Genomic DNA, 141,315 nt, shown 5'->3' with positions numbered 1-141,315 from the left:
CCTGGTGGGCTAGTGCGCCCCCCTTGGGCCTCCCCTGCGCCTAGGGTTGGAAACCCTAGGGGTGGGGGGCGCCCCACTTGACTTGGGGGGCAAGTCCCCCCCTTGGACGCCGCCCCCCTTGAGATGGGATCCCCTGGGGGCCGGCGCCCCCCAGGGCCCCTATATAAAGAGGGGGGAGGGGGGCTGCGCACCCCTGCTCCTGGCGCCTCCCTCTCCATCCGCAACACCTCTTCCTCTCGTAGAGCTTGGCAAAGCCCTGCCAAGATCGCTGCTACTTCCACCACCACGCCGTCGTGCTACTGGATCTCCATCAACCTATCCATCCCCCTTGCTAGATCAAGAAGGAGGATACGTCTTCCCAACCGTACGTGTGTTGAACGCGGAGGTGCCGTCCGTTCGGCACTAGGATCTTCGGTGATTTGGATCACGACGAGTACGACTCCCTCAACCCCGTTCTCTTGAACGCTTCCACGCGTGATCTACAAGGGTATGTAGATGCACTCCTCTCTCTCATTGCTAGATGACTCCATAGATTGATCTTGGTGAAGCGTAGAAATTTTTTATTTTCTGCAACGTTCCCCAACAGTGGCATCATGAGCTAGGTCTATGCGTAGTTTCTATGCACGAGTAGAACACAAACTTGTTGTGGGCATAGATGTTGTAAATTTTCTTGCCACTACTAGTCTTATCTTGTTTCGGCGGCATTGTGGGATGAAGCGACCCGGACCGACCTTACACATACGCTTACGTGAGACAGGTTCCACCGACTGGCATGCACTAGTTGCATAAGGTGGCTAGCGGGTGTCTGTCTCTCCCACTTTAGTCGGATCGGATTCGATGAAAAGGGTCCTTATGAAGGGTAAATAGAAATTGGCATAACAGGTTGTGGTTTTACGTAGGTAGGAAACGTTCTTGCTAGAAACCTATAGAAACCATGTAAAAACATGCAACAACAATTAGAGGACGTCTAACTTGTTTTTGTAGCATATGCCTTGTGATGTGATATGGCCAAAAGGATGTGATGTATGAGATTGATCATGTTCTTGTAATAGGAATCTTGACTTGCATGTCGATGAGAATGACAACCGGCAGGAGCCATAGGAGTTGTCTTTATTTTTTGTATGACCTGCGTGTCATTGAATAACGCCATGTAAATTACTTTACTTTATTGCTAAACACGTTAGCCATAGAAGTAGAAGTAATCGTTGGCGTGACAACTTCATGGAGACATGATGATGGAGATCATGATGATGGAGATCATGGTGTCATGCCGGTGACGAAGATGATCATGGCGCCCCGAAGATGGAGATCAAAGGAGCAATATGATATTGGCCATATCATGTCACTATTTGATTGCATGTGATGTTTATCATGTTTTGCTTCTTATTTGCTTAGTACGACGGTAGTAAATAAGATGATCCCTTATAATAATTTCAAGAAAGTGTTCCCCCTAACTGCGCGCCGTTGCGAAAGTTCGTTGTTTTGAAGCACCACGTGATGATCGGGTGTGATAGATTCTAACGTTCACATACAACGGGTGTAAGACAGATTTACACATGCAAAACACTTAGGTTGACTTGACGAGCCTAGCATGTACAGACATGGCCTCGGAACACAAGAGACCGAAAGGTCAAACATGAGTCATATGGAAGATACGATCAACATGGAGATGTTCACCGATGATGACTAGTCCGTCTCACGTGATGATCGGACATGGTCTAGTTGAGTCGGATCATGTATCACTTAGATGACTAGAGGGATGTCTAATCTGAGTGGGAGTTCATTAAATAATTTGATTAGATGAACTTAATTATCATGAACTTAGTCTAAAAAACTTTGCAAAATGTCTTGTAGATCAAATGGCCAACGCTCATGTCAACCTCAATGAGGGAGTCCTGGACTAGGGGGTGTCCGGACAGCCAGATTATCATCGCCCGCCGGACTCCAAGACTACGAAGATACAAGATTGAAGGCTCCGTCCCGTGTCCGGATGGGACTTTCCTTGGCGTGGAAGGCAAGCTTGGCGATACGGATATGTAGATCTCCTACCATTGTAACCGACTCTGTGTAACCCTAGCCTTCTCCGGTGTCTATATAAACCGGAGGGCTTTAGTCTGTAGGGGACAACATACATTACAACAATCATACCATAGGCTAGCTTTAGGGTTTAGCCTCCTTGATCTCGTGGTAGATCCACTCTTGTACTACCCATATCATCAATATTAATCGAGCAGGACGTAGGGTTTTACCTCCATCAAGAGGGCCTGAACCTGGGTAAAACATCGTGTCCCTTGTCTCCTGTTACCATCCGCCTAGACGCACAGTTCGGGACCCCCTACCCGAGATCCGCCGGTTTTGACACCGACATTGGTGCTTTCATTGAGAGTTCCTCTGTGTCGTCACCGGTAGGCTCGATGGCATCTTCAACCAACAACGCTGTCCAGGGTGAGACTTTTCTCCCCGGAAGATCTTCGTATTCGGCGGCTTCGCACTGCGGGCTAATTTACTTGGCCATCTGGAGCAGATCGAAAGCTACGACCCTGGCCATCAGGTCAGATTCGGAAGCCTAAACTTCACGGCCGACGTCCGCAGAGACTTGATCTTCGACGGGCTCTAGCCACAGCCAAGCGCGCCACACTGTTACAATGGGCACGATCTAGCTTTGCCGCCGAACAGTGCCTTGGTGGCCGCACAAGAATCCGCTCCGGCCCTTAGACCGGAGCCGATCGCCCAGATCGAGGACCGGTGGTTGGACACCGCCTCGGGGGCTCCAACCTCCACGGCGATGGAGCCGAACACTACCCTTGTCCCTCGCGAAGCTCGTGACTCCGAGGTGCCGGACTCCGGACCTCCCGCACCCCTGCCAATCGAATCTGATTGGGCGCCGGTTATGGAATTCACCGCCACGGACATCTTCCAACACTCCCCCTTTGGCGACATCCTAAATTCGCTAAAGCATCTCTCGCTATCCGGAGAGTCCTGGCTGGATTATGGCCAGGATGGTTGGGATACGGACAACGAAGAAATTCAGAGCCCACCCACCACCCACTTTGTAGCCACTGTCGACGATCTAACCGACATGCTAGACTATGACTCCGAAGACATCGACGCTATGGACGACGATGCTGGAGACGAACAGGAACTAGCGCCTACAGGGCACTGGAAGACCACCTCGTCATACGACATATACATGGTGGACACCCCAAAAGACGGGGACGGCGAAGAGGCAGCGGAGGCAGATTCCTTAAAGAAACAGCCCAAGCGCCGGCGTCAGCGGCGCCGCTCTAAATCCCGCCACAGCAAGAATGGAGATTCCGGCACAGGAGATAATAACACCCCAGAGAGTGCCGATGACAATCCCCTCCAGCAAGACTCAGCGCAGGAGGATGTAGAAGCAAGCCCTCTCGAGAGGGCGGCAGACGAAGAGGTCGAGGACTATAATTATACACCTCCCTCCGAAGACGAGGCAAGCCTCAACGATGACGAATTCGTCGTGCCCGAGGATCCCGTCGAACAAGAGCATTTCAAACGCAGGCTTATCGCCACGGCAAATAGCCTAAAGAAAAAGCAGCAGCAGCTTCAAGCTGATCAGGACATGCTGGCCGATCGATGGACCGAGGTCCTCGCGGCCGAAGAGTATAAACTCGAACGCCCCTCCAAAAGCTACCCAAGACGCAAGTTGCTCCCCCGACTAGAGGAGGAAGCGTACATACCTTCATCACCAGCGCACGATACGGCAGACCGACCACCACGTGGTCGCGACAGAGAGGCATCCAGGCCCTCAACCAAGACCGTACCCGGGCATCGCTCCAAAAGTACGAAGCCAAAAGGGAACGCGCCGGACTTGCGAGACGTATTGGGGGACAAAGCAAGGCAATCCAGATCCATCTACGGATCACGAGTGCGCCCCATGACACGTGACGAATATCGTCGCGCCGGATACAATAACCCCGGCCGGGCCGAACACAGCAGACAACGCTCTCTCGAGCTGCGTCGTGATATTGCTCAATACAGAGGCGCCGCACACCCGCTATGCTTCACTGACGAAGTAATGGATCATCAAATCCCTGAAGGGTTTAAACCCGTAAACATCGAATCCTACGATGGCACAACAGACCCTGCGGTTTGGATCAAAGATTATCTTCTTCACATCCATATGGCCCGCGGCGACGATCTCCATGCCATCAAGTATCTCCCACTCAAGCTTAAAGGACCAGCTCGGCATTGGCTCAACAGCTTGCCCGCAGAGTCAATTGGGTGTTGGGAAGACCTGGAAGCCGCATTCCTCGACAACTTCTAGGGCACCTATGTGCGGCCACCAGATGCCGATGACCTCAGCCACATAATTCAGCAGCCAGACGAATCGGCCAGACAATTCTGGACACGGTTCTTGACAAAGAAAAACCAAATCGTCGACTGTCTGGATGCAGAGGCCCTTGCAGCCTTCAAACATAACATCCGCAACGAGTGGCTAGCCCGGCACCTGGGACAGGAAAAGCCGAAATCCATGGCAGCCCTCACATCATTAATGACCCGCTTTTGCACGGGAGAGGATAGCTGGCTAGCTCGCAGCAACAACCTCAGTAAAAATTCTGGCAGTCCAGATACTAAGGACAACAATGGCAGGTCACGTCGAAGAAAAAATAAACGCCGCATTAGCGGCGACGACAAGGAGGATACGGCAGTCAACGCCGGATTCCGAGGCTCTAAACCCGGTCAACGGAAGAAGCCATTCAAAAGAACCACCCCGGGTTCGTCCAATTTGGACCGAATACTCGACCGCTTATGCCAGATACATGGCACCCCTGAAAAGCCAGCTAATCACACCAACAGAGATTGCTGGGTGTTCAAGCAGGCAGGCAAGTTAATTGCCGAAAACAATGACAAGGGGCTAAACAGCGACGACGAGGAAGATACCCGACCGCCGAACAATAGAGGACAGAAGGGTTTCCCCCCACAAGTGCGGACGGTGAACATGATTTACGCAACCCATATACCCAAGAGGGAGCGAAAGCGTGCACTAAGGGACGTCTATGCGATGGAGCCAGTCGCCCCGAAGTTCAATCCATGGTCCTCTTGTCCGATCACTTTCGATCGAAGAGACCATCCGACCAGCATACGCCATGGCGGATTTGCCGCATTGGTTTTAGACCCAATCGTCGATGGATTTCACCTCATGAGAGTCCTGATGGACGGCGGCAGTAGCCTAAACCTGCTTTATCAGGATACAGTGCGCAAGATGGGCATAGACCCCTCAAGGATTAAACCTACAAAGACAACCTTTAAAGGTGTCATACCAGGTGTGGAAGCCAATTGTACAGGCTCAATCACACTGGAAGTGGTCTTCGGATCCCCGGACAATTTCTGGAGCGAGGAGTTAATCTTCGACATAGTCCCGTTCCGCAGCGGCTATCACGCTCTGCTCGGACGAACCGTGTTTGCAAAGTTCAACGCGGTGCCGCATTATGCATACCTCAAGCTCAAGATGCCAGGCCCTCGTGGAGTCATCACGGTCAACGGAAATATGGAACGCTCCCTCCGAACGGAGGAACATACAGCGGCTCTCGCGGCAGAAGTACAGAGCAGCCTTTTAAGGCAATTTTCGAGTCCGGCCGTTAAACGTCCGGATATAGCAAAACGCGCCCGAAGCAATACCAACCAAGACCACCTGGCACGATCAGAGCACGCGTAGCAATGCGGCCCTAACCCCCGCCCTCGCATGATTGCAAGAACAACCCTCCTCGTACATCATTACGCTTTGGAGATACCATGGGCGTAGGGGAAGGGGCGCGATCACAATGGACCCAGAGTGCGGCTAGACCACACCAGGGGCTCGCAAGTGTGCCACTCTTTTTTTATTATTATTTTCTTTCTTTGTATACACAGGACTCCGTTAAACCAGAGGCCCTGTCCGGCGGTGAACCTGCCGAACTCACGATGCAACAGCCAGGAAAAAAAGAAGGCTGCGACGAACACTCAGGTGGTCTTAATTACGAGCATTAAATTCGACTATATACACAAAGTCCGCAGCTCATCCCTGGAGGGGGACATGTTTAATTAGTCCAAATCCCTTGCTTACCGCACTATTTGTATCAGTCCGCACTCATAGCAGACTTTCTTTAATAAATAATGCAACACTTTTCGACTGCAATTACATTACTTTATATATATATATATATATATGTTCATTACACGACATCTTGCACCCGTATATTTTGGTACGGCCTAATACACCAGGGGCTTATGTTCCCCACATTATGGTGTGATAAGTCCGAACACTTTCATAAGTGCGGCACCCCGAACTTATAGCATTATATGAATCGGCTCTGAATCATGTCTTGGGTCAATAGTTGGGTTTGCCCGGCTCCCACGTTTTGGTGCCTTACGTTTTGTTCTGTCGGCTAAGGTGGCACTGGACTAGGGGGTGTCCGGACAGCCGGACTATCATCGTCCGCCGGACTCCAAGACTACGAAGATACAAGATTGAAGGCTCCGTCCCGTGTCCGGATGGGACTTTCCTTGGGGTGGAAGGCAAGCTTGGTGATACGGATATGTAGATCTCCTACCATTGTAACCGACTCTATGTAACCCTAGCCTTCTCCGGTGTCTATATAAACCGGAGGGCTTTAGTCCGTAGGGGACAACATACATTACAACAATCATACCATAGGCTAGCTTTAGGGTTTAGCCTCCTTGATCTCGTGGTAGATCCACTCTTGTACTACCCATATCATCAATATTAATCGAGCAGGACATAGGGTTTTACCTCCATCAAGAGGGCCCGAACCTGGGTAAAACATCATGTCCCTTGTCTCCTGTTACCATCCGCCTAGACGCACAGTTCGGGACCCCCTACCCAAGATCCGCCGGTTTTGACACCGACACTCAACTTCAACGCGTTCCTAGAGAAAACCAAGCTGAAAGATGATGGTAGCAACTATTCGGACTGGGTCTGGAACCTGAGGATCATCCTCATAGCTGCCAAGAAAGCATATGTCCTAGAAGGACCGCTAGGTGAAGCACCCATCCCAGAGAACCAAGACATTATGAATGCTTGGCAGCCACGTGCTGATGATTACTCCCTCGTTCAGTGCGGCATGCTATACAGCTTAGAACCGGGGCTCCAAAAGCGTTTTGAGCAACACAGAGCATATGAGATGTTCGAAGAGCTGAAAATGGTTTTCCAAGCTCATGCCCGGGTCGAGAGATATGAAGTCTCCGACAAGTTCTATAGTTGTAAGATGGAGGAAAATAGTTCTGTCAGTGAGCACATACTCAAAATGTCTGGGTTGCACAACCGCTTGTCCCAGCTGGACATTAACCTCCTGGACGAGGCGGTCATTGAAAGAATCCTTCAGTCGCTCCCACCTAGCTACAAGAGCTTTGTGATGAACTACAATATGCAGGGGATGGTGAAAACTATTCCTGAAGTATTTTCAATGCTGAAATCAGCAGAGGTGGAAATTAAAAAGGAACATCAAGTGTTGATGGTCAATAAAACCACTAGTTTCAAGAAAGGCAATGGTAAGAAGAACTTCAAGAAGGACGGCAAGGGAGTTGCTGCGTCCGGTAAGCCAGTTGCCGGAAAGAAGCCAAAAAATGGACCCAAACCTGAGACTGAGTGCTTTTATTGGAAGGGAAAGGGACACTGGAAGCGGAACTGCCCCAAATACTTAGCGGACAAGAAGGCCGGCAACACCAAAGGTATATGTGATATACATGTAATTGATGTGTACCTTACCAGTACTTGTAGTAGCTCCTGGGTATTTGATACTGGTGCGGTTGCTCATATTTGTAACTCAAAACAGGAGCTGCGGAATAAGCAGAGACTGGCGAAGGACGAGGTGACGATGCACGTCGGGAATGGTTCCAAGGTCGATGTGATCGCCGTCGGCACGCTACCTCTACATTTACCTACGGGATTAGTTTTAAACCTCAATAATTGTTATTTAGTGCCAGCTTTGAGCATGAACATTGTATCTGGATCTCGTTTAATATGAGATGGCTACTCATTTAAATCCAAGAATAATGGTTGTTCTATATATATGAGAGATATGTTTTATGGTCATGCCCCGCTGGTCAATTGTTTATTCTTAATGAATCTCGAATGTGATGTTACACATATTGATAGTGTGAATACCAAAAGATGTAAAGTTGATAACGATAGTCCCACATACTTGTGGCACTGCCGCCTTGGTCACATTGGTGTCAAACGCATGAAGAAGCTCCATGCTGATGGACTTTTGGAGTCTCTTGATTACGAATCATTTAACACGTGCGAACCATGCCTTATGGGCAAAATGACCAAGACTCCGTTCTCCGGAACAATGGAGCGAGCAACCAACTTATTAGAAATCATACATACTGATGTGTGCGGTCCAATGAGCGTTGAGGCTCATGGAGGATATCGTTATGTTCTCACTCTCACTGATGACTTGAGTAGATATGGGTATGTCTACTTGATGAAACACAAGTCTGAGACCTTTGAAAAGTTCAAGGAATTTCAGAATGAGGTAGAGAATCAACGTGACCGAAAGATAAAGTTCTTACAATCAGATCGTGGGGGATAATATTTAAGTCACAAATTTGGTACGCACTTAAGGAAATGTGGAATCGTTTCACAACTCACGCCGCCTGGAACACCTCAGCGTAACGGTGTGTCCGAACGTCGTAATCGCACTCTATTGGATATGGTGCGATCTATGATGTCACTCACCGATTTACCGCTATCATTTTGGGGATACGCTCTAGAGACAGCTACATTCACTTTAAATAGGGCACCGTTTAAATCCGTTGAGACGACACCGTATGAATTATGGTTTGGGAAGAAACCTAAGCTGTCGTTTCTAAAAGTTTGGGGATGCGATGCTTATGTCAAGAAACTTCAACCTGAAAAGCTCGAACCCAAGTCAGGATAATGCGTCTTCATAGGATACCCTAAGGAAACCATTGGGTATACCTTCTACCTCAGATCTGAAGGCAAGATCTTTGTTGCCAAGAACGGGTCCTTTCTATAGAAAGAGTTTCTCTCGAAAGAAGTAAGTGGGAGGAAAGTGGAACTTGATGAAGTACTACCTCTTGAACCGGAAAGTAGCACAGCTCAGGAAGATGTTCCTGTGGTGCCTGCACTAACTAGAGAGGAAGCTAATTATGATGATCAAGGTACTTCGGATCAAGTTACTACTGAACTTCGTAGGTCCACGAGGACACATTCCACACCAGAGTGGTATGGCAACCCTGTCCTAGAAATCATGTTGTTAGACAACGGTGAACCTTCGAACTATGAAGAAGCAATGGCGGGCCCAGATTCCAACAAATGGCTTGAAGCCAAGCAATCCAAGATAGGATCCGTGTATAAAAACAAAGTGTGGACTTTGACAGACTTGCCTGATGATCGGCGAGCGATAGAAAACAAATGGATCTTTAAGAAGAAGACGGACGCGGATGGTAATGTTACCATCTATAAAGCTCGACTTGTCACTAAGGGTTATCGACAAGTTCAAGGGGTTGACTACGATGAGACTTTCTCTCCCGTAGCGAAGCTGAAGTCTGTCCGAATCATGTTAGCAATTGTCGCATACTATGATTGTGAGATATGGCAAATGGACGTCAAAACGGCATTCCTTAATGGCCATCTTAAGGAAGAACTGTAGATGATGTAGCCAGAAGGTTTTGTCGATCCTAAGAATGCTAACAAGGTATGCAAGCTCCAGCGCTCCATCTATGGGCTGGTGCAAGCATCTCGGAGTTGGAACATTCGCTTTAATGAAATGATCAAAGCGTTTGGGTTTATGCAGACTTATGGAGAAGCCTGCGTTTACAAGAAAGTGAGTGGGAGCTCTGTAGCATTTCTCATATTATATGTGGATGACATACTTTTGATGGGAAATGATATAGAACTTTTGGACAGCATTAAGGCCTACTTGAATAAGTGTTTTTCAATGAAGGACCTTGGAGAAGCTGCTTACATATTAGACATCAAGATCTATAGAGATAGATCGAGACGCCTCATAGGTCTTTCACAAAGCACATACCTTGATAAGATATTGAAGAAGTTCAATATGGATCAGTCCAAGAAGGGGTTCTTGCCTATGTTGCAAGGTGTTAAATTGAGCTCGGCTCAATGTCCGACCACGGCAGAAGATAGAGAAAAGATGAGTGTCGTCCCCTATGCCTCAGCCATAGGGTCTATCATGTATGCCATGTTGTGTACCAGACTTGATGTAAACCTTGCCGTAAGTTTGGTAGGAAGGTACCAAAGTAATCCCGGCATGGAACACTAGACATCGGTCAAGAATATCCTGAAATACCTGAAAAGGACTAAGGATATGTTTCTCGTATATGGAGGTGACGAAGAGCTCATCGTAAAGGGTTACGTCGACGCTAGGTTCGACACAGATCTGGATGACTCTAAGTCACAAACCGGATACGTGTATATTTTAAATGGTAGGGCAGTACGCTGATGCAGTTGCAAGCAAAGCGTCGTGGCGGGATATACATGTGAAGCGGAGTACATGGAAGCCTCGGAGGCAGCGCATGAAGCAATCTGGATGAAGGAGTTCATCACCGACCTAGGAGTCATACCCAATGCATCAGGGCCAATCACCCTCTTCTGTGACAACACTGGAGCTATTGCCCTTGCCAAGGAGCCCAGGTTTCACAAGAAGACCAGGCACATCAAGCGTCGCTTCAACTCCATTCGTGAAAATTTTCAAGATGGAGACATAGATATTTGCAAAGTGCATACGGATCTGAATGTCGCAGATCCATTGACTAAACCTCTTCCGCGAGCAAAACATGATCAACACCAGAACTCTATAGGTGTTCGATTCATCACAATGTAACTAGATTATTGACTCTAGTGCAAGTGGGAGACTGTTGGAAATATGCCCTAGAGGCAATAATAAAATGGTTATTATTATATTTCCTCGTTCATGATAATTGTCTTTTATTCATGCTATAATTGTGTTATCCAGAAATCGTAATACATGTGTGAATACATAGACCACAACATGTCCCTAATAAGCCTCTAGTTGACTAGCTCGTTTATCAATAGATGGTCACGGTTTCCTAACCATGGACATTGGATGTCATTGATAACGGGATCACATCATTGGGAGAATGATGTGATGGATGAGACCCAATCCTAAGCATAGCACAAGATCGTGTAGTTCGTTTGCTAGAGCTTTTCCAATGTCAAGTATCATTTCCTTAGACCATGAGATCGTGTAACTCCCGGATGCCGTAGGAGTGCTTTGGGTGTACCAAACGTCACAACGTAACTAGGTGGCTATAAAGGTATACTACAGGTATCTTCGAAAGTGTCTGTTGGGTTGACATGGATCGAGACTGGGATTTGTCACTCCGTATGACGGAGAGGTATCTCTGGGCCCACTCGGTAATGCATCATCATAATGAGCTCAATGTGACCAAGTGTTTGGTCACGGGATCATGCATTACGGTACGAGTAAAGTGACTTGCCGGTAACGAGATTGAACGAGGTATTGGGATACCGACGATCGAATCTCGGGCAAGTAATGTACCGATTGACAAAGGGAATTGTATACGGGATTACTTGAATCCTCGACATCGTGGTTCATCTGATGAGATCATCGAGGAGCATGTGGGAGCCAACATGGGTATCCAGATCCCGCTGTTGGTTATTGGCCGGAGAGTCGTCTCGGTCATGTCCGCGTGTCTCCCGAACCCGTAGGGTCTACACACTTAAGGTTCGGTGACGCTAGGGTTGTAGAGATATAAGTATGCGGTAACCCGAAAGTTTTTCGGAATCCCGGGTGAGATCCCGGACGTCACGAGGAGTTCCGGAATGGTCCGGAGGTGAAGATTTGTATATAGGAAGTCCAGTTTCGGCCATCGGGAAAGTTTCGGGGGTCACCGGTATTGTACCGGGACCACCGGAAGGGTCCCGGGGGTCCACCGGAAGGGTCCCGGGGGTCCACCGGGTGGGGCCACCTATCCCGGAGGGCCCCATGGGCTGAAGTGGGGAAGGGAACCAGCCCCTGGTGGGCTGGTGCACCCCCCTTGGGCCTCCCTTGTGCGTAGGGTTGGAAACCCTAGGGGTGGGGGGCGCCCCACTTGACTTGGGGAGCTAGTCCCCCCCTTGAGATGGGATCTCCAGGGGGCCGGCGCCCCCCAGGGCCCCTATATAAAGAGGGGGGAGGGAGGGCTGCGCACCCCTGCTCCCGGCGCCTCCCTCTCCCTCCGCAACACCTCTCCCTCTCGTAGAGCTTGGCGAAGCCCTGCCGAGATTGCTGCTACTTCCACCACCACGCCGTCGTGCTGTTGGATCTCCATCAACCTCTCCATCCCCCTTGCTGGATCAAGAAGGAGGAGATGTCTTCCCAACCGTACGTGTGTTGAACGCGGAGGTGCCGTCCGTTCGGCACTAGGATCTTCGGTGATTTGGATCACGACGAGTACGACTCCCTCAACCCCGTTCTCTTGAACGCTTCCGCGCGTGATCTACAAGGGTATGTAGATGCACTCCTCTCTCTCGTTGCTAGATGACTCCATAGATTGATCTTGGTGAAGCGTAGAAATTTTTTATTTTCTGCAACGTTCCCCAACAGGCGGGGCGTCCCCGTCGTTCTCGCGCAGATCTCGTCGCGGCCGGTGGCGCGCGGCGGAGTTCCGCCGGTGGCTGGCGCCTGCTGCCCGTGGGGCGGCGTCCCTCACGGCGGCGGGGCTGCCCCTGAACGGCACTTGGTGGTGGCCACTGGATCTGGGCTTCCGGTCTGCGTCCTCGTTGGAGCAGTGCTTGCCGTTGCCCTCGGTCATGAGGCGTGGTCCGGGATGGGCCGAGCGCCGGTGGTACTGGCTAGGACGCACGCTGGCAGCGCCCTACTTCATCTCGCGTCGTCTCGCTGGCCAATGGTGGTGGTCATCTTCTTCATCAGAGATGGACGGCCAGAGGCTTGGTGATCGGATCTCGGGATCCATCATCTAGTCCCGGCTGCGAGTTGGGGAAACATGGTTGCCGGTGAAAACCGAGCCGTTGGCAGGCGATGGCGGCGTTCTACGCCGTTACCTTGATGGAGGCATCGTCGTGTAACTACTGTCGACCCACTCGTGCTGCTCTGGGGGAAACCCTAGGATCTGGTGTTCCAGATCGGATGATGGCGGCACTGCGGTGTCGTTTCTCTCTTGGGAGCATCGTTTGTGGAGCAGCGCTGGAAGTCAGAGGCAGGAGGTGGAGCGGCTTCGTCTTGCACGGAGCTTCGGTGGAGATGTCAGGTCATGCCTGACTGACAGGTGCTACGCTTTGTCATGCCTGGTCGGCAGGTGCTACGCACGACAGATTCTCCAAAGACTTCAAGTTGTGTCGGTTGGTGGTACTTGGCAGTATGGTGCTGAGGTGTATCAGTGGCGACCGCGACGTGCTCAGCTGTTTGCGCGCAGGGAGGTGCCGTTGGGCGCCATGGTGGCGTCGACGATAGTTAGAGCCATGGTGGCGTCGACGATAGTTAGACCGAGCAAGGTTGATGCATCGGTACAGTTCTGAAGATGGAGCGGTGGCAGTTGGCGGCGACGGCCTCTGAGAGCACGCCGGACCGGCGAGGCCCATGCCCGGCAGGCGTCCTGGATGGGTCCTCAGATCTTAGATGTTAGGTTTGGCTGCGATGTCTGTTTGTTATTAGGCCCAGGCTATCTGCGCCCCTTCAGCAACTGGATAGGTGTAGCGACAATTTGTTGCTTAGACGGCGGCTTTAGGCTTACTGTGGTATTACTTTGTAAGGTCTTGTGAGAATAATTAATAGAGTGGCCGTATGCATCGCCCAGATGCAGAGGCCGGGGGTCATCCTCCTTTTCTTAAAAAAATGAGTAGCGATGAGTCCAAATTTTATGATGTTTTTACTTTTTGTTTTGTGTCTACGTACTTTCCCGAAATTAACCACGCTTGTGCACCTTTTTTGCCTGTTTTCGTCGGGAAACCATTTTTGGGTGTGTTTGGGAGTTTAAGAAAAGAACGCCAAGGTATGGTGATAGAATCACATCAATAAACGTGACACAAGATTACCATAAAAGAATAAATCAATTAGGAAAAGAAAGAAGTCTCATGGATGGATTCAGAGTGCAAGACGGCACATGGTACGAATAATTTGAAACTTATATAGACAAGAAAACAAAAATATGAGAGGGATCAGAACCAGCATGTAGCAAAACCACCTCACCTCCAACCTTTTTTTTTTTTGCTTTTCAAAAAGGAGGTTAAACCTCCACCTCCAACTACGGCCACTTCCATAATATTGGTGTAACTCTTCCACTGATGTGGTTCTTTCTTTATCATACACAGACATGAGGTAGGTTACACGACACATAGCAGTTCAGACTACACAACTAAACGTTACATGTGTGGCACTATGTGCGCACGACTCACTTGGCTGACAGAGCGTGATCCGGTGCATGCAGCGAGCACTCCCTGATGACCTTGGCGGCTGCGGACGCATAAGATGACCATGTTCCAACACAAAAGCTCTCAAATATCCTCCTTCGGTTAACCACGAGCTTTGTCGAACCATCTATAATATTCACAGGAATACAGGCCACCTCAGTTGGTTACTTCTTCCATCCGAAGTGTCGTTTCAGGAATCCCGCCTTCTCCTTTTCTGGTAACATATTTATTTACAGTGAGAGGGAGAGCCTTATCTTAGATTGCATGTACGATGTGAAAGCGGCAGAAATAACATTTTAGAGTACCATATTTTGATTGCCCTTATAATATGTGGATGCTTCAACTGATCAACATAGACGAACAGAAATAGTAGTAGATGAAGACACTGTATTTTAACTTCCTTTCATAGATGCAATTTTCACCAAAGAATATTCACTGCATTAGTTGTACTAGAGTTGAGACACTTATTTTGGAACGAAGGGAGTACTAGTGAATAGCTGGCTGCTTTTACTGATAAATTTGGATGAATAGAAATTAAAGTAGATGAATATTATATTTTTATCGAAGAATATTCATTGCATGCAAATGAAGGAATTAACAATTGAGACTTGAGAGTTCACAATCAGAATACCTTGGATGCGACCTGCATGGGTGATATTAGTAGGGACTGGAGGTATTGGCACTCCTCCACCTGCTCTTGGAACTGGGACCGGTTTGCTCCCTTTGTCAAGCCAGAGCATGACGGCCCCAGCTGTAGGTCTCTTTTCAGGCTTGGACTGGACGCAGTGTAGGCCAATATCAATGCACATTTTTACTTGCCGCAGCTCGTCAGCTTCTAGTGAGGTATACAACCGTGTTATTTGTGACTCTTCCCTCCAGTTTTCCTCTATCTGTGGATTATATTAGATCATCAAAGATTTAAAAGGAAAATAATCATTTCTTTAGATAATGTTGGAATTTATTGTTCTTTTCCATCAAGCAATAAAAGCTATCTCATGATCAAAACGTTAAGAAAATTGGCTTACGCTCTTAATAAGCACTCCATGGTTGCCTTTGATCTCTTGCTGCGTTACGATATCTAGAATGATAAGACCCAAGCTGTATATGTCTACCGTAGCTAGATATTTGAGGTCAGGACCCTTGGAGTGCAGGAAATCCGGTGGCAGGTAAGCTCTGCAAAACATATGAACATGTCAGTTTAATTAAAGCATATTAGTATATTACGATCAACAGACTAGCTTAAGTACATGGGTCCATTCAGCTTAAGTACCACGGATTTGGCCACAAAACATAGTCATTTTTTCGAAAAGAACAAAATATAGGCATGTATCATGAGCAAATTCAAGGGCTAATTTTAAACCAGTAGCAGTGAGAGCATACATACATGGGTCCATTCAGCTTAAGTACCACGGATTTGGCCACAAAACATAGTCATTTTTTCGAAAAGAACAAAATATAGGCATGTATCATGAGCAAATTCAAGGGCTAATTTTAAACCAGTAGCAGTGAGAGCATACATACATGGGTCCATTCAGCTTAAGTACCACGGATTTGGTGTTCTTTTCACCAATGAGCTTGGAAAAATCGAACCCTGTGATGCGTGGTATGTAGTTCTCGTCCAACAATACATTTGACGGGCTTAAATTCAAATGAACAATTGGACAATTTGCACGACCCTTGTGGAGGTAATGTAAGCCTGCGCAAATCCCTTTGATCAATTTATAGCGCTTTTGCCAATCAATTTCACGAGATCCTTGACCTAATAAAACAAGTAGAGAGGGAGAGATCAATGAACGAGGAGCTAGCTTCGTGAAGTAAACCATAAATGGATTGATTTTCCTTCTATTTCTGCAAGCAGTTCCCAAATTATATCCATCCATATATGATTTGTACTGGACGTTGCAGCTCTCTTCCATCGAAAGCAATTGTCCAGTAGTTGATTACAGATGTTAAAGAAAACAGTAACTGATTACAGATGTTATAGTAAACAGTAATCGATTAGTGATCGGTCATACCAATAAGATAGTTGCGAAGACTTCCGTTGTGCATATATTCATAGGAGAGTAATTGTTCAGGACCTTTAATGGCTTGTGGTGGTGCATCTCCTCTGAACCGTACCAGCTTATGTCCTCTAGATTGGTCGTGGCAGTAGCCGGCCACCTTTACTATATTTTTGTGATCCAAACTCATGAACTGCTCTGCCTCCCTCTTAAACTTTTCAACTGGAATTGCTACTCCAATTAACCTCTTCACAGCTACCATTTCTCGCCGTGGAACGTCGCCCTGTTCAAATATATATACATTTGGTATGTGTGTGTATATATAATTAAGATCGATGAACGTGTAGAACTCAAATGACACCAGCAACGCAAAGCAGTGCATCCTAACTTCCATCCGAGAACTTGCTTACCTTATAAACAAATGCCTTATGAGAACCTCTGAACGTGCCATCCTTCCCAACTATTCTTTCGTGTGAAAAATCATCTGTGATTTCCTCCAGGACTGTTAGGTCTGACAGGTCCACCGACACTGGCAACTTACTTACTAGGTCTGCTTTATCAGGCTCCTCTGTGCTTGTTTCTCCCGTCGTGTCTGCAGAGGCGGGTTCCTCGTCACTTGGAAGGAACTCGGCTGTTGTCTCTGTCTCCAAAGCTTCTGTATCCGATAAGTCGGATTCCTCATCTCCTGACTGCACTTTATATAAATCAACATGTAAGCATCCATGCCATGTGTGATGTCAATGTGCTCTTAGATGTGTCATGTAGGACTAGAGTCGTAAGATTTCTGCGAAGTTCACAAGGTGCCTTCTCTCGCTGAAGAGACGATTACTTCATGGCAAGAGTTTGTGTTCCTCTCTATTTTACACGGTGTCTTCGCCTTGTTACGTATTTCCTTTTCTTATTTATTAGTTTAATTAGCACATATATTTTGTTGGAGATGGCTTTGTGAACTGCTATTTTTTGAACTTTTGAAAATGAGAATATATTAATATCGCGAAGATATCAATTACACACAGCCTCTGCACCAACAAGATATCGAAACACATCTAGAATGCACACAACCAACAACAAAATAAATAAGAGAGAAATATAAAAATAAAGACCTCGTCGCAATGATGAAAACTTGCAACAACAACACTCTAACCACCACCAAAGACAATACTAGGACCGCAAAAGAGATTCTTCAAAAATGACACCTCCAAGAAGAAAGCAATGCAGAAGTGTTGTCGTCGCCCAATCAGGGATCTTGACTTTTCACCCTGAAGACTGAGATCCCAAAACAATGTCTTTAGGAAGGCCATGCAGGTACAACCAATGAAGGCCAGACGTTGATCCTTCACCCTGGAAATCGCAGCTCGGTACTCGAGAGCACAGCGCACCACCAAAATGCTTTCCACCTGTGTTGTCGCCTCCTCCTGCCAAGGCCGCCGCTGCTACTACCCAACACCCAACACACAGGAAAAATCGGTGCCGCCATTCTTCAACGCAACCAAAAATCCTCTTCGCCATTACAAGCCTCCGATGGCAGCCACCATGACTTTCTTCACCTCCGTCAACACCGTGAAAATCTATACTTAGACATGTCCCATGGCACCGACAAGATGGCAAAGCTTCACGTCATGCCCTCAAGAAGCCTCTCTAGCCGAAGATGAGGACGTGTTCGACTGGATCAATTCCGATCTAGATATCTAGTGGCGCCATGCGCCAAAAACTCAGATCACCGAGAGGAAGACCGGAACCTGTCGGTGTCCAGATCGAGGAGGCCGATATGAAGCGAGGTCGAAGTTTTGGAGCTCGAAGAACAGTAGGGCCAACCACCACGGAGCTCCCCTGGATCCCGACGGGTCAGATCTAGGCAGTGTCGCCCTGCATGCCATCGCAGCCACTCGAGTATGTGTAGAGCACCACCGCGCCAAAGCATGGCTCACCAGTCACCGTCTCACACCGCCGCGGCTCGTTGTGCCTGTAGGCCAGATCTGGCCGCCGCACCAAGCGAGGACCACCACCATGAAGTCCCCCGCGCCGCCGCAACACCCACGCAAGCAGCCCGCGCCGGCGAGACGCCACGCCACGGCAACCTACGCCAGTGCCGCACCCAGGCCCGAGGAGGCCGACCCGCGCCATCCCATCGCGTGAGGGGAAGAAGACACCCCGCCGCCGGCGGGCGCCGTTCGGGCGAAGGTGGCGGCGAGGGAGGCGGGCAGTAGGCGACCGGCGGCGCGCATCGAAGGCCCCTCCCCGTCGCCTCGCGGGGGCGGCGAGGGAGGGATAGGGTCGTGGGGCCTTTTGTTCCTCGTGAACTGCTATATGTTAATCCTAATGGCTAAAGAAAAGAGTAAGACTTTTAGAGAATTCAGTAAGAACTACATTATGATATATATAGATGCACTTTAGGGTGTAGGTTAACTAATTTTGCTCAGTATGTAGTCTGTATTGAAATCTGTAAAAAATACTCCCTCCATCCCAAAATAGATGACCCAACTTTATACTAAAGTTAGTACAAAGTTGAGTCATCTATTTTGGAACGGAGGGAGTAGCTTATATTTAGGAATGGAGAGAGTACTTCTGTACTTGGTGGCCTTATAATGCTACTTAATTTCCTTGGTGTTCTAACTTGTTTGGATGTCGGTATCTGGTGCTGTAACTCTGCCTGGTGGCTTTATGTATAAAGTCGGGCTCCTGCCTTTTTTCTAAAAAAAGAGAGTACTTCTGTACTGTGTCCGTGAGGATGTAAGCCGGGTAAGATTGATTCTCCTTAAACAATACGTAAGCTAAAGTGAAAAGGTGGATAAAGAACATTTGTTTTCTTATGCTTTCGATTTGCCATACCTGCCAAAGTTCTGCAGAATAGTTCATATCTTCCGCTTCATTAAGCCGCTGGATAATCTCCAACAAAGTGGGCCTTTTATCTGGGTCGTATTGTATGCAGTCCTGCCCAATCTCCAGACATGTTCTAACTTGGTGGTATTTGTTTTCCCATGATGAAAACGCTCCTTCTTTTACCAATCTTTTTCTCAAATCCTTAAGTGTCTGTACAAATTTACACCAATATACGTGTCAGAATGGCTCAAATACATTCTCTGTTTTGAGGAGTTAGCAATCGATAGAATACAAATATATGAATGGCAACACTTTGATCCAAATGTGGTTTAAAAGTTTTCTCACATCCTCATTAATATATCCTTTCATCCCGGTCAATAACTCCACGATCACAAGGCCGAAACTGTATATGTCAGCCTTAAATGACACCATACCCTTAACACGTAGCTCCGGTGCCATATATCCCCTGCACATATGTTAGATGTGAGGCAATCGGCCGACTAACTCTAATGCAATTTGGTTATCGAAGTACCTGTGTCAGCAGAAACAAAACCAAATAACCAAGAGGATCGGGTTAGCTTACATTGTTCCGTAGACTTCTTCGACAATACATTCAGTTTCTTCTTCTTGAAATATCTGGGAGAGACCGAAGTCATAGATTTTAGGCACAGCATATTTTTTTTTTTGAAATAGAGAGTTGTATTAATTAAGTAGAGAAACATAGTTCGTACAATCGTGCAAGGCCTCACTCAACACGCAGGTTGGCACAGAGCCTTGCCTAACCCCACCAAGCAACTCTCTACGCCCCAACTGGGCAAGACTATGAGCTAACCTATTGTCCCTTCTATCTACTTTGCAAACTTTTACTTCTCTGTTCCCTTTCATGGCTTGAAACTCCTTTACAATTGTTGCAACCTCCGATCTATCAATAGACGAGAGGATAAGCGCCTTTGTCACCGAGCTGCAATCCGTCTCGATGATTAAGGGTAGATTCGTCCCCGACATTGCCATCCTTAGTCCTTCTAGGCAAGCCATGGCTTCCGCGCAGTCCGCTCCATTGCACCGCGGTATATAATCCCAAGCTGATAAGATAATTCTTCCATCATGATCTCGAATCACAGCTCCCCAGGCTCCACTCCTATTTTCCTCCAAAAAACTTCCATCAACATTGACCTTAGCCCATCCGAGCTCTGGCATTGTCCATCCTTTTTCCTTTGTATGATCATGTTGTTGCACTGATGGCAAGTTAACCATCGGACTTTTCCCTTTTCGATCTATCTCAGAAGTTCCCTCCGCAATCAAGCGGATGTTTGCAAGGTAGTTTTGCAGAAAACGAGCAGAGTGGGAAATTTTCGCTTTACCTTTTGCGAAGATCGCGTCATTTCTATGGTGCCAAACACGCCACCAAAATAGCATAAATTTTTGTTTCATATCTTCACTCACCTTATCTAGCAAGATTAGGACCCAATCCCTTCCAGTATATTCTACTTCCTGCTCAGGAGGCAGGTTCCATGCCTCCTTGAGTTCGTGCCACAAGGCCCTTGCAAATGTGCATCGATGTGCCATATGGAAGCCTGTTTCATCCTCGGCCCCACATACATTACAAATCGGGGTGAGGCCTGGGATGCGACGAAATCTATTAGTTTGAATCGCCAGTGACTCCGATGCTAGTCTCCATGTAAAAATACGTACTTTTTGGGGTACATTTGTCTTCCAGATATTATTCCAAATACTGCGGTCTCCTTGGGTATTGTGGCTGGACCCAATCACCCCAGAACCCTTTTCGTCCATGGCTAACCGATATGCGCTACGAACACTGAAAATTCCATTTTTTTCGGGCTGCCACGCAATATAATCCTCATCATCATAATTTGGTAGTCGGATACTTAAAATATCATTTGCGTCTTCGCATGTAAATATACGCATGATGTAGTCCTCCTTCCAAGCGTGACTCTCCTGGTCGATGAGGTCTGCTACCCACCGAGTTCGGGACCTTGTTGGGTTCATGTTTATTTTCATGTTTCCTTTTGGGATCCAATTGTCTCTCCAAATGCGAACACTATTTCCGTTGCAGATGCGCCAAATACATCCTTTTTTAAGGAGTTCCAAACCATGCATGATGCCCTGCCAACCCGGCGACGCATTATGAATAAACGCCGTGTCTAGCAGATCAGCCCCATGGTAATATTTTGCCTTAAGTACTCTCGCGCACAAGCTGTCAGGATGTGCAATCAGTCGCCAGGCTTGCCTAGCGAGAAGAGCCTGGTTAAAAACTTTAAGATCTTTGAATCCCATACCTCCTTGGCTTTTACGTTTTGTAAGTTTCTCCCAACTCAACCAATGGATACGTCGGCGATCTTCATCATCTCCCCACCAAAAGTCTCTGGTCATGTGCATGAGCTCCTCACAGAGGGTTGCTGAGAACTTGAAGACACTCATTGCAAAAGTGGGAATCGCTTGGGCCACTGATTTAATTAGTGTCTCTTTAGCTCCACTGGAAGAATATTTTTCTGTCCAATCATTCATTCTTTTCCTCGCTTTATCTTTTGTGTGCTTGAATTTCCCTTTTACCATACGTCCTTTTGGAACCGGCAAACCCAGGTATTTCTCCTCAAAAGTCACCGTTACTACATTCAGGATATTTATTACGTCCTGTCCATCTTCTTGTGAGCATTTGTTTCCAAGGAGCAGGGAGCATTTAGATGGACTTATTAGCTGTCCAATGGCTCTCTCATAGTTGTCCAGGATGTTCTTTACCTTATTAGCCTGATCGCTGTTAGCTTTAAAAAATAACAGGCTGTCATCCGCGAATAAAAGGTGTGAGATACCAGGCACAGCATTATCCCCTATTAATATATTGGCTGGTTTGATATCTCTGTGAACAACGTGCATTTCGTCATGGAGATGATGCAAACCCTGACAAATTCCTTTTATAATTTGATAACGCTGGTTCCAGTCAAGTTCACCATACTTACCTGCAGAAGTATTGATAATGTCATGAAGTTGATCTTGTCATACCGAAAGGCTTACATGAGATAGAAATAGATAAAACACCGAAGCATGTATCCTCTCAAAATTCCTAAATCGCAAACACTTGAGAAACTTAGCTGGCACAGCTGGAAAAATCAGCGGACAAGATGAGTGGGCGACCCACCCACCCACCCACCAGCCCCTCCCGGCGCGTGCCATTCGGGGCTCGCCGGACAACATGAGCTGCCACCGCCGCCGCCCCGCTTGCCGGAGAATTTTCTTTCCCCCCGGTTGTTATCCCTGTGTCCACTGTCGTGCCACTGGTGCCCGATCTGGATCGGCCGCTGCACGTCTCTGGATCCAGGCAGCTGAGCTTGGTGGCGAGGTTCCGGAGACGCCGCCTGTCCTTCGAGGGGGAGGCGTGCGCGTTGCTTCCATCATCGTCGCCCCCAACGCGTCTCTGCGACGCATTCAAGAGGAGGCCGGCCGCCACCAATGCCCGGGCGGCGATGGGACGCCGCTGCACCCCCGCCCCGGGTCTTCCGCTGCAAACGCCGCCCCCGCGCATCGCCTTGCAGACGAAGTACAGGATGCCCCCTGGAGCCTGGCTGTCTAGCTGCTCTGTTCCTCCTCTGATTGCGCACCAGCTAGTAGCTACCCCAATTGCATCCATCCCTGCCATCGTGCTCTGCTCTTTAAAACACCCAGCCCAGCCATCGTCTAGATTCGGTGCGTTTCTTGGTCCGATCTGGCTGCTCGACGAGTGATCCGTCCGGAGCTGCTGACCGAGCGACGTCGCCGCATTGATGAATGCCGAAGCTATAGCGGCCCTCCGTCGTCGCTCTTCCTTGGTCAGCAGCTTACCACTCGCACCGCCGCGGCTCTGCTGGTGGCGGCTCAGAGCGCGCCGTAGCCGGACCTCCGACAGCGCCTCCGACGAAACTCCTCCCACGCTAGGTACGTACGTGACACTAGCAGCTTCTATGTCCTGCCGCAAGTTCATCCGGTGACCGTCGTGCACGAATGGTTTGGTCTCAGTGGAGTGGGGCAGGTGTGGCCGCACGTCATCGGCGCCGGACTACCAGGGCGCCAGGCGGTTCACGCTGGAGGAGATGTCCCACGCCACCAAGAACTAAAGCGATGCCAACCTCGTCGGCGCCGGCACCTTCGGCAAGGTCTACATGGGCCTCCTGCTCGACGGCACCGTCGTCGCCATCAAGCGCCGCGTCGGCGCGCCGCGCCAAGACTTCGTCGACGAGGTAAGGAAACCCATCTGAAACTCTGAATATCTGCTAGTTCGTGTGACAGCGCTGCATTTTGCCATTCTCATTTAGTTTCTGAAAACCTCGCTGGATTTTCGTTTCGACAAGTAATTGCCTCTGTACTTACTACTTACTCGAGAGTTGATGAACTTGCCTTGACTGAATTCAACTCTCGCTTCATGGGGTCCCTTGTGCAATGTTGCTGCTGCAGGTGAGGAGGCAGTCGGAGATCTGGCACCGGAACATGGTGACCCTCATCGGCTACTGCCAGGACGGGGGTCTGCAGATGCTCGTCTTCGAGCACCTGCCCAACGGCAGCGTCCTCAGACCCCCAAATCCCCCCTCAATTGGTGGGCAAGTGCTTTCATTGTTTCTCCCCACTTCACAGAGCCAAGGCAGTAGGCACTAGTTGCCCTGATGTTAGCAAAGCTCTCTGTTATCTCTGTTATCCCTTAACCAACAGGAACTAGTTGCTGTAACGTTCCTGTTGGTTGTAACTTGGTTGTTCGTCGTCGCGAGCGCTGAATGAAGATCATGGTTGTGCAAAGATCTCTTGCAACCTCTACTCTACACAGCAGCCACCCTCACCTCAAACTCCACGCAGCTTCCAGATTATTTCTCTCTTTGTTTTTGCAAAGAGTTGGTTCAGTAAGCACACTTCATGCAACCCCGACGGGGCTCTAATTGTGAGTGCCACGAGACCCCTAGTTTCCTGATGATAGAAAAAAACAAAACATAAATTTTTTGAGTTGAAATGTGCGAGGGTTAATTAACCCGGATAGACGGGCGACGGTTCATGAGACGATCGCCTCTTCCTCTTGCCACATTGTTTGCTTCCAGGAGTCCAAGACGGAATCAGTGGACCAATTTGTCGCCTCCTACCTCGGCGGCAATAGACTTTGGAGTTTTGCTCAGCATCCGGCTATTAGAACTAGAGGGGGCCTACTCATGCTTTGGGACGATAGTGTCGTCCGTATTGAATTTAGACATCAACTTTACTGAGTTCTGCCTCTCGGCAGTGGTCAATGTGATTCACACCGATACCTACTTCATGATCACTAGTGTCTATGTTCCCACGGCCTCCAACAGAAAGGATGACTTCTTTAACGAGCTAATCTCACAAAAACCCAACAATCGCACTAAGTGAATCGTCATGGGCGACTTCAACCAAATCTATCATGCTTGAGATAGAAATAGAAGACATGGTAATCACAGCCGCCTCAATTGTTTCCGTGATATACTCACTCTTGTGAGCTCAGAGAGATTCACCTGCAGAACAAACGATTCACTTGGAGTAACGAGCATCAAAACCCAACTCTTTGCAAGCTTGATTCGGTGTTCCGCAATGCTGATTGGGACATGCATTTTAACTCCCATATGCTCCATGCCATCTCCTCTTCACTTTCGGATCACTACCCTCTCCTCCTCGCCGATGACAAGGGGACCAAGCGACCAAGATGTTTCAAATTCGAGAATTTTTGGTCCTGTCACCCGGGATTCTTTGACATCGTGTCAAAGGCTTGGGATGAGCCATGCGAGCACATGGAGCCTTGCCAGCGGCTTTTACATAAGCTCGGGAAAACGGGGTGGCACTTGGCGGGAGATGGAGTAAGGGCCTCTTCTCTAAGGCAAGTTGCATCTTCATGCGGACCTTCCCGTTATCCTTCGCCTTGACATTGCCCAAGAATCACACGCCCTTTCTGCGGAGGAGAGGGATATTCGGGCCAGAAGAAAGGGCCAAGATACCGAGTCAAAGGCCATCACCCGAGGAACCTTGAGATTGTGCAGAACACACGCCGTTTGCTGGACCAACGAGAGAGAGGGAGGGAGGGAGGGAGGGAGGGAGGGAGGGAGAGAGAGAGAGAGAGAGAGAGAGAGAGAGAGAGAGAGAGACTTGGCGAACAACTTCGCCATCAGATGGATGAGGCTAATGTACCAAAAGTCGAAGAGTGTGGCCGGCACATTTGGGGTGCAGGGTAATGTATGCCTCGTTGAGTTTTTGAAAGCCTCGCGCATTGAGGGAGTAGAATTTGTTGAAGGCGTTGACAATGTCCTTCCTCACGACATCCCAACAGCTAATGAGCAACTCAGGGGTGAGGTCGTCTGGCCCCGGCACCTTACCGGAGGGTAGAGCCTTGACAACGCGCCAAATCTCGGCCTCGAAAAATGGCTCATCAAGGGCCTTGAGATCGCGAGCACCAGCATGTAGATCCCGAAGGGAAATGGAGAAGTCGCGGTCCTCGGATGTCCCAAGGGCACTGGTGAAGTGATCAAATCCCGCAGCAGCAAGCGCCTCCGACGTGGAGACAACTCTATCACCCACCTTGAGCTCGAAGATGCGGTTTTTCTGCTTATGGTACGAGGCTGCGGAATGATGGAACACTCGAGCAAGGCAAGGCCAAGGTAGGCGGCCTTCAACCTATGTCGCAACCAGGCCTCCGAGGTGGAGAGCCGCCGAAAGTGCTGAGCGGCGTCCAAACGAGCAATGAGCTCACACGCGATCTGAAGCTGCACCGAGATTTGGCCAATAGACTTGGTGCTCCGGCTCTGGAGATGACGTGTGGTGGCCTTAAGGCGCACGATGATGTGGCGAAATGGATCAGGGTCATGCTCAATGGAGTTCCAAGCCTCAGAGACGAATAGCTGGAAACCATTAAGCTTCGACCAAAATCACTCGAAGTGGAACCGCTTGATCCCATGGGTACACAGGACATAATCAAGAAGGAGTGGCCAGTGCTCCGAAGCAGCCGAATAGAGGCACTGGAGCATGCAGTGGGGATGTGCATCCTCCCAGGAGGAGGAGACGATGCAGTTGTTCTAGACAAGAGTAGGAATCTCGCACTCGCTGGACCATGTGTAGCGCCTACCATGCATAGAGATGTCATGAAGCTCCCGTCGACAAGGAAGCATTGAAAGTGATGCATGATCCGCCGGTTCACGTGCGGGTTATTTTTGTCTGCCTCAGGAGCCACCAATAAGCCAAGGGCCAAGGCGTAGACGTCATGTAGACCGGCAAGGAAAGCCATCTTGTCTTCATCCGCCTGGGGGCCATAGACGCCGGTGAGCCACCAATAGTTGTTACCGCCGGGAGGGGAGACTAGCGCGGTGATGAGGTGCTCGCTGATGATTTGGTTGCAACTTTATATACTTTGCTCTGCTAGTTTAATTTTGCTTTTATTCCAATAGTTGTTCATCCTCGTCTTTTTCCTTGTTTCATGCCTTCGTTTATCCTCAGACAGTCAGACAGACGTGAGCATTTACTGATTAAGTTTTGTCCCAATTACATTAATTTTTTGTTCTAACGCTTCCTGTAATTATCCTTCTCCGCCCCCATTATAGATTGCTGGGTAGAACGAGGGATATTGGGGAAGGAAGAAAAAACCTCCACTTGTTTGGAAATCTGAATTCATTCCCACACACAAAAGCTGAAGGAAATTGGTACCACGTGAGGATGGCAAAGTCGGCACAAGAAGTGGTGAAGTGGCAGCAGTAGTAGTTCCAATTTGTTCTTGCAAGTGATATACTTTGCTCGTTCTACTTAGTTAATACTTTTGTTCCGCTAGAATTTTGATTTGTTCCATGGGCACCGAAATTTTATTGCACAAGCCTCTAATATTTTGTTGCATTTATCATAAGTTTTGTTCCACTTGTAGCCAAGTTTTGATTCATGAGTATTATAATTTTGTGCCTTATGTTCTAAAAAAAATTATGTTTTAATATTTATTATGATTTGGTCCATTTTGCCTAAATTTGTGTACTATGATTGGTATGACGATTGGTCATGTTTGTTTCAGGTGACCTAAAATTGTAGTCTACTTTTTGTTCCACTGGTACTCATCTTTGTTCTGTGAGCACAAAGTAAAAAACAACCACACAAACAGAAACACCAAAATAGAGAGGGAACTATTACTAGGGTGGGCATGACGTATTATCGATCTTACCGATATGTGCATCAAGGGTTCCTTTAGGCGCATATTCCACACAGATCAACCTTTCCGCGAGCTGTGCGAAAACATGTTGTCCGTTGTGTTCGACGAGTTCACCTTGTGATTGAATACAGTAGCCCATGAATCGCACTGTGTTCTTGTGAGTGGCCTTCATTGTGATAAAAACTTCATTTTGAAATGCACAATCATTCAAATAAGTTTCGCTAAGCTTCTTGACAGCAATACGTAACCCACTTGGAAGCACCCCCTGTATATTCGACCACAGTAAGAAGTTAGTAATTGAGGAGATAGGAATTGCTTAATATCTAACGACATACTGTATGAGTTTAATCGTACCAGGTAAACCACTGCGAATCCACCTTTACCAATTTCAGATTCATCGGAGAAATCATTTGTTATGTGCCTGAGAAGCGGCAACGTCAGACTCATTGGCTCCGCACTTGTATCGCGTACGACGCGTTCCAGTGCATCTAGCTCTGCCCTTTGGAACTCGTACCCATCCATTTCCGTAGAAATCATACCTTCGATATGTCCACAAAGGGTTCCGTCAGGCACATACTCCGTACAGATCAATCTTTCTAGGACCCCTGCGAAAACTTGTTTTCCTTCGTATTCGACAATTTGCTCTTGTGTGTGATGGCAGTAGCCTATGAGTCGCACTGTGTTCTTGTGAGAAGGCTTCATTGCAGCAGAAACTTCATTTTGAAATGTATCCTTCATTTTGTTATATTCTATTAAAAATGCATCTTCATTTTCATCATCCAAGCAATGATGAAGCTGCAACTTCTTTACAGCAACACGGCACCCACTTGGAAGCACCCCCTATATATCGACCACATGAGGAGTACTAATTAACGAGATAGGATTTGCTTAATCATTAATATCAAACGAGATGTGAGTTTAGTCGTCGCACCAGGTAAACCAGTGCAGAATTATCTTGACCAATTTGAGATTCAGGGGAGAAATCATTGGTTATGTGCCTGAGAAGCGGCAACGTCAGACTCATTGGCTCCGCGCTTGCATCGCGTAGGACGCCTTCCAGTGCATCTAGCTCCGCCCTCTGGAACTCGTATCCGCCCATTTCCGAGTATGCGAGCAAGAAGATTTCTAGCAGGCAATAGCTCGCATATAGATATGGATTATGGATATGAATATGAATATGGGCGGAAGAAAGCAGCTAGCTAGTTGCATCTTAATTACTCACCTGGAGATTGGAGGAGGAGGAGAAAGCAGCTACTACTAGCTAGGAGCTAGGAGCAAAACTGGGGTTGCTTCTCGTCTTGTAGATCAATCATTCCCTAGGCTCAGCAAGCAAAGGCATTGACCCCCGGGGGGATAACAAGTCGATCCAGATCTGGAGCTCTAGAGCTGTACCAATGGCCCAATCGCCCACGGCTTATATATAAATCAATAAATAAATGACCTGTCGGCCCTTTGTCTGAAACAAAAAAAGATCGGTCGGCCTGGTGACCGAGGGACCTTGCATTTCCTAAGACGGGGTCAACTTGCTCAATTACCATACACATACCGGATTAATAATTATATAAAAATGGCGGGGAGAGAGGCAGCTTGCATTTTTTTTAACACAACACTGTCGAAGTTGCTCACATAAACGAGCACTCACACCTCCGTGAACACATTCACGTATACCCTACCCTATAAACACCTCCGAGAGACTGAGCCGACATAGTATGTTGAGATTGACGAAAGCCTGAAATAAATTCAGAAAAATGTGAGCAGCAATGTTAAGTTTGGGACATGGACTCAGGTCGGCTGGGGTTATCGCCGACCTTCTAACTATCCAATCACAAATTGGTTCGCGGCAGCCTGCATTTTAAAAGCACGCTCTTGAGGAGATCATCGGATCCGTCTCGTTTAATTTATTTATGAATTTATGTACTCGGCGGCCAGACATCAGCGGGATGCATGCGCATGACCGAGGGGGTGAACAGGGCTGCGACAATGTCTGTGGGAAGAGGAGCCGCCATGGGCGAGAAGAGGCGAAATAATCTTTGGAGAAGCATAGGTGCCTGCTCAAATTTGAGGAAGAAAGGGAACTTTTTAATATATATTTTGATAATGAAACTTGTTTTAATATATTTATTTAAGGCTGTATTGAGACAACCATTCATTTAATTGGTATTAGGATCAATCTTGCATTTTAATATTGCGGCTTTTTCGTGCCACGAATTTACCCGATTCATATTTTTTTTTCACCACACAGCACAGTCATCTCAACTTTGTGGCTCTTTAGTAACATATATACTAATCATCATTGTTAAGAAAATCGTTAACTGGTAGCTGCTCGCAATGGCGAATCTAAAAATAAAATGAATGGTGTGCACATTTAAAAGAAATGAAGTCTATTTCAATTACCTTGCATGGGCCTTAAAAATCAGCTAATTTTTACATGGTGAAAAAATGTTTTCCAAAAATCTAGGTGTGCCATGGCACACCTGGCACACCCGTTGGTACCCCACTGGCTGCTCGGTTGGCTAATGAGTAGGGAATTAATAAGCCAATCGGCAAGTTAATGGCCATTTAATTAATTAATTAAATGATTTATCAGTTTATTGACACTCAGTGACCCTACGGATGGGGATTAATCGCAAGTTAACTGGTTAATCGTGCGAATTCTTGAACATGGCTAATAAAAAAAGAGACTTGAATTATCACAAGAAATCCAAACAATGTGGTCAAATCCTCTGTCCCACTTGAGGAAACAGGATTTAATACGTCACATGTTTGTTTGATTATTTTTAAGATGTTCTTTCTCAGGTACGTCTAGGTGTGTACGTAGCCAAGCAACAAGTGCCCACTTCTCCTGCACCACATGTGCCTTATCATCCTCTTGAACTTATCCTTCCCAGGCTGTAACACCGTATGACTGACTTTTCTTCTTCTCACTTAGTACTTAGTTTTTTTCATGGCCACTGCAAGTTCCTGCTGCCGATCACCTCACCATTATCCAACAAAACTGTTGCCAGCAGCGTGTTCTGCTCGTTTGGGCTATCCTGGTTTGTGTTTTATGGAGCTTTTCGCTGCCTCCTCACCCGCATGCTTGTTTGCTTCAGTATACGCAATCTGAGCATGGGATTGCTAGGACGGTATATGTGCATCGGCTTCAGTATATGCAATCTGAGCATTTTGCTTCAGTAAAAGTTTCTCAATCCCGTGTGTTTGTAAGTGTCGCAATTTGGTGGGTGTAGGGGTAAAGTTGCGAGTTTGCAAGTGTCCCACTCTTGATTAAGGGAAGCAGTTGTCCGTCACGTTCTGCGTGCGTCATGATTTCATTGTAATAGTACCGGTGATAATGACTGGCCAACAATTTCTCTGCATTATTCCGATCAAAATTCCCGAAATTGGATCCCACTAAAAAAATAATCTAATACTACTTGAATGTGTCCTTCAATTGGGTGTGTGTGTGTGTGTGTGTGTGTGTGTGTGACTTTGTGAACATTTGCTCCTATCTGCAGGTGCCACTGGCAATACAGGCAGCGTCCATGTAATCTGTAACACAAAGTTCCTTCAAGGCCGAGCTCCCCGATACCTTCTATCTGGAGCGTTGGTTCGTTTGGGGATTTGTGCAGTTAAGAGCGTCACGAGCAATCCACCCGTTCGATGCAGTGTGATTAACAGGAGCTGTCCAGTCTAGGTATATAGCAAAAGTTGGTACAAGTCTGCATGCTAGTGCTGTGGGGTTTCTGGAGCTGTGCGCTCATGGCTCTTGGTGGTGGTCAGCGGCCACCTCCTGCCCCATGCCCTTCATTACTTTTATCGCGTCTTTTCAGCCGCCCATCCTCTCCTATCGATAGCCCACCTGTCCGCTTCACCTCGATGCAGATCTACAACTCGTCGGACGTCCTTGCCAGTACTGCTTCTCATAGAAACGGCTCCAGGCTGAGAGAAAAAGGATTAGGTGAGAGAGAGAAAGGAGAAGATAGAAAGAGAGGTGTTGTGAAAGAAGAGATAAGTGTTGTGCGTGAGAGAAAGAAGAGAAAGAGAGAGAGAGGTGCTGGTTAGGAAGGGATCTCTCTCTCCAAGAATCAGAGGCACACGTGAGAGAGAAAGGAAGAGGAAGAAGAGAGAGAGTGGCTGTGAGAGGCTCGAGAGAAAAATGGAGAGGAAGGAGAGAGAGCTGGCAATATTCCTTCTCGCACTGTACCAGTTTTTAAATGTTGCATGCAGCAGACTCAGAGAGAGAGCAGTGTGGAAATTGTAGGATGGATGAATATTGTGTTGTATTGACCTGACCCTCGTGGAGGTATATATAGAGTACAATATGTGAGAGAGACTTGGAGTAGGGGACAAGTCGTACATGATTTAAATCAATCCTATCTCTAACTCCTAATCTCTAATTTAAACATAATTATACTTCTAATAAGCAGAGGTGGGCGTTGTCACAGGGCTGCACGCGGTCAGAAGTCAGATGCCAACAAAATTGGTCAGCTTTAGATTTGCGTAACAAATTACTCAACCCTGTAAAACTAGTCAGCTTTTGCACAAATCTCTAGAAAACAGGACAGCTCATTGAATGGTATAGATAGGAGGTACCACGTAGCTCGGTCTACAAAAAACCACGCAATGTGATGTCCCAAGCCAGCGTTGCTTATCCAACAGTAACAACCACGAGCTTTGTTGAACCATCATATAATTTTCACCACGAGCTTTGCTGAACCATCTAGTATAATTTTCACCAGGAATGAATTGCTTCATGAATCCCGCCCGCTTCAAAGAATTCTCCTCCTCCCTCAGGTGGCTACTTTCTTCTGAAGATTCGTTTTATGAATCCCGCCGGCTTCTCGTTTCCTGATAGAACATATAACAAATGTACAAAAGCATTAGGTAAGTTTGATCCAGCTGGGATATATATTAGCTTCGCTAGACTAAAACTGTAATCAACTTCATGTAAATACTTAAGATTGTGTAATCATCGGTAGCCTTGCTGACCTTTGATTGACCAATGAGTCAAAGACATATATTCAGTCACAACAGTAGATGCATACTTGAAAAAAGACACAGAAACAAGATCTCAGGGAGCCCTCAACACGAGTATCCATGGACGAAGATGAGTGTTTTATTTGAAAAGGAGGAAACCCCCGGTCTTATAACTTTGTGTGAAAAGCTTTACTGGTCGATTTGGATGAACAGAAGTAGATGAAGACATTTGGATGATTTGAATCCTCTTGATGCTACATTTTGGGTTAATAAAGTATGCCCTTCATTGAAAAAAGATCTTTATCGAAAAAATATGAAAAAAGGTGAAGACTTTGTATTTTAATTGTTTTCACAAATGCAGTTTTCATCAACGAATATTCATTAACACTAGAGGGCTCAGGAATGGGAAAACCTTGGATGCGGTCATCTGCATGGGTGATATTAGTGGGGACAGGAGGTCTTGGCACTCCTGGACCTGCCCTTGGAACTGAGACTGTAGGTCTTGACACTCCTCCACCTGCTCTTGGGGTTGGGACTGGTTTGATCCCTTTATCAAGCCAGAGCATGATGTCCTCAGCCGTAGGTCTCTTTTCAGGCTTTGACTGGACGCAGTATAGGCCAATATCAATGCACATTTTTACTTGCTGCAGTTCGTCAGCTTCTAGTGAGGTATACAACCGTGTTATTTGTGACTCTTCCCTCCAGTTTTCCTCTATCTGTAGATTATATTAGATCATCAAAGATTTAAAAAGAAAATAATCATTTCTTTAGATAAGGTTGAAATTTATTGTTCTTTTCCATCAAGTAATAAAAGCTATCTCATGACCAAAACGTTAAGAAAATTGGCTTACGCTCTTAATAAGCACTCCATGGTTGCCTTTGATCTCTTGCTGCGTTACGATCTCTAGAATGATAAGACCCAAGCTGTATATGTCTACCGTAGCTAGATATTTGAGGTCAGGACCCTTGGAGTGCAGGAAATCCGGTGGCAGGTAAGCTCTGCAAAACATATGAACATGTCAGTTTAATTAAAGCATATTAGTATATTACGATCAACAGACTAGCTTAAGTACATGGGTCCATTCAGCTTAAGTACCACGGATTTGGCCACAAAACATAGTCATTTTTTCGAAAAGAACAAAATATAGGCATGTATCATGAGCAAATTCAAGGGCTAATTTTAAACCAGTAGCAGTGAGAGCATACATACATGGGTCCATTCAGCTTAAGTACCACGGATTTGGTGTTCTTTTCACCAATGAGCTTGGAAAAATCGAACCCTGTGATGCGTGGTATGTAGTTCTCGTCCAACAATACATTTGACGGGCTTAAATTCAAATGAACAATTGGACAATTTGCACGACCCTTGTGGAGGTAATGTAAGCCTGCGCAAATCCCTTTGATCAATTTATAGCGCTTTTGCCAATCAATTTCACGAGATCCTTGACCTAATAAAACAAGTAGAGAGGGAGAGATCAATGAACAAGGAGCTAGCTTCGTGAAGTAAACCATAAATGGATTGATTTTCCTTCTATTTCTGCAAGCAGTTCCCAAATTATACCATCCATATATGATTTGTACTGGACGTTGCAGCTCTCTTCCATCGAAAGCAATTGTCCAGTAGTTGATTACAGATGTTAAAGAAAACAGTAACTGATTACAGATGTTATAGTAAACAGTAATCGATTAGTGATCGGTCATACCAATAAGATAGTTGCGAAGACTTCCGTTGTGCATATATTCATAGGAGAGTAATTGTTCAGGACCTTTAATGGCTTGTGGTGGTGCATCTCCTCTGAACCGTACCAGCTTATGTCCTCTAGATTGGTCGTGGCAGTAGCCGGCCACCTTTACTATATTTTTGTGATCCAAACTCATGAACTGCTCTGCCTCCCTCTTAAACTTTTCAACTGGAATTGCTACTCCAATTAACCTCTTCACAGCTACCATTTCTCGCCGTGGAACGTCGCCCTGTTCAAATATATATACATTTGGTATGTGTGTGTATATATAATTAAGATCGATGAACGTGTAGAACTCAAATGACACCAGCAACGCAAAGCAGTGCATCCTAACTTCCATCCGAGAACTTGCTTACCTTATAAACAAATGCCTTATGAGAACCTCTGAACGTGCCATCCTTCCCAACTATTCTTTCGTGTGAAAAATCATCTGTGATTTCCTCCAGGACTGTTAGGTCTGACAGGTCCACCGACACTGGCAACTTACTTACTAGGTCTGCTTTATCAGGCTCCTCTGTGCTTGTTTCTCCCGTCGTGTCTGCAGAGGCGGGTTCCTCGTCACTTGGAAGGAACTCGGCTGTTGTCTCTGTCTCCAAAGCTTCTGTATCCGATAAGTCGGATTCCTCATCTCCTGACTGCACTTTATATAAATCAACATGTAAGCATCCATGCCATGTGTGATGTCAATGTGCTCTTAGATGTGTCATGTAGGACTAGAGTCGTAAGATTTCTGCGAAGTTCACAAGGTGCCTTCTCTCGCTGAAGAGACGATTACTTCATGGCAAGAGTTTGTGTTCCTCTCTATTTTACACGGTGTCTTCGCCTTGTTACGTATTTCCTTTTCTTATTTATTAGTTTAATTAGCACATATATTTTGTTGGAGATGGCTTTGTGAACTGCTATTTTTTGAACTTTTGAAAATGAGAATATATTAATATCGCGAAGATATCAATTACACACAGCCTCTGCACCAACAAGATATCGAAACACATCTAGAATGCACACAACCAACAACAAAATAAATAAGAGAGAAATATAAAAATAAAGACCTCGTCGCAATGACGAAAACTTGCAACAACAACACTCTAACCACCACCAAAGACAATACTAGGACCGCAAAAGAGATTCTTCAAAAATGACACCTCCAAGAAGAAAGCAATGCAGAAGCGTTGTCGTCGCCCAATCAGGGATCTTGACTTTTCACCCTGAAGACTGAGATCCCAAAACAATGTCTTTAGGAAGGCCATGCAGGTACAACCAATGAAGGCCAGACGTTGATCCTTCACCCTGGAAATCGCAGCTCGGTACTCGAGAGCACAGAGCACCACCAAAATGCTTTCCACCTGTGTTGTCGCCTCCTCCTGCCAAGGCCGCCGCTGCTACTACCCAACACCCAACACACAGGAAAAATCGGTGCCGCCATTCTTCAACGCAACCAAAAATCCTCTTCGCCATTACAAGCCTCCGATGGCAGCCACCATGACTTTCTTCACCTCCGTCAACACCGTGGAAATCTATACTTAGACATGTCCCATGGCACCGACAAGATGGCAAAGCTTCACGTCATGCCCTCAAGAAGCCTCTCTAGCCGAAGATGAGGACGTGTCCGACCGGATCAATTCCGATCTAGATATCCAGTGGCGCCATGCGCCAAAAACTCAGATCACCGAGAGGAAGACCGGAACCTGTCGGTGTCCAGATCGAGGAGGCCGATATGAAGCGAGGTCGAAGTTTTGGAGCTCGAAGAACAGTAGGGCCAACCACCACGGAGCTCCCCTGGATCCCGACGGGTCAGATCTAGGCAGTGTCGCCCTGCATGCCATCGCAGCCACTCGAGTATGTGTAGAGCACCGCCGCGCCAAAGCATGGCTCACCAGTCACCGTCTCACACCGCCGCGGCTCGTTGTGCCTGTAGGCCAGATCTGGCCGCCGCACCAAGCGAGGACCACCACCATGAAGTCCCCCGCGCCGCCGCAACACCCACGCAAGCAGCCCGCGCCGGCGAGACGCCACGCCACGGCAACCTACGCCAGTGCCGCACCCAGGCCCGAGGAGGCCGACCCGCGCCATCCCATCGCGTGAGGGGAAGAAGACACCCCGCCGTCGGCGGGCGCCGTTCGGGCGAAGGTGGCGGCGAGGGAGGCGGGCAGTAGGCGACCGGCGGCGCGCATCGAAGGCCCCTCCCCGTCGCCTCGCGGGGGCGGCGAGGGAGGGATAGGGTCGTGGGGCCTTTTGTTCCTCGTGAACTGCTATATGTTAATCCTAATGGCTAAAGAAAAGAGTAAGACTTTTAGAGAATTCAGTAAGAACTACATTATGATATATATAGATGCACTTTAGGGTGTAGGTTAACTAATTTTGCTCAGTATGTAGTCTGTATTGAAATCTGTAAAAAATACTCCCTCCATCCCAAAATAGATGACCCAACTTTATACTAAAGTTAGTACAAAGTTGAGTCATCTATTTTGGAACGGAGGGAGTAGCTTATATTTAGGAATGGAGAGAGTACTTCTGTACTTGGTGGCCTTATAATGCTACTTAATTTCCTTGGTGTTCTAACTTGTTTGGATGTCGGTATCTGGTGCTGTAACTCTGCCTGGTGGCTTTATGTATAAAGTCGGGCTCCTGCCTTTTTTCTAAAAAAAGAGAGTACTTCTGTACTGTGTCCGTGAGGATGTAAGCCGGGTAAGATTGATTCTCCTTAAACAATACGTAAGCTAAAGTGAAAAGGTGGATAAAGAACATTTGTTTTCTTATGCTTTCGATTTGCCATACCTGCCAAAGTTCTGCAGAATAGTTCATATCTTCCGCTTCATTAAGCCGCTGGATAATCTCCAACAAAGTGGGCCTTTTATCTGGGTCGTATTGTATGCAGTCCTGCCCAATCTCCAGACATGTTCTAACTTGGTGGTATTTGTTTTCCCATGATGAAAACGCTCCTTCTTTTACCAATCTTTTTCTCAAATCCTTAAGTGTCTGTACAAATTTACACCAATATACGTGTCAGAATGGCTCAAATACATTCTCTGTTTTGAGGAGTTAGCAATCGATAGAATACAAATATATGAATGGCAACACTTTGATCCAAATGTGGTTTAAAAGTTTTCTCACATCCTCATTAATATATCCTTTCATCCCGGTCAATAACTCCACGATCACAAGGCCGAAACTGTATATGTCAGCCTTAAATGACACCATACCCTTAACACGTAGCTCCGGTGCCATATATCCCCTGCACATATGTTAGATGTGAGGCAATCGGCCGACTAACTCTAATGCAATTTGGTTATCGAAGTACCTGTGTCAGCAGAAACAAAACCAAATAACCAAGAGGATCGGGTTAGCTTACATTGTTCCGTAGACTTCTTCGACAATACATTCAGTTTCTTCTTCTTGAAATATCTGGGAGAGACCGAAGTCATAGATTTTAGGCACAGCATATTTTTTTTTTTGAAATAGAGAGTTGTATTAATTAAGTAGAGAAACATAGTTCGTACAATCGTGCAAGGCCTCACTCAACACGCAGGTTGGCACAGAGCCTTGCCTAACCCCACCAAGCAACTCTCTACGCCCCAACTGGGCAAGACTATGAGCTAACCTATTGTCCCTTCTATCTACTTTGCAAACTTTTACTTCTCTGTTCCCTTTCATGGCTTGAAACTCCTTTACAATTGTTGCAACCTCCGATCTATCAATAGACGAGAGGATAAGCGCCTTTGTCACCGAGCTGCAATCCGTCTCGATGATTAAGGGTAGATTCGTCCCCGACATTGCCATCCTTAGTCCTTCTAGGCAAGCCATGGCTTCCGCGCAGTCCGCTCCATTGCACCGCGGTATATAATCCCAAGCTGATAAGATAATTCTTCCATCATGATCTCGAATCACAGCTCCCCAGGCTCCACTCCTATTTTCCTCCAAAAAACTTCCATCAACATTGACCTTAGCCCATCCGAGCTCTGGCATTGTCCATCCTTTTTCCTTTGTATGATCATGTTGTTGCACTGATGGCAAGTTAACCATCGGACTTTTCCCTTTTCGATCTATCTCAGAAGTTCCCTCCGCAATCAAGCGGATGTTTGCAAGGTAGTTTTGCAGAAAACGAGCAGAGTGGGAAATTTTCGCTTTACCTTTTGCGAAGATCGCGTCATTTCTATGGTGCCAAACACGCCACCAAAATAGCATAAATTTTTGTTTCATATCTTCACTCACCTTATCTAGCAAGATTAGGACCCAATCCCTTCCAGTATATTCTACTTCCTGCTCAGGAGGCAGGTTCCATGCCTCCTTGAGTTCGTGCCACAAGGCCCTTGCAAATGTGCATCGATGTGCCATATGGAAGCCTGTTTCATCCTCGGCCCCACATACATTACAAATCGGGGTGAGGCCTGGGATGCGACGAAATCTATTAGTTTGAATCGCGATGCTAGTCTCCATGTAAAAATACGTACTTTTTGGGGTACATTTGTCTTCCAGATATTATTCCAAATACTGCGATCTCCTTGGGTATTGTGGCTGGACCCAATCACCCCAGAACCCTTTTCGTCCATGGCTAACCGATATGCGCTACGAACACTGAAAATTCCATTTTTTTCGGGCTGCCACGCAATATAATCCTCATCATCATAATTTGGTAGTCGGATACTTAAAATATCATTTGCGTCTTCGCGTGTAAATATACGCATGATGTAGTCCTCCTTCCAAGCGTGACTCTCCTGGTCGATGAGGTCTGCTACCCACCGAGTTCGGGACCTTGTTGGGTTCATGTTTATTTTCATGTTTCCTCTCGGGATCCAATTGTCTCTCCAAATGCGAACACTATTTCCGTTGCAGATGCGCCAAATACATCCTTTTTTAAGGAGTTCCAAACCATGCATGATGCCCTGCCAACCCGGCGACGCATTATGAATAAACGCCGTGTCTAGCAGATCAGCCCCATGGTAATATTTTGCCTTAAGTACTCTCGCGCACAAGCTGTCAGGATGTGCAATCAGTCGCCAGGCTTGCCTAGCGAGAAGAGCCTGGTTAAAAACTTTAAGATCTTTGAATCACATACCTCCTTGGCTTTTACGTTTTGTAAGTTTCTCCCAACTCAACCAATGGATACGTCGGCGATCTTCATCATCTCCCCACCAAAAGTCTCTGGTCATGTGCATGAGCTCCTCACAGAGGGTTGCTGAGAACTTGAAGACACTCATTGCAAAAGTGGGAATCGCTTGGGCCACTGATTTAATTAGTGTCTCTTTAGCTCCACTGGAAGAATATTTTTCTGTCCAATCATTCATTCTTTTCCTCGCTTTATCTTTTGTGTGCTTGAATTTCCCTTTTACCATACGTCCTTCTGGAACCGGCAAACCCAGGTATTTCTCCTCAAAAGTCACCGTTACTACATTCAGGATATTTATTACGTCCTGTCCATCTTCTTGTGAGCATTTGTTTCCAAGGAGCAGGGAGCATTTAGATGGACTTATTAGCTGTCCAATGGCTCTCTCATAGTTGTCCAGGATGTTCTTTACCTTATTAGCCTGATCGCTGTTAGCTTTAAAAAATAACAGGCTGTCATCTGCGAATAAAAGGTGTGAGATACCAGGCACAGCATTATCCCCTATTAATATATTGGCTGGTTTGATATCTCTGTGAACAACGTGCATTTCGTCATGGAGATGATGCAAACCCTGACAAATTCCTTTTATAATTTGATAACGCTGGTTCCAGTCAAGTTCACCATACTTACCTGCAGAAGTATTGATAATGTCATGAAGTTGATCTTGTCATACCGAAAGGCTTACATGAGATAGAAATAGATAAAACACCGAAGCATGTATCCTCTCAAAATTCCTAAATCGCAAACACTTGAGAAACTTAGCTGGCACAGCTGGAAAAATCAGCGGACAAGATGAGTGGGCGACCCACCCACCCACCCACCAGCCCCTCCCGGCGCGTGCCATTCGGGCTCGCCGGACAACATGAGCTGCCACCGCCGCCGCCCCGCTTGCCGGAGAATTTTCTTTCCCCCCGGTTGTTATCCCTGTGTCCACTGTCGTGCCACTGGTGCCCGATCTGGATCGGCCGCTGCACGTCTCTGGATCCAGGCAGCTGAGCTTGGTGGCGAGGTTCCGGAGACGCCGCCTGTCCTTCGAGGGGGAGGCGTGCGCGTTGCTTCCATCATCGTCGCCCCCAACGCGTCTCTGCGACGCATTCAAGAGGAGGCCGGCCGCCACCAATGCCCGGGCGGCGATGGGACGCCGCTGCACCCCCGCCCCGGGTCTTCCGCTGCAAACGCCGCCCCCGCGCATCGCCTTGCAGACGAAGTACAGGATGCCCCCTGGAGCCTGGCTGTCTAGCTGCTCTGTTCCTCCTCTGATTGCGCACCAGCTAGTAGCTACCCCAATTGCATCCATCCCTGCCATCGTGCTCTGCTCTTTAAAACACCCAGCCCAGCCATCGTCTAGATTCGGTGCGTTTCTTGGTTCGATCTGGCTGCTCGACGAGTGATCCGTCCGGAGCTGCTGACCGAGCGACGTCGCCGCATTGATGAATGCCGAAGCTATAGCGGCCCTCCGTCGTCGCTCTTCCTTGGTCAGCAGCTTACCACTCGCACCGCCGCGGCTCTGCTGGTGGCGGCTCAGAGCGCGCCGTAGCCGGACCTCCGACAGCGCCTCCGACGAAACTCCTCCCACGCTAGGTACGTACGTGACACTAGCAGCTTCTATGTCCTGCCGCAAGTTCATCCGGTGACCGTCGTGCACGAATGGTTTGGTCTCAGCGGAGTGGGGCAAGTGTGGCCGCACGTCATCGGCGCCGGACTACCAGGGCGCCAGGCGGTTCACGCTGGAGGAGATGTCCCACGCCACCAAGAACTAAAGCGATGCCAACCTCGTCGGCGCCGGCACCTTCGGCAAGGTCTACATGGGCCTCCTGCTCGACGGCACCGTCGTCGCCATCAAGCGCCGCGTCGGCGCGCCGCGCCAAGACTTCGTCGACGAGGTAAGGAAACCCATCTGAAACTCTGAATATCTGCTAGTTCGTGTGACAGCGCTGCATTTTGCCATTCTCATTTAGTTTCTGAAAACCTCGCTGGATTTTCGTTTCGACAAGTAATTGCCTCTGTACTTACTACTTACTCGAGAGTTGATGAACTTGCCTTGACTGAATTCAACTCTCGCTTCATGGGGTCCCTTGTGCAATGTTGCTGCTGCAGGTGAGGAGGCAGTCGGAGATCTGGCACCGGAACATGGTGACCCTCATCGGCTACTGCCAGGACGGGGGTCTGCAGATGCTCGTCTTCGAGCACCTGCCCAACGGCAGCGTCCTCAGACCCCCAAATCCCCCCTCAATTGGTGGGCAAGTGCTTTCATTGTTTCTCCCCACTTCACAGAGCCAAGGCAGTAGGCACTAGTTGCCCTGATGTTAGCAAAGCTCTCTGTTATCTCTGTTATCCCTTAACCAACAGGAACTAGTTGCTGTAACGTTCCTGTTGGTTGTAACTTGGTTGTTCGTCGTCGCGAGCGCTTAATGAAGATCATGGTTGTGCAAAGATCTCTTGCAACCTCTACTCTACACAGCAGCCACCCTCACCTCAAACTCCACGCAGCTTCCAGATTATTTCTCTCTTTGTTTTGCAAAGAGTTGGTTCAGTAAGCACACTTCATGCAACCCCGACGGGGCTCTAATTGTGAGTGCCACGAGACCCCTAGTTTCCTGATGATAGAAAAAAACAAAACATAAATTTTTTGAGTTGAAATGTGCGAGGGTTAATTAACCCGGATAGACGGGCGACGGTTCATGAGACGATCGCCTCTTCCTCTTGCCACATTGTTTGCTTCCAGGAGTCCAAGACGGAATCAGTGGACCAATTTGTCGCCTCCTACCTCGGCGGCAATAGACTTTAGAGTTTTGCTCAGCATCCGGCTATTAGAACTAGAGGGGGCCTACTCATGCTTTGGGACAATAGTGTCGTCCGTATTGAATTTAGACATCAACTTTACTGAGTTCTGCCTCTCGGCAGTGGTCAATGTGATTCACACCGATACCTACTTCATGATCACTAGTGTCTATGTTCCCACGGCCTCCAACAGAAAGGATGACTTCTTTAACGAGCTAATCTCACAAAAACCCAACAATCGCACTAAGTGAATCGTCATGGGCGACTTGAACCAAATCTATCATGCTTGAGATAAAAATAGAAGACATGGTAATCACAGCCGCCTCAATTGTTTCCGTGATATACTCACTCTTGTGAGCTCAGAGAGATTCACCTGCAGAACAAACGATTCACTTGGAGTAACGAGCATCAAAACCCAACTCTTTGCAAGCTTGACTCGGTGTTCCGCAATGCTGATTGGGACATGCATTTTAACTCCCATATGCTCCATGCCATCTCCTCTTCACTTTCGGATCACTACCCTCTCCTCCTCGCCGATGACAAGGGGACCAAGCGACCAAGATGTTTCAAATTCGAGAATTTTTGGTCTTATCACCCGGGATTCTTTGACATCGTGTCAAAGGCTTGGGATGAGCCATGCGAGCACATGGAGCCTTGCCAGCGGCTTTTACATAAGCTCGGGAAAACGGGGTGGCACTTGGCGGGAGATGGAGTAAGGGCCTCTTCTCTAAGGCAAGTTGCATCTTCATGCGGACCTTCTCGTTATCCTTCGCCTTGACATTGCCCAAGAATCACACGCCCTTTCTGCGGAGGAGAGGGATATTCGGGCCAGAAGAAAGGGCCAAGATACCGAGTCAAAGGCCATCACCCGAGGAACCTTGAGATTGTGCAGAACACACGCCGTTTGCTCGACCAACGAGAGAGAGGGAGGGAGGGAGGGAGGGAGGGAGGGAGAGAGAGAGAGAGAGAGAGAGAGAGAGAGAGAGAGAGAGAGAGAGAGAGAGAGAGACTTGGCGAACAACTTCGCCATCAGATGGATGAGGCTAATGTACCAAAAGTCGAAGAGTGTGGCCGGCACATTTGGGGTGCAGGGTAATGTATGCCTCGTTGAGTTTTTGAAAGCCTCGCGCATTGAGGGAGTAGAATTTGTCGAAGGCGTTGACAATGTCCTTCCTCACGACATCCCAACAGCTAATGAGCAACTCAGGGGTGAGGTCGTCTGGCCCCGGCACCTTACCGGAGGGTAGAGCCTTGACAACGCGCCAAATCTCGGCCTCGAAAAATGGCTCATCAAGGGCCTTGAGATCGCGAGCACCAGCATGTAGATCCCGAAGGGAAATGGAGAAGTCGCGGTCCTCGGATGTCCCAAGGGCACTGGTGAAGTGATCAAATCCCGCAGCAGCAAGCGCCTCCGACGTGGAGACAACTCTATCACCCACCTTGAGCTCGAAGATGCGGTTTTTCTGCTTATGGTACGAGGCTGCGGAATGATGGAACACTCGAGCAAGGCAAGGCCAAGGTAGGCGGCCTTCAACCTATGTCGCAACCAGGCCTCCGAGGTGGAGAGCCGCCGAAAGTGCTGAGCGGCGTCCAAACGAGCAATGAGCTCACACGCGATCTGAAGCTGCACCGAGATTTGGCCAATAGACTTGGTGCTCCGGCTCTGGAGATGACGTGTGGTGGCCTTAAGGCGCACGATGATGTGGCGAAATGGATCAGGGTCATGCTCAATGGAGTTCCAAGCCTCAGAGACGAATAGCTGGAAACCATTAAGCTTCGACCAAAATCACTCGAAGTGGAACCGCTTGATCCCATGGGTACACAGGACATAATCAAGGAGTGGCCAGTGCTCCGAAGCAGCCGAATAGAGGCACTGGAGCATGCAGTGGGGATGTGCATCCTCCCAGGAGGAGGAGACGATGCAGTTGTTCTAGACAAGAGTAGGAATCTCGCACTCGCTGGACCATGTGTAGCGCCTACCATGCATAGAGATGTCATGAAGCTCCCGTCGACAAGGAAGCATTGAAAGTGATGCATGATCCGCCGGTTCACGTGCGGGTTATTTTTGTCCGCCTCAGGTGCCACCAATAAGCCAAGGGCCAAGGCGCAGACGTCATGTAGACCGGCAAGGAAAGCCATCTTGTCTTCATCCGCCTGGGGGCCATAGACGCCGGTGAGCCACCAATAGTTGTTACCGCCGGGAGGGGAGACTAGCGCGGTGATGAGGTGCTCGCTGATGATTTGGTTGCAACTTTATATACTTTGCTCTGCTAGTTTAATTTTGCTTTTATTCCAATAGTTGTTCATCCTCGTCTTTTTCCTTGTTTCATGCCTTCGTTTATCCTCAGACAGTCAGACAGACGTGAGCATTTACTGATTAAGTTTTGTCCCAATTACATTAATTTTTTGTTCTAACGCTTCCTGTAATTATCCTTCTCCGCCCCCATTATAGATTGCTGGGTAGAACGAGGGATATTGGGGAAGGAAGAAAAAACCTCCACTTGTTTGGAAATCTGAATTCATTCCCACACACAAAAGCTGAAGGAAATTGGTACCACGTGAGGATGGCAAAGTCGGCACAAGAAGTGGTGAAGTGGCAGCAGTAGTAGTTCCAATTTGTTCTTGCAAGTGATATACTTTGCTCGTTCTACTTAGTTAATACTTTTGTTCCGCTAGAATTTTGATTTGTTCCATGGGCACCGAAATTTTATTGCACAAGCCTCTAATATTTTGTTGCATTTATCATAAGTTTTGTTCCACTTGTAGCCAAGTTTTGATTCATGAGTATTATAATTTTGTGCCTTATGTTCTAAAAAAAATTATGTTTTAATATTTATTATGATTTGGTCCATTTTGCCTAAATTTGTGTACTATGATTGGTATGACGATTGGTCATGTTTGTTTCAGGTGACCTAAAATTGTAGTCTACTTTTTTGTTCCACTGGTACTCATCTTTGTTCTGTGAGCACAAAGTAAAAAACAACCACACAAACAGAAACACCAAAATAGAGAGGGAACTATTACTAGGGTGGGCATGACGTATTATCGATCTTACCGATATGTGCATCAAGGGTTCCTTTAGGCGCATATTCCACACAGATCAACCTTTCCGCGAGCTGTGCGAAAACATGTTGTCCGTTGTGTTCGACGAGTTCACCTTGTGATTGAATACAGTAGCCCATGAATCGCACTGTGTTCTTGTGAGTGGCCTTCATTGTGATAAAAACTTCATTTTGAAATGCACAATCATTCAAATAAGTTTCGCTAAGCTTCTTGACAGCAATACGTAACCCACTTGGAAGCACCCCCTGTATATTCGACCACAGTAAGAAGTTAGTAATTGAGGAGATAGGAATTGCTTAATATCTAACGACATACTGTATGAGTTTAATCGTACCAGGTAAACCACTGCGAATCCACCTTTACCAATTTCAGATTCATCGGAGAAATCATTTGTTATGTGCCTGAGAAGCGGCAACGTCAGACTCATTGGCTCCGCACTTGTATCGCGTACGACGCGTTCCAGTGCATCTAGCTCTGCCCTTTGGAACTCGTACCCATCCATTTCCGTAGAAATCATACCTTCGATATGTCCACAAAGGGTTCCGTCAGGCACATACTCCGTACAGATCAATCTTTCTAGGACCCCTGCGAAAACTTGTTTTCCTTCGTATTCGACAATTTGCTCTTGTGTGTGATGGCAGTAGCCTATGAGTCGCACTGTGTTCTTGTGAGAAGGCTTCATTGCAGCAGAAACTTCATTTTGAAATGTATCCTTCATTTTGTTATATTCTATTAAAAATGCATCTTCATTTTCATCATCCAAGCAATGATGAAGCTGCAACTTCTTTACAGCAACACGGCACCCACTTGGAAGCACCCCCTATATATCGACCACATGAGGAGTACTAATTAACGAGATAGGATTTGCTTAATCATTAATATCAAACGAGATGTGAGTTTAGTCGTCGCACCAGGTAAACCAGTGCAGAATTATCTTGACCAATTTGAGATTCAGGGGAGAAATCATTGGTTATGTGCCTGAGAAGCGGCAACGTCAGACTCATTGGCTCCGCGCTTGCATCGCGTAGGACGCCTTCCAGTGCATCTAGCTCCGCCCTCTGGAACTCGTATCCGCCCATTTCCGAGTATGCGAGCAAGAAGATTTCTAGCAGGCAATAGCTCGCATATAGATATGGATTATGGATATGAATATGAATATGGGCGGAAGAAAGCAGCTAGCTAGTTGCATCTTAATTACTCACCTGGAGATTGGAGGAGGAGGAGAAAGCAGCTACTACTAGCTAGGAGCTAGGAGCAAAACTGGGGTTGCTTCTCGTCTTGTAGATCAATCATTCCCTAGGCTCAGCAAGCAAAGGCATTGACCCCCGGGGGGATAACAAGTCGATCCAGATCTGGAGCTCTAGAGCTGTACCAATGGCCCAATCGCCCACGGCTTATATATAAATCAATAAATAAATGACCTGTCGGCCCTTTGTCTGAAACAAAAAAAGATCGGTCGGCCTGGTGACCGAGGGACCTTGCATTTCCTAAGACGGGGTCAACTTGCTCAATTACCATACACATACCGGATTAATAATTATATAAAAAATGGCGGGGAGAGAGGCAGCTTGCATTTTTTTTAACACAACACTGTCGAAGTTGCTCACATAAACGAGCACTCACACCTCCGTGAACACATTCACGTATACCCTACCCTATAAACACCTCCGAGAGACTGAGCCGACATAGTATGTTGAGATTGACGAAAGCCTGAAATAAATTCAGAAAAATGTGAGCAGCAATGTTAAGTTTGGGACATGGACTCAGGTCGGCTGGGGTTATCGCCGACCTTCTAACTATCCAATCACAAATTGGTTCGCGGCAGCCTGCATTTTAAAAGCACGCTCTTGAGGAGATCATCGGATCCGTCTCGTTTAATTTATTTATGAATTTATGTACTCGGCGGCCAGACATCAGCGGGATGCATGCGCATGACCGAGGGGGTGAACAGGGCTGCGACAATGTCTGTGGGAAGAGGAGCCGCCATGGGCGAGAAGAGGCGAAATAATCTTTGGAGAAGCATAGGTGCCTGCTCAAATTTGAGGAAGAAAGGGAACTTTTTAATATATATTTTGATAATGAAACTTGTTTTAATATATTTATTTAAGGCTGTATTGAGACAACCATTCATTTAATTGGTATTAGGATCAATCTTGCATTTTAATATTGCGGCTTTTTCGTGCCACGAATTTACCCGATTCATATTTTTTTTTCACACACAGCACAGTCATCTCAACTTTGTGGCTCTTTAGTAACATATATACTAATCATCATTGTTAAGAAAATCGTTAACTGGTAGCTGCTCGCAATGGCGAATCTAAAAATAAAATGAATGGTGTGCACATTTAAAAGAAATGAAGTCTATTTCAATTACCTTGCATGGGCCTTAAAAATCAGCTAATTTTTACACGGTGAAAAAATGTTTTCCAAAAATCTAGGTGTGCCATGGCACACCTGGCACACCCGTTGGTACGCCACTGGCTGCTCGGTTGGCTAATGAGTAGGGAATTAATAAGCCAATCGGCAAGTTAATGGCCATTTAATTAATTAATTAAATGATTTATCAGTTTATTGACACTCAGTGACCCTATGGATGGGGATTAATCGCAAGTTAACTGGTTAATCGTGCGAATTCTTGAACATGGCTAATAAAAAAAGAGACTTGAATTATCACAAGAAATCCAAACAATGTGGTCAAATCCTCTGTCCCACTTGAGGAAACAGGATTTAATACGTCACATGTTTGTTTGATTATTTTTAAGATGTTCTTTCTCAGGTACGTCTAGGTGTGTACGTAGCCAAGCAACAAGTGCCCACTTCTCCTGCACCACATGTGCCTTATCATCCTCTTGAACTTATCCTTCCCAGGCTGTAACACCGTATGACTGACTTTTCTTCTTCTCTCTTAGTACTTAGTTTTTTTTCATGGCCACTGCAAGTTCCTGCTGCCGATCACCTCACCATTATCCAACAAAACTGTTGCCAGCAGCGTGTTCTGCTCGTTTGGGCTATCCTGGTTTGTGTTTTATGGAGCTTTTCGCTGCCTCCTCACCCGCATGCTTGTTTGCTTCAGTATACGCAATCTGAGCATGGGATTGCTAGGACGGTATATGTGCATCGGCTTCAGTATATGCAATCTGAGCATTTTGCTTCAGTAAAAGTTTCTCAATCCCGTGTGTTTGTAAGTGTCGCAATTTGGTGGGTGTAGGGGTAAAGTTGCGAGTTTGCAAGTGTCCCACTCTTGATTAAGGGAAGCAGTTGTCCGTCACGTTCTGCGTGCGTCATGATTTCATTGTAATAGTACCGGTGATAATGACTGGCCAACAATTTCTCTGCATTATTCCGATCAAAATTCCCGAAATTGGATCCCACTAAAAAAATAATCTAATACTACTTGAATGTGTCCTTCAATTGGGTGTGTGTGTGTGTGTGTGTGTGTGTGTGTGACTTTGTGAACATTTGCTCCTATCTGCAGGTGCCACTGGCAATACAGGCAGCGTCCATGTAATCTGTAACACAAAGTTCCTTCAAGGCCGAGCTCCCCGATACCTTCTATCTGGAGCGTTGGTTCGTTTGGGGATTTGTGCAGTTAAGAGCGTCACGAGCAATCCACCCGTTCGATGCAGTGTGATTAACAGGAGCTGTCCAGTCTAGGTATATAGCAAAAGTTGGTACAAGTCTGCATGCTAGTGCTGTGGGGTTTCTGGAGCTGTGCGCTCATGGCTCTTGGTGGTGGTCAGCGGCCACCTCCTGCCCCATGCCCTTCATTACTTTTATCGCGTCTTTTCAGCCGCCCATCCTCTCCTATCGATAGCCCACCTGTCCGCTTCACCTCGATGCAGATCTACAACTCGTCGGACGTCCTTGCCAGTACTGCTTCTCATAGAAACGGCTCCAGGCTGAGAGAAAAAGGATTAGGTGAGAGAGAGAAAGGAGAAGATAGAAAGAGAGGTGTTGTGAAAGAAGAGATAAGTGTTGTGCGTGAGAGAAAGAAGAGAAAGAGAGAGAGAGGTGCTGGTTAGGAAGGGATCTCTCTCTCCAAGAATCAGAGGCACACGTGAGAGAGAAAGGAAGAGGAAGAAGAGAGAGAGTGGCTGTGAGAGGCTCGAGAGAAAAATGGAGAGGAAGGAGAGAGAGCTGGCAATATTCCTTCTCGCACTGTACCAGTTTTTAAATGTTGCATGCAGCAGACTCAGAGAGAGAGCAGTGTGGAAATTGTAGGATGGATGAATATTGTGTTGTATTGACCTGACCCTCGTGGAGGTATATATAGAGTACAATATGTGAGAGAGACTTGGAGTAGGGGACAAGTCGTACATGATTTAAATCAATCCTATCTCTAACTCCTAATCTCTAATTTAAACATAATTATACTTCTAATAAGCAGAGGTGGGCGTTGTCACAGGGCTGCACGCGGTCAGAAGTCAGATGCCAACAAAATTGGTCAGCTTTAGATTTGCGTAACAAATTACTCAACCCTGTAAAACTAGTCAGCTTTTGCACAAATCTCTAGAAAACAGGACAGCTCATTGAATGGTATAGATAGGAGGTACCACGTAGCTCGGTCTACAAAAAACCACGCAATGTGATGTCCCAAGCCAGCGTTGCTTATCCAACAGTAACAACCACGAGCTTTGTTGAACCATCATATAATTTTCACCACGAGCTTTGCTGAACCATCTAGTATAATTTTCACCAGGAATGAATTGCTTCATGAATCCCGCCCGCTTCAAAGAATTCTCCTCCTCCCTCAGGTGGCTACTTTCTTCTGAAGATTCGTTTTATGAATCCCTCCGGCTTCTCGTTTCCTGATAGAACATATAACAAATGTACAAAAGCATTAGGTAAGTTTGATCCAGCTGGGATATATGTTAGCTTCGCTAGACTAAAACTGTAATCAACTTCATGTAAATACTTAAGATTGTGTAATCATCGGTAGCCTTGCTGACCTTTGATTGACCAATGAGTCAAAGACATATATTCAGTCACAACAGTAGATGCATACTTGAAAAAAGACACAGAAACAAGATCTCAGGGAGCCCTCAACACGAGTATCCATGGACGAAGATGAGTGTTTTATTTGAAAAGGAGGAAACCCCCGGTCTTATAACTTTGTGTGAAAAGCTTTACTGGTCGATTTGGATGAACAGAAGTAGATGAAGACATTTGGATGATTTGAATCCTCTTGATGCTATATTTTGGGTTAATAAAGTATGCCCTTCATTGAAAAAAGATCTTTATCGAAAAAATATGAAAAAAAAAGGTGAAGACTTTGTATTTTAATTGTTTTCACAAATGCAGTTTTCATCAACGAATATTCATTAACACTAGAGGGCTCAGGAATGGGAAAACCTTGGATGCGGTCATCTGCATGGGTGATATTAGTGGGGGCAGGAGGTCTTGGCACTCCTGGACCTGCCCTTGGAACTGAGACTGTAGGTCTTGACACTCCTCCACCTGCTCTTGGGGTTGGGACTGGTTTGATCCCTTTATCAAGCCAGAGCATGATGTCCTCAGCCGTAGGTCTCTTTTCAGGCTTTGACTGGACGCAGTATAGGCCAATATCAATGCACATTTTTACTTGCTGCAGTTCGTCAGCTTCTAGTGAGGTATACAACCGTGTTATTTGTGACTCTTCCCTCCAGTTTTCCTCTATCTGTAGATTATATTAGATCATCAAAGATTTAAAAAGAAAATAATCATTTCTTTAGATAAGGTTGAAATTTATTGTTCTTTTCCATCAAGTAATAAAAGCTATCTCATGACCAAAACGTTAAGAAAATTGGCTTACGCTCTTAATAAGCACTCCATGGTTGCCTTTGATCTCTTGCTGCGTTACGATCTCTAGAATGATAAGACCCAAGCTGTATATGTCTACCGTAGCTAGATATTTGAGGTCAGGACCCTTGGAGTGCAGGAAATCCGGTGGCAGGTAAGCTCTGCAAAACATATGAACATGTCAGTTTAATTAAAGCATATTAGTATATTACGATCAATAGACTAGCTTAAGTACATGGGTCCATTCAGCTTAAGTACCACGGATTTGGCCACAAAACATAGTCATTTTTTCGAAAAGAACAAAATATAGGCATGTATCATGAGCAAATTCAAGGGCTAATTTTAAACCAGTAGCAGTGAGAGCATACATACATGGGTCCATTCAGCTTAAGTACCACGGATTTGGTGTTCTTTTCACCAATGAGCTTGGAAAAATCGAACCCTGTGATGCGTGGTATGTAGTTCTCGTCCAACAATACATTTGACGGGCTTAAATTCAAATGAACAATTGGACAATTTGCACGACCCTTGTGGAGGTAATGTAAGCCTGCGCAAATCCCTTTGATCAATTTATAGCGCTTTTGCCAATCAATTTCACGAGATCCTTGACCTAATAAAACAAGTAGAGAGGGAGAGATCAATGAACAAGGAGCTAGCTTCGTGAAGTAAACCATAAATGGATTGATTTTCCTTCTATTTCTGCAAGCAGTTCCCAAATTATACCATCCATATATGATTTGTACTGGACGTTGCAGCTCTCTTCCATCGAAAGCAATTGTCCAGTAGTTGATTACAGATGTTAAAGAAAACAGTAACTGATTACAGATGTTATAGTAAACAGTAATCGATTAGTGATCGGTCATACCAATAAGATAGTTGCGAAGACTTCCGTTGTGCATATATTCATAGGAGAGTAATTGTTCAGGACCTTTAATGGCTTGTGGTGGTGCATCTCCTCTGAACCGTACCAGCTTATGTCCTCTAGATTGGTCGTGGCAGTAGCCGGCCACCTTTACTATATTTTTGTGATCCAAACTCATGAACTGCTCTGCCTCCCTCTTAAACTTTTCAACTGGAATTGCTACTCCAATTAACCTCTTCACAGCTACCATTTCTCGCCGTGGAACGTCGCCCTGTTCAAATATATATACATTTGGTATGTGTGTGTATATATAATTAAGATCGATGAACGTGTAGAACTCAAATGACACCAGCAACGCAAAGCAGTGCATCCTAACTTCCATCCGAGAACTTGCTTACCTTATAAACAAATGCCTTATGAGAACCTCTGAACGTGCCATCCTTCCCAACTATTCTTTCGTGTGAAAAATCATCTGTGATTTTCTCCAGAACTTTTAGGTCAGACAGGTCCACCGACGCCGGCAACTCAATTACCAGGTCAGGTTTATCAGGTTCCTGTGTGCTCGTTTCTCCAGTCGTGTCTGCTGAGGCGGGTTCTTCGTCACTTAGAAGAAACTCGGCTGTTGTCTCTGTCTTCGAAGCTTCTGTATCCGATAAATCGGATTCCTCATCTCCTGACTGCACTTATATATAAATCCACATGTAAGCATCTTGCTATGTGTGACGTCAATATGCTCTTAGATGTGTCATGTAGGAGTAGAATCGTAAGATTTCTGCTAAGTTGACAAGGTGCCTTCCCTCGCTTAAGAGACGATTACTTCGTGCCAAGAGTTTGTTTCTTCTCTATTTTACACGGTGTCTTCCTTTTTGTTATGTATTTTCCTTTTCTTATTTAGTTTACTTAGCGCATACCTTTCCATGGAAATGACTTTCCGAACTGCTATATGTTAATCCCAATTGCTAAACAAAATAAATGTACTAATGTACTGTCTGATGTGAGGATGTAATGTTCGTACCTGCCAAAGTGGTGGTGCAGAATAGTTAGCACTTTCGTTTTCATAAAGCCGTTGGATAATTTCCAAAGCAGAAGGCCTTTTATCTGGGTCGTCTTCCATGCAGGTATACCCAATCTCTAGACATGTTCTAACTTGATGGTATTTGTTTTCCCATGATGAAAACGCTCCTTCTTTTACCAACCGTTTCCTCAACTGTTTAAGTACCTGTACAAATTTATACCAATACATGGGTCATAATGGCTCAGAGACATTCTCTGTTTGAGGAGTTAGCACTTGATACAATCCAAATAAATTGATGGTATCACTTCGATCCAAATGTGGTTTGAAAATTTTCTCACTTGCTCAACACTTGGCCCGCACCCTTTCTTCCCAGTCAATAACTCTGTGATCATAATGCCCAAGCTGTATATGTCAGACTTAGTTGACCAATGACCTTCAATCATCTCTGGAGCCATATATCCTCTGCATATATGTGTATATACAAACCCAAATACATTTTGATTACCGAAGTACATATTGTTGGCAGAACAAAATAAAACTACCAAGAGGATCGGGTTAGCTTACATAGTTCCCTTGACGTCTTTGGTGTAACCTGAAGTTTCTCCATCATCAAAGGACCGGGACATACCGAAGTCAAAAAATTTTGGCACGTGGTTATCCCCTATTAATATATTGCTTGGTTTGATATCTCCGTGAACAACATGCAATGTCTCATGGAGATGACATAGACCCTGACAAATTCCTTTTAGAATTTGATAACGCTGGTTCCAGTCAAGTTCACCATACTCACCTGCAGAAGTATTGGTTATGCCATGAAGGTGGTCTTGTCATCGCGAAAGGCTTTGATGATATATAGAATGAAATAGTGTATCATCCCAAGGTTCCCAATTTGCAAACAAACAGCGGTCAAAACCATGATCCTGTAAATCATGACGTGTTTTCCACCCAAAAGCATGGAGCTTGCCCCAAAACGAACCTAACCGTCCCGATCTAATCCAGCTAAATTCTTGCACCCCGTCGTTGTCAGCCTGATTTCATTGCTGGCGACTCTTTCTTAATAAGCACATAATGCAGCGCACTCTCCTTAACAAGCAGCAGGCATGACTGCCATTTCTCTCGGGTGGAGTGGAGGGTCTCGCTCTTGGGGCGCAGCTGCAACTGTTCACATTCATCGATCGGCTCATCTTCACATGATTTTCGAACATCCTACTTCACATGAGTAGAGTTTATACTACTCTCTCCGTTCACAAATCTAAGATATTTCGGATATTTCAATATAGACTACATACGGACTGAAATGGGTGAACAAACATTTGTTGTTGGATCGGCGAGCGTGAATGGAGGGAGTAATTTTCAGTCGGCTGATTTCTAATTGGCTCTCAGTCGAATTTTCAATCGTTGGATCAGCAGGCATGAAACTTAGCGAGCACTTGTCGTGTCGTCCTGGTTGTACGCATGAGCTCATTAGATGTGGGTTTTAGCTTTTCTGGCCTATCAAACTTAATAATGTGACTAGCCTTCTTTTCCAGATCACATTGCTTTTTTTTGGTCTGTCTAAGTTTCCCTTCAGTTAGTGGTGTGCGAACAGATGTGTCCTATTCAAGTGATTCTGGGTCGGAATTGGTGTTAGGCTCTTGGGAGAGCTTATCTACCTTGAGTTCTCAGTTTTGGGTTTACTTGGAGATTATAACGAGGAATGCCGTTTGTTGCACATGCTCATGCTGTGGTGCGAGCATCTATTATTGTGGCCTTTTGTTAATCCTGATCCCTGTGTTGTCTTCTTCAGATAGTTATCGTGGTAGCATAAGTATTTTCTGCAAGCTCGAAAGAAATTTAATTATTTCTTTGTTTTATGTATTTCAAAATATATGTGGTACTAAGCTCGTTGTTCTTTCTGCACATTAGTTTTCTCACCCAGATCATTTATTCTTCAGTTTATTAGTTCCCCCTTATTTCAATTGCTTACTTTATCAATTCTTTAATTTATATTTGTTTATTAGCTTAATATTTTCTTATTCTTTTCTTTGTCACATTATTTTTCTTTTTTCAGTATTGTTCCTTCAGTTTATTCATTACTCACTTTTCTTCTTTCATTTTTTTCTCGGTCTTCAATCTGGATTACAGTGATACAATTTCTTTTCAGCTTTCAATGTACTGAGTTCCTCAGTTTCTCTTTTATCTATCTATTTTTCCAATGACATATTTCTTTTTTAGCCCCTTGGTTTCTCGTTAGTTTTCCAGTCTTTCTTTATTCCTTCATTGATCCATATTTCTTCAGTCTCTCACTCTTCTTCAAGGCAGATAAACTCCGCTCCCTAATTCTTGGGAATGGATTACCTCAATCAATGATTGGCTACGCAAATGATGGCGTCTCTCTGTTCCAGCCAATCGGAAGAGCACCTTATCCATACTGCTGCTCACTACATGGGAATTATGGCGGGAACGAAACGGACACATATTTCAGCGTGAAGAGATGGCTGCAACTGGTATTCGCCGCCTAATCAAGGATGAGATTAGTCAATTCATGCTCCAGCCAGTTACTTCAAAAGTCCGAACTGATGGAGGGATGCGGGCAATATATTTCAACACTCTCCCTCACGTCTAGACTATTTTAGTCATTAGATGTGGGATCGATGTAGGCCGCAAAATCGTTTTTTATTTAATTTTGCGTTGGCAGAGTCTTGACTCAAGACCTCTTGGCTCTGATACCATATTGAATTCATGCTCCAGCCAGTTACTCCAAAAGTTTAAACTGATGGAGGAAGGCGGGGAATATATTTCAACAGAAATCACTATGTGTAACTTTCCCGGCTCTTCAATTCCTTTTGACCCTGGCTGAGTAGTTTCAGTTATTTTCCTTTTTTGGGCCTTCGACCTGAGCAATCCGGTTTGGTTTTTTTCTACTCTCTTCCTAATCAATGAAATTAGCAGGCCTAACTGCCAACATTTAAAATGAAAAAAGCTCAAAGCCCACATGCAGGGCTTGCAACCTGAGCTTTACAAGGTGATGTTTCTTTCATCGTTCTTTGCACGCATGCTTTAAAAGACCTCTTACATGAGTGCTAGCGACACCACAGCAGATTCGGAAAGATCAGGGTCTCGGACGTCCAGCAACCTGATATTCTGCTGGAAAATTTTGGTCACACCCCATCACCCGGACGACAAGCTTCCAGCCTAGACGTCCGGAGACAGAAAGGATTTATACGGGGCTATACACTCATTTTGCAAGATGCAAATTAAAAATACCAAAATTGATTGTGATACCCATATTAGACATATAGTTCCTTCAATGGTTCCATCGCTGCAGGAATGGATACATGGCCGAGACTATTTCAACTTTACCTTTTTTTTCATTTTTTAAGGGTTTGTGATTTAACTACTATCTGTAGGTCATTTTGACATGTTTTCCTTTTTCTTTTTTATTCATCAATCTAGTCCATGCCTGCATCCAGTGCATTTTTTTGTCTTGTCCATGGTGTGTAAAAGTCCTCCTTGGTTCTTCCATTATTATTGTTAAACTGTTTCACAGACAACAAATTTATTCCACTGGGACTTCAAAAATTTGTGCTATTTCATTTGAATTTCCATACCAACTTTGTAATATCAATAATACTTTTCTATGCTAGATTTTGTAGCCATGTTTTGATTCACGAGCACTATAATTTTGCTCTGTTCTAAACTTTATATTCCAATATTAATTGAGCTCTTTTACCGTGCCCTGAAATTAATATAAGCCGTCTATTTCTGGCAATCCAATGGCCAGTATGATCCGGTACTCCATCTTTTGTTCCACGGAGTACTGACTCGAAGAGTCCAGGAGTACCTTAATCTAAGGGGCAAAACAGTAATCGCATCAATCATTTTATGGTTATTTCTCTTGATGGTATTCTCATATTCCCCCTGTAATCTCTGGTTCGTAGGAACGCCGCGCTGCCCTCGTTTCCATCTGCGAACGCCGCCGCCACTGCGATTTGCTCCACCTGCCTCTGCCGCCATGCTTGTGTCCTCCACAATTAGATCGGACGCTGGCACGTTCTAACCTCTGAACATAATGGACGGATTTGTGAAGCCTAGTAATGCATCCTGGATCTGGAGGAATGCAGCGGATGGATAGACTGTCTCAGGCTTTTCACTAGACGATGCACCAGCGCAGAATCAACGGAGACATCCTAGGTGTAGATTGCTACGGGCGACGACAATAATTCTGATGGAGTGAAGAGAAATCTTGAATCTGGCTGGCGACGGCGCTGCTTTTTTTTTACGGCCTCACGGCTGAATGCGGGATGGATCGACAGCCTTTTTCTACCAAACTGAACGATTGGCCTCTATTGTGGAAATCCCAAAATACCATTTGTAAAATGTCTAAGTTACCCTTCATCATGGACGGCCAGATCTGTTTGGTACTCCGGTCAATGCCATGGGAGTACCAGGGTACAGTAAAAGAGCTCTATTAGTTATGATTTGGTCCCAAATTTTTGTTCCACTAGTGGTCATGTTTTGTTTCACGAGCGCTAAAGTTTTCTTGTAATTGGTCTTTTTTGGTTCTACCAGACTACCAGTATTCATTCTTTATTCCATGAGCACAAAGAAAGGACAACAATACAAATGAAAACAGAAAAATAAAGAGAGGGGTTAATGCTAGGGTGGGAATGCCTTATTATGGATCTTACCGACACGTGTATCAAGGGTTCCATTAGGCACATACTCCACACAGATCAACCTTTCCCTGTCCTCTGCAAAAACATGTTGTCCGTTGACTTCGAAGTGTTTAGCTTCCGTGTGACTACAGTAGCCTATGAATCGCAATGTGTTCTTGTGGGCAACCTTCATTGTGATAAACACTTCATTTTGAAATGCACTTTCATCAATAGTATGCTTATTGGCAATCTTCTTTACAGCAATATGTAACCCACTTGGAAGCACCCCCTATATATTCGACCACAGCAAGAAGTTAGTAATTAAAGGGATAGAAAATTCTAAATATCTAATCACATAACTATATGAGTTTAACCATATACCAGGTAAACTGTCGAAAATCCACCTGAACCAATTACAGATTCATCGGAGAAATTGTTTGTTATGTGCCTGAGAAGCGGCAACGTCAGACTCATTGGCTCCACACTTTCATCGCGCAGGACGCGTTCCAATGCATCTAGCTCCGCCCTGTACTCGTATCCATCCATTTCTATATAGATCCTACCTTCGATATGCCCGCAAACGGTCCCGTGAGGCACATACTCTGTACAGATCAACCTTTCTCTGCCCACCTGCGCGAAAACTTGTTTTCCTTCGTATTCGAAAATTTGCTCTTGCGTGTGATGACAGTAGCCTATGAGTCGTACTTCGTCCTTGTGAGCAGCCTTCATTGCAATAGAAAAGTCATTGTTGAATGCACTTTCGTCATCCAAGCAACCACGCAGGTGGAATTTTTTGACAGCCATACGGAACCCACTTGGAAGCACCCCCTACATATTCGACCACATAAGAAGTACAGTAGTAAGTAACAATATAGGATTTGCTTAATACATAACGAGATATGAGTATAGTCCTACCAGGTAAACCACTGCAAATTCATCTGTGTCAATTTCGTATTCAGGGGAGAAATCATTTGTTATGTGCCTGAGAAGCTGCAACGACAGACTCATTGGCCCCCAACTTAATCCATCCCGTAAGAAGCATTCCAGTGCATCTAGCTCCTCCCTTCGGAATTCGTATCCGCCCATCTCCGAGTACACGAGCAAGAAGCTTTCTAGCAAGCGCTAGCCCGCATATAGATTAATAGATATATGACTATGAGAGTATGAATATGGTTGCTAGCTTTTCCTTCCTGCGTTGCTGCACAAAGCAAATAAAGCAGCAGATATGTAGGTTGCTAAGTGCTCACCGAACTGGAGCTGTCGTATCAGCTAGCACAAGAGGGAGCGGAAATCAGCTAGCTAGGAGCATCTTCATAACTCACCTGGAGACCGAAGGAGGCGAAGGGGGAACGGAGTCTCTGCAAAACAGGGGTTGCCTCTCGCCTTCTAGATCAGAAAGCAAAAGCATTGACCAAAGGGAAATAAGTAGATTCAGATCTGGACTGACTGAGCAGATGCGTGCTAGCTGGTGCCAAGTCCCAGTCGCCATTGGCCTAGTTAAGAAATAGCCGGCCGGCTGCGTGACGGAGACAGACTGCATTTTGAAAGACGCCTGGAGAATACCACCAGGTCAGTCGAATTTGTAAATTCGGAAAATCAAATTAACTAGCACCCACCCACCCACCACGGGTTTTTGTTTATATATGCAACTTGAGCTTTTTTGCTTCACGTGGAAGTTTCTGAATCCCGTATGTTTGTACAGGTTGTAGTTTGAAGGGTCCAACTGTAAAATTGCAAGTTTGCAAATATCTCTCTCTGCTACTCCTAGATGCCATCCTCGATCAGGGCAGTTGGCATGTGAAACCGCGGGGTTTTGCGTGCGCCATATTTTTATGTTAATACCGGTGATTGGCCAACAATAATGTATAACGACCACGACAGGTGATTAGAAAAAACACATGATTGCGTGTGAATCGAAAGGGAGACCTGCAACTTGTCGCAGATAAGATCAAGAGTAGCTAGCTGCAACTTGTCCATACCCATCAATCACATCGACCGTACTGTTCTGATGCATTATTGCCTGCCGAGTGTTGATGGCCAACGAGCTTCTTTCTGATATTCTTTCTGGGAACAAGTCTGGAATTGCCATGCTGATGTCATGCTCTCTGATGGCATTTTGTTTCAGGTGCAAATGGGCAGATTCACTGTAATCTGCAGTTGGTTGCTCCTTTTTTTTAACTTCCAGATGTTTGCTCCATTCTTCTACACCCAAGGGTGAGGTGGATGGGATAAAACCCACAAACTACTATTGCTGCATTATGTACAACGAAATTCCGATACTTGATCCCGTAAAAAAATTGATACTTGGATGTGACTTGAGAACATCAGGTGTCCTTACTTAACCGGCAAAAAGCAGAGCAGACACACATCCTTTGCCTCTTGCAATTCTCTGCACCGGGTTGTGATCAGCCCAGATAATTTGTACGCACCAGTTCAATCAAAATAAATCGATGGCAACACTTTGATCCAAATGTGGATTGAAAAGTTTTCTCACATCATCAATGTCCGCGTACCCTCTGCTCCCGGTCAATAACTCCGTGACCACAACTCCCAAACTGTATATGTCAGCCTTAAATGACAATATACCATCAAATGTCTCGGGTGCAATATATCCTCTGCACATATGATAGGTGTGAGGCAATCGGCCGACAAACTCTAACGCATTTTGGTTAGGGATTCCTTTTTGGTTATCGAAGTACCTATGTCAGCACAAACAAAACAAAATTACCAGAGGATCGGGGTAGCTTACAGAGTTCCGCGAATGTTTTCGGCAATGCATGAAGTTTGTCCTTCAAAGGACCGGGACAAACCGAAGTCATAAATTTTTGGCACAAGATTATCCCCTATTAATATATTGCTTGGTTTGATATCTCCATGAAAAACGTGCACTTCGTCATGAAGATAACGCAAACCCTGACAAATTCCTTTTAGAATTTGATAACGCTGGTTCCAGTCAACTTCACCATACTTACCTGCAGAAGTATTGACAATATCATGAAATTTATCTTGTCATCCCGAAAGGCTTACATGAGATAGCAATAGGTCGAACACAGGAGCATATGTATTGTCGAACAAAGAAGCATATGTATCATCCCAAAATTTCTAGTAAATCACAAACGGCCAGCGGTCAAATCCAAGATCCTATAAAATCAGAGTTTTTTTAAAAATAAATTCTGTAAAATAAGAGCTAATTTCAAGAATCCGTCACATTAAAGACTAGGTTATCAGAAAATACAAGTTTATATTTTTTTGACACAAAACACCATGTCCATGGTAAAAAAAAAAAGAATCTTCGTTAAAACACTGATCAACAGATTAGTTCCCTTTAAGCACGTTAACGACAGATGGATCCCGCTCGTCAGGAGCAAACTTGCCAAAAAAAAAAACGCCACGTGGGCACTTTGACTGGTCTTCTCTAGCCAACTCTCTCTTCCTCTCGCCCAATCCCCATTCAAGACGCCGCAGCGGCCCTCGACTCCCTCGGTGCCGGCATACGCCGCAGCTAGCTAGCGCCCGCCGGCGACCTTGTGACCATCTCCCCATCGCCACCTCCACTACCGTACAGTCATACCATCTCCCCCTCCTCTCAACCCCCACGCCATGGACACCAGGTGGACCGTGGAGGTGCCCCTCGCCGTCTCGCCGCGGCCGCCGCCCCTCCAGCAGAGGAAGAACGGTTGCTCGAGGCACATCCCCAGGAGCTCCTTGCGCCACCTGCACTTCCTCTACGAGCGCCTCCACCGGCAGCGGGTTTCAGGAGGCCAGGAGCTCCTACCGCTCCCACACTGGTGGCGCCAACGCCGGCTCCGGCCATGGATGCCTTCTGGCCAGCGGAGGTAAGAAGTCTGAGGCCGCCATGGCCGACGTCGTGGCTTCACGCCCCGTCCGAGTGCATCTCCAGGTGAACGGATGGTTGGGGGTGCGCCGAGGGAGGCCAGCGGTAGCGGAGGTGGGACCAAGCAGTGAGCGCGGCGAGGTCGAGCGACTTCTGCTCTACAGCATATCGGCAGCGGCGAGCAAGAGAACGAGGCCAGCGGTTCTAGAAGAAAGAAGAGTGGGGCATTGGAAAGGCGACGTGGCTGCAGGAGGCGCATGGAGCAGCGTGGTCAATGATGGCGGCGCTAGAAGGAAGAAGAGCTGTGCGACGCCATGGGCTCGGTTGTGGACACGGCTAGAGGGTCCTCAGCGAGTGTGGATGTCGGTTGCCTAAGGGTAAGCGCGCGGACACTGGCAGGTCACGCTGCAGGTTTTTTTTAAGGGAAACGTTTCTGGCCGGCGGACCGGCAAGTTTTCGGCCGGCCGCATGCAACGCAGCGTGTTTGTTGTGTGGGCCATAGTTTCCTCTTAAGTTTATCTCTTTAGACTTCTTCCCATCCACTCATTCCTTGGCTCTGTTTGGATCCCTAAGTTAGAGTTAGTTTTAGTTAGTTGGGGCTCAAATAACCCAAAAGTATCCAAACACGATGGGTTAGTTTGGGTTAGTTGGATCTAACCCACCTTAAAAAACTAGCCGCACTAGAGGAGCTTATTTGGGTTAGTTCTCTTGGACCCACCCAAAAATTAGTAAAAAAAATTACCCCTCCCATCCAAACATTGTCTAAGGTAGTCAATTGATTGAGAAAGAATATTTATTGTCAATCTAACCCTACTATCCAAATAGCACTTTGGTTAGAGTTAATTTAGGGTTGGTCCAGGGTTAGAATCTAACCCTAACCTCTAACTGAGTTAGAGTATCCAAACAGGGCCCTTGTTAGTCTTCCTCTCTTCGTTCTCTCCTTTGCTTTTTCTCTCGAAGCTGCCATGGACGAGCATCTCCTCTCCTTTTTTTACTTCGTTGCCGCCATGGATGCTCTTCCTCATGTTGCAGTGGCCGCTATGGACCCCTCCCTCCTCACCATCTGCGCTGCTCGCACGCATACACACACCCATGCCTGATGGGGTGGGCGAGGTCGTCGGCGACGGGACGGCGAGATGTGGCGTCGGGTGTGGAGCATGTTGCAACCGATGGCAACGAGGGATGTAACCATGGATGGAGGGCTATAACCGGTGTCCAGGGAGCTGCAACCATGGACGGCAAGCATGGTGACTACTGGCGGCGACGACGGCGGCGTTGATCCTAGCAACATCCAACATCGCGATTTTTTGCTACATGCTACAACCGACGTCACTAATTGTTACAACCGGCATTCCATCCAGCTACAACCGGCGTGGCATTTTGCTACATCGCACAACCCGACATCCTCATTTTTTGCTACAATCGGCATCACGCCATGCTACAACCACCATCGAGAAATTCTACAACCGGCGGCACGACAAGCTGCAACCAGCAGCGCAGCGAGCTGGGATGTCTCGGCGGCGAGACAATTTTTGCTGGAACCAGCGGTCGATTTTGCTGGAAGAGGTGAGCCGATTTGTTGCGACCGTGAGCTGCGACCAACGAGCAATGACATTGGGCGTTAGCGGCGGCGAGCATGCGGCGAGCTGTGGCCATCACCACCACAGCTGCGCCCGTCGCCCTCGGCCACCTGTAGCATGCGGGAGCCGGTGAGAAACACAGGCGGCAACCGGCGACGAGGTCGGTGACCGGCGGCAAGGGCAGCGGTGCTTCCAGGTTGGTCGTCTGCTCGTCCATGGCGCGTGTTGGTGGCGGCCGCTGCTCCTTTCTGTTCCTGCTGTGCTTGTCGGATCCGAATTTTTGGGAAGGAAAAGCTACACGGGAGCGTAATATGATGGTTGTATGCGCTTTGATCTGACGGCTGAGCGTTGACCGGCAGAAACTCGGCCGGTCGACCGGCGCCTAGTGTCGCCTTTTTAAGGGTTTTTAAGGTTTTTTTAAGGGACACCGGCAGGACAGTGGCAGGCCAACGCCGAGGAGGCCGGCGCCACCGACCCCAACTGCCCCTCCCAGTGAACACAAACTGTTCGACGTAATGCAGAACGTAGGGGCGGACACATTTGGCATTTTTCCAAGTCAGCCCCTAACAAGCGGGACCCATCTGTCATAAACGTGTTCAGAGCGCTATAATCCGCCTATCAATGGTTAACATAAAAAATTACAATAGACATGATGTTTTCTGTCAAAAAATAAATAAATTCATGTTTGCCGATAACTTAGCCTTCAATATGGTGGGTCCTTGCAATTAACAGGCCGACTTGGTAAATTTTGCCCCTCAAACGCCCACGGACGCGCCTGATGAGGGACGCTGATCAGCCCGGGCATTTAAGCGTCTGTCTGGGTCAGATTTTTTTGACTGGTCACTTACAGGGCTGTCTCTCCATGCATTTGAGGGGGGTTTGGGACGCATGGCTATAGATGCTCTAAAATCGTGACGCATTTTTCCACCCAAGAGTACATAGCTTGACCCAAGCAAACCTAGCCATCGCGACCGAATCCAGCGCCCTCGCTGCCTCCGTTGTCAGCTCGATTTTAATGCTCGGCGCTCTTTCTTTTTGTTCTACTAGTGGTCCTAATTTGTTCCCGTGAGTTCTATAGTTTGGTTGTTCTACTTAGTTTGAACCTTTGTTCCATTAAAACCATGATGTGTTCCACTATCTACTAAACAAACAGCCGCACATAATAAAACAATAAAGGAAAGTAGTGGCTGAATCCCATCTCGGTGCATCCTACGCTACACTCACGCAAGAAAAACATATTAAAATATTTTTAAAAATCTGAAACTTTGTGAAAATGATCATCAATAAATAGTAGAGAGGCTTGTCAAATTTGGTTGTCAAATGTCATCCGATGAGAACTATAAAAAAAATACAATTTTGATCAAACAGTGCACATACATTTTTGAGTAATTTTTTTTTGTATTAGAGCTCCTTAGATACCATTTGACCACCCAAAATTTGTAAGCATCTCTAACATTTGTTGCTGATCATTCACACAAAGTTTCGGGTTTTTTCAAAATGTTTTGTTATATTTTTTTGTGTGGGTGTAGCATACGTGGGTGCATCAAGGATGGGTGTAGAAAACCACTCTCAAAACAACAAAAGGAAAGAGAAGGAAATAATGCTAGGACAGGCATGCAGTGTTTGTCAATCTTACCGATATGTCCTTCAAGGGTTCCATTGGACACATACTCCAGACAGATCAACCTTTCGCGGACCTCTCCCAAAACAAGTTTTCCGTTGTATTTCATGGCTTGACATTGCGTGTCAGCACAATAGCCTATGGGCCGCACTATGTTCTTGTGAACGGCCATCATTGTGATAGAAACTTCATTTTGAAAATTCCTTTCATCCGTATGATTATTGTTAAACCTCTTGACAGCAATACGTAACCCACTTGGGAGCACTCCCTATACATTCGACCACGTTGAGAAGTTACTAATCAACGAGATAGGATTTGCTTACTATGCAAGGAGATTGGAGTTTCATAGTACGTACCAGGTAAACCTTTGAAAATCCACCGTCACCAATTAAAGATTCATCGAGAAATCATTTGTTATCTGCTAGAGAAGCGGCAACGACAGCTTCATTGGCTCTGCACTTGTATCGCGTACGACGTGTTCCAGTGCATCTAGCTCCGCCTCCTCGAACCCGTCTCCGTCCATTTCTGAGTACGCGCGCAAGAAGCTTTCTAGCAATCACTAGCTTATATGTGCTACGTATATGAGTATGAATTTGGCTGCGAGCCTCTCCTTTCTCGTTGCTGCGCAAAGCAAATCAAGCAGCACATATGTAGGTATAGCTAAGTACTCGTCCAGCTGGAGATATCGTATCAAGTATCAACACGATTTAGAGGGAGAGGAGAGCAGCTAGCTAGAGCACATCTCAATTACTGACCTGGAGATCAAAGCAAGCAAAGGGGGAACGGAGACCCTGCAAAACTGGGGTTGCTTCCAGCTGGTCGATGATGCTCAGCAAAGCAAAAGCATTGAGCAAAGGGAAATGAGTAGAACCAGATCTGGATGGGCCGAATATATGCTCCCTTTTTTTTTGCGGGGAGAATATATGCTTCCTTGGTTACTAGCTGTACCAAAGGCACGCACAATCGCCATCGGCTTGATAAATGACTGGTCGGGTGGGTGACCGAGGGAACTCGCATTTTGCATTTTGAGTTGAATTTATTTATTCATTTATTTTGTAATTGAAAAATCAAATTAGTTAGCCTACACCTTGAGTTTTAGACAAAAAATACTAAACTACTGTAATAAGAGAGGAACCCTTGCGGCTTTTTAACTAAAACAAGAGAAAAGTGTGAGTCACACACGTCCGAGGATCAAACCCGCGTCGGCTAAGGGACACACTAGTTGTTCACTTTCTGGCTTTTTTCGTGGCACGGATTAACCTGATTCATTTTTTTTTTTGCACATACAATCATCTCCACTTTGTGGCTCCTTTGTAACATATATACTTATCGTCAGGAAAACTAGACTTCAATTATCACAAGACAAGAAATCCGGTCGGTTCCTTTGTCTCACTTGAGGAAACAGGATTTAATAGTACATCACATGTTTGTTTGATTATTTTTGATGAGATATATTTTCTCAGGTGCGTCTAGGTGTGTGTGTAGCCAAGCAACAAGTGCAACTTGAGCTTTTTTGCTTCACGTGGAAGTTTCTGAATCCCGTATGTTTGTACAGGTTGTAGTTTGAAGGGTCCAACTGTAAAATTGCAAGTTTGCAAATATCTCTCTCTGCTACTCCTAGATGCCATCCTCGATCAGGGCAGTTGGCATGTGAAACCGCGGGGTTTTGCGTGCGCCATATTTTTATGTTAATACCGGTGATTGGCCAACAATAATGTATAACGACCACGACAGGTGATTAGAAAAAACACATGATTGCGTGTGAATCGAAAGGGAGACCTGCAACTTGTCGCAGATAAGATCAAGAGTAGCTAGCTGCAACTTGTCCATACCCATCAATCACATCGACCGTACTGTTCTGATGCATTATTGCCTGCCGAGTGTTGATGGCCAACGAGCTTCTTTCTGATATTCTTTCTGGGAACAAGTCTGGAATTGCCATGCTGATGTCATGCTCTCTGATGGCATTTTGTTTCAGGTGCAAATGGGCAGATTCACTGTAATCTGCAGTTGGTTGCTCCTTTTTTTTAACTTCCAGATGTTTGCTCCATTCTTCTACACCCAAGGGTGAGGTGGATGGGATAAAACCCACAAACTACTATTGCTGCATTATGTACAACGAAATTCCGATACTTGATCCCGTAAAAAAATTGATACTTGGATGTGACTTGAGAACATCAGGTGTCCTTACTTAACCGGCAAAAAGCAGAGCAGACACACATCCTTTGCCTCTTGCAATTCTCTGCACCGGGTTGTGATCAGCCCAGATAATTTGTACGCACCAGTTCAATCAAAATAAATCGATGGCAACACTTTGATCCAAATGTGGATTGAAAAGTTTTCTCACATCATCAATGTCCGCGTACCCTCTGCTCCCGGTCAATAACTCCGTGACCACAACTCCCAAACTGTATATGTCAGCCTTAAATGACAATATACCATCAAATGTCTCGGGTGCAATATATCCTCTGCACATATGATAGGTGTGAGGCAATCGGCCGACAAACTCTAACGCATTTTGGTTAGGGATTCCTTTTTGGTTATCGAAGTACCTATGTCAGCACAAACAAAACAAAATTACCAGAGGATCGGGGTAGCTTACAGAGTTCCGCGAATGTTTTCGGCAATGCATGAAGTTTGTCCTTCAAAGGACCGGGACAAACCGAAGTCATAAATTTTTGGCACAAGATTATCCCCTATTAATATATTGCTTGGTTTGATATCTCCATGAAAAACGTGCACTTCGTCATGAAGATAACGCAAACCCTGACAAATTCCTTTTAGAATTTGATAACGCTGGTTCCAGTCAACTTCACCATACTTACCTGCAGAAGTATTGACAATATCATGAAATTTATCTTGTCATCCCGAAAGGCTTACATGAGATAGCAATAGGTCGAACACAGGAGCATATGTATTGTCGAACAAAGAAGCATATGTATCATCCCAAAATTTCTAGTAAATCACAAACGGCCAGCGGTCAAATCCAAGATCCTATAAAATCAGAGTTTTTTTAAAAATAAATTCTGTAAAATAAGAGCTAATTTCAAGAATCCGTCACATTAAAGACTAGGTTATCAGAAAATACAAGTTTATATTTTTTTGACACAAAACACCATGTCCATGGTAAAAAAAAAAAGAATCTTCGTAAAACACTGATCAACAGATTAGTTCCCTTTAAGCACGTTAACGACAGATGGATCCCGCTCGTCAGGAGCAAACTTGCCAAAAAAAAAAACGCCACGTGGGCACTTTGACTGGTCTTCTCTAGCCAACTCTCTCTTCCTCTCGCCCAATCCCCATTCAAGACGCCGCAGCGGCCCTCGACTCCCTCGGTGCCGGCATACGCCGCAGCTAGCTAGCGCCCGCCGGCGACCTTGTGACCATCTCCCCATCGCCACCTCCACTACCGTACAGTCATACCATCTCCCCCTCCTCTCAACCCCCACGCCATGGACACCAGGTGGACCGTGGAGGTGCCCCTCGCCGTCTCGCCGCGGCCGCCGCCCCTCCAGCAGAGGAAGAACGGTTGCTCGAGGCACATCCCCAGGAGCTCCTTGCGCCACCTGCACTTCCTCTACGAGCGCCTCCACCGGCAGCGGGTTTCAGGAGGCCAGGAGCTCCTACCGCTCCCACACTGGTGGCGCCAACGCCGGCTCCGGCCATGGATGCCTTCTGGCCAGCGGAGGTAAGAAGTCTGAGGCCGCCATGGCCGACGTCGTGGCTTCACGCCCCGTCCGAGTGCATCTCCAGGTGAACGGATGGTTGGGGGTGCGCCGAGGGAGGCCAGCGGTAGCGGAGGTGGGACCAAGCAGTGAGCGCGGCGAGGTCGAGCGACTTCTGCTCTACAGCATATCGGCAGCGGCGAGCAAGAGAACGAGGCCAGCGGTTCTAGAAGAAAGAAGAGTGGGGCATTGGAAAGGCGACGTGGCTGCAGGAGGCGCATGGAGCAGCGTGGTCAATGATGGCGGCGCTAGAAGGAAGAAGAGCTGTGCGACGCCATGGGCTCGGTTGTGGACACGGCTAGAGGGTCCTCAGCGAGTGTGGATGTCGGTTGCCTAAGGGTAAGCGCGCGGACACTGGCAGGTCACGCTGCAGGTTTTTTTTAAGGGAAACGTTTCTGGCCGGCGGACCGGCAAGTTTTCGGCCGGCCGCATGCAACGCAGCGTGTTTGTTGTGTGGGCCATAGTTTCCTCTTAAGTTTATCTCTTTAGACTTCTTCCCATCCACTCATTCCTTGGCTCTGTTTGGATCCCTAAGTTAGAGTTAGTTTTAGTTAGTTGGGGCTCAAATAACCCAAAAGTATCCAAACACGATGGGTTAGTTTGGGTTAGTTGGATCTAACCCACCTTAAAAAAACTAGCCGCACTAGAGGAGCTTATTTGGGTTAGTTCTCTTGGACCCACCCAAAAATTAGTAAAAAAAATTACCCCTCCCATCCAAACATTGTCTAAGGTAGTCAATTGATTGAGAAAGAATATTTATTGTCAATCTAACCCTACTATCCAAATAGCACTTTGGTTAGAGTTAATTTAGGGTTGGTCCAGGGTTAGAATCTAACCCTAACCTCTAACTGAGTTAGAGTATCCAAACAGGGCCCTTGTTAGTCTTCCTCTCTTCGTTCTCTCCTTTGCTTTTTCTCTCGAAGCTGCCATGGACGAGCATCTCCTCTCCTTTTTTTACTTCGTTGCCGCCATGGATGCTCTTCCTCATGTTGCAGTGGCCGCTATGGACCCCTCCCTCCTCACCATCTGCGCTGCTCGCACGCATACACACACCCATGCCTGATGGGGTGGGCGAGGTCGTCGGCGACGGGACGGCGAGATGTGGCGTCGGGTGTGGAGCATGTTGCAACCGATGGCAACGAGGGATGTAACCATGGATGGAGGGGCTATAACCGGTGTCCAGGGAGCTGCAACCATGGACGGCAAGCATGGTGACTACTGGCGGCGACGACGGCGGCGTTGATCCTAGCAACATCCAACATCGCGATTTTTTGCTACATGCTACAACCGACGTCACTAATTGTTACAACCGGCATTCCATCCAGCTACAACCGGCGTGGCATTTTGCTACATCGCACAACCCGACATCCTCATTTTTTGCTACAATCGGCATCACGCCATGCTACAACCACCATCGAGAAATTCTACAACCGGCGGCACGACAAGCTGCAACCAGCAGCGCAGCGAGCTGGGATGTCTCGGCGGCGAGACAATTTTTGCTGGAACCAGCGGTCGATTTTGCTGGAAGAGGTGAGCCGATTTGTTGCGACCGTGAGCTGCGACCAACGAGCAATGACATTGGGCGTTAGCGGCGGCGAGCATGCCGGCGAGCTGTGGCCATCACCACCACAGCTGCGCCCGTCGCCCTCGGCCACCTGTAGCATGCGGGAGCCGGTGAGAAACACAGGCGGCAACCGGCGACGAGGTCGGTGACCGGCGGCAAGGGCAGCGGTGCTTCCAGGTTGGTCGTCTGCTCGTCCATGGCGCGTGTTGGTGGCGGCCGCTGCTCCTTTCTGTTCCTGCTGTGCTTGTCGGATCCGAATTTTTGGGAAGGAAAAGCTACACGGGAGCGTAATATGATGGTTGTATGCACTTTGATCTGACGGCTGAGCGTTGACCGGCAGAAACTCGGCCGGTCGACCGGCGCCTAGTGGTCGCCTTTTTAAGGGTTTTTAAGGTTTTTTTAAGGGACACCGGCAGGACAGTGGCAGGCCAACGCCGAGGAGGCCGGCGCCACCGACCCCAACTGCCCCTCCCAGTGAACACAAACTGTTCGACGTAATGCAGAACGTAGGGGCGGACACATTTGGCATTTTTCCAAGTCAGCCCCTAACAAGCGGGACCCATCTGTCATAAACGTGTTCAGAGCGCTATAATCCGCCTATCAATGGTTAACATAAAAAATTACAATAGACATGATGTTTTCTGTCAAAAAATAAATAAATTCATGTTTGCCGATAACTTAGCCTTCAATATGGTGGGTCCTTGCAATTAACAGGCCGACTTGGTAAATTTTGCCCCTCAAACGCCCACGGACGCGCCTGATGAGGGACGCTGATCAGCCCGGGCATTTAAGCGTCTGTCTGGGTCAGATTTTTTTGACTGGTCACTTACAGGGCTGTCTCTCCATGCATTTGAGGGGGGTTTGGGACGCATGGCTATAGATGCTCTAAAATCGTGACGCATTTTTCCACCCAAGAGTACATAGCTTGACCCAAGCAAACCTAGCCATCGCGACCGAATCCAGCGCCCTCGCTGCCTCCGTTGTCAGCTCGATTTTAATGCTCGGCGCTCTTTCTTTTTGTTCTACTAGTGGTCCTAATTTGTTCCCGTGAGTTCTATAGTTTGGTTGTTCTACTTAGTTTGAACCTTTGTTCCATTAAAACCATGATGTGTTCCACTATCTACTAAACAAACAGCCGCACATAATAAAACAATAAAGGAAAGTAGTGGCTGAATCCCATCTCGGTGCATCCTACGCTACACTCACGCAAGAAAAACATATTAAAATATTTTTAAAAATCTGAAACTTTGTGAAAATGATCATCAATAAATAGTAGAGAGGCTTGTCAAATTTGGTTGTCAAATGTCATCCGATGAGAACTATAAAAAAATACAATTTTGATCAAACAGTGCACATACATTTTTGAGTAATTTTTTTTTGTATTAGAGCTCCTTAGATACCATTTGACCACCCAAAATTTGTAAGCATCTCTAACATTTGTTGCTGATCATTCACACAAAGTTTCGGGTTTTTTCAAAATGTTTTGTTATATTTTTTTGTGTGGGTGTAGCATACGTGGGTGCATCAAGGATGGGTGTAGAAAACCACTCTCAAAACAACAAAAGGAAAGAGAAGGAAATAATGCTAGGACAGGCATGCAGTGTTTGTCAATCTTACCGATATGTCCTTCAAGGGTTCCATTGGACACATACTCCAGACAGATCAACCTTTCGCGGACCTCTCCCAAAACAAGTTTTCCGTTGTATTTCATGGCTTGACATTGCGTGTCAGCACAATAGCCTATGGGCCGCACTATGTTCTTGTGAACGGCCATCATTGTGATAGAAACTTCATTTTGAAAATTCCTTTCATCCGTATGATTATTGTTAAACCTCTTGACAGCAATACGTAACCCACTTGGGAGCACTCCCTATACATTCGACCACGTTGAGAAGTTACTAATCAACGAGATAGGATTTGCTTACTATGCAAGGAGATTGGAGTTTCATAGTACGTACCAGGTAAACCTTTGAAAATCCACCGTCACCAATTAAAGATTCATCGGAGAAATCATTTGTTATCTGCTAGAGAAGCGGCAACGACAGCTTCATTGGCTCTGCACTTGTATCGCGTACGACGTGTTCCAGTGCATCTAGCTCCGCCTCCTCGAACCCGTCTCCGTCCATTTCTGAGTACGCGCGCAAGAAGCTTTCTAGCAATCACTAGCTTATATGTGCTACGTATATGAGTATGAATTTGGCTGCGAGCCTCTCCTTTCTTCGTTGCTGCGCAAAGCAAATCAAGCAGCACATATGTAGGTATAGCTAAGTACTCGTCCAGCTGGAGATATCGTATCAAGTATCAACACGATTTAGAGGGAGAGGAGAGCAGCTAGCTAGAGCACATCTCAATTACTGACCTGGAGATCAAAGCAAGCAAAGGGGGAACGGAGACCCTGCAAAACTGGGGTTGCTTCCAGCTGGTCGATGATGCTCAGCAAAGCAAAAGCATTGAGCAAAGGGAAATGAGTAGAACCAGATCTGGATGGGCCGAATATATGCTCCCTTTTTTTTTGCGGGGAGAATATATGCTTCCTTGGTTACTAGCTGTACCAAAGGCACGCACAATCGCCATCGGCTTGATAAATGACTGGTCGGGTGGGTGACCGAGGGAACTCGCATTTTGCATTTTGAGTTGAATTTATTTATTCATTTATTTTGTAATTGAAAAATCAAATTAGTTAGCCTACACCTTGAGTTTTAGACAAAAAATACTAAACTACTGTAATAAGAGAGGAACCCTTGCGGCTTTTTAACTAAAACAAGAGAAAAGTGTGAGTCACACACGTCCGAGGATCAAACCCGCGTCGGCTAAGGGACACACTAGTTGTTCACTTTCTGGCTTTTTTCGTGGCACGGATTAACCTGATTCATTTTTTTTTTTGCACATACAATCATCTCCACTTTGTGGCTCCTTTGTAACATATATACTTATCGTCAGGAAAACTAGACTTCAATTATCACAAGACAAGAAATCCGGTCGGTTCCTTTGTCTCACTTGAGGAAACAGGATTTAATAGTACATCACATGTTTGTTTGATTATTTTTGATGAGATATATTTTCTCAGGTGCGTCTAGGTGTGTGTGTAGCCAAGCAACAAGTGCAACTTGAGCTTTTTTGCTTCACGTGGAAGTTTCTGAATCCCGTATGTTTGTACAGGTTGTAGTTTGAAGGGTCCAACTGTAAAATTGCAAGTTTGCAAATATCTCTCTCTGCTACTCCTAGATGCCATCCTCGATCAGGGCAGTTGGCATGTGAAACCGCGGGGTTTTGCGTGCGCCATATTTTTATGTTAATACCGGTGATTGGCCAACAATAATGTATAACGACCACGACAGGTGATTAGAAAAAACACATGATTGCGTGTGAATCGAAAGGGAGACCTGCAACTTGTCGCAGATAAGATCAAGAGTAGCTAGCTGCAACTTGTCCATACCCATCAATCACATCGACCGTACTGTTCTGATGCATTATTGCCTGCCGAGTGTTGATGGCCAACGAGCTTCTTTCTGATATTCTTTCTGGGAACAAGTCTGGAATTGCCATGCTGATGTCATGCTCTCTGATGGCATTTTGTTTCAGGTGCAAATGGGCAGATTCACTGTAATCTGCAGTTGGTTGCTCCTTTTTTTTAACTTCCAGATGTTTGCTCCATTCTTCTACACCCAAGGGTGAGGTGGATGGGATAAAACCCACAAACTACTATTGCTGCATTATGTACAACGAAATTCCGATACTTGATCCCGTAAAAAAATTGATACTTGGATGTGACTTGAGAACATCAGGTGTCCTTACTTAACCGGCAAAAAGCAGAGCAGACACACATCCTTTGCCTCTTGCAATTCTCTGCACCGGGTTGTGATCAGCCCAGATAATTTGTACGCACCAGTTCAATCAAAATAAATCGATGGCAACACTTTGATCCAAATGTGGATTGAAAAGTTTTCTCACATCATCAATGTCCGCGTACCCTCTGCTCCCGGTCAATAACTCCGTGACCACAACTCCCAAACTGTATATGTCAGCCTTAAATGACAATATACCATCAAATGTCTCGGGTGCAATATATCCTCTGCACATATGATAGGTGTGAGGCAATCGGCCGACAAACTCTAACGCATTTTGGTTAGGGATTCCTTTTTGGTTATCGAAGTACCTATGTCAGCACAAACAAAACAAAATTACCAGAGGATCGGGGTAGCTTACAGAGTTCCGCGAATGTTTTCGGCAATGCATGAAGTTTGTCCTTCAAAGGACCGGGACAAACCGAAGTCATAAATTTTTGGCACAAGATTATCCCCTATTAATATATTGCTTGGTTTGATATCTCCATGAAAAACGTGCACTTCGTCATGAAGATAACGCAAACCCTGACAAATTCCTTTTAGAATTTGATAACGCTGGTTCCAGTCAACTTCACCATACTTACCTGCAGAAGTATTGACAATATCATGAAATTTATCTTGTCATCCCGAAAGGCTTACATGAGATAGCAATAGGTCGAACACAGGAGCATATGTATTGTCGAACAAAGAAGCATATGTATCATCCCAAAATTTCTAGTAAATCACAAACGGCCAGCGGTCAAATCCAAGATCCTATAAAATCAGAGTTTTTTTAAAAATAAATTCTGTAAAATAAGAGCTAATTTCAAGAATCCGTCACATTAAAGACTAGGTTATCAGAAAATACAAGTTTATATTTTTTTGACACAAAACACCATGTCCATGGTAAAAAAAAAAAGAATCTTCGTAAAACACTGATCAACAGATTAGTTCCCTTTAAGCACGTTAACGACAGATGGATCCCGCTCGTCAGGAGCAAACTTGCCAAAAAAAAAAACGCCACGTGGGCACTTTGACTGGTCTTCTCTAGCCAACTCTCTCTTCCTCTCGCCCAATCCCCATTCAAGACGCCGCAGCGGCCCTCGACTCCCTCGGTGCCGGCATACGCCGCAGCTAGCTAGCGCCCGCCGGCGACCTTGTGACCATCTCCCCATCGCCACCTCCACTACCGTACAGTCATACCATCTCCCCCTCCTCTCAACCCCCACGCCATGGACACCAGGTGGACCGTGGAGGTGCCCCTCGCCGTCTCGCCGCGGCCGCCGCCCCTCCAGCAGAGGAAGAACGGTTGCTCGAGGCACATCCCCAGGAGCTCCTTGCGCCACCTGCACTTCCTCTACGAGCGCCTCCACCGGCAGCGGGTTTCAGGAGGCCAGGAGCTCCTACCGCTCCCACACTGGTGGCGCCAACGCCGGCTCCGGCCATGGATGCCTTCTGGCCAGCGGAGGTAAGAAGTCTGAGGCCGCCATGGCCGACGTCGTGGCTTCACGCCCCGTCCGAGTGCATCTCCAGGTGAACGGATGGTTGGGGGTGCGCCGAGGGAGGCCAGCGGTAGCGGAGGTGGGACCAAGCAGTGAGCGCGGCGAGGTCGAGCGACTTCTGCTCTACAGCATATCGGCAGCGGCGAGCAAGAGAACGAGGCCAGCGGTTCTAGAAGAAAGAAGAGTGGGGCATTGGAAAGGCGACGTGGCTGCAGGAGGCGCATGGAGCAGCGTGGTCAATGATGGCGGCGCTAGAAGGAAGAAGAGCTGTGCGACGCCATGGGCTCGGTTGTGGACACGGCTAGAGGGTCCTCAGCGAGTGTGGATGTCGGTTGCCTAAGGGTAAGCGCGCGGACACTGGCAGGTCACGCTGCAGGTTTTTTTTAAGGGAAACGTTTCTGGCCGGCGGACCGGCAAGTTTTCGGCCGGCCGCATGCAACGCAGCGTGTTTGTTGTGTGGGCCATAGTTTCCTCTTAAGTTTATCTCTTTAGACTTCTTCCCATCCACTCATTCCTTGGCTCTGTTTGGATCCCTAAGTTAGAGTTAGTTTTAGTTAGTTGGGGCTCAAATAACCCAAAAGTATCCAAACACGATGGGTTAGTTTGGGTTAGTTGGATCTAACCCACCTTAAAAAACTAGCCGCACTAGAGGAGCTTATTTGGGTTAGTTCTCTTGGACCCACCCAAAAATTAGTAAAAAAAATTACCCCTCCCATCCAAACATTGTCTAAGGTAGTCAATTGATTGAGAAAGAATATTTATTGTCAATCTAACCCTACTATCCAAATAGCACTTTGGTTAGAGTTAATTTAGGGTTGGTCCAGGGTTAGAATCTAACCCTAACCTCTAACTGAGTTAGAGTATCCAAACAGGGCCCTTGTTAGTCTTCCTCTCTTCGTTCTCTCCTTTGCTTTTTCTCTCGAAGCTGCCATGGACGAGCATCTCCTCTCCTTTTTTTACTTCGTTGCCGCCATGGATGCTCTTCCTCATGTTGCAGTGGCCGCTATGGACCCCTCCCTCCTCACCATCTGCGCTGCTCGCACGCATACACACACCCATGCCTGATGGGGTGGGCGAGGTCGTCGGCGACGGGACGGCGAGATGTGGCGTCGGGTGTGGAGCATGTTGCAACCGATGGCAACGAGGGATGTAACCATGGATGGAGGGGCTATAACCGGTGTCCAGGGAGCTGCAACCATGGACGGCAAGCATGGTGACTACTGGCGGCGACGACGGCGGCGTTGATCCTAGCAACATCCAACATCGCGATTTTTTGCTACATGCTACAACCGACGTCACTAATTGTTACAACCGGCATTCCATCCAGCTACAACCGGCGTGGCATTTTGCTACATCGCACAACCCGACATCCTCATTTTTTGCTACAATCGGCATCACGCCATGCTACAACCACCATCGAGAAATTCTACAACCGGCGGCACGACAAGCTGCAACCAGCAGCGCAGCGAGCTGGGATGTCTCGGCGGCGAGACAATTTTTGCTGGAACCAGCGGTCGATTTTGCTGGAAGAGGTGAGCCGATTTGTTGCGACCGTGAGCTGCGACCAACGAGCAATGACATTGGGCGTTAGCGGCGGCGAGCATGCCGGCGAGCTGTGGCCATCACCACCACAGCTGCGCCCGTCGCCCTCGGCCACCTGTAGCATGCGGGAGCCGGTGAGAAACACAGGCGGCAACCGGCGACGAGGTCGGTGACCGGCGGCAAGGGCAGCGGTGCTTCCAGGTTGGTCGTCTGCTCGTCCATGGCGCGTGTTGGTGGCGGCCGCTGCTCCTTTCTGTTCCTGCTGTGCTTGTCGGATCCGAATTTTTGGGAAGGAAAAGCTACACGGGAGCGTAATATGATGGTTGTATGCGCTTTGATCTGACGGCTGAGCGTTGACCGGCAGAAACTCGGCCGGTCGACCGGCGCCTAGTGGTCGCCTTTTTAAGGGTTTTTAAGGTTTTTTTAAGGGACACCGGCAGGACAGTGGCAGGCCAACGCCGAGGAGGCCGGCGCCACCGACCCCAACTGCCCCTCCCAGTGAACACAAACTGTTCGACGTAATGCAGAACGTAGGGGCGGACACATTTGGCATTTTTCCAAGTCAGCCCCTAACAAGCGGGACCCATCTGTCATAAACGTGTTCAGAGCGCTATAATCCGCCTATCAATGGTTAACATAAAAAATTACAATAGACATGATGTTTTCTGTCAAAAAATAAATAAATTCATGTTTGCCGATAACTTAGCCTTCAATATGGTGGGTCCTTGCAATTAACAGGCCGACTTGGTAAATTTTGCCCCTCAAACGCCCACGGACGCGCCTGATGAGGGACGCTGATCAGCCCGGGCATTTAAGCGTCTGTCTGGGTCAGATTTTTTTGACTGGTCACTTACAGGGCTGTCTCTCCATGCATTTGAGGGGGGTTTGGGACGCATGGCTATAGATGCTCTAAAATCGTGACGCATTTTTCCACCCAAGAGTACATAGCTTGACCCAAGCAAACCTAGCCATCGCGACCGAATCCAGCGCCCTCGCTGCCTCCGTTGTCAGCTCGATTTTAATGCTCGGCGCTCTTTCTTTTTGTTCTACTAGTGGTCCTAATTTGTTCCCGTGAGTTCTATAGTTTGGTTGTTCTACTTAGTTTGAACCTTTGTTCCATTAAAACCATGATGTGTTCCACTATCTACTAAACAAACAGCCGCACATAATAAAACAATAAAGGAAAGTAGTGGCTGAATCCCATCTCGGTGCATCCTACGCTACACTCACGCAAGAAAAACATATTAAAATATTTTTAAAAATCTGAAACTTTGTGAAAATGATCATCAATAAATAGTAGAGAGGCTTGTCAAATTTGGTTGTCAAATGTCATCCGATGAGAACTATAAAAAAATACAATTTTGATCAAACAGTGCACATACATTTTTGAGTAATTTTTTTTTGTATTAGAGCTCCTTAGATACCATTTGACCACCCAAAATTTGTAAGCATCTCTAACATTTGTTGCTGATCATTCACACAAAGTTTCGGGTTTTTTCAAAATGTTTTGTTATATTTTTTTGTGTGGGTGTAGCATACGTGGGGTGCATCAAGGATGGGTGTAGAAAACCACTCTCAAAACAACAAAAGGAAAGAGAAGGAAATAATGCTAGGACAGGCATGCAGTGTTTGTCAATCTTACCGATATGTCCTTCAAGGGTTCCATTGGACACATACTCCAGACAGATCAACCTTTCGCGGACCTCTCCCAAAACAAGTTTTCCGTTGTATTTCATGGCTTGACATTGCGTGTCAGCACAATAGCCTATGGGCCGCACTATGTTCTTGTGAACGGCCATCATTGTGATAGAAACTTCATTTTGAAAATTCCTTTCATCCGTATGATTATTGTTAAACCTCTTGACAGCAATACGTAACCCACTTGGGAGCACTCCCTATACATTCGACCACGTTGAGAAGTTACTAATCAACGAGATAGGATTTGCTTACTATGCAAGGAGATTGGAGTTTCATAGTACGTACCAGGTAAACCTTTGAAAATCCACCGTCACCAATTAAAGATTCATCGGAGAAATCATTTGTTATCTGCTAGAGAAGCGGCAACGACAGCTTCATTGGCTCTGCACTTGTATCGCGTACGACGTGTTCCAGTGCATCTAGCTCCGCCTCCTCGAACCCGTCTCCGTCCATTTCTGAGTACGCGCGCAAGAAGCTTTCTAGCAATCACTAGCTTATATGTGCTACGTATATGAGTATGAATTTGGCTGCGAGCCTCTCCTTTCTTCGTTGCTGCGCAAAGCAAATCAAGCAGCACATATGTAGGTATAGCTAAGTACTCGTCCAGCTGGAGATATCGTATCAAGTATCAACACGATTTAGAGGGAGAGGAGAGCAGCTAGCTAGAGCACATCTCAATTACTGACCTGGAGATCAAAGCAAGCAAAGGGGGAACGGAGACCCTGCAAAACTGGGGTTGCTTCCAGCTGGTCGATGATGCTCAGCAAAGCAAAAGCATTGAGCAAAGGGAAATGAGTAGAACCAGATCTGGATGGGCCGAATATATGCTCCCTTTTTTTTTGCGGGGAGAATATATGCTTCCTTGGTTACTAGCTGTACCAAAGGCACGCACAATCGCCATCGGCTTGATAAATGACTGGTCGGGTGGGTGACCGAGGGAACTCGCATTTTGCATTTTGAGTTGAATTTATTTATTCATTTATTTTGTAATTGAAAAATCAAATTAGTTAGCCTACACCTTGAGTTTTAGACAAAAAATACTAAACTACTGTAATAAGAGAGGAACCCTTGCGGCTTTTTAACTAAAACAAGAGAAAAGTGTGAGTCACACACGTCCGAGGATCAAACCCGCGTCGGCTAAGGGACACACTAGTTGTTCACTTTCTGGCTTTTTTCGTGGCACGGATTAACCTGATTCATTTTTTTTTTTTGCACATACAATCATCTCCACTTTGTGGCTCCTTTGTAACATATATACTTATCGTCAGGAAAACTAGACTTCAATTATCACAAGACAAGAAATCCGGTCGGTTCCTTTGTCTCACTTGAGGAAACAGGATTTAATAGTACATCACATGTTTGTTTGATTATTTTTGATGAGATATATTTTCTCAGGTGCGTCTAGGTGTGTGTGTAGCCAAGCAACAAGTGCACACCTCTCCACCACCACATGTGCCTTGTCGTCTTGATCTTATCCCTACCAGGCTGTGCCACCGTATGAGCTGACTGACTTTTCTTCTTCTTCTTCTCTCTTGATACTACTTAGTTTTTTCCAAGGCCACCGCAAGATCACCTCATCATAATCTGACCAAACTGTTGCCAGCAGCGTGTTCTGCTCGTTTGGGCTATTATGTTTTGTGTTTTATGGAGCTCCCCGCTGCCTCCTCACCCGACAGCTTGTTTGCTTCAGTATATGCAATCCGAGCAAAGGATTGCTAGGACGGTAAATGTGAATCGAGTCCCGTGTATATATATATGCAATCTGAGCATTTTGCTTCAGTAAAAGTTTATGAATCCCGTGTGTTTGTAAACGTCGTTATTTGGTGGGTCTAGTGGTAAAGTTGCGAGTTTGCAATTGTCCCACTCTCCATCAAGGGAGGCAGTTGTCAGTCGGGTTCTGCGTACGTCATGTTTTCATGGCAGTACCGGTGATAAGGATTGGCCGACAATATCTCTGCATTATGCAGACCAAAGTTCCCGATATTGGTTCCAAAAAAAAAAACGGTCTAATACTTGAATGTGTACTTCAGCTGTGTGTGTGATTTTGTGAACATCCTATCTGCAATAGTGTCCATATGATCGGTAACGGGAAGATGTAACTCTTGTTGAACATAACATTGTTCCATCTACGTGACAGGGTTCAAAACATTCTGGAGATAAGCACCGCGCCAGAAGTCCAACTAGATAGACTAGGATCTTTGTTATTCGCATATGGTTGTAACTCCTTTATCTCTTTCTCTCCAAGAGCGTAATCTGAACCAACTTTGTACGCTTCACCAGGAGGTCTCGACCTGGTTATTTAACACGTAGTCGTCGCCCCAGGATGGGTACGACGTTCTTTCACATGGTATACAGAGCCTAACTCTTTTCATCTAGCCTTCCTCCTTCCACCGCAGCTTCCTGCCATGGCCTCATCCGCCGCCGCCTCATCTCCCCTCTCCAGCCAGATCACCGAGCGCCGTACCCGCACCAACTACGTCCTTTGGCACACTCAGATCACGCCGCAACTGAGAGGAGCTGGAGTCTTCGGGTATGTTGACGGAAGCATGGCGGAGCCGGCCGAGTTCGTCGTCAGCAAGGACAAGGATGGAAAGGAGGAAACCATCCCCAACCCGCTCCATGCCGTTTGGTTCCGAGAGGATCAGCAGGTACTCGGTTATCTCCTGAATAACATGTCCAAAGAGGTGCTAGTGCAGGTCACCTCCATCGCGCATGCACGCGAAATCTGGACGGCGCTGGCGAGCATGTTCTCGTCAACGTCGCTGTCCCGCATCAACAACATCCGCGCCGCCCTCACCAATGCGCAGAAAGGAACGCAATCGGTGGCCACCTTCTTCGCGTATATGCGGGGACTCGCCGACGAGCTCGCCGCGGCTGGCAAGCCGTTGAAGGATGATGAGTTAATCTCTTATATCCTCAACGCGCTTGACATGGAGTACCAGCCATTGGTGTCCTCCCTCGACGCCCGCACCACCCCGGTCACCCTCGACGAGCTGTTCGGGCAGATGAGTAACTTCGACCAGCGGGTGGCTCTTTTCCAGGGAGCGGGCACGGCAGGCGGCTTGAAGTCGTCGGCAAACGTTGCCACTCGCAGTCGGGGCGGAGGCTCCCGCTCTCGCGGTCCACCTCGGAACGGCAAGGGTCGGGCCTCCGGCAATGGCAACAGCAGCGGCACCAACAACACACGCGGCGGCCGGCCTTTCTCCTCCAACAACCGAGGCCGGCGCAACAACTCCTCCAACAACAGATCACGCCCTGATGCAATCAGGTGCCAAATCTGTGGCAAGCCGGGACACTCCGCGAAAGACTGTTGGTATCGTTTTGAAGAAGATGAAGATGATTCCTCCCAAGATGAGAAGGTGGCCGGAGCTGCTGATGGCTCCTATGGCGTCGACACCAACTGGTACGTCGACAGTGGCGCCACAAACCACATCACCGGTGAGCTGGAGAAGGTGACCATGCGCGACAAGTACCGTGGCAAAGATCACATCCACACAGCAAGTGGAGAAGGTATGAAAATTAGTCTTGTTGGTCACTCAATTATTAAAACCCCTCATCGGAAAATTCACCTTAGGAAAATTTTGCATGTCCCTAGTGCTTCAAAAAGCCTTCTTTCCGTTCATCGCATTGCCATTGACAATCATGTCTTTCTTGAGTTTCACCCTTACTTCTTTTTGATCAAGGGTCAGGCAATGAAGAAGGTGCTATATCGAGGTAGATGCGTTCGTGGGCTTTACCCTTTGATTCCGGAGATTAGAAGATTCAATAAACAAGTTATTAGTGCCACCAAAGTGTCTTCAACACGATGGCACGATCGTTTAGGACATGCATCCTTTTCCTTAATTGAGAGATTACTTAAGAAAAATAAGCTCCCGTATGTTGGAGAGCGTGATGTTGAGACAATTTGTGATTCTTGTCAAAAGGCTAAAAGCCATCAATTACCTTATCCAATTTCTACCAGTGTTTCTACCAAGCCTTTACAACTTGTTTTCTCTTATGTGTGGGGGCCTGCCCCCTCCTCTGTTGGTAGACACACATATTATGTGAGTTTCATAAATGACTATAGCAAGTTTTCATGGATCTATCTTCTTAAGAAAAGATCGGATGTGTTTCAAGTGTTTATGAATTTCCAAGCTCTTGTTGAGCGCCAATTTGATTGCAAAATCCTGGCTCTCCAATCTGATTGGGGAGGGGAGTACGAGAAGCTAAACTCGTTTTTTCAGAAAATTGGCATATCTCATCACGTGTCATGTCCTCACGCTCATCAACAGAATGGGTCTGCTGAACGCAAACACAGACACATCGTTGAAGTCGGTCTAGCCCTACTAGCCGGCGCCTCCATGCCCTTAAAGTTTTGGGACGAGGCTTTTCTTGCTGCGGTACATATCATAAATATGCTCCATAGCCGTGTCATCAACTATGAAACTCCTATTAAGCGTCTCCTTCACACCAAACCCGACTACACAACCCTTCGTGTGTTTGGTTGTGCTTGCTGGCCCAATCTCCGTCCATACAACACTCGCAAGCTCATGTTTCGCTCTAAGAAATGTGCTTTCCTTGGCTATTGCGCCCAATACAAGGGTGTCAAGTGCCTTGACATCTCCACTAGTCGCGTTTATATCTCTCGCGACGTCGTTTTTGATGAGACAAAATTTCCTTTCTCTGAACTCCATCCAAATGTCGGTGCACTCCTTCGTAAAGAAATTCTTCTTCTACCATCTAGTCTTACCGGCATTTCTCGTGGGGATAATGATTGTGGTGATCCAATATTGACTAATGTTCATAACCAAGTGCATGAGTTCTATGATGATGCAGATGAGAACAACGCAGAAAATGGTGCAGAACCCATCCAAAATGGCGAAGAAAATCTGCAAAATACGCCATATTTCATGTGTCCAGGGCTGGGGGATAGATCTTCCTCGGGATCAGTTCCACCGCAGCCTAACAGCAGATCTTCCTCGGAATCGGAGTCGCATGGGGGCAGCGCTGGGTGGAATTCCGCGTCCCCGCCAGCCAACCCAGCAGCTGCCCCGCGTCTGCCACCCGGCGCATCGCCACGGGCCCGGGCGATCCGTCCCGCCTCTACCACTCGGACGCCCCCACGCGGCGGCCCGAGACTCGCTGGGCCACCGATGGGCCCCGCCACTACGTGCGCCGCCAGCCAACAGGCGGGGAGTCGCATCGCCAGGAGACAGGCGCATCTCCCAGGGCAGATCCGGCCCCGTCAGCGGCCGCTGCTGGCGCATGATCCGGTGCGATCCCGCCAGGATTCGCCTCGTCATTGCGCCATGATGGGTCTGCGTTGGATGTCTCCCGCGGCCCAGGATTGTCTGCGCCCGATTCCGTCGCATCTCCACCATCTCCACCCCGTGTCGGCATAGAGGATACATCTGGTCCGGTTGGCAGCGAGGCGGGGAATGCCACAAGATTCTCCTCGGACTCTGCTGCCCCTGACGGTGCAACACCAGGATCTTCTGCATCAACACCTACTGCTGTTCCACGGACACGTCTTCAAAAAGGGGTAATAAAACCAATTAATTACAAACAGTTGACAAAGTTCAGTATAATTTGCTCCATAGATGAACCAAGTACTCTTAGCGAGGCACTCAGCGACAAAAATTGGAAGGCAGCCATGGAAGAAGAACACATGGCACTCCTCAAAAATAAAACGTGGCATCTGGTTCCCCCACGGCACGGTAAAAATTTGATTGATTGCAAGTGGGTCTTTAGATCAAAAAGAAGGCTGATGAAACCATTGATCGCTACAAAGCAAGACTAGTTGCCAAGGGCTTTAAAAAACGGTATGGTATAGACTATGAGGACACCTTTAGTCTAGTTGTTAAAGCTGCAACCATTCGTCTTGTGCTCTCTATTGCTGTTTCCAGGGGATGGAGCCTTCGCCAGCTAGGTGTCAAGAATGCGTTCCTTCATGCGTTCTGGAAGAGGAAGTGTATATGAAACAACCTCCTGGTTTTGAAAACAAGAACAAGCCGTTTCACGTGTGCAAGTTTGATAAAGCGCTATATGGACTCAAACAAGCCCCCAGGGCGTGGTACTCCAGGCTAAGTCACAAATTGCAAGCTCTTGGCTTTGTTCCTTCTAAGTCTGACACATCCTTGTTTATTTACAACAAGCTGGAAACATCCATATTTGTTCTTATATATGTTGATGATATTATTGTCACAAGCTCATCTGATGAGGCTATATCAGGACTGTTGAAGGATTTAAATGCTGAGTTTGCTCTCAAGGCTCTGGGTGACTTGCAATTTTTCCTAGGGATTGTAGTTAAGAAACAAGGTAACAGTCTTCATCTATCTCAGGAAAAGTATGCCAGTGATCTGGTGAGAAGAGCTGGGTTACACGGGTGTAAATCTTCATCAACTCCATTGTCCAGCATAGAAAAATTGTCACTTGCAGAAGGAGAGCCCTTGGGTCAAGATGACAGTACCAGGTACAGAAGTCTGGTAGGTGCACTTCAGTTTTTGACCTTGACAAGACCTGATCTTTCATTTGCAGTAAACAAGGTTTGTCAGTTTCATCATGCATCCACTACAACTCATTGGACTGCTGCAAAACGTATAGTGAGATATGTAAAAGATACAGTGAATCTTGGTCTCACATTCCACAAGTCTTCATCTACACTTGTTAGTGCCTTTTCTGATTCAGATTGGGCAGGATGTTTAGTTGATAGACGATCCACTGGTGGTTTTGCAGTATTTCTTGGTCCAAATCTAATATCATGGTGTGCCAAGAAACAAGCCACTGTATCAAGATCAAGTACTGAAGCTGAGTGCAAAGCTTTGGCCAATGCCACAGCTGAAATCATTTGGGTCCAGTCCATGTTGCGAGAGCTTGGTGTAAAGATTACTCAAGCTCCATGTTTATGGTGCGATAACCTTGGTGCCACCTATTTGTCTACTAACCCTGTTTTTCATGCAAGGACAAAACATATCGAGATTGATCTCCACTTTGTCAGAGAACGAGTTGCAAGCAAACAGCTGGAAATTCGTTTTATTCATTCTCGTGATCAGGTTGTAGATGAATTCACCAAAGCTTTGCCCATACGAAACTTTGAAGAGTTCAAGCATAATCTCAACTTGACCAAGTTGTGATTAAGGGAGGGTGTTGAACATAACATTGTTCCATCTACGTGACAGGGATCAGAACGTTCTGGAGATAAGCACCGCGCCAGGAGTCCAACTAAATAGACTAGGATCTTTTGTTATTCGCATATGGTTGTAAATCCCTTATCTCTTTCTCTCCAAGAATGTAATCTGAACCAACTTTGTACGCTTCACCAGGAGGTCGCGACCTGGTTATTTAACATGCAGCCGTCGCCCCAGGATGGGTACGACGTTCTTCCACAACTCTGGCTTGCGGTAAGCAACGCTGGAAACTGGAAAAACACACACAGCAGAAGCACACCATTTGCCTGTTACGAAGTATTCCCTCAGTCCCAAAATTCTTGTCTTAGATTTGTCTAGATACACATGTATCAAGTCACATTTTAGTATTAGATACACCCGTATCTAGACAAATTTAAGACAAGAATTTTGGGACGGAGGGAGTAGAATTCTCTGCATCGAGTTGTAATCAGCCCAGTGAAATTGTGATCACAACTCTGTTTTGGGTGAATGTTCAATGTGCTTGCATGCTTAACTTGCTGATTAGCCATCAGACTTTCAAATATCGCAATCACCATTGGTTCAGTACAACTTGTAATAGTTATATCATATCATTTTAGTTTGATTAATATATAATGCCCCGGCTGCATCCTAAAAATCATCTCGCATTTTCAAGCCCGCATGCTTAGCTTCGTTTAGATCACAATGAATGCAAAACATAGAAACTGGAAAGATAAGAATACAGAAAGGATCCAATATGCAGGAAAACCACCTCCGGCCCCTTCCACAGACGTGGCGCATCGCTTGCGGTAACAAAAGATTCGTGTAACTTCCCCACTCATGGGGTCAGGTTACACAACTAAACGCCACTCGTGTCATTGTGTGACTCGCGTTGGCTGATAGAAGTGAGCGCTCCCCTCCTGATGACTCGGTCAGGCAGCTGCAGATATTGCCACGTTCCTACAGTACCAACTACCAACACAAAGCCTCACAAATGCCCTCCTGCTAGGTTAACCACGAGCTTTGTTGAACCATCTATAATTTTCACCAGGAATGAATCGTTTCTTGAATCCTATCCGCTTCCAAGAATTCTCCTACTCCCTCAGGTGGTTACTTTCTTCTGAACAATCGTTTCATGAATCCGGTGGGCTTCTCGTTTCCTGGTATAAAATATATAATAAATGTACAAAAGCATTAGATAAGTTTGATCCGGCTAGGAATATATGTATTAGCTTCGCTAGATAAAAACCGTAATTAATTTTCATGTAAAGACTTAAGATTGTGTAATCATCGGTGGCTTCCCTGACCTTTGATTGACCAATGAGTTTGATCCGGCTGGGATATATGTTAGCTTTGCTAGATTAAAACTGTAATCAATTTAGTGTAAATACTTAAGATTATGTAGTCATCGGTGTTGAATATATTGTGCATGTATATTGTGTCTTGGACCCACCTTCTAGTTCTCCTGTGTAGTTGAGGTTGTGGCCCCCATCCTATACATCATATATACGTGCCCACAATGCAATTGTGTTGCACGGCCTAAACATTGTTTTCTACATGGTATCTATCGCAGGTCGAACCTAGCCCTATCCTAGCCGCCGCCGCCTCGCCCTCCTCGCGTCGCCGCCGCCGCCGCCCGCCGCTACCGCCGACTCTCTCCACAGTCCCTGCCGCCACTCACCTCTCGCTTCCGCTACCCCTCCTACCCGCGCCGCCCCACCCTCACCCGCACCGCCACCCTCTAGCCGCGCCGCCACAAACCCTAACCCGGCCGCGCCATCACCTCAGCCGCTACCACCTATCTCATTCCCCTACCCGCAACCCTAGTCACCGCCGTGAGCTCCTCCGCCTCCACCATCTCCAACCCCTTTGCCGGTCCGGATGTCACCCTCGTTCGCGATCTGAACATCCACGAGCGTGTCCCAGTGGTTCTTGATCGATCCACCGCCTCCTACTCCACTTGGAAGCGGTACTTTTCCTTGGTGTTTCGCGAGTACCTGCTCCACGGCCACGTCGATGAACCGTGGACTCCAGCCTCATGATACACGACGAGGAGTGGATGATCCTCGACGCCACCATCATCCGTTGCTTCTACCTCACCATCTCCAAGGACCTCTTCCACACGGTGGTGGATGACGACGACGACGCCTACGCCGTCTAGACCAAGCTCAAGGCCTCTTCACCGACAACAAACTGCAAAGCAAGGTCCTTCCCCACGGCGAGTTTTATGGGTGCCAGCAGCTTGACTCGTCCATCAACGATTTTTGCATGCGCCTCAAAAGGCTTGTCAATGAGCTCCGCGATCTCAGCGAGACGGTTGGCGACGAGCTTCTCATCAGCACTCTCACCGCAGGTCTCAACGAGGATTTTGGGAACGCCGCCTCCAACCTTACCCTCATCCCGGAGCCCACCTTTGCCAAGGTGGTGGCGTATCTCAAGCTGGAGGAGAGGCGGATGAAGATGGCCTGGACTCGGGCGACCCACACCGCTCTCATCTCCGACACTCACGGGGGCTCGGCGCCGTCTCCGCCGCGTCCCGCGCTGGCCCACCCGCCCCCGCCGGCCTTCGCCTAGGCGCTGGCTGCCCCCTTCCGTCACCCCCGCCGACCGCTAAAGAGGGCTGCCGCAATGGCCGTCGCGGTGGCCACAAGCAGCAGCAGGGTACAGGAGCTCAGGGAGGAGCAGTCCGCCCCCAGCAGCAGTACCAGCCAACCCTGTGGTACGTCGACCAGAACCCGTGGACCGGCGTTGTGCATGCCTACTCCATGCCAGTTCCCCGCGCCCCTGCCCCGGGTATCCTCTGCGTGCGGCCTCCCTCCCATCAGGCGTTCTACGCCACGCCGCAGCCCTACGCCGCGCCCTATGGGCCTGTCTCCTACGGACAGCCGCCGCAGCAAGGAGGGCTGCTGCCGCTGCCCCTGGCGGCCCAGCCCCAGCAGTCCGCGCTCCCACCCGCGCCATGGGACCCGGCTCTCTTGGCGGCCCTGCACTCCGCTCCCTCTCCGTCCACCTACACCGGTGGCGGCGACTGGTATATGAACACTTGAGGTACGGTGCATATGGCTGCTCATCCCGATAACCTCCACACCTCCTATCCCGTCCACACTTCCGCTCGGATCACCGTTGGTGACGGTTCCTCACTTCCCATTAATCACATAGGACATGCATCTTTTTCGTCTACATCTACTCCATTGTCATTATCTAACATCTTAGTTTCTCCTGATCTTATTAAAAATCTTGTCTCTGTTCATTCTTTTACACGTGAAAATCATGTTACCGTTGAGTTTGACGAGTGTGGTTTTTCTGTTAAGGACGCTCATATCCGGATGGTACTCCATCGATGTGACAACCCCGACGAGCTCTACCCGGTCCACTCCACCGCCTCCACCACCTCTGTCGCCCCTGTTGCCCTCGCCACCGGTGTGGATCTTTGGCATGCTCGCTTGGGTCATCCCAACCCCGCCACCCTTCGTCATATAATTTGGAGTTTTTCCTTCACGTGTAATAAGATCGACGAATACTCTTGTCATGCTTGTCGCCTCGGCAAACATGTTCGTCTTCCTTTTAGGGTGTCTTCTCATGTTGCATCGTACCCATTTAAGTGAATTCATAGTGATGTTTGGACCTCTCCAGTTGCAAATAATACGGGCTATCCTATTATTCTTGATGATTTTTCGCACTCTGTGTGGACCTTCCTGTTGCGGCGTAAGTCAGATATTATCTTCACTCTCGCTGCATTCTACTCCTATGTTTTCACGTAGTTTGGTCGTCCCATCCTTGCGTTTCAAACAGATAACGGGAAGGAGTTCGACAACTTAGCGGTTCCCACTCTCCTCACCACACATGGCACGATTTTTTGTCTCACATCCCCATACACTTCGTAACAAAACAGTCGCGTTGAGCACGTCCTTCTCACTCTTAATGGCTGCGTTCGTACGCTTCTCTTTCAAGCCAATGTGGCTCCGCATTTTGGCCTGACGTTCTCGCCACCGCATCACTCCTCATTAACATCCGCCCATGTCATACTTGCGGGAACTTTGTACCTCATCATCTTCTCTTCGGTGCACCACCCTTTTGCGATGAGCTTCGCATCTTCGGCTGTCTCTGCTATCCTAGCATCGCCGCCACTAAGCCTCATAAGCTTGCACCTAGCTCCGTCGCTTGCATCTTCCTCGGCTACCTACCTAACACTAAAGGCTACACCGCTGCTACGACCCTATATCACATTGTGTATTCACCTCCCGACACGTTTACTTTGATGAGAAGGTGTTTCCATTTCAGCAGCAGGTACCTCTCGTCGCCCCATCGCTGCCGGCCACTGGCGGCCCTTCGGCGACCCTGTCAGGTGGACGGCCCCGCTCGGTTCTTGGACCGCCTCCGGGCTTCGGCGGTCCTCGCGTCGTGGGACGAGCTGCACCTCGCACCCCCATGCCGCCCTCGCCGTCACCGTCGGCCCCCTCCCCGGCTGCCTCGGGCGTGGCCCTGTTGCTGGTGCCTTCGCCGGCCGCCTCGCCGCCCACCGCCTCGGGAGGGGCCGTCCCGGAGTTGCCGTCTCGCCCCCTCACACGGGCCAGAGCCGGCGTTCACCGCCCGAGCTTGCGGTACTCCAGCGACGAGTATCTCCTCGCTGCCTCCACCACCGAGCCGTCACCAATTCCTGCGTCCGCCAGAGCAGCCCTATGTGATCCTCACTGGCTTGCTGCAGTGCAGGAAGAGTTCGACGCTCTTCAACGGAACCGTACCTGGACACTGGTTCCCCGGCCTCCTCGCGCGAAAGTCATCAGCGGCAAGTGGGTTTTTCGTCATAAGACCCGCTCGGATGGCACACTTGAGCGCTACGAGGCTCGCTAGATGGTCCGTGGGTTTCGGTAGCGTGCTGGCGTTGACTTCACTGAGACGTTTGCACCGGTTGTCAAACTGGGCACGATCCGCACCGTCCTTCAGCTGGCGGTCTCCCGATCTGCACCGCCTCTGTAAAGAAATATCTAGTGATCTAAACGCTCTTATATTTGCGTTTAGATCATTACTCTAGTGATCTAATAAACGCTTTTATATTTCTTTACAGTGGGAGTACATATTTAACTTTATATATTAATGAAAATATGTAGAAGAATTGTTTTACAACTCTTGGGTAATCACAAAAGGCACTTAGATTGTATATAAGATATGAAGGCGGTAGATATAACAATTTAGATACCACAATTAGAACGCCCTGATAACTTGCGGGAAATGCTTTACCGGTCAATTTGAATGAGTAGAAGTAGATGAAGACATTTGGATGATTCATATCCCTTTATTGAAAAAAGATGAGGACTTTGTATTTTAATTAGCTTCATAAATGCATTTTTCATCAAAGAATATTAATTGCACGCAAATGAACGAATTAACACTTGAGAGTTCCGGCATGGTAATACCTTGGATGTGATCACCTGCATGGGTGATATTAGTGGGGACTGGAGGTCTTGGCACTCCTCCTGCAACTGCCCTTGGAACTGGGACTGGAGGTCTTGACACTCCTCCTGCATCTGCTCTTGGGACTGGGACCGGTTTGCTCCCTTTGTCAAGCCAGAGCATGATGGCCCCAGGTGTGGGTCTCTTTTCAGGCTTTGACTGGACGCAGTGTAGGCCAATATCAATGCACATTTTTACTTGCCACAGCTTGTCAGCTTCTAGTGAGGTATACAACCGTGTTATTTGTGACTCTTCCCTCCAGTTTTCCTCTATCTGTAGATTATATTAGATCATCAAAGATTTAAAAAGAAAATAATCATTTCTTTAGATAAGGTTGAAATTTATTGTTCTTTTCCATCAAGTAATAAAAGCTATCTCATTATCAAAACGTTAAGAAAATTGTCTTACGCTCTTAATAAGCACTCCATGGTTGCCTTTGATCTCTTGCTGTGTTACGATCTCTAGAATGATAAGACCCAAGCTGTATATGTCTACCGTAGCTAGATATTTGAGGTCAGGACCCTTGGAGTGCAGGAAATCCGGTGGCAGGTAAGCTCTGCAAAACATATGAACATGTCAGTTTAATTAAAGCATATTAGTATATTACGATCAACAGACTAGCTTAAGTACATGGGTCCATTCAGCTTAAGTACCACGGATTTGGCCACAAAACATAGTCATTTTTTCGAAAAGAACAAAATATAGGCATGTATCATGAGCAAATTCATGGGCTATTTTAAACCAGTAGCAGTGAGAGCATACATACATGGGTCCATTCAGCTTAAGTACCACGGATTTGGTGTTCTTTTCACCAATGAGCTTTGAAAAATCGAACCCAGTGATGCGTGGTATGTAGTTCTCGTCCAGCAATACATTTGACGGGCTTAAATTCAAATGAACAATTGGACAGTCTGCACGGCCCTTATGGAGGTAATGTAAGCCTGCGCAGGTCCCTTTGATCAATTTGTATCGCATTTCCCAATCAATTTCACGAGATCCTCGACCTAATAAAATAACAAGTGGAGAGGGAGAGATCAATGAACAAGGAGCTAGCTTAGTGAAGTTAGCTATAAATGGATCGATTTTCCTTCTATTTCTGCAAGCAGTTCCAAAATAATATCCATCCATTCCATATATGATTTGTACTGGATGTTGCAGCTCTCTTCCATCGAAAGGAATTGTCCAGTAGTTGATTATACAGATGTTAAAGAGAACAGTAAATTGTTTACAGATGGTAAAGAAAACTGTACAGTTGATTAGTGATTGGTACCATACCAACAAGATAGTCGCGAAGGCTTCCCTTGCGCATATATTCACAGCAGAGCAGTTGTTCGGGACCCTTAATGAGTTGTGGTAGCGGTATTCCTTTGAACTGTACCAGTCTATGTCCTCTAGATTGGTCGTGGCAGTAGCTGGTAACCTTTACTATATTCTTGTGATCCAAACTAATGAACTGTTCTGCTTCCCTCTTAAACTTTTCAACTGGAATCACCACTCCAATTAACCTCTTCACAGCAATCATCTCTCTAGGCGGAATATCACCCTGTTCAAATATGTATACGTCGACAAATATGAAGAACCCAAAGGACACCAGCAAAGCAAAGGGTAACTTACATCTGAGAAGGCGTACCTTGTAAACAATTGCCTTATGAGAACCTTTGAACATACCGTCCTTCCCAACTATTCTTTCGTGTGAAAAACCATCTGTTATTTTCTCTAGGACTTTTAGGTCGGACAGGTCCACTGACACCGGCAACTCAATTACCAGCTCTGCTTCCTGTGTGCTTGTTTCTCCAGTCGTGTCTGCTGAGGCGGGTTCCTCGTCACTTGGAAAAAACTCGGTTGTTGTCTCTGTATCCAAAGCTTCTGTGTCCGATGAATCGGATTCCTCATTTCCTGACTGCACTTATTGTAAATGTAAGCATCTATGCAATGTGTGACATCAATATTCTCCTAGATGTGTCATGTAGGAGGAATCATAAGATTTCTGCTATATGCCAAGAGTTTGTTGTTTCTTTGTTTACACGGTGTCTGCTAGCACATATCTTTCGCTGGATATGGCTTTTGCGAATTGCTATATGTTAATCCTAATTACTAAAGAAAAGAAATGTACCACTGTACTGTGTATGTGAGGACGTAATCCTGGCTAATGTCAAGCAGTACGGCAGATATGGTAAAAATGTAGATAAGAAAGATCCTGTTTTCTTTTATGTTTTCGCTCTGTACCTGCCAAAGTGGTAGTGCAGAATAGTTCACACTTTCGGTTTCATCAAGCCTTTGGATAATCTCCAATGCAGTAGGCCTTTTATCTCGATTCATTTCCATACAGGTATGTGCAATCTCCAGACATGTTCTAACTTGATGGTATCTGTTTTCCCATGATAGAAACGCTCCTTCTTTTACCAGCCTTTTCCTCAACTGTTTCAGTACCTGTACAAATTTATATCAATACATGGGTCATAATGGCAGAGACAAAGCTCTCTTTGAGTAGTTAGCACTCGATACAATCCATATAAATCGATGGCAACACTTTGATCCAAATGTGGTTTGAAAAGTTTCCTCACTTCCTCAACACCTGACCCCAGTGCGACCCTCTCTCCCTAGTCAACAACTCCGTGATCACAACACCCAAGGCGTATATGTCAGACTTAGTTGACCAAAGACCTTCCCGAAGCATCTCCAGTGGCATATATCCTCTGCATACATGTATATATAAAACTCTAATGCATTTTATTACCGAACGAAGTACGTACTGTCAGAAGAAACAATTTTTTTTTACCAAGAGGTTAACTTACAGAGTTCCGTGGGCATCTTCATCATAACCTGAAGGTTCTCCTTCATCAAAGAACCGTGACAAACCGAAGTCATAAATTTTGGGCACGAGGTTATCCCCTATTAATATATTGTCTGGTTTGATATCTCCGTGAAAGATATGCACTTTGTGATGGAGATGAAACAGGCCCCGACAAATTCCTTTCAGAATTTGATAACGCTGGTTCCAGTCAAGTCCTCCATGAAACTCATCTGCAGAAGTATTGATAATAAATTGGTCAAACATGACATGAAGTTGATCTTGTCACCCGGAAAGGCTTTCATATATAGAATGAAATAGATGGAACATAGAAGCATGTATCATCCCGAATTCCTGTAATTTGCAACAAACCAAATCCAAGATCCTGTAAAATCATGACGTGTTTTCCACCCAAATGGCCCCAAACCGAACCTAACCGTCCCAATCTACCCTAAGAGCATATACAGCCGGATATATCTAATACATCCCCTCAAACACTCGTGCATGTGCCCGGACGCATCAGCCGGCAGTGACCGGGTAACCCTCATTTTTCCTTCTATGCATCTAAGAGCACTACAGTCGAACTTGGAAAATCCGACCCCTCAAACGCATGCGGACGCGGAGCGTTCGCGCACAGTTACCGGTCAATCCTCAACTAATCTTTTTCACAACAAGATACCTTAAATTAGAAACCTCAAATCCACTATTACATGTAATGTAAACCTAATCTTAAGCGGAGCTCGTCCGTCTCTGCCATGCCCATCTCCGGCGTCCGGTTGCACTCCCCAGAGTGTTGATCCGGTTGCCGACGAGGTAAAGTAAGGCATGGGACACAGATCGGCTCACGGGAGTCGAGGCCCAGCCGTCTCCCATGCCCTACTCTTTCTCGTCGGAGCCCGGAGCTCTAATAGTATCACTGGACATGAGATCGATGATGGATCCATCCTGGAGGAGCCGCCGACATCCACCACAACGCGGTGCCCTATGAGGTGGCTCTCCGGACCAAGTTGCAGGTTGAACAAGTGGCGCGGACCACCGCAGGGAGGATGCGGTCCGTGCTCTCGATGGGTTGGGTGCGCCGTACGGTCCGGTCGGTGGCGGTGCTATGGTGGATCCGTTTGAGGCGGCAACCTCGGCCTCGGGGACCGCTGGATCTGGCCTGGCTAGGTAGTCCCCTCCGCTCGCCGCACCCAGATCTGGCCCGGTGGGGTTCGGTGCGGGGGCTGGCTCGGGGCTGGGTGGATCTCGCCCCATCCAGCGCTTCCCCAACAAGTCTTGCAAGTTCAGGTCGTCGGGCTTCCCCCGCCTCCCGGCGCGCCATCTACCTTCCCCTCTCCAGTTATCCCTGGTTTCTCCTCTTCTTCTGGTCCCTGTGCTGCTTTGCGTGTCATCGGCCTGGCCATTTTCAATCTCACTGCAAGTTCCCTACTTTCTGTCTCATCTGTCGTCAGGACGGTCACCTCACTATTGATTGCATCAATCATTCCCCTCCTCCGGTGCTTAAGCAACTTGGGCTGGGTCTGCCTGGTTGCGAGTTATTTGCTCATGTGGGTGAGCTTGACCAGGTCATCTCCATCCCCACAATCTAGAACGTCGCCGTTATTTATGTTCTTTCCAAAGGTGCTTCTCTGCAGATGCTCTGATGAGCTTAAGGAGTGGGGCACGGATGGTTGGGACTGGCAGATCCAACAGCTACCTTTCTCTATGTTTGGTGTCATCTTCCCTTACAAAGATAGCTTGAGGATGATCACATCTTGCACTAGCTTCACTCTCCCTCTTAAGCAGCCTGTGATTTATATTAAGGAGGCGGAAGAGGGTGGGAAATCCTCTGCTGTTCTGACTGAATCTTGGGTCCGTCTTGATGATGTTCCCCCTGTGATGTGTAGTTTTGCAGCTCTCGTGGCTTTTGCGGATTTGGTTGGCCTGTTGTTTCTGTTGATGCTTCATCGCTCGCTCGTCCTGGCCAGGTCCGCATGCTCATCAAGTGCATCAATATCGCTTGCGTCCGTGGTAATATTTAGGTCTTCATTGGATCTTCTGCTTACCGTATCTTTGTTCACCTTTCTCTGTTGATACACCCTCCCCCCTTCCTCCTCCAGTGCCTTTGGAGGATGGCAATCGTATTGATGGTAGTCAAAATGACTCCCGTGACTCCAGGACCCCCCCCCCCCCCCCCCCCTTCTCACAGAATGAATGGGATGCGCTCAGCCCACATATTCAGGAGTTGTTCAAGGGTCGGGCTCCTCGCAACGGTGGTGGTGATGCTGCTATGGTGGAGGTTCACCCTGCCCCGGCTGCTGCTCATGCCTGTGAGGGCCTTGCCGCCGCTGTGGAGGTTACGGGATTCCTCAGTCCTTTTTCGGCCGTCTGCTCCAACTGTCCTGTCAGGCCTTCATCTAAAATTGAGCCCATATCTCTCCTCTTTTTTTGATTGGTGGTGATTTTAATCTTCCCAGATTTCATTGGTACAAAAACAATCATAACTTTTCTTCGTCTAGGGCTAAGAGCTTCAATGATTTCATCATTGACTTTGCTCTCCGTGAACTTCATAGGTCTGGGGCCGTTTATCAAAAAGGCTTTCGCCCCGCTTTATATATAAAGCAAAGGTCAACCACAGCCCAAGTACAAACGCATCCCACGACAACACACGCACGCACCTAAAGCGGGATACATAGGCGCTGAGCGCAGCAACACCGCTCCTAACACTACAAGAGTAGTCGGGGACCTTCACCGTGAACACGCCACCGCGAATAGATGAAGCCGCATATGACGGACCGTGAGCTCCAAGGCGGTGCCTCCAAGAAGATTACGAAGCCAAAGCGCCACCACCCCCTAGAGCGACACGATGACCGGTGAGAGCCACAACGACACCTTCAAGAAGGTAACGCGCTACGCCGCCGCCGATCCGTCCGAAGATAGAACAGGTTTTCACCCCAGCAAACACTCACCACCACCGAACACTGCACCCCTGCCACCATGCCGCCCACACGGCCATGGTCACCAGGCAGCACCAAGCCACGAGCTCTGCCCATGAGCACCGCGCTACCATCACCAGGGCCGCCGCCCCGGCATCCAAGACCTTGACACCACCTCACCCGAGACCCGTCGCTACCCCAACCAAAGAGATTAGTGGAAAGGCCGCTCCTTTTCACACCCCCTGGGCAGCCCCCCACGCCTCCATCACCCGTCTTGCTGCACCGGGTGCAAGACAAGCTCGGTCATGTTGCCGGGCGCGAGACGAGCTCGGTCCTGCAGCCGGGCACGAGAAGAGCTCGGTCATGCTGCCTGGCGCGAGACGAGCTCTGTCTCGCAGCCACGGGCGCAAGACGAGCAATGGACCGCAACTGGGAGCGGTCCAGCCCTATGACGAGGGTAGAGCCCAGACGACGAGGGGAGGAATCGAAAGTCAAAACAGGTCGCTCACAGACGGCCGACGCCGGAGGAGACCAGCCGCCGCCGTGAAACGGTCCAGACCACGATCATGAGCTACCACCACGCCGTGGCAGCCCACATCCACGCCGAGACCCCGAGGAGCAGCGCCGAGTCACTTTGCAGCAGTTGCGACACATCGCCGAAGACGCACCCCCCCCCCCCGGGCCATGGACGCCCGGCGCCCCTCCACCCCGGAAGGAGCAGCCTGACCGCCGGCCGCCCCGCCACCACCTTAGCCAGGTCGCCGCCGCCACCACTCGGATCTGGGTAGGTGCACCCAGATCCGCCGCCAGCAAGGCCCCTGTCCCCGGAGCCCCAAGAGCCACCGCATGGAGGGGAGGGGGAAGGACCACCAGGACGCCAGCACGCCGGGGGAAGGGAGCAGAGCTCGTGGATGGGCTGACGCAGAAGGCCGCGCCCCGCGAGCACGCCTCCAGCACGCGGGAAGAAGACGTCACCGGCACGACGAGGGGAGGAAGGCCGGGGAGGGGGGCTGGGAAGCGGCAGCGCTAGGGGTTGGCTCCCTGAGTCACCCGCGGGAGCGACTCGGGAGCGCGCAGGGGGGGGGGTCGCGGCCGTATCTTTGGGGGCCTTTTCACTTGGTCTAACTACCAGCTTGATCCTGTTAGATCGGTCCTGGATAGGTTTCTCATTTCACCTGATTGGGATGTTCTTTTCCCTTGTCCCTCTCTCACTGCGGAATCCTCCAATGGCAGTGATCATACCCCCCCCCCTTCTCCTAGATCCTGGTGTGGTTTCCTCTTGTCCTTGACCTTTCAAGTTTGACTCTTCCTGGCTTCTCATTGAGGGGTTTGCCCCTCTGGTCTCGGGCAAGATCCTAGCACTAGTAGAAAACAGGGCATTTGTTCCGGTTCGTCAGGGCCTTTAGTCCCGGTTCATGAACCGGGACTAAAGGGTCGTGACTAATGCCTCCCCCCTTTAGTCCCGGTTCTAACTAGAACCGGGACTAAAGGCCGCGACCACGTAGAGCTCCACCTTTAGTCCCGGTTGGTAACACCAACCGGGACTAAAGGAAATTTTATGATTTTTTTTTGAATTTTTTTTATTTTTTTTTATTTTCAAATTTCTGAATTATTTTAACCTCTAATCTCTAATCACCACCCCTCATCACTGCTCAATTTATCCTCTAATATCTAATCATCCCTCATCATTCCAAATCATCTAACTTCCCGAACGGTCACCCATCCTCCCACTCCCCCAGCCTGAGCATGCTTAACTTTCGGGTTCTATTCTCCCTCGTTTCCAAGTCTTCACTTGTTGTTTTCCTGACAATAGTAAGATGTCAATCCTATTAACCCTCAGAAATTTTGCTTGAGCATGAAGTGACACATTCCACTGTTTGAGTTTGAAACTATTGTTTTCAAAAACAATAATTATTTAGTAACACTAATATTTCTTGAATAATTAGTTTGACCATTGTTTGACCACAGTTTGACCAGATTTGATCAAAATTCAAAATAACTGAAATAATTATTTAGTAACACTAATATTCTAGAATAATTAGTTTGACCATTGTTTGAAATTTTTTCGATTTTTTCCACTCTAGATCTTAAAAGCCCCGTAACTTTTTTTCTATTAGGTTTTTGAGGATTTTGAAAATGTTTAACGGGGTTCCCCCCGTTAAATTTGATGTAACTTTTCGAGTAGATGATTTTTCATATAAAAACTTTTTAATCCGAGTTCGTATGCAAAAGTTATGCCCGTTTTACTAAATTCTAGAGAGATTTTGCAAATAAAGTCGAAATTCATATTTCTAAATTTTCCCAACAACTAAACCACATATCACATGGGAAACTTATTTTCTTTTATTTTTTTGACATTTTCTTTTATTTTTTTTAAAACTAAAAAGGCGATCCAGGGGAGGGTAGAGTTTGAAAATGGGACCTTTAGTACTGGTTCGTGCCATGAACCGATACTAATGTCTCAAACCCCATTAGTACCGGTTGGTGGCACGAACCGGGACTAAAGGTCTAACCCTTTAGTCCCGGTTGGTGCCACAAACCGGGACTAATGGGCATCGCACCCTTTAGTCCTGGTTCGTGGCACCAACCGGGACTAAAAGGTCCAGACGAACCGGGACAAATGGCTCACGTAGCCCCTGGGTGCACGAACCGGGACTAATGCCCCATTAGTCTCGGTTCTAGACTGAACCGGGACTAATGGGCTAACCCGGGGTGGACCAAAGCCCTCTTTTCTACTAGTGTAGACTTGTTTGAGTTGCCTCATCGCTCATTTGGGCATGTGGATGACTGGCACTTTCTTTCTTCTATCTTCGTCATCTTTTGAGAGGCTGGAGTTGGAACCGGGCGGCTGCCTTGCGCAAAGAGAAGGATAGGCTTCTCTCTTGCATTAACATTTAGACGCGGCAGCTGACTCGGTTGGTTTAGATGAGGGGGTTGGGCTCATAGATACGAGTTAGAAAATGCCCTTCTGGATTCGCACAGGCAGGAGGAGGCGTACTGGCAGCAAAATGGCGACTTTTCGTGGCTCCTTAAGGGTGACTCTATTATGGCATATTTCTTTGCGATTGCTAATGGCCCCTTAAGGGTGAATCTATTATGGCGTATTTCTTTGCGATTGCTAATGATCGTTGTAGGAGGTGTTCTATCTTTAGGCTCGTTATCAATGGAGAGGTTGCAGTCGATCCCGTGGTGATTTAGGGGCATATATTATCCTTCTCTAATCTTTTGGCGGCCAAGCATCCTTCCAATGTTCATATTAGCCCCAACCTTTGGGTGCTGGGGGATAGGCTTTCTGATCTGGATAACGCTGCTCTCATGGTACCTCTTTCTCATGAGGAAATTGACTTGGTGGTCTCCTCGTCTAAAGCTAATTCTACCCCCGGTCCTGATGGGTTTTCGATCACCTTCTTTCAGAAATTTTGGCAGATCCTTAAACATATGTTTTATGCCATTATCCTTGGTTTTTGTTTGGGCATAGTTGACATCTCTAGGCTTAACTACGCGGTCATATACCTTCTTCCTAAGGTTAGGGGTGGACTCCATCAGACCTATAGTCTTGATAAACAATATTGCCAAATTTCCTTCTAGGGCTTTGCTACGCGTCTTTCTCCGGTTGCCCATAAGGTCTTGGTCAACATCAAATGGCCTTCAGCAAGAGTAGCTCATTCTAGACGGGTTTCTTAGTCTCCATGAAATTGTCCACGATCTCAAAGTTAGAAATTGCAATGATGTGGTGCTCGAGTTGGATTTTGAGAAGACTTACGACTCGGTTAGCTGGTCCTTCCTTCATGACGTCCTTCTAGGAAAGGGATTTGATGGCGCGTAGGTTCACCACATTATGCAGTTGGTTTGTGGTGGCCACACTGCGGTCTCTGTGAATGGGTTTGTGAGCCCCTTTTTCAAAAATGGTCGAGGTCTTCGTCAGGGTGATTCGATCTCCCCCTTCTCTTTAACTTTGTGGCCGACACTTTCTCTTGTATCCAGAACCGCACGGTTGCGGCTGGGCATATCCTGTCAGTCGCATCCCACCTCATCCCCTCCGGCGTGTCACACCTTCAGTGCGCGGATGACACTATTATTATGATGGAAAATACGGATCGGTGCATCACTAATCTTAAATTCCTCCAGTTGTGTTTTGGGGAGCTATCTAGGCTTAAGATTAACTTCTCTAAGAGCGAGGTCTTAGTTATTTGTGTTCCTCCCGAGGAGGCTAGGCAGGCTGCCTCCCTCCTCAATTATTGTCTTGGTACCTTCTCTTTTAAGTATTTTGGGATGCCTATTTCACCATACAAACTACTTTCCAAGGATTTTGCCTTCTCCGTCTCTAAGGTTGGCAATTGAGTTATGCCTTCGAGGGGGCGGGTAGGGTCTGTCTAATGAATGCATGCCTCTTATCCCTCCCTATGTATCTCATGGGCTTCTATCGCCTGCCGGAAGGCACCCATGCTGGTTTTGATAAGCACAGGAGTGTGTTCTACTGGAATACCGCGGATAATAAGAAAAAAATATAGATTGGTTAAGTGGAAGCTCATGTGCAGGCCAAAAAATCTTGGGGGTTTGGGGATCCTCAACACCTCCATTATGAACAAATGTCCAATTCTTAAATGGTGGTGGCGTATCTTTTCTCTCGGCTCTGACGCGTTGTGGTTGCGTATTCTTAAGGCTAAATACTTCGTGGAGTACTGCTGTTCTGGAGTGTTTGGGTTTGATGTCCGTTCGGTTGTGCTACTCTGTGTTGCTTGGTAGATTTATTAATTTAAAGTCGGGTTATGATCTTTTCTCTAAAAAATTGACACCCAGTCAATCAAAGCCCAATAGAGAGAAATCACTCCGAGTACTAAGCCCAGCTTACCGAAGCCCATTTAAAAACTTCATGGCTTCTGCTACGTACCACTAGTCTAGAACTAGTTTGTGCAGGCACACACAATACATGGAAAGCGTTGTATAACCATCGGCACGTATATATGTTTTGTTTTGGTACGTATGTTTTATTTCGCACCAATACACCATAATTTTAAATATACTAGAGGAGAAAAAGAGGGAATTAAAATGCCGATTCTATTCTATTATATTTCACAACCAGCATAGTAAATCTTTTAGTTAGAAACAAAAAATAAATTACATTGATTATGTCAAATTTCTAAAATGTTTTACACCATGGGATTTAAGATGTTGAATTAGGATGAAAACAATGACCTGGTTATATAAAAATCATTGCAAACCAAAGTACTGGGTGAAAATTTAAGTACGGTACACATTTTGACAATGAAGTAAAGATGTCCATCCAAATTACTGAACAGAACAATCTCACATGAACAAGAAAAAAACTACAAAAATTCAATCTAGAAATTAAAGAAAGACAAAAAATAACAAATTTTAATCTAAGGAAGAAAGAATCGTGGGAGTGGTGTTACCTGAAAGAAGAAATGCAAAAAAACAGAAGAGAAAATCATTCTAAGGAAAAGAACTCTAGAAGTGGTTCTAAGAAAGAAAATGAAAAACAGAGAGAAGAACAAGTTTTTTTCTAAGGAAGAAAAAATAATTGTAAGAGCGGTGTTACTATAAGGGGAAAAATGAACAAAGACAGATCGGAGAACAAAGATTTTTTAAAAACTATACCTGACGTTGACAATCATGAAGATTTATTGCCTCTTTTATTATATATAGGGACTAGAATACATTGAAAACCTGTACACAAATTACTAGAAGGAAAAAAGATGAACAAAGACAAATCAAACCTGCACACAAACCTATAAAAAATTAATGTAAACTAGTGCAACTTTAATAATTATTATGTTAAGCGGCTCTTCCCACTGCTTTGTCATCATTGACTCTATTTATTAATAAGGTAAATCATTGTATCAAGATGTCAATCTTAGATCTAATTTTAGTTCGATACTTCCACCTACGAAACTCACCTTTGGCTTTTGTCTTGATAAAAGATTACATTTTTGGCTGGTAACACAAAATTAATTACTGACACTCAATTGCAACATACGATGGCACATGCATAAATGTAGGAGAAAATCTGGTGCCAAAATGATTGACTAAGCATGAATAAAGAAAGACACGATGAACCAAAGAAAAAAAGAAACAAAGGATGTTATTCAAGGTAGAAAGCATTTAGGGCATTGGTATGACTCTCAAATAAGAAAGAAATGAAGGGGAAAAACTCAAATAAAATGATAACCATAATTTGCTAAAGAATCCCAAGACATGCACTCTTCCACAATATGCAACGACAGGCATATATTAGTGTAACTTTAATAATTATTATGACTCCAGTAGGTCACATACAAAAGTGAATTCTATTTTAAGTTCCTAATGCCAAATAAGTGTATCACATAATTGCAACATCAAATAAGATGGCACATGCACAGAAAAACTACAACGCCCGGAAAAAATCAACTAAGCATCAATAAACAAGGACATAATAAAATAAAATAAAAACAAAAACAAATTTTTTTCTCTAAGATAGAATGAATTAAGGGCTTTGGTATTATCTTAAAGCAGAAAGAAAATGAAGGAAAAAAACTGAAATAAATGATGGCAAAATGTTGCCACAGATTTCATAGAACTTGCACCATTCCACAATATGCAAGAACAAGCATATATTAGCGTAAGTTTTATAATTATTATGATTCAAGTAGATCACTTAAAAAATGAATTACATATTATATCTTAATACAAATATATTTTGTCAGATAGTGCAATAATGAATACGCTGGCACATGCACACATGCATGAGAATATCCCACGACCCTAAGAAACAGAGTAAGCATTAACAAAGACATAAAAATGATTCTAAGGTAGAATGAAATAATGACATTATTATGATTTCAATCGACCAACTACAAAAATGTACTCTATTTAAAGATTTTAACACAAATATGTTATGTCATACGATTGCAACACCAAATACGATGTGGCATGTACACATATTAGAAAAAATCAATGCCAAAAAAGGGACTAAGCATAAATAAACAAAGACATAAAAGGAAAGGTATAATGAATTATAGTCATTGGCCTAGTCATTCGAGGCACCATTCGAGGCAGACATGGCCTAGTCAACGATCTGGAAACAATCCCCCTTCGGTCTAACCCAAGTTCTCCATCTACTAGACACGTGCTGCTCCGTGCTTGCATTAGAAGAATCGATCTCGTCCGCTTCAGCTACGGTAGAGACCGCGCGCATATATCTGTCACTGCCATCTGTGCTAGGCCAGCAGCGCACAGGTCTGCTCTCAGATCTTCATCCGAGCTAAAAATTTGTGATGGCAAATGGAGAATGAACAGCCGGAGAAGTACTAAATCATTGGGAATGTAAGGGAAGCAAGCAACAAATCATTTTAATAAAAAGGGAAGTTAACTTCCATCGATGCCGTGAAGCATCTCCGGCCGCTAAATTTTTCAACAGCTCCAAATATGACTCCTCCGATCCTTCTTTCTGTTGTAGAAATTGTTTGGAACTAGAACAATACCAGCCAAAGTTGGTTAGGTGGACAGTGGTATCCCCAACCCAGCAGGGTTCAAATCCTGGTGCTCCTATTATTTTTGGATTTATTTCAGGATTTTCGGCGATGCGCTTTCAGTGGGAGGAGACGTTCCCGTCGACGACGAGGCGCCTATGGTGGCTTCGTAAATCTCAAGATGATATGCCGGCTCAGTCTCTCGGAGGTGTTTATAGGGGTAGGGTGTGCGTGTGTGCATTCATAGGGGTGAGTGTATGCGCGTGTATATGAGCGCTTGTGTCTGTACTGATGCTCAAAAAAAAACTAGAGGTTCCCTCCTTTACAGATCTGGGAATGGAGAATTTGCGAGCTATACGAAGACCCGGGAAGGTAGGTGACGAAGGATAGAGGACTGAATTAATTTGCTCACTCACTGTTTTGTGCCTTAGGCTGGCCATAGTGGGGGTAACATAACTAGTATCATGTACTTGGGACTCGCAAACATGCTTATGTGGCAGACAATTAAAGAAGAGAGAGAGGATAGTAGTAACATAGGTAGATACCGTAACATAATAAATGTTATGCTACTATGTGTCATGCATGGCAATAAATGAAACCATCTATAATACTACTTTATGATACTATGCACTATAGATGTAGTATCATACATAAGTATCATGTGCATGATACTAGTATATGTTACTCTCCACTATGACCAGCCTTAATGTCCCGTGAAGACATAATAAATGCCTTAGAACAGGTACGTACTGTTGGCTCATACGCCACAGGCCGCGTATTCACACCCAACAAACATTTCAATGAAAGTGGCATGGATCCCAATAGAGCAGGTGGGCGGCGGAGATTCCGGAGGTGAGCGTCGCCGAGTGCTCCTAAGGGCATCTCCAATAGTTATAAGATAGTTGTTGGTAGACTTTGCCACATAAGATTTTTGATGATGTGTCATATAATAAATGAGGGAAGAGAGGAAGGTTGTATGTACATGAACCAACAACCCATGCACAAGCTCCAATGTAGAATGAGAGAGCACCTTATTTATTAGCTCACATCCTATTGGGCAAACTAGATACCACCCATTGGAGTTGTTGTATGTTAAGGTGTTGGTTGATGACATGACATATTTTACCAACAAGCTAACATACACACTATTGAAGATACCCTAATCCGCATCCAGCCAGGTGTTGGCTATATGAAACTGACATGTTATCTATAGTCATTCATATAATCTCTACTACTTAAAAAGAATGTAAGGTTCTCATTTCACCTTTCTTCACACCACCCCTTCGTCCAACCTTCCATGTATATAATAATCAATCATCTTACTTTACTTACCTTCTGAACCAATTCCACTATAATTTACTTTAAAACGAACGTAAGGTTCCCATTTCACCTTTTTTCCCACCGCCCTTTCGTCCAATCTTTTGTGTATATGATAATCAATCACCTTAATTTACTTACCTTCTGAACCAATTTCACTATAATTTACTTATCAAATTTCTAATCAAAACATAAGGTAATTCAAGGTCAAAATTTGATGAACATAAGTTACACAATCACATTATTATTGATAGATAAATCACAACCTAACGTACTAGAATATTTACATCTCATTGCAACGCACTGGTATTGTTCTAGCATGCTATAAGATTGGCTACTATACTAGTATTTTTTTTCTATCTTCTCTCCTTCTATTTCTTCATATTTACTGTATTTGCCTTGAAACACACATATAGCTAGGCTTTTGCATGAGAACCCACTTTCCTTACTTTTTCACATCACTTTCGTCCATATAGACAAAAATGCCATGTAATCGGGCTATAAATCCACTATTATACTTGCTCTGAGGCCTAAGTATGCTAACAGTCTGGATACAAAATCGACTGAGAGTACAAAAAATTCCAGGCACGGGAGCATTAGCAAAAGCGTTAAAAGTTTTAATTTTGTTGTCCTGTTTAATTAACCCATGTGCAATACGTTGACATATAATGTGCTGCCTAGTCTCTTCCATCAGATTGGTCTTTTGGTTTCATTGGTTAGAGCATGCACTTCTACATGGTATCAGAGCCAAAAGGTCTTGAGTTTAAGATCCGGCTGGTGCAATTAAATTGCAGCCCACTTTCGGTTCACGTTTAGGCCTGAGGAAGCTACACGTGAGGGGGAGTGTTGACGTATAATGTGCTGCCTAGTCTCTTCCATCAGATCGGTCTTTTGGTTGCATTGGCTAGAGCATGCACTTCTACACAATACACGCCTCTCTCTTCTATAGGCATTGCACATGGAGGAGTTAATTCTAACTCACCCTCTATCTGCTAATTATCGAGGAGTTCTGTTTATTTCTCAGAGAACTAATGAGCATATATTAGGGCAAGTACAATAAGGCGATGTTGGCCGGAGGTGATCAAAATTTTTGTGGGGTTATTGTTGAGGAATCGCCTTCCATCGGGGACGGAGGTGATTAAGAGGCATGGCCCGGATAATGGGTTATGTCCCCTTTGTGGAGTTCCAGAAATAGGGACCCACATCCTCTTCTCTTGCACGCCTACTCACGTGCTCCGGAGCTTTGTCCTCTAGACACCCGTGCCTGATTGGAAGGCTTCGGACCTAGCCGACTTCCTTCAAGCCAGAGTGTTTCAGACCGGGAGAAAGAGGCGCCTCTTCTGACAAGTTTTTGCGGCGTTGGTTTGGACGCTTTGGACGACGTGTAATAAGTTGCTGATCGAGCAGATCTTCCTTTTGCGGGCCTCTGACTCATTTTTCAAATTTCTTTTGTTTTTGCAGCATTGATACCTGTTGGCTAGGGCAGCGGGACCGTGACTTACTGGTGCAAATGTTGGATGCGCCACATGGCACTGCACGTCGACTTGCTTCGCCGACGACCCCTGATGTTGTAGCCACTTGCTGGTCTTTTTTGTGCCTTCCTTTCATGTTTTTCTGGGCTTGTGTTTTGCAGCATTATCCCTCAGTCGACGTGTGGGGATTTTTGCTTCGTGCCACACACGCGGGATGGAGATGAGTATTACTTGTTGGGCGTGTGGCACGAAGTAGCCGCGCCCACACGTGTGGGTAATTCCAATGTCCGTCCACACACAGCCCGTGTGGGCTGCCTCCTGCTCACATCACACACGGTGTGTCGGCGAATGTCGAATATACCACACGTGTGGTGAATATTTCCAAGTTCTTTAAAGAAATAGTAAAACTTATACATACTCACGACAGATCTGTAAAATTTCTTTCAAAAACATTATGATTTGCAAACTGCACAAAACAAATACCGGCCCAACAACAACGAAAAAAGATCCATTTTCATGTATGCATTTTTTTTGTCTACTCCACGTATGTAAGTATATTGTTATGAAAATTTCCCTGAACGTATTTTACATGTATGTGTGCATGTACACAAAATTCATTTTTTTTTGTGATGCAGAACTATGTTTTTTTAAATCCTCTGATGCACCAATTTACCGTTTGCACTTCTCGCAGAAAAACAACCATACATACGGAAGAAAGCAAGGAATAAAGAGGGGGAATTAACACTGGCCCATGCCTGTTGTCGATCTTACCAGAGATATGCGCTTCGAGGGTTCCATTAGGTCCATACTCTACACAGATCAACCTTTCTCTAATCTCTGCGAAAATATATTCTTCGCCGTTTTTGAAATATATTTGCTGTGTGTCACAACAGTACCCGATGAGTCGCACTGTGTTTTTGTGAGCAGCCTTCATCGTGGTCTCAATTTCACGTTGAAATGAACGCTCCTTAGCTGTATGGCTATTGGAAATCCTCTTGACAGCAATACGTAACCCACTTGAAAGCACCCCCTATACATTGGACCACAGTAAGAAGTTACTCCCTTCATTTCCTTATACAAGACCACTATAAAAAATACACTTTTCATCTATACAAGACCACCAACAGGAATCAAGGCAAAAATATGATGATTATCGAGATATGAATTGTGTAATGTCTAATGACATAACTGTATGAGTCTAAATAATCGTACCAGGTAAACCGCTGCAAATCCACCTCGGCCAATTTCAGATTCACAGGAGAAATCATTTGTTATGTGCCTGAGAAGCGGCAACATCATACTCATTGGCCCTGCACTTTCATCGCGTACAACGTGTTCTAGTGCATCTAGCTCCGCCCTCTGGAACTCGTATCCATCCATTTCTGTATAAATTTTACCTTCAATATGTCCAGAAAGGGTTCCGTTAGGCACATACTCCGTACAGATCAACCTTTCTATGACCTCTGCAAAAACTTGTTTTCCTTCGTATTGGAAAATCTGCTGTTGCATGTGACCACAATAACCTATGAGTCGCACTTTGTTCCTGTGATCACCCTTCATTGCCCTATTAACTTCATTTCCAAATGCATCTTCATTATCCAAGCAATCACGAAAGTGAAACTTTTTGACAGCAATACAGAACCCACTTGGAAGCACCCCCTATACATCAACCACATAAGGAGTATACTAATTAAGGAGATAGGGTTTGGTTATTAATATCAAACGAGATATGAGTTTAGTCGTACCAGGTAAACCACTGCAGAATCATCTTTGCCAATTTCAAATTCAGCGGAGAAATCTTTGGTTATGTGCCTGAGAAGCGGCAACGTCAATCTCATTGGCTCCGCACTTTCATCGCGTACGACGCGTTCCAGTGCATCTAGCTCCACCCTCTGGAACTCGTATCCATCCATTTCCGGGTACACGCGCAAGAAGCTTTCTAGCAAAGCGATAGCCCCGATAGAGATATGGATACGAATATGAATATGGTTGCTAGCCTCTCCTTCATTTGTTGCTGCAGAAAACAAATCAAGCAGAAGATAAAGACTTGGCTAACTGGAGTTGTCGTATCAACACAAGGGGGGAGAAGAAAGCAGGAGCATCTTAATTACTCACCTGGAGATGGAAGAGGTGAACGGAGTCTCTGCAAGACTGGGCTTGCTTCTCGTCTTCTAGATCATGAATCGATCAGTGGCGCTGAGCAAGCAAAAGCATTGACCAAAGGGAAATAGGTAGATCCAGATCTGGATGGGCCGAGCATATGCTTTTGCTAGCTGGCTGCACCATTTGATTAAGAAAACCGGGGACGGGTGAAAGAGGCAGCTTCCATTTTGAAAGACGCGCGCCGGAGGAGGAGACCGCCGGCTCCGTCTTGTTGTATGAATTTCTTAATATGAAGAATCAAATTAGTTAAGTAGCACCCACCTGGCGTTTTTGTGTATATGCAATTTTTGTTTTTTGCTTCAGGTGAACGGAGTCTCTGGAAGACAGGTTGTAATTCGAAGGGTCAAGTTGTAAAATTGCAAGTTTGCAAGGGTCTCCCTCTGCTAGATGCCATCCTCCACGGCCCATGGGGGCAGTTGGCATGTGAAGCCGCCGAAGTTTTGCGTGTGCCATTTTTTTATTCTAGTACCTGTGATTGGCCAACAATATTATATAATCTTCGCAAGTTGAAGGCAAGCTACCACGACAGGTGATTAAAAGAAAGGCATGTTTGCGTATTAATCGAAAGGGAGACCTGCAACTTGTTGTAGATAAGATCATCAGAACAGTAGCTACCTACAACTTGTAGAAAAGATCATCGAAAGAGTTCGTACCCATAAATCACAGCGACGTGCTGCTCTGATGTATTATTGCCTCTTTCTTGGTGAAATATTAGTGTTGGTGACTGCCTGATTGGCACCTTCTTTCTGATTTTTGGCTGGGAACAGGTCTGCAATTGCCTTGCTGATGTCATTCTCGATCTGATGGCAATTTGTTTCAGGTGCAAATGGCTAGATTCAGTTTAATCCGCAGTTGTATGGCGATGTAATCCGCTCAGGAAAATTGAAGCACAAATGTGATCACCACTCCCTTTCGTGTGAATGTTCAACTGGTTGGCTCAGTCATCAGAATGTCAAATATCCTAAGCACCATTGATTCAATACAACTTGTATCAGTTATATCATATCTTTTCAGTTTGATTGATAGATGATGGCTGGGCTGCGTCTTAAATATCGCCGTCTCATATTTTCAAGACACACCATATTTCCGAACTTCAGAAATGGATTGAACTCTCTGCGCCTTGAGTTAGTACACGCCCATCGGTTGCATTTCTCCCAGTTTTCCTTGACTGCTTAATTCCAGCGTATCACCCACTAACATTTTTGTTGGCACAAATGCGAAAGGTACGTACCTAGTAGTTACCTTTTCTGCTTGCTTATCCGCAAACTCTGTACCTTCTGCGTCCAGCTTCGGGCTCAATACCAAGTCTCAGCAAGTGTTAAGATGCCTTTGTTTGAATCAGAAGAAGCTTCATGAGTGAGTTGCTTCTTGCAGCCTGCTGACATGATGAAGACTCCTTGTTGGACGTCACACATGCAATCCTCTCTGCGTTTGGCAGAACCTCCGGTCTGCGCACTAATTTCAGCAAGTGAGTCCTCGGTCTTTCCCATTGGATGTGATACCTTGGCTTGCCGCTCTCCTTGGGAAGGCTCAAGCGTATGGATCTTCAACTGCTCATCGATAAAATCGCTGCCAAGTTGGCCGGCTGGAAAGGGAAACTGCTGACCAAGACTGGGCTCACCTCCATCACCACCTACTACACACAGTACAATGTGTGCCCCTTCTAAGTGGCTGATCAAACGCATTGACAAGCTCCGGAGAGGGTTCCTTTGGCGTGGCGAGGACGAAGCTGCTGGAATCCATTGTGCAGTGAATTGGAAACAGGTGTGTTCCCCGAAGAGATTTGGGGGCTTGGGCATCAAAAACCTGGAGTGTAAAAAAAAATTCATCTACACACCTGAAAAGTCGATTGACTCCCTCCCGCGCCGCCACCCGCGAGGCGGCCGGGGAGGGCGCCCCGATCTCCTCCGCTCGGCCCCTCTCCCTCCCTACTCCCCCTCGCCGCCGCTGGAGGGCGCGGCCGGGCGAAGCCCGGTCTGCGCAGGCGGCGGCGGGGCCTCCTTCGTCCCATCGCGCGGGTGGTCAGGCGCGGGCCAGATCCGCCGGGCCTGGGCGCCGGACTGGTTAACGGGTGCGGCGGCACGGCGTGCTGCGGAGTGGTCGAGCTCCTGGCGGCGGTGCGGCGGGCGTCATGGTGGTGGTCCTCGCCTCTTGGCGCGCGGGGCTGCTCCGGGGCGGCGGCGCGGGCATGTCCTGTGGGCGCGGCCTCGGCCTCCCCTGCTTGGCCGGCGGGTCTCGGTGGGGGGGGGGGGCTCCTCCCTACTGAGATCTGGCTTGCGGGATCTTCCAGATCCCGGCAAGGATGGCGGCGACCCGTGCACGAGAGATGGAGGTCTTCGATCAGATCTGGGTGAAAACCTGCTATTGGCTATTGCCAAGGCCGGCGATGGCGACGCTGTCTGCGTCGTTCCCTTCCTGAAGGCATCGTCGTGGAGATGTTCAAGGCCACTCTCTGCTACCTCCGGGGGAAACCCTAGATCAGTAGATCGGATGGCGGCGGCTCTCTGGTGTCGTCTTCCCCCTGGGGGCGTCATTCTTGGAGGTGCACACGGGCTCGAGGGACTAGAGGACGGCGACTTTGGTGGAGCGGTGCTTCATCTTTCACATTGATGATGGCGGATCTCGGCTGCATGGTGCTGTGGAGACTCGGCGTCTGATGCGCGGAGATGGACTCGTGCAGGAGGAGGAAGCTGTCTGGCGTCATGGGGACGTCGATGGCAGAGTGGCCAGACAAGGTAGAAGCTTCAATTTGATCTGAAGACGAACCTGTGGAAGATGGCGGCGACGACACACGAGTGCGTCTGACCGGATTGCGCCCCAGACCCAGTATGTGGCTCGGCTGGGGTTACCGAATGAGTTTTGGCTTCCGGCTTTTGATGTTTGACTTATGTGAGTGGTTTGGGTAGTGGCCCAGCTAGCACCCCCTCATCATATTGGATAGGAGTAGCGGCACATGTTGCCAAGATGGTGGATTCAGACACTTTGTTGTAATACTTTGTATGGTTGTCGAGAATAATCAATAAAGTGGCCGTATGCATCTCCCAGATGCAGAGGCCGGGGGTCATCCTCCTTTTCTAAAAAAAATCAAAAACCTGGAGTTCTTCAGCCGGTTTCTTCGGCTTCGTTGGCTCTGGAACTCTTGGACCACTTCATCGCGCTCTTGGATTGGTTCCCGAATGCCATGCTCTGCTACTGACCTTCCCCTGTTCAACGCTGCAACTTCGATCACTCTTGTCAATGGAAGATCGACCAAATGTTGGTCCTCCTGCTGGCTTAATGGAGCAGCCCCCATGAACGCACCCAACCTGTACAAGCTCGCGTGGAGGCCGGATCTGTTATGTAGTGTCTTACACTTTGTCACTTTAAGGGTGGTTTTCAGTAATGAAAATCGAAAGGGGGCAAGCCCTTCTTTGATAAAAAAAGAAGCTCGCGTGGAGGAGGAATGCATCGGTTGCAGCTGCACGAACCAGTGGCAACTAGATGAGAGGGCTGCAGCGTCTAACAACAACTGCAGACCTGCACTGCTTCTTTTCCCTTTGGCAAAATATTCAGCGAGTCAGCCTCACTGATGAACCTGATGCAATCTGCTAGGAGACCCCACCATCAAATCATTACTCTGCCTCCTCGGCATACGGCCTTCAGTTCTTGGGCTCCATCAACCGACCTGCCCTGGAGGAAAAGTGAAGTTCTTCACCTGGCTGTTGGCGCAGAACAGGTTTCCCACTACCGATCGACTGCGAGGCAGAGTCTGTGACCTCGACGACAGATGTTCTCTCTGTGATCAGACTGCTGAAAATGCGGCTCACCTGTTTTAACAGTGCCCCTTCACTTCTGAAGTCTGTTTTAAGCTGCACTGCACCCTGCACCCCAGCCAAAATGCTGCTGCAAGCTTCATGCACTTCCTCACTGCTCAGGGTTGGTGGGCTCACCACAGCTCTGGCCCCAAGCAAGATGCCCAGCAAGCCATGGATTTTGCGTGGAACATTTGGGATGAACGCAACCGGCGCGTCTTCAAGCACATCTCTTCGACTGCTGATGAGGTTGTTTCCTAGATTGCCTCGGACTTTAAAGCATCTACGTGTAGCCTTCTGTAGACCCCCACCTGAACCAGACTGAGGTTTCCCCCTTTGTACCTTAAACTCTCTAACGGCAACCTTCTTGTACATTCTTTTTCTATAATGCAAAATGCAAAGGCAGAGCACCTGCCATTCGTCCTAAAAAAAATGATGAAGACTCCTTCATGCGTGACGGAATTTCAAGCACGGAGGGGCAACTAAACAAGGCCGACCAGGACAGTTTCTGCCATGAAAAATAGAATAAAAAGGGAGAAAAACGAAGTGCCAACAGCAACATTGTGACAGAATGTATGGGTGTTCCTACCACACGTTTCCCAAACTTGTAACGAATTACATCATAAAACTTCCAAAAATAAAGGAACTTCTTTTTGCTGGAGTTGTAACGCAAACACAAACAAACCTTCGTTGTCTGCAGATCAGTATACAGCATGATACACCCTTGCAAATCACTCTAGTGCATAGTCACAAGGAACCCTTGAATTGGAAACGTATGGTCAAGAAAAAGAATTTCATGCTTGAGAATACTCTAGCAGATCTCTGAATTCTTATGATCACCCCTAGATATTGCCATGGAATGCACTGTTTCATGGCGAGCCCGTTGAGGTTTCCAGGAGCAAGAGCAAATCGCAACATCACACATGAATTTAATTAATTAATCCATACATTTGGTCACATAAAACACACGATTACTTGCTACATTCATACTACAAGTTCTCTGAAACCCCTACTTCTCAGAGCAGCAAATACAATAAGGGAAGGTTCACACATCGAAAGTTGCATATCTTACTTGAAGATGCACTTCGACTTTGGAATGGGAAGAAATGTGATGCACAGTAAAGGTTCATACATGTTGCTAAAACTCAACTCCGCAAACCAAGTTACACCATACGTGATCGACTCAATGTGAGAAGGCGCGCCACAACGTCTGTCATTGATGGCCTTTGATCCACATCAAGGTTGAGACATCCCACAGCAATCCCTGCTAGTGTGTCAAGAAGCTCCAAATTTCCTGTGGTTGCAATTTCCTTATCAAACAACTCGGTTGCTTTCTTCTTCTCTTTGTGGCACTCGAGGAAACTCGTCACCAAGCTGTTGTTGTCAGAATGAGTGGCCTTCTTCCTGCTAATGACCTCTAAGATGACAACCCCAAAACTGTAGACATCACTTTTTTCAGTCAATAGGCCTGTTTGTAGGTATACTGGGTCCATATAAGTCATGTCACCAATGACATTTGCAGTGTGTTCCTTGTCTATTGCAATCAACCTTGATATGCCAAAGTCTGAGATCTTTGGCACAAAATTGTCATCCAAGAGTATATTTGCTGGTTTAACATCACCGTGCAGGATTTTGGTATGGGCCTGTGAATGCATATAAGCTAGACCATGTGCAGATTCAGCAACAATGCTTAGACGCACATCCAAGTTGAGAGGCTCCTTGTTGTCAACCCTGTGAAGAATGTCGTGCAAACTTCCTTTCGAAATGAACTCGTACACTAGCATGGGGGTATCCACTTCTAGGCAACAACCTATGAGCCTAACAATGTTCTTGTGGATGACTTGGGATTGGATGATGACTTCATTTGCAAATTGCTTGTTCTCCAGCACATTACCACTAATTGGTTTCTTTACTGCGACTAGTATGTCATCAACAACCCCCTTGTAAACTTCACCAAAGCCACCTTTTCCAATTAAATTGCTACTCTTTAAAACTGGCTTGAGCTCCTCTTTTTTGAAAAGCTTTATAACTTTAGCTTTCTCTAAGGTAAGACCACCATTTTTCTCATAGAACTCTTTGGTCTTCTGCTTCTCTTTCCGAATAATAATGACGAATGCCATAAATGCGATGACAAGAGTACCACCTATTGTACCTATATGAACAAAGAAGCAAACGTAACTAACTAAAATTACTGATTATTATTCCGTCAGCAAAAGATAGTAAGTTAACATTTGAGTTTACTCCCCGCTTAGAAGCGCTACCAACATTAATAAAAAGGATTGCAAGATACTGAAACTTGTTAAACATTGTAAGCATATACGGTAGAGTATATAAACCGTATATGTATTGTATTTGTACAAGTGGATAGGTGTGCGTGTTGTGTATTCTATTGGGACTCTGAGATACGATCTTATCAAGTTGTTAGCTAACTTGGAGGTCAATCCGGAGCCCAACTAACTCATGTATCTATCCTGGCTTCGGCCCTTATTAACACGCACGCGTCCCTGCTACGAAGCATACGCTTAACCCTCCTTTTCACATGGTATACAGAGCCTACCTTTTCCATCGCATCTAGATGTCGAGCTCCTCCTCAGCCGTCGCCATGGCCACACCCTCCATCGCCTCCCTCGGTCACACCATCACCGAGAAATTGACCTGGGAGAACTTCCTTGTGTGGAAGGCGCAAGTCCTGCCACAGATCAAGGGGGCAGGGCTGATGGGCTATCTGGATGGCACGATCAAGGAGCCAGCCGCCGTGCTCTACACCGAGAAGGACGTCGCCGGCAAGAAGGAGACCACGTCCTCACCGAATCCTGAGCATGCTGTGTGGGTTACTCAAGACCAGCAGATTCTTATGTTTTTTATCTCATCGCTTTCCCGTGAGGTCCTACTGCAGGTCAGCTCCCACACCACCGCCGCATCGATCTGGAACGCCCTGCTGCAGAGCTTCTCCTTGCAGTCAAGGGCTAGGGTTATCCAGCTCCGCTCGGCCATCGAGCACACATGCAAGGGGGATATGTCTGTTGCTGCCTACTACACCAAGATGGTGAGCATCGCCGACGAGCTGGCAGCTGCAGGCAAGCCCCTGGATGAAGATGACATCGTCGATCACATCCTGCAAGGCCTCCTTCACGACCCCGACTACAGCGGCTTCGTCTCGGCCATCTCCACCCGCACCGCCACCGAGCAGCCGATCAGCCTCAGCGAGCTCTTCTCTCTGCTGCTGTCAGCTGAAGCTCGCATCGCCGCCCAAAACACCGCTCTCCACTCCGCAAATCTGGCGGCAAGGGGTGGAGGCCGCGGCAACTCAAGGGGCGGCGGCAACAGTGGTGGCTCCCGCGGCTACATCAACAACAACGCGGGCGCCCACTACCCTGACAACCACGGTGGCGGCGGCTTTGGAGGTGGACCGCGAAATTTGGGAGAAGCCCTTGGGGAACGTCGGTGGAAGGAGGCCATGGATGAGGAATATGATGCTCTTATGAAAAATAAAACATGGCGTTTGGTGCCTCCGGTCAAGGGGAGGAATATTATTGACTGCAAGTGGGTCTACAAGGTCAAGCAGAAATCTGACGGTACTATTGACAGGTATAAGGCACGCTTGGTTGCAAAAGGATTTAAGCAAACGTATGGAATTGACTACGAGGACACGTTTAGTCCTGTAGTCAAAGCAGCCACTATCAGATTAATCCTCTCAATTGCAGTGTCTAGAAACTGGTGCATTCGACAACTAGATGTAAAGAACGCGTTCTTGCACGGTGTTCTAGAAGAGGAAGTGTTCATGAAACAAACCCCTGGGTATGAAAGCTCAAAATTTCCACGCCACGTTTGCAAACTTGATAAGGCACTGTATGGATTAAAACAGGCACCTAGAGCTTGGTACTCTCGACTGTCGTCAAAATTACAATCTCTAGGGTTCTCTCCTTCAAAGGGGGACACCTCACTATTCTTTTATCATCGGCATAGGATTACCATTTTTATGCTCATTTATGTTGATGATATTGTGGTTACAAGCTCTTCACCTAGTGCTGTTGAAGCCCTTCTCAAGGACTTGGGCAAAGAGTTTGCGCTTAAGGACCTTGGAAATCTTCACTTCTTTCTTGGAATCGAGGTAAAACCTGTTAAAGAAGGAATTGTGCTGTCACAAGGAAAATATGTGCAAGAAATACTTCAGAAAGTAGGCATGAAAGGTTGTAAGCCTTCATCCACGCCTTTGTCTACTTCTGAAAAGCTGTCTTTGTATGATGGAGAAGCACTTGGAGTAGAGGATGTAACCAGGTATAGGAGCATTGTAGGAGCACTTCAATATTTGACTTTGACTAGGCCAGATATTTCTTATTCAGTAAACAAAGTTTGTCAGTTCTTACATGCTCCTACTAGTGTGCATTGGACAGCAGTCAAGAGGATACTTCGATATCTTCAAGGAACCAAGGATCATGGTCTCAAACTTGGTAAGTCAATTCAATGCTAGTAAGTGCCTTCTCAGATGCAGATTGGGCAGGCTGTCCTGATGACAGAAGGTCAACAGGAGGCTTTGCGGTATCTCTTGGAGGAAATTTGATATCTTGGTGTGCTCGCAAGCAACCCACTGTTTCCAGGTCAAGCACAGAGGCTGAGTATAAGGCTCTAGCCAACGCCACTGCAGAGATTATTTGGGTTCAGAATCTACTGACGGAATTGGGTGTTTATCATCCAAAGGCTGCATCACTTTGGTGTGATAATCTTGGTGCCACATATTTGTCTGCTAATCCTATTTTTCATGCCAGGACTAAGCATATTGAAATAGATTATCATTTTGTTCGCGAAAGGGTGGCAGATAAGTTATTGAATATTAGGTTCATACCTACTGGAGATCAAGTTGCAGATGGATTCACTAAGCCTCTTACTCTTAAGCAGCTTGAGGCCTTTAGACGCAATCTCAACTTGGATAGTTGTGATTGAGGGGGAGTGTTAAACATTGTAAGCATATACGGTAGAGTATATAAACCGTATATGTATTGTATTTGTACAAGTGGATAGGTGTGCGTGTTGTGTATTCTGTTGGGACTCTGAGATACGATCTTATCAAGTTGTTAGCTAACTTGTAGGTCAATCCGGAGCCCAACTAACTCATGTATCTATCCTGTCTTCGGCCCTTATTAACACGCACGCGTCCCTGCTACGAAGCATACGCTTAACCCTCCTTTTCACAAAACTAAACATACACCGCGCCTCATATCCTACATAATAGTGTTACCAGGTGAACGAAACTCTTTCAGATATATTTTCACATGCTTTTCAAGTCTTGAACAATAATCATCACCCCACTCAACGTCCTACACATAACCCTTCCACTCAGGTAGGTAACTCTACAAGGGGCTGAACTATAGTATATATCGTACAAAATAGTAAAATATACATAACAGGACTATATTTATAGAGAGACAAGTTAGCAAAACCGATACATATTGAGATGTAGTAAGTCGTGAGGTTACCTATGCAAATCTGTGCAGCAAGTGGGAACTTTGGAGTGCAGCGTTGAGTTTTTGGGTCATCGCTCCCATAACCTGGACCACAGGTGCATTGGTAAGATCCTTCGGTGTCCCTGCATACACCTTTGCAAGGATACTTTGCTGGATCCGCACATTCATCTATGTCTGTGTTGTGCAATTCATATAATAATTGCCACATTAGGACATTGATCAATAAAGAAAATCATAGTTGTACGAAGCAAAGCGTCGGTCTTACTGCTGCAGCCGTTGACAAGGTAGGCGTTGCCCTGGTAGCCTTTGGAGCATCTGCAGTTGTAACCAGGCCCATTGGTGGCGTTGACACAGTCGCTGTGATTGCTGACGCAGGCATACTCCGTTGTCGTGGCCTTGGCCGCTTCAGCGCATGATAATGAGGTAGAGTCATCATCGCCGCGAATGGCCCAGTCCAGCCACACCGGTGAGGTCCGGTTTGTGTCCCTGAGGAGGTCAGAGCGCCGAAAGGTGTAGTTGGTCCTGTCGACGAGGAAGGCGTAGTCGCATGGGCTGAAGTCCATCATGCCGGTGTGGTCGTACACACGGAAATAGAAGTAGTTGTGGGTGAGCCCCGGCGGGATGTCAACGTGGCAACACCCGACACTGGCGCAGAGGCCGTCCTGCGCGGTCGCCGAGTAGTTGCAGAAGGTCATGCACCCCATGTAGTAGGAGTATTCGTCGACGTCACGCGTGGTTCTGACGCTCCCAATGTTGCCCATGGTGTTGCAGCCTAGGATGACGAGCATGTTGTGCGTGTTGGACAGGCGGTACACACCATGCTTGTTCATCTCCGTCTCACCATGGCTGCTGGCCTCGACCTTGTCTGGGCTGCTTGTGTTGTAGCACTGCCACCCAACAGGGAGCATCACCAGCGACTCTGCAGGATCCCCCGACAGGTGTACCACGTGAATGGACGTGCCGGCAAGCACAGGGCTGTTCTTGATGCACTCTATCTCGAAGCCCTTCCGGAAGCAGCCGCTGCCGATGCCGAAGGGGTAGGGGATGTCCACGCCACCGCAGCTCGTCACGCAGCCACGAGTCACGACGAGGTTCTTGGTTGCCTCCGTGGTGGCTGCCACTGCCGCTGCCACCAGGAGCACCGCGGGCAGCAAGAATGCCGTCGACATTGCCTGTGCAACATAAGTCACAGCTTTATACTGGAACCACAGATAGGAATATGGAACTTGCACACAAAATGCTAGCAAACCGAAGAACAAAGCAATATATAGTAGACGCCAAAGTAAATCATCAAGGTACACACTGACCTTGGGATGCCCACTTATGCCGGCAGGATCCAACATTTTGGTTAATTTTGTGTGATAACTATTTCTTCAAAGTGTGCAATCTCTTGTTCTCTGATCTGCTCCAGTGTCTACGAGCAATTTCTTAATGTGTGTAGTAACACAGCTTGGTTGTATATAATCACCTTTAGATAATTTTGTATCATCTTTAAAAACTTTTAACTCCAATAAAACATTGTTCAATGCATCATTTCACTTAATAATAATAAAAAATCCCATTAAAAACGTGTGCCAAATATAGGATTTGTGCTATATGTCATAACAAAACCCAATAAACCGTGCTTAACCAGGACTCAAACATCATCGAGCACCCATGGGCATTTGGGACTTTTGCTACCAACTACATGTCCACCAGCCATACTAAGGCCTAGTTATTTTCGGCTCTAGGAGACGGCTTAAGCTTAACTGCACACTGATAGCGGTGGAAAAAGCCGCTGAACAAATGCAGTCATTCTTTCCATTTTCTGTTGTCTGAGCTTATGGTCTGGGTTGTTTGATGAAAAGTCTATAATAACCCTGAACTATTATTGTGTTCTGACTAGCTGATATTGTGTCATTTCCTACTGTTTTGTCATAGATATGGGCAAGAAAACAATTTCCAAAACACCACTAGATTGATTTGTCACATGTTTAGCACAGATGTCACTACACGGTCTACCTACGCAAGACTGGCACTATAAACTTAAGAAGTTACTCATTGTAAAATTGCACTGCAAAGTTTAGTAGTTACCCATTGTTAAGCTGCACAACGCCTAATCATACAAGAAACATACAATTACAGAATTACTCAGTAGGACACAACCTAATTCTTCAGCAATATTGTCAGAACATTGCACTAATTTCTTCAGACATTGGTGTGTCAAGCATGTATGCATCATTGCCTCTAACCATACATCCATGAAGCAGATCTGCAAGTGCATTACTACTGTTGAATACTACAACCTGCAAATCTCAAATGCACACTAGCCTTTTTTGGAAATCAATCTTTAATTGCTTGTTCTTCTCTGTGTCTATATGATTCCACAATGGCTAATCATACACGAAACATACAGTTCCTAGGTAGCACACTACATAATTCTTCAACAACATCTCTGAACATCCCATGTTAATTTCTTCAGTTTAGTATGTCAAACATATATGCTTGTTTTCCTAACCATACATCCCTGAAGCAAATCTGCAAGTGCACTGCTACTGTTGAAAATTACAACCTGCAAATCAACAATGCACGCTATCCTCTCTGTGTCTATATGATTGCAAGGCAGGAACGAGGACTAACCGCAAAATGGAAGTGCCATCCTCGAAAACCATCGTCTAGATGGTCAGCTCAGATGTGCGGCACAAGTCGCTAATTGCAAAGATGTCGCCACCCCATCGCCGTCTACGCTGCTTGCTCGACGTCGTTGCCGGAGCAGAGCCGGTCGAGGCCGGAGCTGGGCTGGACGGGGTCGGATCCGGCGGGGAAGGGAGCGCCGGTGAAAGACGGAGCTCCGTCGGCGCCTCGGCGGGGAGGGAACCCAGCCGTGATGTCTCTTGGAGACCCTGGAGCCGAGCTCCTGGCGGCCGGCATCGGCGCGAGCTCCTGGAGGCGGGCAGGCCGAGCTTACACGGTGGAGCATCACGGAGGGAGGAGGATCATGGAGAGAGAGCAGGTCGGGCAGATGCCGCCGTGTGGGAGGGGGGCGAGGGGGGACGACGGCGCCGGAGTCCGGAGACGACCCTATCTGCTCCGGCGGGTCGGCAGCTGGTTGAAGGCTCGGGCCGGGAGGTGGCTGGCCTGGGTGTGGACTGTGGAAGGCCGAGCGGACAATGGGCCCGCCCATTGACATATCACTGATCCATGGGCTCCCACGTACGAGTTTAGGTTGGCCGCGAACGGCCCGCTCCCACGTACAGTACGTATGCTGAATTTTTCACTCAAAAAAAAGTACAGTGCCTAAGCTGAAATGCTGAGAGCAATCTAGGTTTTTTTTTTTTTGAGGGCTGAGAGCAATCTAGGTTTATGGATAGGTTGTGGGCGGTCATGAATGGCTGCCTGGGTGTGGAAGGCTGAGCGTACTATGGGCCCGCCCATTCACATACCACTACAAAACTACTCCATGGGCTGGCCTGGGAGTAAGATACTGATCCATGGGCTCCCACGTACTACGAGTTTGTTTCTCAAAAAAAAAAGTACTACAAGTTTAGGTGGGCTGCGAACGGCCCGCTCCCTCCTGCTGCTCGAGCAAACTACTCTCTTTGTTCTAGAAAAAAAAAGTTCTAGAAAAAAAAAAGCAAACTTCCCTCTTCTCTCCATACACTACGTATGCGGAAATTTTCACTCAAAAAAAGTACAGTACTTAAGCTGAAATGCTGAGAGAAATCTAGGTTGTGTGTGGTCATGAATGGCCGCATGATGAAATACTCCCATCATGCCGCTTATACAGGAGTAAGTAAAAAATAATCGAACCATGCAGCATTCCAGTCTTAAATCTTAAATAAACAGACCAGCCGAACAAAGGAAAGAAAATCCAACTAATGAACTGCGCGCGAGACAACTGTCAGATCCAAACTTCTTTCCGCGCGCGTTCAAAATAGATTCAAACCGCGAAGCGACGAGACCAACACGAAACACACTTGGAAGAAACAAAGGTGGTGGTGAAACCAGACGCACAAGGCACAACGAACCTCAGATCGCAGCCAAAGCTTGCCGCCGGGGAGACGACGGCACGCAGACGCACCGGAGAGGCGGAGATCTCCGGTCAACGCCAAAGTCTCGCACGGGGTCGCCTCTTGGGTCGGCCGAGCTCACTCTGCGTCCCTCCCTATCTTCAGTACGAGACCATGAGCATGTAGATAGTGGAGAAGAAATAAGTTCGAAATGGCTATCCTTCGGTGCACTTACTCCTGCCCGCCCGATGTAAATGAGCCTGCCTCACCGCTTGCGTGCAGTGTGGCGGTGTGAACGCGTCTGACCGCCCGGCTCTGATCGAGTACTATGTGCACAGCGGCCTGTAGCACGTAGGTGCCGCTGGCAGCACGGTGAATCACATTCATTGTCACACGCCAATTTTGTGTTTATATAAAAGATCAAAAAACATTAACCAAAATGAAGCCAGAGTACAGAATCCAGAACATTATTAGAGATTAGAGCAACACCAGCTGGGTGACCCATTTCATCCGCCGCCATCCGTCTGGATCGGCGCGGACACAAAAGACGGCCCAACGCGCTGACCCAAACGGACGTGCGTCTGCTTTTCGTCTGCGGGCGACCCATTCCCGACCCATTTTTGAGCCGGATTTGTGTCGGCGCGGACACGAAACGGACGCGCCCGCGCGCGCCTACTCCTCTCCCCGGCCCGCCGGTCGGTGGCAGCCACCATCATTCTCCCCCCCCCCTCCCCCATTTCCCCCAAAACCCTCCCACCAGCGCACGCTCCCGCCCCACACCCGCCATGGACGACGACCTCGACCTCGACGCCGCCGCCGGCCTCGCCTCCCTCGCCTCGTCCGGCATGAAGATCGCCCCCTCCGGCAAAGGCAAGCCTCGTGCCCCGCGCAAGACCGCCGCCACGACCAAGCCAAAGAAGGCGCTGACACCCGAACAGCGGGCGGCGGACACGAGGGGTGAAGCCGTCGCGGCTGCCGCCGTCGCCGCCGCCACGCAGCAGGAGGTCATCAACGCCCGCGTCGCAGCGGAACGAGGGAGGCGCTCTATATGCTACGGTTAAACACTAGCCAGCACGGCCTCGTCAATGAAGGAGACCAAAGAAGTGGCTCTCGCGAGCATGATGACCGGGGTGGAGATGGATCTCAACACCGTGTCGCCAAGGAAGAGGTCGTGGTTCGAGAAAATGATGGCCGACATGCTCAAGTTCATCGACGAGTGATCTCGTGGCCGCGGGCGCCTTCTTTTTTTGTATGCCGGCTTGTGCGCTGGCATGACCACGGGGCCGCGATGGCATGGTCGAACTCAAGTCTCACCTTTTTTTGTGTACTGGCATGTGTGCCGACCGCCGACGAGTGCGCCAACATGAACTGTGTGGTGATATTTTTTAAAGTCGGCAATGTATGTCGCCGCTGACATGAAAATGGGTCGACGCGTTAAATGCACTGCCGACCCAAATGCAAAACAGAGCGGACGCAGGGCAGGCGGCCGACCCAAACGAACATAAAGTGGACAAATGCGCCGTCCGTTTGGGTCGGCCCGTTGGAGTTGCTCTTAGGTACATTACAGGTCCAAGTTATTCACAGAAAAAAAAAAGATTACAGGTCCAAGCAAAATACTACTACAACTCCGAACGCGTCATTATTCGGGAGAGCCAAAAGTTTACGGAAATGCTACACCAGCGCCACGCACACTCACCACTTGGCTGATGAAGCGGGGTATGTGAACACACGCACTCAAATACATTTATGTATTTCATCCTAAAAAATACATTTATGTATTCAAATACATTTATGAATTTGAGTTTGACTTTTTCCCCTAAAATGTCAATTTCTCATATTTCTGAAATAAAAATCCCTATTTTTAGAGGGGAAGATTTCAAACTTGCCATGTGTATTTTTATTATAGGTAGCATTGCAAGTTCTAGGTCTTTCCGGAATGCCCCCTTGGCAAGTTTTTGAGAATTTTTATCACTTATTCATGACTTTTTTTTGGAATTGTTTATTTTACTTCCTCACATGGCATTTGTTTTATTAAGAGTATGTCATTTTAATAATTAGTAACATGGCATTTTTATTATCAAGAGGATGGAAGTTTTATGATCAAGGGCATGTCATTTTTGTTATTAATAACATGTCATTTTTATTATTAGGAGCATGTCAGTTTTATTGTAATCGGGGTGGTAAAATTATTGAGAGCATGGAATTTTTATTATTGTTGACAGTTTTATTATTAAGAGGATGTCATTTTCATTTTTATTGGCATGTCATTTTTATTTATCATAGTAGTAAATTTATAAACTGGAGAAACGGCAATTTTATAAAGCACCAGGGGAATCTTCATATTTCAGAGCATGGCATTTATGAATTTATGTTTCTATGTTTTTTCATAAGAAAATGTGTATTTTTTCACGGCATTTTTTATCTAGAGGATGGCAGATTGAAAGTTTAACATGAAAATTTTATTTTTCCAGATCACTCGTCCATTTTTTCATCATACTCATTTTTTGGCAACTTGAAATGCATTGTATTTTTGTATGTTCTTAATTGTACCATGGCAAATTCACATGCTTCCTTTACAATTAACATGCAAATTTGCCAGATGTGAATTTTTACTTTTGTGAAAATGGCAAACTTTCTTGTTGCTTTTTAAAATGGAAAAAGTTTATTTTTTTTAAGAGAAAGGTGAACAGGCTGGGTGGCGTAGTAAATGGGCTGCATGGGGTGTTCCCTGGTACATTGAAGTCAAAATATGTTATAAAAAAAAGGGAGCATCTTTTCAAACCGGAGGAGACCGGCTGGACTAATAACTAAACTGACTTTGAGTGGACGACTTTGTGCCCCCGATGAATGGAAAATCTACCGACGACACCACATTACTTCTCTGTCATGTCTTGATCAGCATACCAAGCACAGAGAATCTTTCCTTGCAAACAAGGCAACAAGGCAGCAGCAAGAAGCCCCGTTCGTTGGAAACTTAATTATAGGTGTAGAACTTTATAAGACTGCCGTGAATAAGACTGAAATCTGCATGACAAGGCAAAAAGACTCCGTCAGGGGGGTCAAGAAACCCAAATATCCAGAAGAGGTAGAGGAATAATAGTGGCAGTAGCAAAGCAGCTAACCACACTGCAAAGCAAAAGGAGTCCAGCAGATTCCCAGAGACTTGTTAACGAGGCAAAAGCGATCCCACTTGCTTGCCTCCAAGATAACAGCTTTCGTGCCTCGCCCCATCTCCCTCTCTTTCTATCTTTCTATCTCTATCTCTCTCCCCATATGTATATATATGTGCTGCAATGCTTTTAGCTTAGAACATAAGCTTGTAAGTCCGGCGACATAAGGTTGCGCATCAAAAAGGCCCTTGGTTCTCTTCTCCCACGGTTCGGTTGTGCGCCATGGACGGTGGAATGAGACAATCGAGGTATCACCTCAAGGGAACCTTCAGATAGAGCTCTGTTTGTAGCATTGGCATTACTACTTTCTATGGGTTTCTTTTCCATATGTTTCAGACTTTTTTTAGAAAAATGGGGAGCCAGCCATTGCCCATTGCACCGCGGTAGGCTAGTATCTGCAGAATCAGTTGACGATGTCGCAAAGCTGACTCGCTATTTTGCAGGGTCCGGTTTTCTGGCGTGGGGCAGGAAGATCAGGGCAGCGGGCAGGCCATGGCAATGCCACCACAGCGACAGCGAGGCACGCCTTTTGGAAGAGGTATACCATCAAAATCCGCATTTCAATTGGTTTGACCTGTGAATGTGATCATGAATAAATGAATGTGGAGTTGATATCTTCCGGGCAAATGGGTACAGGTGAAGAATACGATGCCGCGTACGCAGCAACGGCGGCGGCAGTGGCATATGCTATTGCTGCAATGGAGGAAGAGAAGTTGCCATCCCAACAGAAGCCTATCCCGGAAAAAACAGCATCTCGGCAGAAGCGTGTAACAGTTCATGAGCCCACAGCCGCCCCACCTCCGAGATCACCACCCAGGAGAGGTGGAAGCATGAAAAGGCCGACTGAAGGAAGCAAAATCTCAAGATTGTTTAGCGGTAACAAAGAAATCGTTGAAGTTGGCGACGAAGACGAACAAGGAGGTGAGGGATGCACGCATAAACAGCATGGCAAAATCGTTATATGGCAAATCAAGTATGAGAATGGATTTTATGTCTCATTTACTACTAAATCATGGCCATCTTTCAGCAAATGTGTCGGTGAGGAGGCCGGTGAAACCGGCGCCAAAGAAGCCAGGAGATCTAACTCCAGGCCAGAACGTGGTAGGGAAGGTGGTCGACTCCGTCCCGAACCTGAAGGACGATCCAAGTTTCACGAGGAAAACACCGGACAAGAAGAGGAGCAGAAACTTTGAGCAGGAGGAGGCAAATCAGAGGGCGAAACCCGGGGTTAACCCGACAACCTCGTTTCCAGGAGAGAGGAAACAGAGCTGGAAGCACGAGCAGGAACCAGCGAATCAGAGGGCACCACCGGCAGCCAGGCCTCCAGGAATGGTTTATTCCAGCGAGGCGGAGAGGATGGCGGCTGCGTGGGAGAAGGAGAAGCTGGCTAAGATCAAGGAGCAGTGAGTAGAAGACCTGTGGAAACCGACGGTCTTTAGAATTTTAATCACCGTTACAGTACTATGTTTGAGCTAACTAATTAACGCGCCTCCAGGTATAACGAGACGATGGAAACCATAGCCGAATGGGAGACTGAGAAGAAGGCCAAGGCCAGGCGCCAGAAGGAGCCCAAAGAGGTTCTCTGTTGCTGCTTAGAATTCCTCCTACTAGCTCTGTTCTGTCTTCTCCATTTCATTACGTTGGATCACAATCTTCCGGCTGTTTTGATTGCAGGGGGATTCAGAGAGGAAGCGAGCAAAGGCGCTGGAGGAGTACAACGACGAGATGAAGCGGATCAGCAAGGTGGCCGCCGCGTCGAGGATGTCGGCAGAGGACAAGAAAAGGAACGCCGAGGGCAAAGTCTGGGAGAAGGCGGCCAAAATCCGGTCGACGGGGAAGCTCCCACGGTCCTGTGGCTGCTTCTGAAACCATGGACACACATAATGTGGGCCAAGAATCTGGTTGTGTTGCTGCTTTACTGTGTATACTTGTTTATGTATCGCCTAAATGAAGTACATTGCGCCAACCAATGCAAACTCCAACAACAACAACAACAAATCCTTTAGTCCCAAACAAGTTGGGGTAGGCTAGAGGTGAAACCCATAAGATCTCGCAACCAACTCATGGCTCTGGCACATGGATAGCAAGCTTCCATGCACCCCTGTCCATAGCTAGCTCTTCGGTGATACCCCAATCCTTCAGGTCTCTCTTAACGGACTCCTCCCATATCAAATTCGGTCTACCCCGCCCTCTCTTGACATTCTCCGCACGCTTTAGCCATCCGCTATGCACTGGAGCTTCTGGAGGCCTGCGCTGGATATGCCCAAACCATCTCAGACGATGTTGGACAAGTTTCTCTTCAATTGGTGCTACCCCAACTCTATCTCGTATATCATCATTCCGGACTCGATCCTTCCTCGTGTGGCCACACATCCATCTCAACATATGCATCTCCGCCACACCTAACTGTTGAACATGTCGCCTTTTAGTCGGCCAACACTCAGCGCCATACAACATTACGGGTCGAACCGCCGTCCTGTAGAACTTGCCTTTTAGCTTTTGTGGCACTCTCTTGTCACAGAGAATGCCAGAAGCTTGGCGCCACTTCATCCATCCGGCTTTGATCCGATGGTTCACATCTTCATCAATACCCCCATCCTCCTGCAGCATTGACCCCAAATACCGAAAGGTGTCCTTCTGAGGTACCACCTGACCATCAAGGCTAACCTCCTCCTCCTCACACCTAACAGTACTGAAACCGCACATCATGTACTCGGTTTCAATCCTACTAAGCCTAAACCCTTTCGATTCCAAGGTTTGTCTCCATAACTCTAACTTCCTATTTACCCCCGCCCGACTATCGTCAACTAGCACCACATCATCCGCAAAGAGCATACACCATGGGATATCTCCTTGTATATCCCTTGTGACCTCATCCATCACCAATGCGAAAAGATAAGGGCTCAAAGCTGACCCCTGATGCAGTCCTATCTTAATCGGGAAGTCATCAGTGTCGACATCACTTGTTCGAACACTTGTCACAACATTATCGTACATGTCCTTGATGAGGGTAATGTACTTTGCTGGGACTTTGTGTTTTTCCAAGGCCCACCACATGACATTCCGCAGTATCTTATCATAGGCCTTCTCCAAGTCAATGAACACCATATGCAAGTCCTTCTTTTGCTCCCTATATCTCTCCATAAGCTGTCGTACCAAGAAAATGGCTTCCATGGTCGACCTCCCAGGCATGAAACCAAACTGGTTTTTGGTCACGCTTGTCATTCTTCTTAAGCGGTGCTCAATGACTCTTTCCCATAGCTTCATTGTATGGCTCATCAGCTTAATTCCACGGTAATTAGCACAACTCTGAACATCCCCCTTGTTCTTGAAGATTGGTACTAATATACTCCGTCTCCATTCTTCTGGCATCTTGTTTGCCCGAAAAATGAGGTTGAAAAGCTTGGTTAGCCATACTATCGCTATGTCCCCGAGACCTTTCCACACCTCAATGGGGATACAATCCGGGCCCATCGCCTTGCCTCCCTTCATCCTTTTTAAAGCCTCCTTGACCTCAGACTCCTGGATTCGACGCACAAAACGCATGTTGGTCTCATCAAAGAGTCGTCCAGTTCAATGGTAGAGCTTTCATTCTCCCATTGAACAGCTTGTCGAAGTACTCCCGCCATCTATGCTTAATCTCCTCATCCTTCACCAAGAGTTGGCCTGCTCCGTCCTTGATGCATTTGACTTGGCCAATATCCCTCGTCTTCCTCTCTCGGATCTTGGCCATCTTATAGATGTCCCTTTCGCCTTCCTTCGTGCCTAACCGTTGGTAGAGGTCCTCATACGCCCGACCCCTTGCTTCACCAACAGCTCGCTTTGCGGCCTTCTTCGCCATCTTGTACTTCTCTATGTTGTGTGCACTCCTATCCAGGTATAGGTGTCTGAAGCAATCTTTCTTCTCTTTAATCGCCTTCTGGACATCATCATTCCACCACCAGGTATCCTTATCTTTGCTTCTCCTTCCCCTGGACACTCCAAACTCCTCTGAGGCCACCTTACGAATGCAAGTTGCCATCTTCATCCACACATTGTTCGCATCCCCTCCTTCCTCCCAAGGGCCCTCCTTAATGACCCTCTCCTTGAACGCCTGAGCTACCTCCCCTTGAGCTTCCACCACTTCGTTCTAGCGACTTTAGCCCGCTTATCCTGCCGGACACGAATCCGAAAGCGGAAGTCAGCAACCACCAGCTTATGCTGGGGTACAACACTCTCTCCAGGTATCACCTTACAGTCTAGGCACGCACGCCTATCTTCCCTTCTCGAGAGGATGAAATCAATCTGGCTAGAGTGTTGGCCACTACTAAAAGTCACCAGATGTGTGCAAACTCCACGTGGTGGAATTTCGACAAGACTCATAGTGTGACAAAACAAGTATAACCAAGTAGCCCCTGGAGGAGGCAGGAGTTCATAAAAAGTGTATCCTGTGTGCAAATTAGATATACAAATTTTAATGAGCTAACCTTCGTTTCCTGGCACGGCACAATCTCCATCATTTGATCTTGAAACTTCGGGCCTGCATTCAAAGGTTAAAAGGAGTTAGGATGAGAGTTGCATGCCACGGGTAGAAAGTGAAATTTTGACTGATTTCATTAGCAAACCTAGGCCTTTATTATTTGATTTCCAATAGACCAAGAAAGGAAGCCTATCTGAATCTTTCCTTAATCTTTAGTTGGAAGCAGAGTTTGCTGTTGGAACACTCTACCTGCAATAGCTTCAGCTGGTGGCATCCTTGTTGGGATGTGTCATTCGAAGCTGCCAACTAAAGATCATGCATATGCCATGTTGGGATGCATATCCCTTGGTTCACACAATACATTCATTCGATCCAGTTTCAGTACCACACATGCAGAGAATATTTCTGCTTAATCTGATGTAACAGTATTACTTGTCAAAAGCAAAGCATCATATAATCGCAGGTGTAACGTAGAGTTGTAATGCAAACTCAAATAACTGATATCAGGCTCTATCTACAAAAGTGAGATCTTATCCACAAACAGATATAAACAATTGCTCATGAAAAAACACCACAATGATACTGAGCCTAAGAAAGACATGTAATCTTACATATAACAAACTTAGGAGGTAGTAAACCGGGGCATATGGCGAAGAGTTTTTCGTCAGTACAGGAGGGTAGTATATCACCCCTGCATCAACAAAATAAAACGACAGGGTTCACCGACTAGCATAATTACACAAGGTAGTTCAGCATCTAGAGCATAGGAACAGTCGCAGAGGCACTGATTACAGAAGATGACACTACACCGAAGGTTCTTGGGCTGGAAGCTTTGAGTAGCATGGCACATAGTATCGATACCCCTCAAGGCCGTCTCGTATCTCATTAAGTTCCCCGGTGCTGATATTGTAAGAGATAAGCTTCATTGTCTTATGGTCAGAGAGGCCAACAAGCTCCCTCTGCAAGTCGAGAGCAAGAATCCGGTAATCGCAGTTCCAAAACCAGTCGGAGGCACCATCGATGCCTCCATTGTCAAAGTAAACTAAGTCTTTCCTTCCAAATGCATCTTCCATGTTAAGATGGCACTTCAGGCTCCAATGCCATAAACGATGAGCATAATCCTCCAAAGTCCAAACTACAATGGAATGACCACTCCTATCTGGCAATGCATAGTGTAAGATCCCTGAAGATTTGTCAAAGCAGCCATCAGTGAAACTACTCACGGGTAAAGAGTCAAATGGCAAGTCAATGGTGTAATGATAGGGCAGTATGCCATCGCTCATTGTCTCCAAACCTTCAAACACCAAAACTTGCTGTCCCCTAATCTCCACGCACAACATTCCATTAAGAAATAAGTGAGGCTTCCCCCATGAAAAAGTTATCTCAGAATCCCATTCATCATCCACAAGCCACGTGGAACCGGCAGACGAAAACATCTCAAGTTTGCCCACCAAACTGAAGAAATGGCGATTAAAGTTGAAGACATAGAAGTGTGGTACCATGAAGGATCAAAGGCCAAAATAGTTGTACAACGGTGGCTATCAGTCCCAACAAAAGTATCAGGAAGTATTCTCCACTCTCGAGTTGCTGGGTTGCACACAACAAAGCGGCAAATGCCTGGAGAAGTATAGCTGCTCTTGTACTTGCAGAGGACTAGACCATTGCAGCAGTCAAGAAACTCTAAATGCTCATAGTGTGGTACGTCAGCAAGAATTCCATCGATTTCTCCATCATCTCGGGACAGGCTTACAAGCGGGATAGCAGACTTATTGCGGTCTTGGTACAGAAGTCCAGTGGTTACTTTTTTGGGCAGCCTTTTGCGGTAGTCTGGATCGGATGAGAAGGTAGACCAGGCCTTATAGGCACATTTGCAGCGGCAAAAGTCCTTGTATGTCAAGCGGGAGAGGATATCGACCACTAGATCATCAGTTAACTTAGCGGCGTTAACTTCCTTGCGAAGGTCCATGTCTTCGCATCAGCCTACTGACACTGAAATGAAAATTTTGACACTTATCAGAAATGAATGATAGAAAAATAAGACAAAAGGAAATAGTTGACAAATCAATTTATCCCATTCGAACCGGCAATTTCATTTTATTTCACTAGTAACAAATCAACTTACTAACCCACCACTTTCTAGCACTCGTATTCCTTGAATTTCATGCATCTCATGTCATGCCTACTGTTAGCTAGATTTTACAACAATAAGGATGCCGCCGACCTGCTTTTACCTAGACAAATCAGGGGGACAAATTGTTTCTGGTGTTTAATAAGTAGAATGAAAATCCATCTGATGGTTTTACTAATGGGTTACTGGGATAATGTACTCATAAGACATTTAATCGAGGGATGCTGAAATTAACTTTTACAAAGAAATAGGATGGCATACTGCATGCGTCAATCCATTGGTAGCATTGCATTCTATCTAGTATACATACTAAATCAAGCACAGTGGTACTCCTAACCATAGCACACCCTACTTCCAGCAAAGGGAAATCGAAAAGATGGTGGCTCCCAGCACACGGAAATTAAGCACGAAGAGAAGCAGGGAACTCACCAGAAATCAGAGCTGCAGGCAGGGCCGCGGCGACAGGTCAGGAGGCGGCGGCTACTTGGCGGTAGAGGTCTAGCGTCGAGGAGGAACTGAGCTCAGATCTGGAAGGTAAAATGGCAAGGCCAGTTGAGCACAACCATGCGTATCGTAGTAGAAGAATGATGGGGGCCGAGGAGCGGAGGTGCAGGACGGGGGTCTCACAGTGCAGCTTGTCTCCGGTCGCGGCGAAGGAGAGGCCGCCGCCGGTGAAGGACCACAGCACGGGACCAGAGAGAGGTCAGAGGGTTTTTTTTTTTTTGAGCTTGAAGGTTTCTTCAGGAAGGTCAGAGTGCGCCAGGGTCTACAAATGGGCTGTTGGGCTCCGAGGAGCAGTATTTTCAGATTTTAACTCCAAACTTTTCTAAACTTTCAAGTGCGCAAAGATTTCACAAAATTAGATAGAATATTCTAATCTCTATTATTAAAGAGGATTTGCCGTCGTGATGGTTCGATCACCCTTCTACCCGTCAATCACACACAGAGTTCATTCCAGAACATCCGATATGATCCCACGAATAAAAAAACAACATCGTTCTAAATAAACGGAAAATTGAAAAGACACTCAAAGCATCAAAATAGTGCTTGAGGGACCTTCCCTCCCCCCTCACGTGTCGCTCCCGCGAGTGATGCGGGCGGGGGGGGGGGGGGGGGGGGGGGCTAGCCGTCGGCCCAGCCCTCCTTTCTCATCGTCGGCGGGGGGGCCCTTCATCCTTTCTCACGTGATCGCTAGCTGGCCGGATCACTGGTCGAATGCCGTCCATGCCCCTGCTCTGAGTCCATCCTTGCCTCCTACTCTACCTGCATAAGGATTGCATGCTCCGCTGCTGCCGCAGCCGCCCTCGCCGCCTCGTACTCCCTACGCTCGTTGATCTCCTTCTTCTTCTCTACAAGTCACTTCTTTGCATGCTCATCCAAGAGGGTTTCGTCTACCAACATGACCTTCACATCCTCCGCTTCCTATGCGAGTTCCTTCTCAAGTTCAATCTCTCCAAATGCCTTGGCCTTCTCGAGCTCCCATTTGATAGTCACCTCTCACTTCTCCAACTCGATCTTCTCCCTCTCAATTTTCAGCTTCTTCTCCACCCTCTTTCGGTCTTAATCCATCCTCTCCTTTTACGCATCCAACCTGAGCTTGTACCTCTCCTCTTTATTATTCTCTCTTGCCGAAAAAATGATCATCCATGTAGAGGACATTTTTGTAGTCGCGACGTCACGGGAGGCCCTTGCCTTCTCCCACTTGTTTCCCATGACTTGTCAGTTATCCTTTGGCATGGTGGCTCTTCCATTCTTAAAGACAATATCGCCCTCTTCATCGTCCAACGGCCAATTTATTGGTGGTAGATTGATCCATCATTCCTCTTCTTGCTGGCCTTGAGATCGGCCACAAGTAGTGTCCACTTTGGCACTCCATTCAATATGATTCAACAATGGCTAAAAGCAAACGGCTTCTTCTCCATTTCCTGATACAAAGTGGCTGCCGCCGCCGTCTAGCAAACAGCATACGTATGAGCACGAAAATGCAAACAAAAGAAGCATATGCAAATGACTACAAGATGAAGCAATTGAGCTTACGTGAGTTGTCACTCCCATTCCACTTTGAGGGCGTTTGGTCACCTGTGAGTAGGTGCAGACATACTTGTTCACTTTCCCTTGAATGATCCCCCGTCGATGTTGGAGAGATGCCACATTTGTGGTTGGTCATGATAGGATATGATGCCCCCCAATTCATACTCCACTTGAGTTGGACCATGATTTTCATTGATGATGTGTGACAAGAACAACTCCTAAATGATCATGATTCGCAAGTATTCGTCATGTACGAAATGAACTAGCGGTCCGTGCAAAACATTAAACATGCCATATGCAAAGTTGATCAGACAGGAGCAACAAAAACATATCGACTCTTGTTGTGTCATTCCGTCGAATAGGTCGTGGGTAGCCTAGGCGCCGCCGGTGCCCATGCTCATTCATGCCCGAACGAGCTATGATGAGTGACAAATGTCCACTGTCGGCATCTGTGTGGGCAGAAAGCTCTCCGAAATGCCCCAACCGGCCATCGGATCCTCATTTGTCCCAACATGGTCCGACGGTGAAATCCGCGTCGGCAAACAGGTGGATGGGGTGCGGGGTTCAAGGCACGGCTGGGGGAGGGGAAAACTGCTCGTCCATGTCCGCATCTCCATGCGCCATCGCCGCCACTTCCCTTTCTCGCTGTCGGCTTCGCCGCATCCTTTGGGCAACGGTCTCCGCCTTGCACGACGGAGCCGAGGACGGGAAGCGACGGACGAGACGGATGCAGTCTCGTCGCGACGGTCGGGTTCGGGCTTAACGACATCTAGGGCGGCGGTTCGGAACCGGTGGTGAGGATGGGGAGCAACGGTGATGGACGACGAGGGCTCGAGCGCGAGAAAGGTAAGAGGAAGGGTTTGGTGGATTTGGTGTAATTTACGGTGGGGTAGGGCTGTTGGGTCCGACGTGGCGGGCGCGCCTGGGTGCCCGCATATCCGTTCCATATTTGGGCTAAATATGAGGGGTGTCGTTCAGCCGGGCGTTTGAGGCCCATTTAAGGAGCCCATCTGAGTCGAATTTTTGTGAACGGTTAGTGACCGGGCCGTCCGTCCGATCGTTTGAGCCGGGTTTGGGACGCCCGACTGTAGATGCTTTAACCTTCATTTCCTAGCGCGACGCAATCTTTCCATTTGATCTTGAAACTTCGGGCCTGCATTCAAAGGTTAAAAGGAGTTAGGTTGAGAGTTGCATGCCACGGATAAAAGTGAAATTTTGATTGGCTTAATTAGCCAAGCTAGGCCTTTATTATTTGATGGATTTGACACACTACTTATTCCTTCTTAGAATATTGAAGATATGTGACATGAACTTGGGGAAGTCTTCAACGGATCATCGAAAACAAAATTGAGAATGAAAGAAGATACTTCAAAAAAAATGAAGACACATGAGAATGAAGCTTCATCTTTTTCGTTGTCAAGTTGAAGGAAGGAAATCATGGCATGGCTGCAATCTTGTTCTTTTCAACTTTTACTTCATTGCTATCATTCTTTTATTTCCCGAGTTCTTCCTGAAGACTCTACATGGTGGTTGGTGAAAGATCTTTCATTTTCAAGTATTCTTCAAGATTCTTTCTCGCAGTTAAGATCCATCAAGCTGTACTCTTAAAAGATACATGATGTTGAAACGTATGTTCCATTTTTGTTTCGTTACACCCTCCTAAACACATCAACAAATGAGATATCTCCATACACCTTCATAATAAAGAGTAGGAAAGAATAGTGCTAGGCAAGGATTCGAACACACGACCTCCCGCTTCCAACAGCAAGCTGATGCCAGCATAACTAACAAATGCTTGTGACTATTTAGGTACTGCAACTTTTTAAAAGAAGCTAATAGCAGTACCAAAAGTGAAACATTTTTCTGAAAAAGTGAATATTTCTTAGAACGCAAATATTCTGCAAAAGTTGTGAACAAAAAAATTTAAACTCGAAACATTTCTCTTGAAACTCTCAAACTTCTTTTCCAATTATGAACATTTTATAAACGTGAATGTTTTTTGAAACATGAACAGATTTTCAAGAATAGGAGGTACTGTAGTGAACTTTTTTGTAAAACACAAATATTGTTCGAACCTTGAACATTTTCCAAAAATGCAAACATTTTTTAAAACATGAACAAATTTTGAAAACCGACAGGGACTACAGGGAACTTTCTTTTGAACTTTTTGTCATTTTTTAAAAACATAAACAATTTTCAAAACACGAACAAGTTTCAAAAAATTGGGAATATTATTTGAATTTTGAAACAAGAACATAAATTTAATGTTCCAAGCTTTTTTTTCAGTCGGTGAACAAAAGTTTGAAACCCTGAACAGTTTGACAAAATTGGATATATGAAAAAATAAAACATAAAAAAATTGAACAAAATAAATTAATGAAACATAAAAAACAAAAAAGAAAGAAATTAAAAAAACAGAAAAAAAATAAAAACCGAGAAAAAAAAGAAAACAAATGAAAACCGATTCAGGAAAAACCGGATATTGTACCACATGCGTTGTCCCATAATTGGGCGGGCCATCTCGTTCGCCAGCTCGCTCGCCCTTGTGCGAATGAGCCACAATTTGTCGCAAAGAGCAGCAAATAAGAGGTTCCACCGTATTTGGCGCCATCAGCAATTTATAAATTTTTTGAATCCTTTTCAGTTCTTGAACTTTTTTTTAGATCCTTTTTTAAAATCTGCGAATTTTTTACAAACCTTTTGTAAACTCTGTAAATATTTTGTATAGGTAAAATTTTTGTTACAATATGATTCACAAATTTGAGAAAAAGTTCGTGATTAGGTAGATTATTTTTTACAAAATCTGCGAAATTTTTACAATTTTTTTAGGAAAAAAGGGATGACTTTTTTCAAATCTGCAAATGCTTGGGTTGGCCCAACAAGTGCCCGAGGTTTTTTTTCTTTTGTACTTTTTTCGTTTTTCATTAATTCGTTTTCGCCTTTCTGAATTGTATTATTATTTTGGAAATCTGTTCAAGAATTTGGAATAAAAAAATGATCTTGTCTTGAAATATTGTTTAAAATATACAAAATTCTTTTTGTTCACTTTAACAAATGTTTGCATATAAAAAAATTGATATTTTTTAAAGTACATGGTTTGGATTTTTTTTCAACGTCACTTCTTGGGAATTTATTAACAATTTCGAAAAATGTTTTCAAGTTTGTAAAATTTTGGTACAAAATTTAGAATTCTAAAATTGTTGACAACTAATGGTTAGGGCATTAGATAATGTTATGTTGACTGATAGTGACGGTAATTGCAATATCAAAATCATTTGAATTAGAAAAAAAAGTATTTCAAACATAATTAAAATGACCCCAACTTTTGCAAGCAGGCGGGCATGCAATTGGTAGGTATCCATGTCAGGTTTCAATGATTTTTGACACCGCATGCAAAATTCGACACATCTGGCCATTTATTGGCCTTTTCTGACGAAGAAAACACTAGTAAATGCAAATTTTGTCAAAAAAAACATGTCATGGTGCCTTGAATTAGTCTTTCAAGGCCAAGGAAAACAATTGAGGTCATTTCAAGGATATGTTGTAACATGCTCTCAAACGGAGCTTCTGGCCTACTCGACAGTCGACACCCTCCACTGAACCAGGTCTATTTTTAGGCATTCATCAAATGATCGCAAGTTTTGCAAAAAGGTGGACTTCCCCATGATAGGTATTCATGCCAGGGTCGAATGACTTCCAACACTGTATGCAAGCCGCGACACTTTCGACCATTTATCGATCTTTTTTAACCGAGAAAACTCCAGAAAATATAAAAATTGTGAAAAAATAAAACAACTTGGCAGGGTGACTTGAATTGGTAATACAAGCCAATTAAAAATTGGGCCATCTCAAGGATGTCTAGAAATAACATGATCTCACACAGACCCTTCTAGACTACGTGGACACTCTATGTTAAACATGGCATTTTATTGAATTTTTTTTGAAATGACCCCAACTTATTCCAGCAGGTTGGGATGCTCATGATATGCATCCATGTCAAGTTTGAACGACTTTCGATACTGTATGCAAGTAGCATCATGTTCGGTCATTTATCGTCCTTTTTTGGCGAGAAAACTCCATCAAATACAAAACTTGTTGAAAACCCAAGCAACTTGGCAGGGTGACTTGACTGGCTATACACGGCCGTGAAAAAATCAGGATCATTTGACGAATGTCAGGAAAAACATGCCCTTGAACATATCCTTCTGGCCTATCTGGACACCACACATTGAACATAGTGTTTTTTTTAATCCTTTGAAATGACCTCAACTTTTTCCAGCGGGTAGGAATGTACATGGTAGGCATCCATGCCTGGTTTGAATGACTTGCGACACAGTATACACGTCGCGACACGTTCGACCATTTATCAGCCTTTTTTTCACCGAGAGAACCCCGGAAAATGTAAAACTTGTCGAAAACCCGAACAACTTAGCATGGTGCCTTGAATTAGTCATACAAGGCCATGAAAAATGAATCGTTTCAAAGATGTCGAGAAACAACATGCTCTCAGATGTAGCTTTCTAGCCTACCCGAACACCCTCCAATCAACATGTCTATTTTTGAACATTCTTTTAATGACTCTAACTTTTGCAAGTAGGGGGGATGCTCATGGTAGGCATCCTTGACTGGTTTGAATGATTTCTGACACCATATGCAAGTTGCGACACATCCGCCTATTTATCCGCCTTTTTTGACCTAGAAAATGCAAAATTTGTCGAACGCCAAAACAACTTGGCATGGTACCTTGAATTAATCATCTAGGGTCCTTTGACAGATATCAATAAATAACATGCTCTCAATAGGAGTCTTCTGGCCTAACCGAACATCCTATGTTGAACATGGTGTATTTTCGAACATTCTTGAAATGGCCCCAACTTTTACAAACTGGTGTGCATGCCCATGATAGGCATCCATGCCCATAACTAATAAATACAAAGAAATTAAATTGAAAATAGTTAATAATTTTCTAAAAATCATTTAATAAATATTTGAAGGAAACAAGAATTTTAAACCGTTACTTGAAACTATTATTTCGGTATTTCAAACAATATATGTTTTTTAAAAGACTAAAATGAATATTAAAGTTTAAAAAGGGGGAAAATGAATTAATAAAAAATAAAAAACGAAAAAAGAGGAGAACAAAGAAAAAGAAAAAAAAGTAGAATGTGGCAGATTGCTGCTGTTTCACACAAGGTGAGCGGCGGAGCGACGCCTTTGGGCCGGCCCATTTCTGCAGATAGTGTAGGAACTACCCCATCCAGTTTTTTTAGGGATATTTTGGAAATATATATGTGGCACACCACATCTTTCTGTCAAAACTGCCGAACACATGCAGTGCCATCGATTTAGATCCCACGCGCGAGCGTTGCTTGCTTCCTGTTGAATGTTAGTTCCTATCGAGTCGTGGACTGTGTAGTCACTGGTGTGCGGGCCTTCAATTTTTGACTGGTTTCCAATTTTATTTTATTTTTCATTGTTTCTCTTTCTTTTATATTTTCTATTTCTGTTTTTAATTGTTTTCTTTTTTCATTTGTTTTTATATTTCACACTTGTTTTACTTTTTAGTTTTTTTCCTTGATTTCTAAGACTTAGAAATTTTTAAAAATGTTCCCGATTTTTAAAAAGTTATTAATAATTTTAAGAAAGTGTACAAGTTTTCGAAAAATGTTTAGGTTTTCTAAAAATTGTTCGCAATCTAGGAAGAACAAATTTAAAAAACTTGTTCAAAATTTCTAAAAATATTCGTTTATTCATTTTTTTTTCATAATTTCCAAAAATGCAAGAGGATTTCAGAACATTTTTTTGTTTTCAGAAAGGTTTTGGAATGTTTCCTTTTTTCCCATTTTGAAACTTTTCTCAAAACTCAAAAAATGTTTGGGAATTTCATAAAAAGTACGTGCTTTTAATAAATCGTTCAGAATTTCGAAAATATTGCCATTGGCTAGTCTTGTTCTCCAATATTCCATGAATGTCACGTTTTTCAGAAAATGTACGGGGTTTATCAAAAATTGTTTTGTCAAAAAGGCCCGCTTTTTCCTTAAAGAAATTGAATTTTCAAAGTTTGCTCGAGTTGTTCAAACAATTGTTGGATTTTCAAACATTACTCGCTTTTTGAAAATTTCTTCACAATTTCCAAGAAAAGATAAAAAAAATCCAAAAACTACCCGGATTCTGCGTTGTGCTTAGTTCTAAACGGGGCACGCTGAATGTTAGTCACCAAAGCTTCTTAACATTAGCAGCTCTTCATTGCAAGCCACGGGTCCGGAGTTCGAATCCTTGTGATGATATTCTTTGTCTAGACTAGATTGCTGCGAAACCATACGTGTGCGATTGCTACAGCGGTCACCTCCATGGACCCACCACTTTTTAGCTTGTAGTGCAGCAAGCTCTTCATCTTCAGTTGTAGCTTTCGTGGAGCAGGGAGAATTGCTTGCTTATTGACCAGACACACACTGCTACCTCCAATTCTTCAACTTCAGCCTCTGGTTAATCCTGCAATGTTTTTTTTGTGCAATAGTATACTCCCTCCGTCCGGAAATATTTGTCATCAAAATGGATAAAAAGGGATGGATTTAGACGTATTTTAGTTCTAGATAGATAAATCTATTTTTATTTATTTTGATGACAAGTATTTTCGGACGAAAGGAGTAGATGATAAGTGATTCAGCTAAAACAATGAAATGCAAGATTGGAATAAATCTTAGATATTACCTTGTTGGAATTAGCAAAAGATCCAAGAGGAGCTGACAATGCATAACAACCATAAGTTAGAAAAACGAGTCCAAGTCGTAGGAAGAATCACCCATTCATCAGGCCGCGGGTCGCGAGGCTCCCCTATGGTTCCCACGCCGCCGCCGCGGCCGACGCCCGCCGCCGCTTGCCCTTCCCCTTCGTCCCCCGTAACCCTCGCGTCGCCTCCTCGAGCAAGGCGACCGGGGGCCTCGTCCCTGAATCCCCCCCGCTCTCCCCCTCGCTCATCCCTCTCCCCGACGACTTCGGGCCCTGCCTGCGTGGTGCTGGCGGCAGCGGGCCAGTCCTTCCCCGCGCGCGACCTCCCCTGCTCGAGCGGTGGTGGCTGGCGGTGGTGTGATTCGGCCGGCGTTGGTGTGGCTCGGCGATGGTGCTGCTGCCTGCCACGGTGCTCTCGACGCGGCGGTGCGGCTGTTGGCCGTGGGGCGACGTTGTGACGCTCGTGGCTGGTGGCGCCCGTCCAACCCAGATCTGGGCCCACTTGGACCCCATCTGGGTTGGGGCGGGCCGGTGGTTCGGCGTCCGGCGGCGGCGCTTCCTGGTGGTGGAGAGGTGGCGGCGGTCTACGTGCAGTGAGGTCTTCGTCGATCGGCGAGCTGCAGCGTGGTGGCAG

At 46.4% G+C, this 141,315-nt stretch overlaps 8 protein-coding genes, 1 long non-coding RNA gene and 1 pseudogene across 12 annotated transcripts; 3 read left to right on the top strand and 7 right to left on the bottom strand.

Annotated features, from left to right (window-relative positions):
* Positions 1-14,216: 14,216 nt before the first annotated feature.
* On the bottom strand, positions 14,217-28,812 carry LOC123077194 (uncharacterized). Its single transcript, XM_044499419.1, has 14 exons — positions 28,617-28,812; positions 28,326-28,519; positions 27,749-28,234; positions 27,407-27,659; positions 19,939-22,208; positions 19,817-19,869; positions 19,579-19,699; positions 19,243-19,443; positions 16,824-17,102; positions 16,429-16,696; positions 15,935-16,172; positions 15,439-15,586; positions 15,045-15,303; positions 14,217-14,627 (listed from the first exon to the last, which is right to left on the bottom strand). Exons 2-14 carry the CDS (start codon positions 28,491-28,493, stop codon positions 14,578-14,580), a joined length of 4,794 nt encoding a protein of 1,597 aa, XP_044355354.1. The 5' UTR covers positions 28,494-28,519; positions 28,617-28,812; the 3' UTR covers positions 14,217-14,577.
* On the top strand, positions 23,249-23,916 carry LOC123107340 (proline-rich receptor-like protein kinase PERK15). Its single transcript, XM_044529329.1, has 2 exons — positions 23,249-23,462; positions 23,677-23,916. The coding sequence occupies exons 1-2, from the start codon at positions 23,385-23,387 to the stop codon at positions 23,872-23,874; spliced, it is 276 nt and encodes a 91-aa protein (XP_044385264.1). The 5' UTR covers positions 23,249-23,384; the 3' UTR covers positions 23,875-23,916.
* A 3,024-nt stretch (positions 28,813-31,836) lies between the features above and the next one.
* Positions 31,837-46,430, bottom strand: LOC123077185 (uncharacterized). Its single transcript, XM_044499407.1, has 14 exons — positions 46,240-46,430; positions 45,949-46,142; positions 45,372-45,857; positions 45,030-45,282; positions 39,141-39,823; positions 37,442-37,494; positions 37,204-37,324; positions 36,868-37,068; positions 34,449-34,727; positions 34,054-34,321; positions 33,561-33,798; positions 33,202-33,349; positions 32,763-33,066; positions 31,837-32,221 (listed from the first exon to the last, which is right to left on the bottom strand). The coding sequence occupies exons 2-14, from the start codon at positions 46,114-46,116 to the stop codon at positions 32,172-32,174; spliced, it is 3,252 nt and encodes a 1,083-aa protein (XP_044355342.1). The 5' UTR covers positions 46,117-46,142; positions 46,240-46,430; the 3' UTR covers positions 31,837-32,171.
* On the top strand, positions 40,051-41,626 carry LOC123107330 (proline-rich receptor-like protein kinase PERK15). Its single transcript, XM_044529319.1, has 3 exons — positions 40,051-40,774; positions 40,856-41,076; positions 41,291-41,626. The coding sequence occupies exons 2-3, from the start codon at positions 40,999-41,001 to the stop codon at positions 41,486-41,488; spliced, it is 276 nt and encodes a 91-aa protein (XP_044385254.1). The 5' UTR covers positions 40,051-40,774; positions 40,856-40,998; the 3' UTR covers positions 41,489-41,626.
* A 2,830-nt stretch (positions 46,431-49,260) lies between the features above and the next one.
* Positions 49,261-64,903, bottom strand: LOC123107307 (receptor like protein kinase S.2). Of its 3 annotated transcripts, none has more exons than XM_044529294.1 (17): positions 64,722-64,845; positions 64,381-64,633; positions 60,079-60,301; positions 58,954-59,944; positions 58,652-58,881; positions 58,245-58,527; positions 57,711-58,157; positions 57,363-57,618; positions 53,257-53,482; positions 53,031-53,154; positions 52,693-52,896; positions 52,076-52,354; positions 51,681-51,948; positions 51,188-51,425; positions 50,829-50,976; positions 50,390-50,693; positions 49,261-49,845 (listed from the first exon to the last, which is right to left on the bottom strand). In XM_044529294.1, exons 6-17 carry the CDS (start codon positions 58,413-58,415, stop codon positions 49,796-49,798), a joined length of 2,715 nt encoding a protein of 904 aa, XP_044385229.1. In that variant the 5' UTR covers positions 58,416-58,527; positions 58,652-58,881; positions 58,954-59,944; positions 60,079-60,301; positions 64,381-64,633; positions 64,722-64,845; the 3' UTR covers positions 49,261-49,795. The 3 variants fall into 3 exon arrangements, with proteins under 3 accessions (XP_044385229.1, XP_044385235.1, XP_044385242.1); XM_044529300.1 differs by having other exon boundaries at positions 59,256-59,944; XM_044529307.1 differs by lacking the exons at positions 58,652-58,881; positions 58,954-59,944; positions 60,079-60,301; positions 64,381-64,633 and having other exon boundaries at positions 58,245-58,332; positions 64,809-64,903.
* A 900-nt stretch (positions 64,904-65,803) lies between these two features.
* LOC123107299 (uncharacterized) lies at positions 65,804-79,634 on the bottom strand. Its single transcript, XR_006451640.1, has 9 exons — positions 78,907-79,634; positions 78,506-78,772; positions 78,165-78,417; positions 73,861-74,083; positions 72,014-73,726; positions 71,613-71,879; positions 71,272-71,524; positions 66,968-67,190; positions 65,804-66,833 (listed from the first exon to the last, which is right to left on the bottom strand). It is a non-coding gene; the product is annotated as an uncharacterized lncRNA (long non-coding RNA).
* Positions 79,635-86,350: 6,716 nt separating this feature from the next.
* On the bottom strand, positions 86,351-109,172 carry LOC123107287 (receptor like protein kinase S.2). Its single transcript, XM_044529280.1, has 13 exons — positions 108,875-109,172; positions 108,505-108,773; positions 107,972-108,418; positions 107,531-107,789; positions 93,591-93,819; positions 93,371-93,491; positions 93,022-93,225; positions 92,426-92,695; positions 92,071-92,338; positions 91,562-91,799; positions 91,204-91,351; positions 90,759-91,068; positions 86,351-86,504 (listed from the first exon to the last, which is right to left on the bottom strand). The coding sequence occupies exons 2-13, from the start codon at positions 108,670-108,672 to the stop codon at positions 86,455-86,457; spliced, it is 2,712 nt and encodes a 903-aa protein (XP_044385215.1). The 5' UTR covers positions 108,673-108,773; positions 108,875-109,172; the 3' UTR covers positions 86,351-86,454.
* Positions 109,173-113,619: 4,447 nt separating this feature from the next.
* On the bottom strand, positions 113,620-122,330 carry LOC123107271 (wall-associated receptor kinase 2). Of its 2 annotated transcripts, none has more exons than XM_044529273.1 (4): positions 122,183-122,330; positions 118,441-119,347; positions 118,188-118,349; positions 113,620-114,865 (listed from the first exon to the last, which is right to left on the bottom strand). In XM_044529273.1, the coding sequence occupies exons 2-4, from the start codon at positions 119,342-119,344 to the stop codon at positions 113,877-113,879; spliced, it is 2,055 nt and encodes a 684-aa protein (XP_044385208.1). In that variant the 5' UTR covers positions 119,345-119,347; positions 122,183-122,330; the 3' UTR covers positions 113,620-113,876. The 2 variants fall into 2 exon arrangements, with proteins under 2 accessions (XP_044385208.1, XP_044385200.1); XM_044529265.1 differs by lacking the exon at positions 122,183-122,330 and adding an exon at positions 120,795-121,259.
* Positions 122,331-125,461: 3,131 nt separating this feature from the next.
* LOC123107259 (remorin) lies at positions 125,462-127,304 on the top strand. The gene is made up of 6 exons (XM_044529258.1): positions 125,462-125,582; positions 125,778-125,872; positions 125,971-126,255; positions 126,362-126,737; positions 126,830-126,911; positions 127,009-127,304. Exons 1-6 carry the CDS (start codon positions 125,557-125,559, stop codon positions 127,198-127,200), a joined length of 1,056 nt encoding a protein of 351 aa, XP_044385193.1. The 5' UTR covers positions 125,462-125,556; the 3' UTR covers positions 127,201-127,304.
* Positions 127,305-130,326: 3,022 nt separating this feature from the next.
* On the bottom strand, positions 130,327-132,676 carry LOC123107249 (uncharacterized; annotated as a pseudogene).
* Positions 132,677-141,315: the final 8,639 nt, after the last annotated feature.

Source organism: Triticum aestivum, chromosome 1B (assembly GCF_018294505.1).
Source record: "Triticum aestivum cultivar Chinese Spring chromosome 1B, IWGSC CS RefSeq v2.1, whole genome shotgun sequence".
NCBI lineage: Eukaryota > Viridiplantae > Streptophyta > Magnoliopsida > Poales > Poaceae > Triticum > Triticum aestivum.
The sequence above is the reverse complement of the archived record's forward strand: the minus strand, read 5'-3'. Positions and strand labels throughout refer to the sequence as shown.

What these genes read in the sequence shown, in the direction of transcription:
- LOC123107271 (XM_044529273.1), bottom strand. Translation starts at nt 119,344, where the DNA reads ATGTCGACGGCATTCTTGCTGCCCGCGGTGCTCCTGGTGGCAGCGGCA. An exon ending in CCTTGTCAACGGCTGCAGCA is followed by an intron (nt 118,350 to 118,440) that starts GTAAGACCGACG and finishes TGCACAACACAG; the next exon opens with ACATAGATGAATGTGCGGAT. An exon ending in TGCTGCACAGATTTGCATAG is followed by an intron (nt 114,866 to 118,187) that starts GTAACCTCACGA and finishes TTGTTCATATAG; the next exon opens with GTACAATAGGTGGTACTCTT.
- LOC123107287 (XM_044529280.1), bottom strand. Translation starts at nt 108,672, where the DNA reads ATGGATGGATACGAGTTCCAGAGGGTGGAGCTAGATGCACTGGAACGC. An exon ending in ATTCTGCAGTGGTTTACCTG is followed by an intron (nt 108,419 to 108,504) that starts GTACGACTAAAC and finishes GTTGATGTATAG; the next exon opens with GGGGTGCTTCCAAGTGGGTT. An exon ending in GAAGATGCCCACGGAACTCT is followed by an intron (nt 93,492 to 93,590) that starts GTAAGTTAACCT and finishes ACATGTATGCAG; the next exon opens with AGGATATATGCCACTGGAGA.
- LOC123107330 (XM_044529319.1), top strand. Translation starts at nt 40,999, where the DNA reads ATGGGCCTCCTGCTCGACGGCACCGTCGTCGCCATCAAGCGCCGCGTC. An exon ending in GCCAAGACTTCGTCGACGAG is followed by an intron (nt 41,077 to 41,290) that starts GTAAGGAAACCC and finishes TTGCTGCTGCAG; the next exon opens with GTGAGGAGGCAGTCGGAGAT.
- LOC123107259 (XM_044529258.1), top strand. Translation starts at nt 125,557, where the DNA reads ATGGACGGTGGAATGAGACAATCGAG. An exon ending in GGTGGAATGAGACAATCGAG is followed by an intron (nt 125,583 to 125,777) that starts GTATCACCTCAA and finishes GCTATTTTGCAG; the next exon opens with GGTCCGGTTTTCTGGCGTGG. An exon ending in AGGCACGCCTTTTGGAAGAG is followed by an intron (nt 125,873 to 125,970) that starts GTATACCATCAA and finishes AAATGGGTACAG; the next exon opens with GTGAAGAATACGATGCCGCG.
- LOC123077185 (XM_044499407.1), bottom strand. Translation starts at nt 46,116, where the DNA reads ATGGGCGGATACGAGTTCCAGAGGGCGGAGCTAGATGCACTGGAAGGC. An exon ending in AACCCTTGATGCACATATCG is followed by an intron (nt 39,824 to 45,029) that starts GTAAGATCGATA and finishes ATACTTCTGCAG; the next exon opens with GTAAGTATGGTGAACTTGAC. An exon ending in ATAAGGCATTTGTTTATAAG is followed by an intron (nt 34,322 to 34,448) that starts GTAAGCAAGTTC and finishes ATATTTGAACAG; the next exon opens with GGCGACGTTCCACGGCGAGA.
- LOC123077194 (XM_044499419.1), bottom strand. Translation starts at nt 28,493, where the DNA reads ATGGGCGGATACGAGTTCCAGAGGGCGGAGCTAGATGCACTGGAAGGC. An exon ending in ACTATGTTTCTCTACTTAAT is followed by an intron (nt 19,870 to 19,938) that starts TAATACAACTCT and finishes GGTCTCTCCCAG; the next exon opens with ATATTTCAAGAAGAAGAAAC. An exon ending in ATAAGGCATTTGTTTATAAG is followed by an intron (nt 16,697 to 16,823) that starts GTAAGCAAGTTC and finishes ATATTTGAACAG; the next exon opens with GGCGACGTTCCACGGCGAGA.
- LOC123107307 (XM_044529294.1), bottom strand. Translation starts at nt 58,415, where the DNA reads ATGGGCGGATACGAATTCCGAAGGGAGGAGCTAGATGCACTGGAATGC. An exon ending in GCGGGCCAAGTGTTGAGCAA is followed by an intron (nt 52,897 to 53,030) that starts GTGAGAAAATTT and finishes AAATTTGTACAG; the next exon opens with GTACTTAAACAGTTGAGGAA. An exon ending in TGCAGATGACCGCATCCAAG is followed by an intron (nt 49,846 to 50,389) that starts GTTTTCCCATTC and finishes ATGTTCTATCAG; the next exon opens with GAAACGAGAAGCCGGAGGGA.
- LOC123107340 (XM_044529329.1), top strand. Translation starts at nt 23,385, where the DNA reads ATGGGCCTCCTGCTCGACGGCACCGTCGTCGCCATCAAGCGCCGCGTC. An exon ending in GCCAAGACTTCGTCGACGAG is followed by an intron (nt 23,463 to 23,676) that starts GTAAGGAAACCC and finishes TTGCTGCTGCAG; the next exon opens with GTGAGGAGGCAGTCGGAGAT.